This window comes from Acomys minous (assembly GCF_964271855.1).
Source record: "Acomys minous genome assembly, chromosome: 18".
NCBI classification, from domain to species: domain Eukaryota; kingdom Metazoa; phylum Chordata; class Mammalia; order Rodentia; family Muridae; genus Acomys; species Acomys minous.
Window position 1 is genome coordinate 55754932 of NC_140501.1, and position 143694 is coordinate 55898625.

The following is a 143694-nucleotide window of genomic DNA, read 5'->3' on the forward strand; positions in this document are numbered from 1 at the left end:
CACCATGCTAGGGACCTGAAAATCTTAGACAGATGTTAGCATCATCCACATTGAAAGACAAGGAAATGTGTTTCAAGCAGGCCGGGCAGCTCCAAGCTATCAGTCACCAAGAAATCCATAAGGACTCTCACATGTAAGGACTTGTGATATTTAAAAGAATAAACACCTTCTGAGTACATCTGAGGGCTAGCTACTTAACAGACCTGTTGTCACAAGAACCCCAAGAGCTGTTTTTGTTGTCTTAATTCTAAAGATGAGGAAATTGAGGCTTAGGCAGGTGGAGGACACACTGGGACTCTTACAGGTGCCCCATTGATAAACTGGGACCTCAGCTTATAAACAGAGGACCTCTGGGACCTCAGAGGGGCCTGCTGCCTCCCCTCTAGGATTCAGCTGCTTCCTGTGTTTAACAAACTCCCTTCCAGAAACTCCATACCGCGGTTCTCTTTTGCTCCATGGAGCCTGAGACTTGAGAACTATTGGAAATCAACTTAGTTGGTCAAACTAACATTTAAGACACGAAATAGAGGTGCGATGATGTCAGCAAGATGGCAGCCTGGGAGTCCCCACCCATTGTTTACCCACAAAAACAATGATTTCAGGATGACCACAGATGAAAATAGGTCCCAGAGAGCTCTGGAGAACAGCTAGGAAGCCGCAGTCCCTCCGAGGAGGAGCATGTAACTTGAGAAGGGCTGCAGGAAGAGCACAGAAAGCATTTTGGTGCATCATCCCAACCCAGGCCAATGTAACTCAGTGCTAAGAGGCTTCTCCCTGGCCATGGCTTTCTTCTGTGGGTAAAAACAGAAGCCTTAGGATCCACTGAGGATGGTAGCATCTTTGCTGCTGTTGTAGCTGTTCACAGATTTTGCCACTGAAGGTCAAAACTAACATGGCTGCCCAGAACCTACCCCACTCTGTTCCTTAGAGCCAAAGATCCTCTCACTGTCCCTTCTGGGACTTTCCAGCACACACTCATGCATGCCAGCATCACAGCTTGGGCGCTAGTATCACCAGGAACCACTCACCAAAGTTGGAGTTGCCAGTATCCCTGTACATCCTTGAACCTATGTCCCACACCACACTTAGCCCGTACCTTTGAGCTGACTCATAGGCAAAGGACTTTCCCTACCAAAGACAATCCACCCACTAGGAAGAGGTGCCTTCCTCTTCAAATATGCAGATACCAACACAAGGCCACAACACACACACACACACACACACACACACACACACACACACACACACGAAACATATACCACCATAGGACACAATGAACTTCTAATTAAAGCAACGTGGCTCTTCAGATTGTCTGCCGAAGAATTCAAACTAATGGTTTTAAAGAAGTTCAGCCAGAACACAGAGATAACAATATTAGGAAAAAGTATTTAGATAATAAAATTAGGAGTTCAACAGAGAGATGCCACAGAGGGGAAAAGAAATTCTGGAACTGAAGAACACCAAGAGTAAAGCGAAAGGTTTTATTTCAGCCATCCTCAGAAGACTTTACCGTGTTGAAAGAGTCACTGAACCTTACAATATGACATTTAGAGTCATGCAGTCAGAGGAGGAAAACACCACAACATGCATGCAACAGCATCAAGCTAGCTTACAGGCACATTGCCATAACCCCAGAAGGCAAGGAAGAGAGGAGCTCAAGGAAAAACCACTTAAAGAAATGATGGCCAAACACTTCCTAAAAGTTGAAAGAAATCAGATGGTGATACCTCTAGAAGTTCTTTTATTGTACAGAATTGTTTTTAATATCCTGTGTTTTTTCTTTTTTTAAATTATTTTTCCATATGAAGTTGAGAATTGCTTTTCCAAGGTCTGTAAGGAGTTTGGTGGAATTTGTATGGGAATTTCATTGAATTTGTAGATTGTTTTTGGTAAGATGGCCATATTTACTATGTTTATCCTAATGATCCATGAGCATGGGACATCTTTTCATGTTCTGGTATCTTCTCCAGTTTCTTTCTTCAGAGACTTGAAGTTCTTGTCATACAGGTCTTTCACTTGCTTGGTTAAAGTTACACCAAGATATTTTATATTATTTGTGGCTATCATGAAGGGTGTTGTTTCTCTAATTTCTTTCTCAGCCCTTTTTTTTTTATCATTTGTGTAAAAGAAGGCTACTAATTTTTTTTAAAGGTAATTTTGTATCCAGCCATGTTGCTGAAGGTGTTTATTAGTTATATGAGTTCTCTGGTAGCATTTTGGGGGTCACTTACATATAGAATAATATCATCTGCCATATCATAATGATATTTTTATTTTGACTTCTTCCTTTCTAATTTATAGCCCCTTGATCTCCTTTAGTTGTTTTATTCCACTAGCCAGGACTTCAAGTACTATATTGAATAGGTATGGAGAGAGTAGACAGCTTTGTCTAGTTCCTGATTTTAGTGATTTTAGTTAAGTTTCCCTCCATTTAACTTGGTGTTGTCTATTAGCTTGCTACATATTGCCTTTATTATGTTTAGATATGTGCCTTGTATCCCTGATCTCTTCAAGACTTTTATCATGAAAGGGTGTTGGCTTTTTCAAAGGCTTTTTCAGCATCTAATAAGATGATCATGTGCTTTTATTTTCCTTTCAGTTTGTTTATATAGTGGATTACAATGATGGATTTTCCTATGTTGAACCATCCCTGCATCCCTGGCATAAAGCCTACTTGATCATGGTGGGTGATGTTTTTTATGTATTCTTGGATTTGGCTTGAGAATATTTTATTGCATATTTTTGCATCAATGTTCATAAGGAAGATTGGCCTAAAATTTTCTTTCTTGGTTGAATCTTTGTGTGGTTTAGGTATCAAGGTGACTATAGCTTCTCAGAATGAATTTGGCATTGTTACTTCAGTTTCTATTTTGTGGAATAGTTTGAAGAGTTTGGTATTAGCTCTTCTTTGAATGTCTGTGCCAAACCCATCTGGCCCTGGGCCTTTTTGGTTGGGAGGCTTTTAATGACTCCTTCTATTTCCTTAGGGATTACAGGACTAATTAGATTGTTAACTTGATCTTGATTTAACGTGGTAAATAGAATCTATCAAGAAAATTTTTTATTTCATTTAGATTTTCCAGTTTTGTGGAGTACAAGCTTTTGGAGTAAGACCTAATGATTCTTTGGATTTCCTCAGTGTCTTTTGTTATACCCCCTTTTCATTTCTGATTTTGTTAATTTGGATATTATCTTTCTGCCTTTAGTTAGTTTGGCTACAGGCTTGTCTATCTTGTTGATTTTCTCAAAGAACCAGCTTTTAGTTTTATTGATTCTTTATATTGTTCTCTTTGTTTCTAAGTTATTGATTTTAGCCCTCTAGGGTGTGTTTGCTTCTTTTTGTTCTAGAGTTTTCAGATGTGCTGTTAAGTTGCTACTATGAGATCTCTCCAAATTCTTTATGAAGGCAATTAGTGCTATGCACTTTCCTCTTAACACTGCTTTCATTGTGTCCCATAAGTTTATGGATGTTGTGCATTTATTTTCATTGAATTCTAGAAAGTATTTAATTTCTTCCCTGGCCCAGCGGTCATTGAGTAGAGAGTTGTTCAGTTTCCATGAGTTTGTAGGCTTTCTTTTTTTTTTCTTTCCTGTTGTTGATAAGTTCCAGCTTTAGTCCATGGTGGTTTGATGAGAGACAAGAGGTTGTTTCAATTTTCTTGCATCTGTTGAGGCTTGCTTTATGACTCAGTATCTGGCCAATTTTGGAGAAAGTTCTGTGTGGTACTGAGAAGAAGATATATCCTTTTGTGTTTGGGTGAAATGTTCTGTAGATACCAGTTAAGTCCATCTGATTCATAACATCAGTTACTTTCATTATTTCTTTGCTTAGTTTCTGTCTTGTTGACCTGTCCATTAGTGAAAGTGGGGTGTTGAATTCACCCACTAATATTGTGTGGGGTTCAATGTGTGATTTAAGCTTTAATAATTATTCTTTTTGTTTTGTTTTTCAAAATAGGGTTTCTCTGTGTTAGCTTTGGCTGTCCTGGACTTGCTTTGTAGACCAGGTTGGGCTCGAACTCACAGCTATCCTCCTGCCTCAAGTACTGGGATTAAAAGTGTGCATCACCATACCCAGCCTAGTAATTATTCTTTTATGAATGTAGGTGTCCTTACATTTGGTACATTAAGATGTCATCTTGATGACTTTTTCCTTTGATGAGTATGAAGCGTCCTTCCATATCTCTTTTGATTAATTTTGGCTGAAAGTCTATTTTATTAGATATTAGAATAGCTACTCCTACTTGTTTCTTGGATCCGTTTGTTTGGAAAACCTTTCTGCAGTCCTTTACTCTGAGGTAATGTCAACCTTTGTTGCTGAGGTGTGCTTAGTGTATGCAGCAGAATGGTGGATGCTCTTTTCATATCCACTACTTGCCTGTGCCTTTTTATTGGAGAATTTATTCCATTGATGTTGAGAGATATTAATGACCAATGATTGCTGATTCCTGTAATTTTGATACTGGTAGTGTTAGTTTAAGTGGGTGTCATTCCCCCCACACCTCTTTTCTGGTGTGAAATTATTTGTTTCCTGTGTTTTCACTGTGTTGGAGTTTTCCTTCTAGGTCCTCTGTAGGGCTGGGTTAGTGGACAGACATTGCTTTAAATTTGATTTTGTCATGGAATATCTTGTTTTCTCCATCTTTAGTGATCAAAAGTTTTGCTGGGTATAGAAGTCTGACCTGGCTTATGTGGTCTCTTAGGGTCTGCAAGATATCTGCCCAGGTACTTCTGGATTTTAACATCTCTGTTGAGAAGTTTAATGTAGTTCTAATAGGTCTGCCCTTATATATTACTTAGGCCTTATCCCTTGCAGCTTTTATATTCTTTTTTTGTTTTGTACAGTTAGTGCTTTGTCATTATGTGGCAGGGTAATTTTGTTTTTTAGTTCAATCTATTTAATGTCCTTGTACCTTTACAGTCATCTCTTTCTTTAGGTTGGGGAAATTTTCTTCTATAATTTCATTGAGGATATTTTCTGGGCATTTGAACTGGAAAAGATCGTTCTTCTATTCCTATTAGTCTTAGGTTTGATATTTTCATGGTGTCCCAAATTTCCTGGTTATTTTATACTAGAAACTTTTTAGGCTTAGCATTTTATTTGACTGATGTATCAATTTCTTCTGTTGTGTCTTCTATGCCTGAGAGTCTCTCTTCCTTCTCTGTAGTTTGTTATAGCTCCTGTTCTCTTTCATAGGTTTTCCAACTCTAGAATTGCCTCAGTTTGTGTTTTCTTTATTGCTTCTATTTACACTTTTCAGATCTTGGACAGTTTTATTCATTTCCTTCCATTTTCCTGTATTTCTTTAAGGGATTTATTCACTTCCTTCACCCGTTTGATTGTATTTTCCTGTATTTCTTTGAGAGATTTATTCATTTCCTGTATAAAGGCCTCTGTCATCTTCATATCATTTTCCTGTGCTTCAGGTATGTTAAGATATCTTGTTGTAGTAAGACAGCTGGGTTCTGGTGGTGCTGTGTTACCCTGGGTTTTGTTGAGTGTGTTCTTATGCTGTCCATCTGGTTGTCCCTGGTGTTGGCAGGCCTGGAGGTCCCTGGTAGGGCCAGATGGCTGCTGTGTCTGGGACTGCAGGCAGAGTTGGGGCCTGGGAACTGGCACAGACTGGTCATGGGGCAGACCTTACCACTGCTGGTATTCCCCAATCTACTTTAATTTTTTAAAGATGTATTTTTTTCATTAGTTTAAATTACATTTATGTGTGGCTGTGCATATGTGTATATGTGTTCTGGTACTTGTGGAAGCCAGAGGTCTTAGATCGCCTTGGAGCTGGAGTCATAGACAGTTGTGAGGCACCAGGTACAGGGGCTGGAAACCAAACTCAGGTCCTCTGAAAGAGTCACAAGTACTCGTAGCCACTGAGCCATCTCTCCAGCCCTTTTGCTTTACTTTTTAGCCTTGATCCACCAAGGGTCTAGTCTGTTTCTGCACTGTAAGATAAACTATTTGAACAGAGCTCTTGCTCAGACATCTTGAGCAAGAAACCCTCCCCACTCATCTGCCAGAGCTGGTGTGATTGGAGAAATGGCGGTACAGCAAGCCCTCCCATCTCCCTTTGAGCTCACTTTTGGCTACACTCTCTTGGGTGTCCCCCGACCCACAGCCTTGACCATGCTTGTCTTAACAATTCACTGGGTGTGTAAAGAGAATTTATTATCTCGGCTCCATCATAGCTACCTTGCCTTCAGGATCTTCCAATTCGGGCTGAGTTTCTTTTCACCCTGGATCAAAGCTCTAACCTTAACCCAGGAAAGTTGTAGTTTTCCCACTCATCGTCTATAATGGAATACAGAACCTTTAACCCATAAACTGTAGGCTTTCTTGTCTCCCCATCCCCCGCCCAGGCCAAACCTGCTCCCTTTACCTGGTTTTCATTGGCTTATGGACCAAGCCTACCACAGCTACTAGCAAACCTATAATTTTTCTTATCCAGAATTGCACACTGGGGGAGTGGGCAGCAGAATAAGGCCACAGACTAGCAGCCATCCTGGCACAATAGAAGTTCTTTTTATTTATTTATTTATTTATTTATTTTAGAAGTTCTTAATGACATCATTTTCCAGTGATCTGAATGGTGTTCTTTGTACTTGTTTTGTTGACAATTTTGTCTAGTACTACACTCATTGTCATTAAAAGGGGAACTATCTAATGTCTCACGCTGCCATCTTTGAGGTGGTATCTTCAACGTGACTATTCTATTGCTCACATCTTTTGATTTTAATTATAGATGAGCTGTTATCAGGAGGTTGGTGTAGAGTCATGGAAAGAGAGGCCTGAGTTTTGCATAAGTCACCTCCAATGTGCAAAAATAAATGGGGGAAGTGACCAAGGGAAGCAGTCAGGCTGAACACTCAGCCAGGAACATCAGAGCTAGGGTCTGGTCTCAATCCTGCCCCGGAAAGACCTCTTTGAGGCTCCTTAACTTTATAGAATGTCTGAGAAAGGGTATCCTGTTTAACCTGATACTCACCCTTTACCATCTCCCCAGGGTCCTCACCACTACGACCAAGTTTTCTTCTCAAGGGCCTTGCGATTCTGTGAGGGTGAAAATGTCTGAAATTAGCTTTCACTTATGCAAGACATTTGAAGCTAGCAGCAACATAATTTCCTTGTTCTTTTCTGAGTGGTTGCTGGCCTCTCCCTCCCTCCCTCCCTCTCTCTCTCTCTCTCTCTCTCTCTCTCTCTCTCTCTCTCTCTCTCTCTGTGTGTGTGTGTGTGTGTGTGTGTTTACAACATCTGTAGTAAACAGAAGGCTGAGTTTTCCCAGACTATGCCAAGACCAAAGCCAAGGCCATAAGCAAATTGGAATCTCTCTCCTCTCAGCAAACTCTCCCATTTCTCCCACTCTCTGTCCCTGGGTAGATGAACCAGTGTCAGAGGAAACTGGGTCCCTGACTTCCTTCATATTCTCCTAGCCTCAGGTTCAAGTGCACAAGGGTGGTCCAAACATTGTCTGTTCAAGGTTTGGGGGATAGTTCAGTTGGCAAAGTGCTTTCTTTGAAAGCAGGAAGAGTCTGGCCCCCAGAACCCACTTTACAATAAAAGCTGATGTGTGCTTATGATTCCTCCTGGAGAAAGCAGAGACAGGAGGATTCCTGGGGCTCACTGGACAGCCATCGATAGGACAAGGATAACTGCTTGGCATGTTTAAAGCCAATGAGAAACCTTGCCTGAAAAACAGACTGACATCCGAGGAACCATTTCTGAGATGTTGCTTTGGTCTCCACACATGTGTACCTGTTTGTTGCAGATGATGAACACTCCGTTTATTCTGTCCTAAATACTGTGGTAGGAACATTTACATGTGTTCCTATCAAGCCTTTGGGGACAAGCAACAGCACTCAGAACCCAAGAGCTCCGTGTCCCACAGCAAAGAGCTTCTGATAGCTTTCCTACCAGGACTTGCAGTGAACACTCTTACCCTAAACTCCCAGAAAGGACGCTCCAGAAGGAAACTGAGTATGGGCTGTGGAGTAGAAGCTGGCCGACTGATGACCCACTCCATCACTCCATCGGGGCTCCTAGACATTAAGAAGATAGGATAATCTGCCCACTGGCCCCCTTAGGTGCTTGGATGAGCAGCGGCTCATGATGCCTGCTGGGCCAGCAGGTCCTCTCAAGTACCTTGCTGGTCCAATTTTCCCCTTGACCAATGTGGGAAAGGTTATACTCAGCCATAGTGTCACAATCCTTCCCCTGTCAAATCTCTCTCTCTCTCTCTCTCTCTCTCTCTCTCTCTCTCTCTCTCTCTCTCTCTCTCTCTCTCTCTCTCTCTCTCTCTCTCTCTCTCTCTCTCTCTCTCTCTCCTGAGTTTTCATTGTCAAATAAAGTGGTCAGTTGAAGAGCCTCTGAGGTCAGAATCACACAGTGCCTTCAGCACTATGAAACATGGGCAATTTGTACATACTGTTTATCAATTTTGTGCACTCTAGTCCCACCCACTCTGCTACTGACTGCTCACAGCCTCCTGTGACCTCCCTAATATTAGCATCATTTAAAAGCAAAGCAAAACCAACGGACTGTGAGGACACCACCCTAGTCCCCACAGGTGGCCCAGACAGAAGACCACTGAAAAATACTTCCTAGAGTTAGTCGCAGGTGTGTTGACCCTGACAAACCAGCCGAGGGAAAACAGCAACCACACGGTGAAACCAAAACCCACGAGAAAACTTGGGTTGGCAAATGGGCATCGTGACCAGCATGGCTGAAGGTCAGGTGCCCATGGAACTTCTTCAGGAACACTTCTGGGGCTGAGGAGCCAGAAGACTTGACTGGAGGGTGGAGCTCACGTCGAGTGGCTCCCCGGTGGCAGCTGATGAAGCTCTGATCACAGCAGGGGGCACACACGCGCACAGTTGTGCGAGTTGCTGGCAGGAAGCCACGAGCCACTGAAGCTGACTGAGATGAGAAGGATCTATCTGGGGATGGGATTGGTTTTTCTTAACTGGGTCCAGAGCTTCTGGTTGCAGCTAGAAGGTTCCTCGACCAGGTGCACTCTGAGATCTGAAGAGTCATGGTGAGAAGCTACTGAAGCCCTGTGAGGTAGGTCTGTCAGCTGGCTTCTGGCCAGCTCATTTTTTAAAATTAATTTATTCAGATTACATCTCAATTATTATCCCATCACTTGTATCCTTCTGTGCCTCCCTCCCTTTCTCCCTCCCTTCCTCCCGCTTTCACCCTATTCCCCTCCCCTAGGTCTATGACCGAGGAGGGTCTCCTTCCCCACTACATGGTCAAAGGCTATCAAGTCTCATCTTGGTAGCCTGCTTATTCTTTCTCTGAGTGCCACCAGGCCTCCCCACCAAGGGGAGGTGGTCAAATATGGGGCACCAGAGTTCATGTCAGAGTCAGTCCCTGCTCTCCACATACCTGTGGAGAATGTCCTGTCCATTGGCTAGATCAGAGTAGGAGTTTGGTGTTTACTACTTGTATTGTCCTTGGTTAGTGCTATAGTTTGAGCAGACCCCGCTGGCTGGGCAGCTCATTTCTCTACATGGTGTGGACAGCTTTCTGAGGTCTGTGGGATGGGTGAGTGGGCAGGGATGTTGCTGTCGGTGTTCCAGTGGAATTCGTGTGATATGTGCTATAGCTAGTTTGGACCCTGAGAGGCCTTTGGGTTTATAAAAACTCATCCATCCTGGATGGAGTGTGTGTCTGTGGCTCCAAGATGGGAAGGGTAATGACGGTCCCACGGAGGAGATGGGATGCAGGAGAAGATGGATGGGGACATGCAAGTCTAGCTGTGGGGCTAGAGGCAGGTTCCCCAGCCTCCTAGAGAGGAAGGCAGCTGGAGCCACAGTGCAGAGCCCAGTGAAGTCATCAGTAACATGTGCTCCGTCTGGCTCAAGGTCAATGCCTGCTTGTTCTCTTTGCTTAGTTGGTTTTGGGTGAAATTGTTCAGTTTTTTGGGTATTCAGGGGGCAGAATGACGGAACTGATTTCATAATGACCTTTTGGGCCAAGATATGTTATGTTTGTAAAGGCAACCCAGGAAAGAATAGTTGATCATACATTTTGAAAGGTTTTTTTTTTGTTTTGTTTTGTTTTTGGATTTTCGAGACAGAGTTTCTCTGTGTAGCCTTGGCTGTCCTGGGCTTGCTTTGTAGACCAGGCTGGCCTCGAACTCACAGCGATCCACCTGCCTCTGCCTCCCAAGTGCTGGGATTAAAGGTGTGCGCCACCACCACCTAGGCTTGAAAGGATTGTTTAGAAGTACCTTAGACTTGGCCTAGGGAGGTAGCTCAGTCAGTGAAGTGCTTGGTTTGAAAGCATAAAGACATGAGTTCGATCCCCTAGCACATATGTAAAAGAACCTGGGCATGGTGGCACATACTTGTCATCTCAGTCCTGGGGAGGTGGAGACAGAAGGATCTCTGGGGCCCACTGGCCAGCTAGTCTTAGCTACTCCGTGATTTGTAGCCCAGTGAGAGATCCTGTCACACAAACAAAGTGCACAGCTCCAGAGGAACAACACATGGACACACACACAATTTTAAAACGTTGACAGCTTCTCTCTTCACTTTGTAATCGATCGTTGATTTCAGTTTTCACTGGCCCCCACCAACAACGAATAGTGTTGTCACAACCTGGAACTGCGATCAAGTCTCCTGACATGTCTGCAGGAGGGAGGGCTGGTTCCTTTGACCTTGAGGTGGGGATTGGGCCTAGAGTATGGGAGGCACAGACAGTAGCTGTATAGGAGATAACTTTAAAGACCCCAGGTTAGCCAAGGTCCCAAGATCAGCTCCACTGGGGACAAGATGTGTTGCTGCTGTGAACTTCTGCCACTGTGCACTTCAGTTTCCCAAACCTGCCACACAGCCCAATTGAAGAAAAGACCAGAGAGGTCCAAACGGAGGGGGTTCTACACTGTATAAACCTTTAGAGACTGCCAGGGTCACCAAAAACAAAAACAAAACAAAACAAAAAAACAACAACAACCAAACACAGGTGGTAATGTTACAGATCAGTGTCCCTGATGCCACTGTACCAGTATTAGCATCTTAGTCCTGGGGACTGCCGTCTTTCTACAATTTTAGAATTTGTTTCCAAATAAAAAGTTCAAGTGCACTCATCATGCCTCAGCGCAGAAGTGATCACATGACAAGTGCCCCCTGAGGAAACCTCTCTTTGAACTTTCTGGAGCACAGGAGGCCTTTGCCACGCACACACTCTCCCCCTTTGATTCTCCATCTATTCTAGGACCACATTGTGTTTCCATTCCTCATGATATTTTCCTTCTGTCTGTTTGGGTTTTTTTGTTTGTCTGTTTATTGTTGGTTGTACATTTTTTGAGCCCTCTCTCACATCAGGGCCCATGGGGCTGGGCACAGCCCGACCCACTCTGCAATGTTTACTGTCTGGTGTAGACTCAGCCTCCCAAGTCCAGTTGTTTTTCAAGGAGCCAGAGAAGGGGACAACTGGGCACTCAGACCTGCACACAGTGCCTCTCACCCAAATGGAAGCAGCCATCCTTCGGACTCTACTAATCCTCAAAAGCGGGTGGCTGGCCTGGCAATTCTGGTTTGTGTTATTTTAAAAAATGCTTACCTCTGAGTGAACTGTGGTCTGAGATGAGGCATGGGGACCAGAGGCTGCCATCAGCACCCAGTAGCCTGCTGCTAAGGTTCAAGTGTGTGAGCGGAGCTGCAGGACAAAGCAGCCTGGCTTATCTTCGGCAGGCCTGGCAGAGCAGATGTACTTTCCTCAAAAGCGATGCCTCTGCCAGATAGCGAAAGCCTCAGAACCTGGAGAGGAAGAAAAGGGGCTGATAAAGTGACAGGAAGATGATGCTTAGATGTGAATCACAACGCTGAGGTGAAAATCAAAATAGAAGAGCGGTGGTTACAACCTCGCTTCCCACTGGCATGGTTTGTTATCTGGGCTATGCCGGAATCCTCTCCTACCTTCTCATGGAGAACACCTCCCCCAAATTCTTAAAGCCATTGCTTACAGTGCTCCAAGCCATCTTGTGCTGCCACAAATATGGACATATGCTGGGCTCTACCTTGCAGGTCGGCCAACCAGCTTCCTTAGACCTGACTTCTCCTGGATAGGGACAGACTTTTTTTTTCCCCTTTTCTTTTCTTCTTTTTTTTCAAGACAGGGTTTCTCTGTGTAGCCTTGTAGACCAGGCTGGCCTCGAACTCACAGAGATCCACCTGCCTCCCGAGTGATGGGATTAAAGGTGTGCTGGCTGGGACAGGCTTTTCTTACCCCTCTGTATCCTAGCACCCAGCATGGTGCCTGGCCCATGAAAGGTACTGTGTAAAACCACTTTTCCTTTTCTCTATTTCTTCCTTCCGTTCCCCTCTCTCCACTTCCTTCTCTCCCCTCTACTCTCCTTCCTTCCCCCTCCTTTTCCCCTATTCCCCTCCTCTCCCCTCCCCATTGCATCCTGTCCCCTTCCCTTCCCTCCATGACTAGGGACTGAGCATAAGGTTGCATGCTTGCTAGGAAAGTTTTGTGCCTCTGAGCTAACCCGGGCTCTAGTTTTCCTTTTATTCTGAGACAGTCTCGCTGGGTGTTCAGGCTGCCCTTCACCTTGCTCTGTATCCCAGACAGGCATGGAATGTGTGGTCCTCCATCCTTAGCCTTCTGAGAGGTCGGGATCCCAGACCTGTGCCACCAGGCTTACAGACCATTCTTGCATGAAAGAATCAAGGATGAAAAGCTGGGTGTGAGGAAAGGCTAGGTAGGACATGAGGAAGAGGCCTGGAGGAGGAAGGGCCAGGCTGTGATTGTCGCTGGTAACTGTGGAGAGCTCCGAGGTTGGTCTCTGAGGCTTGAGCTGTGAGCTTTGAGGCAGCACACACAAGGGAAGGGGCATCCCTAAGTTCTGGCACATTCTACTTCCCTCGAGGTCATGGGGTACAGAGGTCTGGATGGGGATATGGCCGTGGAACTTGGCAGCTGCGGGAGAGTGAGACAGTGGCCAAATTGCATTCTGTTTCCAGTCATGTCCAACCGTATCTGCAGCCCCCTCCAAGCAGAGACCTGGGTGCCAAACAGAGCCACGAGACAGAATAAAGGTTCCACTGCATCGCACAGTCTCCCCCAAGGTGAAAGCAGGGGTTAGACCTCCCTCACCAAAATGATGCTATTTCCCCAACCCTGTAGCAAGAAGTTCTTGGGAGGCCTTGTCATCTCCACCTTGCTGGCCTCTGAGGTACACCTGACCATCTAGTATGCTGCCCAAGACCAATAGGAGGAAAAACACGACACATCTGGTCTGCACAACAAATGCAGGGGGTGCTTATGTCCACAAACCCACAGTGCTATCCACAATGGCTTTAGATTTTCTGGGCTTCATGGGTTAAATCACTTTTGACCTTCAAGACCAGGGCTCCTGACATGTTAACTGGAGCTGCTGACTAGAGGCTGCTAGCAAATGGTGAAGGAAAAGGCCTACACAGAATGAGGAAAAGGCCTCTAGGAGCTGGTGTCATCTACGGTACAGAGTGTGCACTCTTGCATAAAGAGCCTTTGGGTTTGCATAGCCTTAGGCAGCTGACATGATCTGCAAATGGATGACTTCTGCTTCATTCCTGTGGGTGGGGTGTACTTCTGCCTCTTGCTCCTGGGTCATCGGGAGACTTCCTATCTCTGTCCTGTACTTAGCATGTTGTAGGCGCTCTCTTCAGAGGTCTTTTCTTGCCATGCAGGCAGGAGGCAGGAGGCAGGAGGCAGGAGGCAGGAGGCAGGAGGCAGGAGGCAGGAGGCAGGAGGCAGGAGGCAGGAGGCTGAATGGGTTTCTAGTATGGCATGGCTCTGTACTATTAGAAAGGAGAAGAGTGTTGTTAATTTCTGGGATGAGCAGAAACAGGTGCTTTCTGGTACCCAGGCCTGGCAATCCCATTCATTTGTGCAGGCTTGGAGTACAGGGAGTGAGATAGGCAGGAGGTGGAGAAGGAAGAGCGGACAAGATGGACAGAGCTGGATAGGAGAAAATTTTAGAAGAAGAGAGCAACTGGACATAGCAGGGCACATCGTTGATCCTAGAATTTAGGAGGCAGAGAAAAGCAGATCTCTGTGAGCTCAAGGTTAGGCTGGTCTAAATAGTGAATTCAGGCCCACCAGGAACATAGAGTGAGACTATCTCAAAAGAGAGGGTAGATAGATAAATAGATAAATAAATAGGTAATAGACAGACAGACAGACAGACAGATGATAAATAGAGAACAGAATGTCTGATGCTCCTGAGTGGTACCAGCCCTGGCCCTGGGATCCATCCTAGATCTGTGGCATCTAGCTGGGCCACTGTGAGGTGTTGCGTTACAAATGGGTGATGACGGAAACTGCTGAGCGCAGGGCCTGTTACTGTTATTGAGAAGGGCAGATGTGGCCACGGCGGACGTTTTAGAGGAAGCCAGTGTTCTAAAGCAGGCAAGTTTACCCTGTGACCAGCTATGACTGCAACCCTGACACAAAACCATCAATGTAATTAAAGCATAACGAGGTGAGGTTTGCAATTCATTAATTTTACTTATGTTTTTGTAACTCCACTGCCCAGTTCTGGAGTGTGAATTTTGTAGATGACAAAGTTGTGCCTCAACGTCAAAAGTTTGGGGTAAGCGGACTTTGAGGGCGGAGGCCCACTGGCCCCACTGGAGTACAAGGCTCTGGTTAGAGGCTGCAGAGTACTTGCAGGTTAAGCACATTCTAGAAACTGACCTGAGGGTGGGGGCAGTTTCTAAAGTCCATGATATATATATATATATATATATATATATATATCAGAGGCACAGCCTAGGATCAGCCAGACGTAGGGCGCTGATGACATGGACAGAACAAGATGGCGACACAGGATTAAGACTGTAGAGCAGCCAGAACCTGGGAGAGGGCTGGAGGTGGACCGTGCCCTATCGGGCTCATTAATCTCTGAGACAACACTTCTAGAGCGGATCCCTGGCCTGGTGCCTTGGCTGGACAGCTTCTTCTTTCTGAGATTGTTTCCAACTGCACTTTTCAAGGACGGGGTGGGTGGGTGAGGGGAGCTAAGCTACCTCTCGAACCCCTCATCAGACCTTAATGGCTGTGTGGGTACAGCGTGCACTCAGGTCAAGCAGTGAAGAATGCTTAGGATTCAGGCACCTAGAAACATACCAGGATGCCCTGGTCTCAGCTGGTCCCCAAACAGCCCTGTGCCGGTGGCAGGAACCTGTCCAGAGGCCTAGATCTGGGAAGGAGCAGGGCTGAGGTGCACACTCAGCACACAAGCCTTAGGATCTAACGTTAGTCCACACGTGAGCACAGCAGGAAGGTCCGGAGGTGAGGGTGGGGGAGTGGGAATTTGAGAGGGGTGTGGGTCATTCTGGTGAGGGCTGAGAACAGGCTACAACACGGCCTGTACACAGAGACTGAGAGGTCTGGGGCCAGGATGTGATGACCTCCGAGCCATGCTCACATAAGACCACAAGCGGTGACCTACCACCTCTGGCTGAGGGAGTTTCCACCCCCAGGAGGCTCTGGCGCCAGCTTGCCTAGGGACATGATCTTGCTGGGCCTGCTTCTATGCCCTGTGGGCTGTTAGTGTGGCAATCTTCCCTTGCTCCTCTAGGCCACGTGGTAGCTCAGGTTGCTGGCCATATATTTCCTGCATCGGTCCCTCAATATTATCCTGTCACCTTTGGGGTCAACTTCTCCCCGCATTCCTCTGCCTCTTTGGCTTTCAGCGCCGTGACTGTCTGTCAGAGATCAAGACCTGGTGCCAGGCTTAAGGAGCACAGAAGTGAGAGTAGTTGTGAAGTCAGTCTTGTGCGTCAGTCATTCGTTCCAACAGGAGCTCAAGTGATAGGACGTTGGAACTGTCTTCAAGGTCCTTCAAAGTGCTTTAGGCCAAAAAAAAAAAAAAAAAAAAAAAAGGAAGCAAGGTCACCTGTGTGTCCAGAGGAAAAAAAGATGACTGAGGTCAGAGAGTAGACGGACCCCTTAGGCTCTTGTTCATGTCCCCTAGCTAAAGGAAGGCCTGGCCATGAAAGAAAAGCTCTTAGGAGCCCAACTAGAGGAGATCAGCAGGACTCTGAGGACAGACCTGAGAGCAGTTCACTCAGATACAACCATAACCAGCTCTCAGAGCCTCTCTTCTGTTGGAGCTGTCTCCTTCCCTCAGATTCTCCTGCAGGAACCTATGCAGTCCTCTCTCAGTAGCCGCCGTGGGAGTAGCTGACTTCCTGCTCTCATGGGGATGCCATGAGGACCACAGACGCCAGGCGGAAGCTGAGCCAGGCCAGGGTCTTGGCAGCCAAGCAACTCTGATATTTCTCACCACTGATCAGCCGCCGCAGACAAGCCATTTACATCTGACTTTAGATGCCAGTCTGTTTATGAGTGATGTGAATGTGAGCATCAGTCTCTGATGGCTTGAAAGAAAAAAAAAAAGACATGTCTATTCCTCAAAGCCTATGAATTTAAAAATGGAGGCTCCCTGCCCTCCCCCTGTGCCTGCCATTTACAGGAGCCAGACTCTTGGGAGGACACAAACTAGGAGGGGGTCTGAAGGGTATCAGAATGAACACCGCAAATGCTAACGGTGTCTTCTTTGCTCTTTCTAATGCCTAAGCTTGGGGTGTGTGGTCTGTGAGTCTGGGCGTGGGGGCTTTCTACTAGCTCTGCCCTGGTGCTGCCTTCCCCCAAAGCCCAGTCACAAGGGAAGCCACGGGAGGAACAGGCTGCTGAGACCAGGAAGGGAGAGCCACTGGAAGGGCAGGCTAAGTTCACACAGATGTATCATTTGTCTCCTGACTTCAAATCTGTAAAAATTACGTAACCCTGAAGGTAATGCTGAAAACAGACGTGATCTCCGATTTGTCTGTTGGTCCTAAGATTTACTCGCTATACCACAAGCATAGTTTCTCACTGGTGTGTGCGAGATCTTACTTTGATTTTGCTTTTTCCTTCTCTTTCTGGACTCTTTGGCACAATGGTCATTCTCAAGGCTGCATAAACATTGGGCTCTTAGTTTGCTTTATTTTATTTTATTTTTTAACCATTGCACAGAGAGCTGTGGTTCAAAAATAAAATAGCACACAGGCAAAGCTATTCTGAGCTGCATCATGTAACTGAAAGCTGTCTTTTTCTAATCCTTCCAAGGAATGGCAATTAATTGGGAGCACAAGATGCTTACTTGGGGGGCAGAATGGAGTTTGCATCGAGCCGCATTGTAAGTGGTGACGATGGTGGCTGAGAGTTTTGTCCTCTGTCATCTGGCTCCCCGACAACCAGACTTGCTGGCCAGTGCTGTGCTGTGGTCTTTGGCCAGAGAACAGACTTTCCTGCCTGGGAAATGAAATGACTCATAAGGAAACAAGCCCCGGAGCTTTGGGCTTGTTTGTTCTTAATCAGAAGTCTGTAAATCGTTGTAGGCTTTGCCAGGAAAGGGGATCTTGAAAGTGAGTGCCAAATTTAGTACATAAATTCCAATTTTAAGCCTCTCTCTCTCTCTCTCTCTCTCTCTCTCTCTCCCCCCCCCTGTGTGTGTGTGTGTGTGTGTGTGTGTGTGTGTGTGTGTGGTGTATGCCACATGTGTGTCCTTGGACTATAGAAGAAGTCATCAGACCCCCTGGAGCTGGAGTTATAGAAAACTGTGCGCTGCCATGTGGATGCGGGGAAGTGAACTCACGTTCTCTGGAAGAGTAGCAAGTACTCTTAACCACTGAGCCATCTTTCCAGTCCCTAAATTTCTATTTAAAAAGTTTTTATATGCTAATTTTAATAGTAATAAAACTAAGCTCTCTTACTATACTTTAAAAATAAAAAGCAGCCACGTTTTAGAACTGGCATGTTTACGGTAAGTATACTTTCTAGGGACAGTTTCTCCTCCTTCTCCCTGCCCCAGCTCCTCCTCCTCCTCCTCCTCCTTTTTCCGAGACAGGGTTTCTCTGTGTAGCTTTGATTGTCCTGAACTCACTTTTGTAAACCAGGTTGGCCTTGAACTCACAGAAATATATCTGCCCCTGCCTCCCAAGTGCTGGGATTACAGGCGTGTGCAACCACACCCCGTTGGGACAATATTTTCAATTACATCACAATCACTAAGAAGACTGTGATCCCTGAGATATTTTTGGGGGGACAGAATTTCAAGTGGCTTGAACTGACCTCAAACTTGCTACGAGGCTAAAGACAGCCTTGAACTCCTGACCCTCCCACCCCTAGCCCCTGATTCTCCCGTCTCTGCCTCCCGAGTTCTGGAATTATTGGTGTGTGTCGCCATACCCAGTGTATGAGCCAGGGCTCTGTCCATGCTAACTAAGCGTTCCACCACCTGAGCTACATCCACAGCCCCACATATAGGGTTCTTAGTTGAAGAAAGCATTTTGGCAGTTTTAGACTAAGTGGTTCCCACCAGCTTCACGTTGCCCTCCTGAGATTCAGAATAAGTCACCAGTACTTGTGGTCATTGATGGCTCTTCCTACAGCGAGTGAGCGTGTGTATCCACCTGAAATGTTATGAGCTAAGGCTGAGCGGGGCAGGAGTAAACCTTCTGAAGTGCAAGAGAACAAAACAGGCACCCAACCACTACATGGAATACATCACCCTGTTAGTCCTGTGGCTCCCTGATGGCAATAGTAGATTCCTTCCTTTTCAAATAGCTGTTTTTATAAACAACAGACTCCTGCTCCACTTTGTGACCTAGTGACTCCATAAATGCATCCGATCTCCTTCCTCCGCCATCTTAGAGTGTGTATTCCTGAGGCACCGAGCACGGACACACTCAGTCTCTCACCCCTCCAGAAGGCTGTGCTGTGTTCTCCAGTTGCTACTACTTAAAATGAGCAGTCCTTGTTGAAGGGAAAAGACTTCTTAAAATACAGCACACGGTCCTGTTGTCAAAGTGAGCTGGCTGTAGTTGCATCTTGGCCATCTGTGACGTAGTGATGCAGAGCAACACTGAGTATTGATTGGGGTCCATGTGTCAGCCCCAAGTAATGGCTAATGAGTCCAACCAGTGTACGGACAGACGCAGGCTGAAGATGAACGATGCCTTTATGCCTTTGTCTTTGTAAGTTAAAGCATACACTCTGTGTGGTGGCTTGTTTATGAGGCAAAGAAGTGACCGCTTTTTATGGTTGGGCTTTTCTGGATTGACCAATCAATTAATTGATTGATTAACTCATCCATTCAAAAAAGAGAAACCCTAGACTCTGGCTGGGCACTGCACGGAAGAGAATGTGGTCAGCAAAGCAGCTAGGTGTCTGGCTTTGGTGGGTTTCAGGGAGAAGTCTGCCTTGGAGAGAGACTCCAGATCACTGCCCTGCCTTGGTGAGAAAAATATTGGGGATTTTTCTGAGTCACAGCAAGTTTAACCTCATGTTATGCTGAACAAGAGGAAGGCTTTGCTGAGAATCACAATTTCTCTTTCTGGTACAAGGACCACTTTACTTCAGCATCTTGGGCAAAACATAAGGAACAACTGTTTATAAACTACTGGAGCCTCGGAAAGTTCTTGGGTTCTCTGTCCCTCTCACCTGGCCATGTGGCATCCGTAGCTGAGTCAAGTGATCATTCCTGCTCACTGAAACACACAACCAAGGTCAGAGTCATGACTCGTCCTTGAGGTAAATGTGAGAAACCCAGCTGTCTGCTCATGAAAGACACATTCATGCCCCTCTGTGACTGGACAGTCATAACCAAAGACTACTGAACAGAGTATGGAGGTCTGTGGTTCCCAAAGGTCATCATGGAAAGATGGTGGCTGTGTTTGCCCCCGTCCACCTCCCAGCTAGCTGCAGGACCTCGGCGTACCTGGCTGATCTGTCTAGTCTCTGTTTTCTTGGTAGTAAAATGGGGTGTCTGGGGTAGGAGGTGCCTTGGGGCAGAGTGAAGTCTGGGTACAGTGGAGACTCAGTGCCATAGGTGAATAACTTGATCCCTTTGGGAAGGGCTGGATGGAGAATATGAGAAGAAACAGAGAGACCAGAGGGGACCCTGCAGGTCTCAGTGAGGGATAAAGTAAGATAAAGCAGCTCAGATAAAGTGTCAGGGATGGAGGCCATGAGACTGGTCCAACTACGCCACCACGTTGATGACTGCACAATAGAAATTAGCTGTGCATAATATGGGGCAGAAGATGGCGTGGCTGTCTAAGATGGTACAGCATTGGGAGAGGTCTGGGCCCAGATGGATGGGGAGTGGGTCAAGAGCTTAGTTCTGGCTACTTTCATTCTGAACCATCTTTTAGAAGTCTCAGAGGTGGGCTGAGGTGATAGTTCCAGTCAGCAAAGTATTTGCTGAACCAGTGTGAGGATCTGAGTTTGATCCCCTAGAACCCATGTTTTAACAGCCAAGCATGATGCTACCTGTTTGTCATGCCAGTGTCAGGGAGACAGACAGACAGACTCCGCCATGGTTGCCAGCTAGGCAGGTTGAATCATTGAGCCTCAGGCCAGGGAGGAATCTTGTCCTCCCCCCAAAACAATGTGGATATTCCTGAGGAATGCCCCTCCATGTGGACCTCTGGCCTCCACACACATGAATACACACACACACACACACACACACACACACACACACACACACACACACACAAGAAGTGCCGTGTCAACAGTATGAGTGTCACTGTCAGCTGGTCTGTGAGTTCTATGGCCCTTTATCTGGCCCTCTCCCCCTCACCAGCGTTGTGCTCGCAAGCTTCCTCACATACCCCAATAGTTCAGATCCAGTTTCAAGGGTGCTTTTCTTTTCTCAGATACACATCCATGGGCAGTGTCCAGGATGTAAGGGAAGAGACAACCATCTGGACCATGAAAAATAGGAACCATACTTCCTTCTGAAGGCCATGCACCCTTCCCACACACACTAGGGTCTTCAGGACAGAGCCGAGTAGCTGTCTGGGAGGCTCTGGCAGCATCAGTCTTGCAATGAGGGCCTTTGGCCCCATTACATAGAGACGGTCTTATCACCCTCAGGCCCCACTCAGTTGGACTTGAGCCAAAGGACCCTGTCCAAGAAGGAGGTGACTCCTTCTCACAGATAATATGAAGAGCATGTGCGCTCTGAAGCAGGTTGGGGATTCAGGAACCATTGTGGGATGATTTGGGCTGGGCTGGCCCTGTGGCCTTGCTACTGCATGGAAGAACTGCACCCGCCCCGCTCCTGGGTCCCAGATGAGCTGGTGACCACACTGTCCAGCCTTCAGCTCCACATGGGCACTAGTTTCCTTGATCTACCAAGGCACAGGCTCTTATGCTCAAGCTCTGGCAGGGATCAGAAGGTCCCTCAATTGTCCTTCGGTCATGGTTTGCGTCTGAAGCCATGCTGCCTGGATGGACACTTGATTTCAGGAGTTTACTCAGTGTGGTTGGGGTTTCCTGCGCCTGCCGGAGATGGGGCTTTTCATTTTGAAGACAGATTCTAATCTTCTTCAGAAGGGTTGAGGTGGCTTTTCCTGCTGCAGACAGCCCGCCCCTCCCTTGATGGTCATCACACGTTGTAGATGTTGGTGGCATCTCACTGTTTCCATCCATGTCCCCATATCTGCTGACAGCACCTGTGCTCCAGCCACAGCCTCCTGCTTCTCCTCCTGTTCTCAGCCGTCATTCCCCACATATTCGCCACACAGCAGCAGCGGTGATCTTTGGAAAAGGTACGTTGGCTCTTAAAAGCATGCAGTGGGTCGTCCTGGTATTATCAATGAAGCCCCAGCTCCTCCTGGCTGTATGCCCCTTCTCCTCTGACATCCCTGCATCACTGTGCTCCGGTGTGTTGTCTCCGCTCTTGGATGGTGCTGAGCCCATGCTTTGCCTCTTGTTGCCCTCTGCCCACACCCCCCCTGGCAATGCTTCCTTGTCATTCAGACCCGAGCATGATGGCGCTCATCCGACCCTGGAAAAGGTTTTATCTGAACAGTCCAGCCCCTCTGGTATGGTTGATTGACTTGCTCCACAGCACTTGCCACTGCTGGGAATTCCTGTTCAGTGACTGGCTTGTTTGCTAGTGTCTTCTCTTGGCTCTTCTCCCCCATCATTCTGAACATGAACTCTCTGGTCCCAGTACTCGTGCGCATCCCAGCTCTGGAAAGCATTTATTTGTCAAGGGAAGATGAGACCCTCATAGGGAATTGTCCTGGGTGGTAGAGGCCATGTTGCCATCCCAGGAGGCAGCTGATGATGCAACAGACTTTCTAGCAAGCAGTTTGGTGGCTTGGGCCAGGGACCTTAAAACAGTTGCCAGAAACTGATACAAACTGGTGTTTCTTCTGAGAACCTAGAAAGCCTAAAAAAAGTGCAGGGAGCATCTCGCAGGCACATGTCAGATGAAGGCGAGGCCCACCCCCCACATGCTTATACATGTGTTCACATGCACAGCAAGGAGAGTTGTAAAAAGCCAGTTCAAACCTTCATGATAAGAAAGAAGCTTATGATAAAATGTTGAGTGATAATAAATCAGAGTCTCGTGGGCTAAGTGCCAGCCAGTGTTCCCACAGAGGCTGTGTCAGACTCAGCTTCAGTAGCTAGTCTGCTGTGAGACGCTGTGAGATGCTAATCATCGTCGTCTATACTTTACCAGGCATGGAAGGAGCCTTGAGAGATAAGGACCCTGGCAAACGAGCTATAGTTTGCAAACTGTGATGCCGGGACATGTCACGGCCCATCCAGTGCCTCTCCTTTCACAGACTCCGTTCAATCCATGTTACTAAAAGAACAACAACAACAAAAAGAAAAGACATGCACATTTCTCCAAAGAAGAATAAGTAAAATTCAAATAATCAAGAGCCTGCCTCTGGATATTAAAATCATGGAAATGCTCTTCTGTATAATTTCTTGTGTTGGTGTTCATCTTTGCAATAAGTGCATATTATTTAATATGAAATTTGAGTTGTATCAAGCCATGTGTGAGGAGGGCATTCCTATAATCCCAACACTCAGAAAGCAGAGGCAGGAGGATCACAAATTTGGGAACATATTCTACATAGTAAGGGCCTAATTCAAAATGAGAGAGGGGGAGAGATTATATATTAATTTACCTTATTGATTAAAAAGGGAGATATTTCCTTTATTATTGGTGTCTGCATGTGTGCATGTGCATGCACACATGGATGTACACACACACACACACACACACACACACACACACACACACAGGGATCACTCCACAATGAAAAGAGAAGTACACTAATTTGTGCTGTCAACAAGTCAATTGGGGAAATGATTGCTGACTGTCCTCAGGGAGCTTATGAAAGGCATAGAAGGGATCCAGAGACATCTTGACCAGGGTTCTTGTGACCCAGAGGAAGGTTGGGCCAAGGAGATGGCTCACCAGGCAAAGGCACTTGCTGTCAACTCTAACTACCACAATTTAATCACTGGACCCCACATGATGGAAGGGAAGAATGGACACCCACATTTGTCCTTTGGCCTCCACACATGTGCTATGGCATATGTGTGCATACACATGACACACATACATGTAATTAATATAATTTAAACTTTGCCACTTCTTCAAAACATCTATTATCATAAATATAATGCTAATAAAATTAATATAGGATTTTTTTCTCAAAATTCTTCTTAAATTGTTTTTGAAAAAAATAAATTAGAAAGAGTAAGGAAAAAAGTCCTGGCAGTGAGGAGTTCCATGGTTTCTGTGTAGGGGCAGTTTCTACCTGTTGCTCTGTGCAAGGAACAGCATGGGGCTTCGAGGAACAGACTTGAGAACATGTGATAGGATTTCAGTTAGGAGAAAGATGGGCATTTTAAAACTTTTATCATATTATACTCAAATTTCCAGTTCAACAACCATCTTTATTTAGTTTCCTATTCTCTCCTCTAACAGGTTTAAAGTCTGCTCTTGATGGGCAAATCTTTCATCAACGTAGGCTTGATAGTTAAATCATTTGTCAGCCTAGGTTTGATATTAGGGCCCGGTTGTGAGGTGAGGGAACAGGTTCACGTTTTGATGGAAACATCAGACATCACAGCACCACTCACTGAGTGTCCTTCCCTCTGGTGATCCACAGTGTCTGTCTGGTGTCTAGCATGCTTCTGTATGTGTGGTGTGTGGTGTTTGTGATGTGTGTGTGTCTCTGTGTCTCTTCCTATGTGTACATGTGAATTCCTTGCCATCTCACAGTCACTGCAGCTTTTACTGGGCCCTTTTGACATCTTATTCTTTTCCTTTGTCGATTTTTTTCTATTCTTGAGCATTTTTATCATCTGCCAAGTTTTAGAAACATCTTGTAAAGTTTCTGTTGAAATGTTGATAGAAAATCCATTTGGCTTTGGAAGCTATGGGCAGAAGGCTTGCCTCTGTACTTTAGTTTTCCTAATTAACAACCAGTGACGCACTTCTCTCTCCTAAAAACATTTTAAAAGTGTCTTTTAACAAATTTCATATCTCTATACAGGCTTGCATAGCCTTTGTTTGATGTGTTTCTGGGTAAAGTATTATTTGGGTTGGTATTGGACATGGAAAGTCATTTCTAAATGGCCACCCAATATGAATAGGCTGGCACAGTGAGAAAGGTCAGCATGATTCCTAACATAATAAAAGTCATTAGACAAAAGCAAATTAAAGCAAAATGACCCCACTTACCACCCTTCCATGGGTAAAATAAACATCTAGTTATACCTCCTGGTGAGAATGTGACCTCTTGGATTCTGCTGGTGGATCCCTTGGGGATCATACTGGGATCCACAGTGCCATTGCTCTATTTAGTTACTTAACTGAATAGATGTTTGTTTGTTTGTTTGTTTGTTTGGACCAGGGACCTCTGCCTCACAATAAACAAACCTCTTACATATGTGATTTTAAAAACAAATGCAAACCACAAAATATTCGCATAGATTATAAAGCCATTTTTGTAAAAGCCTCAAACACAAGGCAAAAGGTATATATTGCTGTGACAACTGGGACATGCCATTAGTGAAGAAAGCCATGCATGATAGGACACCCACTGGCCTCAGCAAAAAGATTGCTCTTGGGGAGAAACAGAGGGCAACATAATAATCGAACTAGATCGTGTCTTCATGTGAATAACACACACAAAAAGGACAGGTTGGGGGCAGGAAATGAAGTGAGTAAAATGTCAATTATACTAGGACTGTTGCATTATTGCTGTGATTTTTTTATATGTTTAAAATCTCTGTGGTCTATGAGATGATTCGGTAGGCAAAGGTGTTTACAATGCAAACACAGCAAGCTGAATTCAGGACCCACATAGTGGAAGAAGAGAACAAACTCCACAAAGATGTTTTTTTCTGCACACACACAATAATAATAAAAAGAAACAAAAATATTTTCAAATTTACCATTGATAGTGAGCAGTTTTCTGCAGTCATAAATTTATACATAAAAGACTGATAAGAAAGACCAATAAGCTGAGCAGATGAAATAGTGAGCCTCTGAGCATACTGTTCCATAAAAAAAAATGCAAAAGCTAAATTCAGAAAATGTCTACACCATATGACAGAATGACATGTATATTAAATGTATGTGCCCTATAAAGTCTCTGGTTTATTATAAGGAAGCCAAGTCATTGCATTAGAAACTGTGGTTAATAAATATGATAGATTTGGATGAAAGCAAGTCAAAACAGCCTTATTTATCACTTTGCCTTTAACAACCAAGGTTGGCTTTATTTTCTTTCCTTTTGTCCATTGACGGGGAAGTAAAAAATGGGCTTTTCTTCAGTGCTGAGAGTGTAAATCAATGTTACCGTCACACATCAGAAGCCTAAATGAGTGCCTAGATTTGATACCTACTTACCTGTTTTGTAGCCCTGCTTACAGAATCGCAGCTTTAAAAATGTCGCATGGGGTGGGGGTGGAGGTGGGAGTGAGGCAGGTGACATGAATGAGAAAGGGAGCTTGCTGCCAAGCATGAGGATCTGAGTTTGTTCCCTGGGAGCCACACAGTGAAAGGAGAGAGCCAACCCCTACAAGCTGTCCTCTGACCTCCACACACAGATCACAGTGTGCGCGACACACACACACACACACACACACACACACACACACACACACACACAACCAATCAATCAATCCATCAATAAGTATCATTGCAATTCTTTAAAATGCACAAACCAATCAATAAATATTTTACAAGTATGTTTACAATCTTGTTTATTTATAATCACCAAAGGTTGAAAAGAACTTATTTGACCCAATAGTAGTTATATAAGTTAATGGTAAAGATGTAGAATGGCAGGGAGTAAATTATATTTACTTACTTATAAATTAAACTTGATTTAATTACCTAATTTTAAATATAATTATAATTAATAATAAATATAATTAAATTATGCCTACTTATAAATGTAATTCACAATGTAGTGTGCATGAAAATAATCAAGTTATTAAACAAGATCAATGGTCTGAGTATTTTAAGTACGCGTGTATATGCAATGGCCCCAGTTATGTCAGTGGTAACTATTTGTAATGGTTTTCCATTGGTGTAGCTATTTTTATTTACTGTAACCTCAGTTATAGGGTTTTTTGGGGGGGGAATTATTTTGTTTTTTTGAGGCAGGATCTCATGTAGCTCAAGTGGGCCTTAAACTTCTATATTCCAGTTTACTTCCAGCACCTCTTGCACCCCAGGTGCTTACGCCCCTGCAATTTCACTGGCAGGAATTTAATCTTGGCAAAAAATTAGGTGAGGGTTTAGTCAGAGTTAAGACCTCACTCAGCCCAGAGTGTTTACATATTTGTCTAGGGTGTGAAAGGTGTTGGAAGTAAACTGGTGTGTGAGGATGACTTTGAACTCCTCATCCTCCTGAACTTGACCCCTCAGCTGCCAGCATCAGGAGCCTGCACCACTGCGCCTCCGCCGGCTTTGTGTCCTGCTGCAGGTGGACCGCAGGGCCTTGTGCACTCTTGGTGAGAACAGCCAACGGGCCTCATCCACAGCCTGCTGCTGGGGCTTTGGGGGGATTTTCCTTTGTGAATGTGTAATCTCCAAATATTCAGATTATCTACATATATTACCAGCTTAACAAAAAGGTGAAATTAAAAGGGGAAGAGTACTTTTTAATAAGAAACTTAGAAAGGACACAAGGTGAAACGCTTTGCTGCAGGGGGATACAGGACCCTACACTCCGAGGGGTCCACCTGGTGACTTGTCGGAGAATGCTCCACACTTACACAACTGCAATTCCACCCATAGGAATTTAATCTTGACAAAAAATTAGAGGAGGGGTTCAGTCAGAATTAAGACCCCGATCCAGAACATTTACACACAGCGTCTGGGATGCAAAAGATATTGGAAACAAAGTGGTGTGTAAGAGAAAGGACAGAAAATGCTAAGCTCTAATAGTCAGAGGCATGCTAGACCGATGAGCAGTGAAGGAGACAGCGCAGACACCCGCAGGAAGACACCTGTGATGCGTTCTTTCAAAAGCAGGTCGCAAAACAGGATGTAGCTAATGAGCCCATTTTTGCTGCTTTAAAAATAAAATGGTCTTGGAAAATTACATACCAGAGTGTTAACAGTGGCTGTCTCTGGATGATGGTGCAGGGGCTAATGTTTATCTCCCGTGTTGTTTTCTGAATTTCCTGTGGTAAAAACAAATCACTGTGTAAAAGAGAAAGGACATTGATTTGATGGATAATAGGTTTCATTCTGCAAGGGCGGATGGAGCTGGCCAAGGCTGGGAAGCTACTTTCCTCCTGGCCCTCTGCCTTTTTCAGATAGGTTCAGGACACACACTCTGTTTTTTTGTTTTGTTTTGTTTTGTTATTGTTTTTAATGAGTGACTACCTGGTCTTCTTTGGGTTGCTTCTCTCTATAAAAAGTATTTAGGAAGGTTTCAACAGCTCTTGCAGAGGTACGAATTCACCCAACATTAGCAGTTTGTTTGGTTCCATAGATTTCCACACATTTTCTTTACATCTTCAGACATGTACAGACTCACTTCTTATTTCCTTTTACACATTTCAATCATGTCATGAAAAACCACCCAGCAATTTTCTCTGCCTAACAGTAATGTATTCTGGATGTTTTACCTTCCTAGTCCCCGTCTCTAGTACCACACGACTAATTTTCACCTACACATTTGTTCCTTAGCTACAGGTTGTAATTATATGCTCTATCCATGAATACATTTTGTTGTTTTTGTTTTGTTTTGTTTGGATAGCCCCAAAGGATGTCAGCTGAAAACTAAAAGTTTGCCTCCCAGACATCCCATAGGGCTTCCCTCCCAGAAGCAAATGATAATTTGTTTGTTTCTTGAGACAGGGTTTCTCTGTGTAACCCTGTCTGTCCTGGAACTCACTGTCTAGACCAGGCTGGCCTCGAACCCAGCGATCTGCCTGCCTCTGCCTGCCGAGTGCTGGGATTGAAGGCGTGAGCCGCCACCACCACCCAGTGAGTCTGAGGGACTGGAGAGTCGCTTAGTCAGTAAAGTGCTTGTGTGCAAGCATGGGGATCTGAGTTGGATGCCGAGATCAGTGTAAAAAGGCCAGGTCTGGCGGCAAATGCTCTCAATCCTAACCCTCAAAGACAGACAGGTGGGTCCCCGCGGCTTGCTGGCCAATAAGCCTAGCCTGATTGGTGAGTGACCTAGGACACCCAGGTGGATAGCTCCCGAGGAATGACAGCTAAGTTAAGCCTCTGGCCTCTATACTGACACATGTGAACACACACAGAATAAACAAATTGGTGTGAATTCCAATACCTCAGTGGTAGCCATTCATAAAAGCATGACAGGCCTGTGCTCTGCCACCTCTTTCCTTGCATGCCACCACCCAAGCCCTCCCCTCCGCAGCCCTCCCATTTTCACTAGTGATCAACTTTTATGCTTGAAAGCAACACATTTAACCCCCCCCTCCCCATCTCTGTCTCATCGGTCCCTCCCACCATCCTCTCTCCCTGACAATCGCCCATCTCCCACACCCAGTACCTCCTACATGGGAAAGAATGTGGCAGGTTTCCTTGTATATTCAGCCTTCATTTATCAGCTTCCAACTCTGTCTACACAGTCTCCACTTTGAGCTGCACAGCCGACTTTTTGCTCCGCTGTTATTATATATACTTATTAATAATGCTTATAATGTAACTTATTATGTTATTGTACGCAATGTGTGCAAGAGGTTAAGTCTTATTCTGTCCTGAGCTCTTATTAGCTTTACTGAGCCTCATCACATCAGTAAGCTACTATTAAAATAAGTTAACCGAAAACAACCATCACAGTGCTATGACTAGGCGATGTTTTTATTCTGTCAAGCAGAATAATGAGGCACACACAAAGGCTTTTCATACAGAGTCATAACACAGCTGAGGGGAAATTGGCCAGGTGTAGCGCTTTGGCGAAGCGTCTTTTGTTTCCCCGTCTGTATTCAGAGATTCATTTCACAAGCAGAATCTCCTGTCTCACGCTGTCCTCGCCCTGAACACTGCATTCCCAGTGGAACTTTCTTTCCCTTGTGAATGCGTGTGTACCAGGGGCGCTTCCCCCTGGCTTTTTTTTTTTTTTTTTTGGTATGATTTGGAATGTCTCTATGGAGATAAGTGAGTGCACTTAGGTAGACAGTGAAAATTAAACTCACCAGGTCAGGCATGTGAGCTCACATCTGTAATCCCAGGATTTTGAAGGCTGAGGCAGAAGGGTTGACATCTAAGCCACATTGGGATATAGAGTGAGACTCTGTCACAAACAAACACACCAGAGTGGAAAGGTGAACACACTGTGCAACCTCCCCGACATAAACACTTCCACCACCCCCAAAAGTTTCTCTTTGCTCTTTTGCATTCAGCGCCTCTCACCTTCCCTGCCTCTTGCGGTTCCTCACACCATGCCCCCTCCCCGGCGGTCACTGATCTCCCACGCCCAGCCCTTCATACGTCGGGAAGAATATGGCATGTTTTCTTGTGTATTCAGCCTCTGTCTCATAGCACAGTGCTCTTCAGACTCACTCATGTTGTTGGAGGCGTCATGGCTCATTACGCCCATTTTTAAAAAGCCGTTTATAGCTAATGGACATTTTTGTTGTTGTTTTTTCAATTGAACGCTAACTTGTAATGCTGCTATGACTGTATATGTGCAAGACTCTCTGTATTCATCATCTTTTGTTTCTCTTTGATAAGTGGAAGCCTAACACTAAATTTCTTCTTTCATGCATTATGCTGTAAGTGTTCAATCTAAAAAGGCATTACCAAACCAGATGTTGTTGGCTCAGTTTATTAACAATTAAACTTTATTATACAACCCAACTAGCATATACAAGAAGGAAAAAAAGGTTAAAGGGACAGAAGATTAAAACCTCCTGGAATCCGTTCGGCAGGACGGGTCCTTAGGTGTCTCAGTCCCACGAGCTGGTCCGGTCCTTTCCTCTCTCTCCGCGCCTTCTCCTCCTCTCCTTCTACCTCTTGTTTTTTTTCTCCCCCACCTTCCCAGTCATATGCAAAGGGCGGTCCCTTCTCCCTTCGAGGGTCAATTAGGAAAACAATAGCCACGGTGGAGTTCCTAGGTAGGCTTCCTGAATTCCAAGCCCAGGAAGGCTCCAAACAGTCTCTCACAAGGTATTCATGGTGTGCCCCAAGGGTAAAGCCCGTCAAGACTGCTTCCACCTGAGACAAAGCTTAATCTTTCCTACAAGATGTGTTAGCGCATGTCTGTAATCCCAGTGCTTGGGAGGGGGAGGTAGAGGCAAGACAGTTAAGAGTTCTAGGCCTGATTTGGTCTCAAGAGGCCCTGTCTCATCATTGATAAGATCAACAAATAAATAGGTAATTTATTACCAGGGCAAGGTAAATATAAGAGCATGATATGTATGCATGAAGATGTCATAGCAGAACTCACTATTTTGTACACTAGAAATTTTAATTAACAACAACAACAACAAAAAAACCCCTGTTGCTTTAAGAAAGATATTACCAAGCCTGGAGAGACGGCACAGTGGACAAAAGTGCTCACTGATGACCTGAGTTCTATCCCTGGGACCCATACACAGGTAAACACACATGTGCTCACACACACAGAGGCACATGCATGCATATACACATACACAAATGCACACACACAGAGATATACACATGCACATAGGTACATACACACATGCCTTTGCACCCACACAGGCAACAAAAATAATAACTGTAATTTTAAAAAATTTAAAGACACAAGGCCACCTAATTTCTCCCATGTTGTCTTCTAGAAGTTTTAAGTTCTGCATTTTATAATTAGTTTCATGATCTGGTTTATGTTGTTTTTGTGAGAGATGTTCTCGTTTGGCATGTGGTATCCAATGCTCTCACACATCTATTACCTGTTGGTCTGGTGAATTGCCTCTGTCATTTGTCAACGAGCCATGGACTGAATTTGTAAGTAAGTAAAATGTATTTCTAGGCTCTTTATGGCATCCACAGGCCTACGGATCCATTCCTTCACAATACCACTTTGTGTCTTAAGAGTAAGGCTCGCGTTCAGGTAGGATGGACTCTCAACTTTGTTCTCAACTTGGCTCTTCTAATCTTGTCTTGCCATAGAAACTTGAAAATTTCCTTGTCTACAATCACAAAACAACTTGTTGGCTGGGGTTCTTGTTACTTTAATCTGCGCTCGAGAGCTGACAGCTGACAATTGAGCCCTTGTAGTCATGAACCGAGTAGAGCTCCGTTTCCTTAGATCTGCTATCAGGATGTGTAGCTTTTTCATATGTTCTCAGTACACATTTCATAGATTTATACTTTGGTGTTAATGTAGAGAATGTTTTTTTTTTAAATTCCATTCCCCATTGCTCATTGCAAGTGCATGAGAAGAGATGCATGTATTATATTTAGGAAAATTTATTTTACACACACACACACACACACACACACACACACACACACACACACACACTCACTCACAGGCACCATAGTGCTCATGTGCGGTTCTCTCCTTCTACCATGTTCTGAGGACTGAACCAGTTTGTCAGACTTGGTGGTAAACGCTTCACCACTGAACCGTCTCTCCAGATCTTTACATTTGTTGGCTATTAGTTTGGGATTTCTTTATGGAAAGAACCTAGTCGTCCATGAGTAAAGACACTCTTTATTTATGCCTGTTGACCTTATGCTATTTGTTTTCCTTTCTTGTCTTTTTTTTTTAAGGTTTATTTATTTATTTTGTATACAGTGCTCTGCCTGCATGTACACCTGCAGGACAGAAGAGGTCATCAGGCCACATTACAGATGGTTGTGAGCCACCATGTGGGTGCTGGGAATTGAACTCAGGATCTCTGGAAGAGCAGCCAGTGCTCTTAACCTCTGAGCCATCTCTCCAGCCCCTCCTTTCTTGTCTTATTGCTGGACTCTTATAACGATACTGGATCAGAGCGGTGAGTGTAGACATCCCTGCTGCCTGTCTAGTCTTCTAAATTAGTTTCTGCATTGATTTTTTTCTATTTATATCTCAGATCCTCAACTCAAATGCCAGCCATACCATCCATATCTATCTTATTTTTCAGTCATTAATTTTGAGTTTTCAAGTGTGTCCTTTTCATGATTATTTCAGAGAAAGATCTGCAGCCAAGAAAGGGTAAGAGGAGAGGAAAACATTCTGCAACCTGGAAAGTGCCGCAGAGGCACAAGATGGAAAGTGCCGCAGAGGCACAAGATGGTACAGAAAGGGAAGCCGTTTCCCTTGCTAACAAACTATGCAGGAAACATAGCACCATATAAGAAATATTTGTATGGAAGACAGGAAAAAAGGCATTTCACTTACAGACAAGAGGATAATTAGCGTTGTTTATGGTGAACTAAAAGAAATACCAGTCCCTATTACAATGTATAATCTGGAAGCAAAGGCAAATGAAAGTATCTATGTGAACTAGCATCAGTCTGGTTGTATCCTCAAATGCAGATCCTGGACCCCACCCCACCTTGTGGCAGAACTGTTGGACTGGGGCTCAGGTCAGCTGCTTACTGCAGAATCCTTTGCTGCATATTAAGCTCCCTTAAGAAGTAATGAGCTCCAGCATCAAAATTTCACTGAATTGTTAAAAGTCACAAGAAGCTAACCCTGAAGAGGAGATTGCAACCCTTGTGCAATCAACGCAAGACACGGGGGTAGCTATGTTGACACGAAAGCAGATCATTAACCTGTTTCCCTGATCACTCATGGGGGGATTATTTACAATATAAGTTTCCATGGGATCCCCTTCAAAGAAGAATTTTGGTTCACATAGTTTATTCATGCATATAAACACCCATGTGTGCTGGGCTCCTCCGAGGCTTCGGAGTTACACAAGGGTGATGCACCGTAAAGGGGCATGCCTCGTACTTCAAGCAGCCCCGCAAGAAAGAAGGTCATCTTCCCTCCGGAAGTAGTTCTCGGAACCCTCAAACTGTTTATCATCAGAAAATCTTCTCTACCAGATTTACCGCAGTGGGGGGTGGAAACATTTGTACAGCAGGAAAAATCGGTTTTATAAAATTGGAACACCCACAGGAGTGCCTCCTACTCACTGCGCCTCAGCCATCACTAACAGTGTATCCCTTTACATGCAGCTGCACATGCCCGGAGGTCCTCACTCACTCAGCACTATGGCACAAAGCCACATCTTGTTCCCAAGCCCATTGCTCGTGCTGGCAAAATAGACTGCTCAGGAGCTAAGTAGGATGTGTCCTAGTTACGGTTAGTATTGCTGTGATGAGACACCATGACCAAAGCAGGCTTGAGGAGGAAAGGGTTTATTTGGCTTCCACTTCTGTATCACTGTCCATCATCGAAAGACAGGAACTCAAACAGCGCAGGAACCTGGAGGCAGGAAGGAGCTGATGCAAAAACCATGGAGGAGTGCTGCTTACTGGCTTGCTCAGCCTGCTTTCTTATAGGGCTCAAAACCGCCATCCCAGGGATGGCACCACCCAATGGTGTGGGCCCGGTCCCTTCAACCACTGGTTATAAAGATACCCTACAGGCTTGCCTACAGCCAGATCTTATGAAGGCGTTTTCTTAATTGAGGTTCTCTCTTCTCAGATGACTTTAGCTTGTGTCAAGTTGACATAAAATTAGCCAGTGCATATGGTTAATCCTGTGACGTGAGATGTCTTGGGACTATTAAGTAATCAGCTCTCTAAAAAAAAAATATTTGTGTGTTTGTTTGTAGCCTGTCTGGAATGGATGCCTGAGCACCACAGGTGAGGGAGCACCCAGGTCGTCACAGGTTGTTGTGAGCTGCTATGTCGGAGCTGGAAATGAATCAGGGTGCTCTGGAAGAGCAGCAAGTGCTCTTGACTGCTGAGCCATCTCTCTGGCCCCAAATGATCAGCCTTTTACAAGTATTGCACACAATTTGGATTGCGTTTCCTTAAACACCTCTTATATGCACTTTATAATTTGGCTACTGGAAAAAAAATTCATTTTCTGAAACTACCTGCCTGTGGTGGGGTTATGATTGACAGTGTCTTTCTGAGGTTCCCATTTCCTGGTCTTTTCTTCTCTCACCTTTCAACTAACAAACATAAGACAGATTATGAAATAGGGGTGATAGCTTTTGTAACTATCAATGAAAAATCACCTGAAATGGTGAGAACATTTTTGGTGGACAATAGGGACAGACTACCTGAGCTTTGACCCATCTTAGCATCACTACATTGTGTGCCTTCCATACAGGACACATCACCTTAGATAACATCTGTACCAGGAAAAGATGCTTCTGAATCCCATGGAACCTGTGGCTTTTGCTCCATGTATAAAAAAGGAGGAGAGAGAGAGAGAGAGAGAGAGAGAGAGAGAGAGAGAGAGAGACAGAGAGAGACAGAGACAGAGAGACAGAGACAGAGAAAGAGACAGACAGACACACACACACACACACACACAGAGGTGGGGGAGCTGAGCCATAGCAAGGAAGAAAAGTGCAAAAACATAGAACATTTTATGGACTTGTAGTTTACAAATCAAGGAACATGGAGCTAGTCAAAGTTGGGGCAAGAGAATAGTAATCACATGTTGTGTATGGCTGTGTTGGAATCTCAAAGGCAAAACAAGCTAGAAGCTAGCTTGAGTAAGTATTGGCTGAGCTCTGTACCTTCTGCCTGCCGTGTAAGACACAGCACATTGTTAGCAGAGACGGAATGTTTGAGGCCAAAAGAACAAAAGATGGTAGAGTCCTGGGAGCCTTGGCTGAGGCTGCTCCGAGTTCAGGTGTGGAGGGAATGATGCTGAGTCGCGTCTATGTTGAAGGCTGGGCTTGCTATTCCCTCACTATATGATGGTAGAAAGCTTCCTGCTGTCCCCCAGCTGCCTTCTGCAGAAAGGGACTGGTAACGCTTAACCCTCATGGTTACTGAAAGAACTGTAACCGTTGGTTGTCCTTGTGCGTAGCATATCACTACAGTGCCTATTAGACATTTAGGAAAGTTAGGCACTGTCCTAAAATATAACAACACTGAGTGCTGCCAATTCAGTCTTTATAATACCCCGGGGGTAGAAATAATCACCGCTCCAATTAATACACAGACATCCTAAGCAAGACACTGGAGGGCAAACAAGTACACTCACTCGGTACTTTTGCTTACTATGCTGTGTGGACCCCAAAACCGTTCTGTGGGTGGAGTGTCAGGATAGGTGAATAGAGAGAGCCCCACCCGCCACTCAAAAGTATGAATCGGAGTCAGACAGACCTGGTGCCATATAATCTAGTGATGACTTAATTTGTGATACTTCTTTTCAACCAGGGGTCCCTTGTTTCTAGAATAACAAGCAAGGGTTTCTAGAGTAATGATGCCAGTGGAGGTACACAAATGGCCCACCGCTGTGCTGCACCTAAGGAACTCCCACTGGTCTTTCCACCCACTACCAAACCTTCAGGTTCCCTCTACCAAACCTTGGCCCCCAAAGAAAAGACAGACAATCCCAATGCAGGACCACTATGGAAATTGCAAAGCCCTGGGGGAGGGAAAGGATCATGAATCTCACAGGCCGCTCACCAGTTCATCTGCATCCAAAAATAGGCCATCGTCTGTGTTAATCCAAAATATAAAGGGAACAACAACAGAGCAAATTGTTTGTTTGATGTCTTGTTTGTTCCTTGCTTCTCCCTTGTCCTCATCTTGAGGGAGGGTGACTTAGTGTGTTTGTTAGTTATGTACAGGGTGTTGGCCCTGGACTTTACATCCACATATCTGCTCTTTATGCATCAACCTGCCCAAACAGGTGTGCACTGAGCCTAGCCAGGAGCACATCAGTGAGTGACTGAACAATCAATCACAGCCGCCCTGGAGCTGCAGCTACTCAGCCAACAGCTCAGAGGTGTCAGGACAACTGCTTTAGCTCAGGCGGCAGTTTTCACACAATTCTTTCGATATTTTGGTGCACTTTACCTTTATTTTACACAAATAGACATAGCCAATTGTCACAGGAACAAATAAAATACATCTGTAGAAATGGACCGTGGGAAGAAAAGCCAAACAGACAAGATGGAATTGAGAATCCCAGAGTTCTTAGATCCTATCCCAGATGGGAGATCGATTATTCAACTTTCTTGGGTGCATTCGAGGATACCTTCTGCAGAAGATTTTGTCTGTGGTGCTAAAAATGGACCCATGCCTTCCCATCAACAAGGAGACAGCCTCAGGGAAGTGAAATGATTTGCCCATTGTTTACAAAGTCAGCAGGCATGTTGTTCTGAGCTCTGGTCACCAAACCCCTGACCACCATTGCTGGAATGATGGGGAGGAAGAAATGGCCTAGAAAGCCCGTAGGCAAGTGGCATCCCTTACAGAGGAGAAAATAGGCATCCAAACTTGAACCTGAACCGTCCTGGCAGGGTCACCTGTCCACCTATTCCCTGTGTGAGCTGGTCACATCATTCAAGGAGCTGCTCTGACACTCTCCATGTCACCTTAAAACCTTTTTGGCCCTGTCGCTTCAGATGCAAGGACTACAGCAGCCAGGCCACTGATGCTATCTATTGCAAACATCAAAGTCAGAGGTGTTGAGTGCTCATCAACCATGACACACACAGCAGGTGTCAATACAGGGCTTCTGCTCTCTGGCTTTAACTGTTGCCTTCACCACATCCCTTGTTTGGCTGAGGCTGGGTTTCGGGCTTTGAACACCTCTCCAGGGACAGACAGGAACTCCCCGGCTCTTGTGAGAGTCTGCTACATGGGGGTCAAGTTAGTTTCTAAGCAATAAACATCTCCCACCCTCCTCTGGGTAATCCACAAAGTGTGTGCCTGTGCAAGCACACACTCACACACATTCACAGAGGGGGGGACTCACACCCTCCTCCCATCCTTGAAGGGGAGGCCAGTCTTTTCTAGATGAAGCCCAGACCCCTGAAACACCAGGCCTGCATGTGCTCCCTCTGCTCTGGTGGACCTCTGCACTTTCTGGCTCCTGTAGGGTTAGCCAAGCCCAGTCACAAGGAAAGTTGTCACACCACCTCCTGTGTGACTAGTCTGTAGCCGGACTCAATGGAGGACCTGGGCGCTCCCTAAAGCCCTTGAAATCCAGCTGTTCATGGAATGTAAGCAGTCGGTCATTTCGTTACAGGAGCTGGGTTTCCTGTCAGAGGCTTTGAGTATTCAACTTTGCTAGATCAGCGGACATGTTTTCCAGGCAGTTCAAATTTGGCGGCTGACTAGATAGAAGACATGAGTGTGGTCACCTGGACAGGTGCAGGAGAACTCTCAAGTCCAGGGAAGGTTCAAGAACCTGCTTCTTACTGACTTGTCATTGAACCTGGGAGATGGGGAGGTTAGGGAATGCTTGAGACCCAGCCACGTAGTTCTATAAAAACTATTCTTTCCCCCAGGCCCTAAGTACCACTGTTGCTAGGCAAAAAGTGCTAAGATGTTCTTTTAACTTTTCTCCTTGTACAAGAGTTCACTATGGAGGTGCTCATGGGATATAGGAAGTTATATAAGAGAAAATAAAAATCATATGAAGTCCTATCATCCAAAGTAAACAATATTAACATTCTAGAAGTATCTTGTGGAAGACACAGCTTTGCATTAATGGCCACACATACACAACTTAAAATTTTTTTTGAATATTAAAAATTATCTTCACATCTTTATTTTATTGTTGTTTGGTTGTGTTTTTGTCCCTTAGTCTGTACCCTTCCCCCATCAATAAGCAAAATAAGCAAAAAAGGCATTGTGTATTCATTTTGCTGTTTGGATTTGGGGTTTTCTCACATTTGCTAAGATTCTTAACCAAAGAACAAAACTGACCATGATTAACCTCTACACAAAATTTCCAGTGTTACTGGGCATCTATGGTTGGCCTTCGATGCCTGCCAGACTATCTGTTGGTTTGTCCTTTGTGTATAGCATCTCATCCAAAAAACTCCAGCTGCACAGCACCTTATTAGACATGATCACCAGAGAAACCCTGCCTTGGAAAACCAAACAACAATAAAATAAAATAGACATGCTCATATAAAATCTCACTGTTGACAGAGGGGCTTCTGGGCCCACGGAGGAAGAGGAACTTTCGAATGACATAGTAGCCCACTGACAAAATAAGACTAAAACCCAGATCACCAGACCTGGGGTCAGACTCCTATCCCTGAAAAAGTGGGAACCATGCCAGATGATGTCTAGGTCCTAAACACAGTCATTTTCCTTCTCTGGGTCACTGTGAAAAGGTTGGATGCTAGCTTAGCTCTTTTGGCCTGTTCTCCCATGCTCTGATGTGGAAAGCTGTACTGTCACAAACTCCTAACCAGAAGAGGGCTGGGTACAGGGACCGAAGGCCTTAAGGTCTCTTGTCACTGTCTGCCATGTGTTCTCCTGCAGGATGGGGCTGCTGAGTAGCAAGAGGCAGGTCGGCGAGAAGGGAAAGGGCTGGAGCCCTGTGAAGGTCCACGCCCACAGCAAGGCTCCTCCGCCCCTGCCACCCCTGGTAAGTGATCAGCCTCTTCCAGGAAAGATCTAAGGCACAAGGCACTCCCTGAACCAGTGCTTTGGGGCTCCTGTGTCTAGATGACTATTTCATCTCATTTCCTGCTTGGTCACAAATCCATTAGTTTGGGGCAATTGGAATCATGCCTGCACCTATGTCCTGTCCAATCTGTTACTGTGGGCATCACCAAGATCCCAACAGAGACCTGATGGGAGCAAAAGCTGCTGGTATCATTTCATAGATGAACTCTGGTCTCTCTTCTAGCTGTTTATCCCAGTGTCACACAAGACTCTGCATACAATGAGATGTTTATTGAGTGAATGAATGAATGAATGAATGAATGAATGAATGAGAATATGGGCAAATTCAAACTTATGTCATTATTTCCCGGAAGTGACATACTAACAAATAAAAGCCTAGAACTTAACTTTTAAGAGTTGTGTAATGCCTACTGACTTTAGAAAGATGACAATTCCTTACTATTTCACCTGCCAGAGGTACTTGGAGTCATCTCTCCTGAACTCCTATCCCGAGACCCTTTCTTCATCTATTTAGCTCATGGTTGTAGGTTGCAGTCCGGCGTGACCGAGTCAGAGCAGCAGGAGTTCGAGACAGCTGATCTTACTGCACCTGCCTTAGTTACAGTAACAAAACACTGTGACTGGGGCATCTCAGAGAATAAGGTTTATTTAGGCTTCAGTTGCAGGGGGAATAAGAGTCCGTGGGTCCAGCACAGAGTGTGTGAGGTTTGACCAAACTGTGATTGGTAGATATAGCTCATTATTTCACTGTTCCACCATGGATCATAGGACTGTTGCCATGATGAAAAATGCTTTATGTGTGACTATTATTATACTAGGCATATCCTTTGTGCTACGGCCTGGCACGCATGTGCAGAAGTCTACCCATGGGAGAGACACCCTGTGAATATTTATTGAGTTTTAGGGAAACACAATTTATAAAAATTTTTTTAACCAATAAATTCTTGTCTTCAACTTCTTTTTTAATGGTAGAGCTAGATTTTAAACTGAGGTGACAGGTTTTTATCCCCTTTGAAGCTGGGAAACCTCCATAGATGGTCAAGGCAAGGATGGTAGGTGGCCGGGGTGACCATGGTGCTCCAAGGAGTCGATGCAGTGCATACAGAATTTATCTAAGTACCCCTGTGTGGTGGCCACCTTCCTTCCTCAGAGTGGGTCCCCACAGGTTGCCTGGCTGGCTGGTTCTCCAGGGTCCTCTAGTCTACCCTTGCTATAGACTGCTCACTAACTCAGTATATTTCTGTCCAAGGTTGTCTTCAACCACCTTGCCCCTCCATCTCCTAACCAGCACCCAGACAGAGGTAAGACTGGGCATCAGGGCATCTCTCTAGGCCATGTCACATGTTAGAGCCAGAGCAGTTGGGTTGGGCCTTGTAGGGCTGGAAAGGAGTGGGGGAAACTAGGTGCTTAAAAAACGTTCTGCAAGGTCTGGAGAGATGGCCCAGAGGTTAAGGGCACTGCCTGCTCCGCCAAAGGTTCTGAGTTCAATTCCCAGTAACCACATGCTGGCTTGTAACCATCTATAATGTGATCTAATGCTCTCTTCTGGCCTGCAGGTGTACATGTAGGCAGAACACTGTATATATAATAAATAAATAAATAAATAAATAAATAAATAAATAAATAAATATTTTTAAAAAAATGTTCTGCAAGCTGTAAAGGAGAACAAAGGAAAGACTTACAGGAGTGTATCTGGCACTGTGGAGGCCTGGTGTGGAGACTCTAGCTCCCAAACTCAAGGGGCAGCAGGGCTGTTGGGTCCTTTCTTCTCAGCATGAGGTCTGGTCTGTGTGGAGGACACCTCCTGCCTCTTTCTATCTGTGTTCAGTCTCCCTCAGAACCTTCTCGCCACCAGTGCTGCCTCCTTCATCCCAGACTCCACTCTGCGATTACAGGACTATGGCAGTCACATCATGAATGAGCCTCCTCTTGGGCCACAACTCAGGCTTTGTTCCCTGGATGGTGCCTCACTCAGAGCTGGCTTCCCCACGCCCATCCATACAAGCTATTCCTTTACTAACTTACTCACAGGAAGTGTGGAGCACGCAGCACACAGACTATTATATTACAGGACTGAGGGGTGGGTGTCACAGTGGATAACACACCTCTTCTGTCCTGGGAGAGCTCAAGCCTGTCACCTTTATGAGCAGTGTGCTGGAACTGGTCAGTGTTGTCATCCAGTGTCCTTTACCCAGCTAAGGACACCATATTTCCCAGCAGATTGTTGATCCTTCAATTTTTAGCAGCGGGTGTTTCCATCTTTAGAATGGAGGCTCAAGGGAAGGAGATAGCTGACAGCCTTTGGAGCAAGAGTTTGAGTCGTTTTTAAAAAATATTTTATTTAGTTTTAATCTATGTGCACTGGTGTGAAAGTGTCAGATCTTGGGGTTACAGACAGTTGTGATCTGCCATGTGGGGTGCTGGGAATTGAACCCGGGTCCTTTGGAAGAACAGGCAGTGTTCTTAACCACTGAGCCATCTCTCCAGCCCAAGAACTTGAGTTTTAACCCTGCAAGGAACTCCTATCATCCATGCCAAACCTCCACCCACCAAGGGAAGGTCCCAGCCTCAGCCCACACCCTCCCATCGGTGACAATGTTAGGCCATCTGCAAGGTACAAGTCTCCAAGAGATTCTGCCATGTATTTAGGGAGCCCTGGTGTCAAGCAGTGATCAAGGTATCCGCCATGCTCCTGAGCCTTCTGCTGCCTCAGGACCACCGTCATGTCAACATCCCTCCAAGAGATGCTCAAGTGCTGAAAGCCAGAGGTGCCACTGGGAAGCTCTGAACACCAACACCATAGATAGGGCAGGGCTAGAGTGGTCACGTGACCTTTGGGATAGCAACTGGGAAGGGATGCTGGATACTTCAGAGGCAGGCCGGATGCAGGATTAGCTACCAGCTCCCAGGCTTGGGCCTGTAGTCCTCTGAGGACTGGCAATGTCTGCCTCCATGTAGCTGCCCTCCCAAATCTCCGTCTGGGCCTTAGGTCTGAAGGGAAGATGGGCTAGGCGATGAGAGTCAGCCTGCTCCTAGAGTGGCCATGGGTCTGGGTGTCACTTCCTGAGAATTCCGTCTTCACTGTCGAAAGAGGATAACGTGGCTTCCCTGTCACTAATCCTCTTAGGAGGTGGAGGATGTCTTGCACCACACAGTCCCCCAGACCTCCACTTCTGTTGTGGACCCCAGTGGTAGCCATCTCTTCCTTGTTCTTTCCAGAGGAGCATTTCGTGGTGGCCCTGTTTGACTATGCCGCTGTGAATGACAGGGACCTGCAGGTGCTGAAGGGAGAGAAACTCCAGGTCTTGAAGAGGTAACTTTCTAATGTCCCCTGTCAGCAAGGACCACCATTGTCCACCTCCCTAGTTTACCCACCACACCCTGAGGGCACCTCTTGAGGGTCTTCTCTACTGCCATGTCCCTCTCCTGCCCACCCCACCCCCAGCATTTTCTTAAGCTTGAGTCATTGTCCTCCCCTCAAGTCTTTCTGGAAAAGTGGTTTCTATTCCAGCTTTCTGGCTGCTGTTAAAACCTAACAGGAAGCCTGAGTGGCCCCCACAGAGTTACCCCACTTTGGTTTCTTTCCTGTGTCCTTTCTCAGACCACCCTCCAGTGTCCACTTGTGTTCTCCCAGCCCCTCAGGCCTACACCCTGGAACCCCAAGGCCCGGCTTTGCTCCTAAAGCTCTGTGGTGGGTTTGAGCTGAACCCATATAAATGCCCTGACCTTTGACCCTACATAGGTTTCCAGTTCCTCCCTTGTCAGCAGCCCTCCTGCATTTGTTTTCTTAACCAGTTCCAACTTGCTCCATAAATTTCAGACTTGTCCCATCCATTAAGACAGGGGCTGCTTGGTAGATAGAAGACACGGCCCCCAGGCTAGTCAGGCTGTCTAAACAAATCGTCCCATTCTCCTCTGCGCCATGGCCCCTTCTGCCAATCACATGCTCAGCACAGGGTCTAAGCCCCTCCCACAGCACCTCCTCACCAGGCTGGCTGTCTTTGCCATCCTGTCTCCTACCAAACTTGGATCTGTTGTGGGGTGCTGGGAGCTGCCCAAAGCATCTTATGTGACCCTCTGTCATATTTCTGTCTCCCCCCACATCCGCCTAGCACTGGAGACTGGTGGTTGGCCAGGTCACTCATCACCGGAAGAGAGGGCTACGTGCCCAGCAACTTTGTGGCCCCAGTGGAGACCCTGGAAGTAGAAAAGTAGGTGGATAAGTTACCTCAGACCAGAGGTGTCAGGGCTGCTTTAGCCCTCCGTGCACGACAGGACTAGGAAGTGAGCTTAATAGTGGTTGTTGGTGACAGATTGGGAATTGGAGGATCTAAACATCATCTACCCCTCTGAGTGACTCCAAGGGAGTCTGTCTGTCTTTCCATCTAAGAGAAGAGACACCTGCTTCCTAGCTTCTCTGGGTGAGACTATCGCCAGTGTCTGATCCACTCCAGAATCTATAGCAAGGTTCGATGACCTGCAACCACTTCCCACCACCAACAGAGACAGACTCTAGGGCTCAGTCCCCACAAGGATTCTTCCTCATCTCCATCACCAGCTTCCACACACCAGGAAGGTCCATCCACCTAGGCCATTCACCTACTCCCTCATATGATGGAGAGACTTGGGCATGCCTCACCTCACGGTGGTGACACTTGCCTCCTTCCTTTCCCATTCACCTTGGGCCCTGCGTTTTTCCCCAGAACCATGTTGAATTAGTTATCTCTTTAGCTACTACTTAAAAAAAATACAGTTTAAGAGAGGATTCCTTTTGGCTCGCAGTTTGAGAGAGTACAATCCTTCCTGGTGGGAAAGACAGTCGGGTTCACAACTGGGTACCTTTTCCATCTCAGTGGACCAGCTAGAGCTCCATCAGGGAAGCTGAGTTGGCTTGTCACCCCAAGTGCCACTCCCATGGCCTCCAATTAGACCTCCTATCTCAACGGCTCCCCAACCTCCCAAAACACCACCAATAGCTGGAGACCACATACAAGCCTGTAGGGAACACTTTAGATCTCACCACCACAAGTGCCAGAAAGCCCCACGCTAAAGAGAGATGACTCAGAAAGAATCCAGACCAAGGAAGCCTCTGGCAGTGACATTATTCACCCAATGGCAAATGGCAAACTCATGACAACGTCTGGGCAGGGAGAGCGTGGTGGATCAGGTATGACTTTGCAGACCAAACACTAATAGAGGTCACCTAGCCTATGTTCTCATTTCATTCAGGGAGAATGTGAGCCCAGAAGTTGATGGGCGATGGGATGGAATGGGATTGCAGGGACTTAGGGGGCGTCTAATTGAACAGGATGTGAAGAAACACCTCGGGATTGGCTTAGGGGGTGTTAGCAACTCTGAGGCTCACCCACTGTTGCTGTTTTCCAGATGGTTCTTCAGGACCATCAGTCGGAAGGATGCTGAGAGGCAGTTGCTGGCTCCGATGAACAAGGCCGGCTCCTTCCTCATCAGAGAGAGTGAGAGCAATAAAGGTGCGTGGTCCTGGGATGCTCCCACTGAGGCCTCAGTCAGAGTGGGAGGGATGCTCAATGGCTTCTGCCCCATGTCCTTTCCTGGAAGCTGGCTCTGAGGCTGTCCACACCAGCTGTTCTCCTGGCCCCAAGACTGACACCACTGGGACCTGGATGACAGGGGTAGTGGAACGCCCCTATGCTACAGTGGTCACAAACTAGTGAACTGAGGCAGGTGGGGGCTGAGAAAGGAAAGGTACCATATAGCCCTCAGTCCCCAGGCACGGTTTGGAATCAGAGTCGAGAAGCTCAAAGAATCTTCAAAATCATCTCAGTCAGAAGCTGGCAGGTCACAGGAGGTTGGGGAGTGGCCTGTGTCCAGGTGTAGATGGAGCATCTACCAGGGAAGTAGAAGGTCAGAGGCAACACCTGAGACTCAGGGGTTCAAATCTGTCTGCAACTGAGTCAGCTGCCGCCACCAGCTGCAGATAACTGCTTCTCTTCCCCTCCCTCTTCTCTGCTGTTTTCTAAATAACATTCTTCCTCCCTCCACCTCCCCCTTTGGGTTTTCTTTTTCTTTTCTTTTCTTTTCTTTCTTTCTTTCTTTCTTTTTTTTTCTTTTTCTTTTTCTTTTTTTTTCTTTTTCTTTTTCTTTTTTTTTTTTTGAGAGAGGGAATCTTTCTAGGCAGACCAGGCCAACCTTAACCTTCTAACGTTGCGTTGGACTCTGCTCACAGCTAGGATCTCGGGCATGTGCCGCCACATGCAGTTGACATTCCTTCATAACGACTTTTGTTTTGTTTTCTTTTGTTTTGGAGACAAGGCCTCGCTTGTTTTTGTGCTTCTGGGATACAAACCCAGAACCCTAAACGCTAGTCAAGCCCTCTACCAACTGATCTGCACCCCAACTCCTCTGCACCCCAGCTCCTCTGCACCCCAGCTCCTCCTGAATGTCCTCTTTACTATAAAACATGAAGTATGTATAATGCATGCAAAAATGTGAGTAGTAATAACTTATGCAGACTGAGAAGCCCATGTAACTGGAACGAGAAGGTGGAGTGTAGAGCAGGCGGGTGTAGAGGAGGCGATGTAGAGGAGGTGGGTGTAGAGGAGGTGGGTGTAGAGGAGGCGATGTAGAGGAGGTGGGTGTAGAGGAGGTGGGTGTAGAGGAGGCGGGTGTAGAGGAGGCGGGTGTAGAGGAGGTGGGTGTAGAGGAGGCGATGTAGAGGAGGCGGGTGTAGAGGAGGTGATGTAGAGGAGGTGGGTGTAGAGGAGGCGATGTAGAGGAGGTGGGTGTAGAGGAGGCGGGTGTAGAGGAGGTGATGTAGAGGAGGTGGGTGTAGAGGAGGTGGGTGTAGAGGAGGCGATGTAGAGGAGGTGGGTGTAGAGGAGGCGGGTGTAGAGGAGGTGATGTAGAGGAGGTGGGTGTAGAGGAGGCGGGTGTAGAGGAGGCGGGTGTAGAGGAGGTGGGTGTAGAGGAGTCGGGTGTAGAGGAGGCGATGTAGAGGAGGCGGGTGTAGAGGAGGAGGCGGGTGTAGAGGAGGTGGGTGTAGAGGAGGCGGGTGTAGAGGAGGTGGGTGTAGAGGAGTCGGGTGTAGAGGAGGCGGGTGTAGAGGAGGTGGGTGTAGAGGAGGTGGGTGTAGAGGAGGCGGGTGTAGAGGAGGCGGGTGTAGAGGAGGCGGGTGTAGAGGAGGTGGGTGTAGAGGAGGTGGGTGTAGAGGAGGCGGGTGTAGAGGAGGTGGGTGTAGAGGAGTCGGGTGTAGAGGAGGCGGGTGTAGAGGAGGCGGGTGTAGAGGAGGTGGGTGTAGAGGAGGCGGGTGTAGAGGAGGCGGGTGTAGAGGAGGCGGGTGTAGAGGAGGTGGGTGTAGAGGAGGTGGGTGTAGAGGAGGCGATGTAGAGGAGGCGGGTGTAGAGGAGGTGGGTGTAGAGGAGGTGGGTGTAGAGGAGGCGGGTGTAGAGGAGGTGGGTGTAGAGGAGGCGATGTAGAGGAGGCGGGTGTAGAGGAGGTGGGTGTAGAGGAGGTGGGTGTAGAGGAGGCGATGTAGAGGAGGCGGGTGTAGAGGAGGTGGGTGTAGAGGAGGTGGGTGTAGAGGAGGCGGGTGTAGAGGAGGTGGGTGTAGAGGAGGCGGGTGTAGAGGAGGTGGGTGTAGAGGAGGCGGGTGTAGAGGAGGCGGGTGTAGAGGAGGCGGGTGTAGAGGAGGTGGGTGTAGAGGAGGTGGGTGTAGAGGAGGCGGGTGTAGAGGAGGCGGGTGTAGAGGAGGCGGGTGTAGAGGAGGTGGGTGTAGAGGAGGCGGGTGTAGAGGAGGTGGGTGTAGAGGAGGCGGGTGTAGAGGAGGTGGGTGTAGAGGAGGCGGGTGTAGAGGAGGTGGGTGTAGAGGAGGCGGGTGTAGAGGAGGCGGGTGTAGAGGAGGCGGGTGTAGAGGAGGCGGGTGTAGAGGAGGCGGGTGTAGAGGAGGCGGGTGTAGAGGAGGCGGGTGTAGAGGAGGCGGGTGTAGAGGAGGTGGGTGTAGAGGAGGCGGGTGTAGAGGAGGTGGGTGTAGAGGAGGCGGGTGTAGAGGAGGTGGGTGTAGAGGAGGCGGGTGTAGAGGAGGCGGGTGTAGAGGAGGCGGGTGTAGAGGAGGCGGGTGTAGAGGAGGTGGGTGTAGAGGAGGCGGGTGTAGAGGAGGCGGGTGTAGAGGAGGCGGGTGTAGAGGAGGTGGGTGTAGAGGAGGCGGGTGTAGAGGAGGTGGGTGTAGAGGAGGCGGGTGTAGAGGAGGCGGGTGTAGAGGAGGCGGGTGTAGAGGAGGCGGGTGTAGAGGAGGCGGGTGTAGAGGAGGCGGGTGTAGAGGAGGCGGGTGTAGAGGAGGCGGGTGTAGAGGAGGTGGGTGTAGAGGAGGTGGGTGTAGAGGAGGCGGGTGTAGAGGAGGCGGGTGTAGAGGAGGTGGGTGTAGAGGAGGCGGGTGTAGAGGAGGCGGGTGTAGAGGAGGCGGGTGTAGAGGAGGTGGGTGTAGAGGAGGTGGGTGTAGAGGAGGCGGGTGTAGAGGAGGTGGGTGTAGAGGAGTCGGGTGTAGAGGAGGCGGGTGTAGAGGAGGCGGGTGTAGAGGAGGTGGGTGTAGAGGAGGCGGGTGTAGAGGAGGCGGGTGTAGAGGAGGCGGGTGTAGAGGAGGCGGGTGTAGAGGAGGTGGGTGTAGAGGAGGTGGGTGTAGAGGAGGCGATGTAGAGGAGGCAGGTGTAGAGGAGGTGGGTGTAGAGGAGGTGGGTGTAGAGGAGGCGGGTGTAGAGGAGGTGGGTGTAGAGGAGGCGATGTAGAGGAGGCGGGTGTAGAGGAGGTGGGTGTAGAGGAGGTGGGTGTAGAGGAGGCGATGTAGAGGAGGCGGGTGTAGAGGAGGTGGGTGTAGAGGAGGTGGGTGTAGAGGAGGCGGGTGTAGAGGAGGCGGGTGTAGAGGAGGCGGGTGTAGAGGAGTCGGGTGTAGAGGAGGCGGGTGTAGAGGAGGTGGGTGTAGAGGAGGCGGGTGTAGAGGAGGTGGGTGTAGAGGAGCCGGGTGTAGAGGAGGTGGGTGTAGAGGAGGCGGGTGTAGAGGAGGCGGGTGTAGAGGAGGCGGGTGTAGAGGAGGTGGGTGTAGAGGAGGTGGGTGTAGAGGAGGTGGGTGTAGAGGAGGCGGGTGTAGAGGAGGCGGGTGTAGAGGAGGTGGGTGTAGAGGAGGCGGGTGTAGAGGAGGCGGGTGTAGAGGAGGCGGGTGTAGAGGAGGTGGGTGTAGAGGAGGTGGGTGTAGAGGAGGCGATGTAGAGGAGGCGGGTGTAGAGGAGGTGGGTGTAGAGGAGGTGGGTGTAGAGGAGGTGGGTGTAGAGGAGGTGGGTGTAGAGGAGGCGGGTGTAGAGGAGGCGGGTGTAGAGGAGGCGGGTGTAGAGGAGGCGGGTGTAGAGGAGGTGGGTGTAGAGGAGGTGGGTGTAGAGGAGGCGATGTAGAGGAGGCAGGTGTAGAGGAGGTGGGTGTAGAGGAGGTGGGTGTAGAGGAGGCGGGTGTAGAGGAGGTGGGTGTAGAGGAGGCGATGTAGAGGAGGCGGGTGTAGAGGAGGTGGGTGTAGAGGAGGTGGGTGTAGAGGAGGCGATGTAGAGGAGGCGGGTGTAGAGGAGGTGGGTGTAGAGGAGGTGGGTGTAGAGGAGGCGGGTGTAGAGGAGGCGGGTGTAGAGGAGGCGGGTGTAGAGGAGGTGGGTGTAGAGGAGGTGGGTGTAGAGGAGGCGGGTGTAGAGGAGGCGGGTGTAGAGGAGGCGGGTGTAGAGGAGGTGGGTGTAGAGGAGGTGGGTGTAGAGGAGGCGGGTGTAGAGGAGGTGGGTGTAGAGGAGTCGGGTGTAGAGGAGGCGGGTGTAGAGGAGGCGGGTGTAGAGGAGGTGGGTGTAGAGGAGGCGGGTGTAGAGGAGGCGGGTGTAGAGGAGGCGGGTGTAGAGGAGGCGGGTGTAGAGGAGGTGGGTGTAGAGGAGGTGGGTGTAGAGGAGGCGATGTAGAGGAGGCAGGTGTAGAGGAGGTGGGTGTAGAGGAGGTGGGTGTAGAGGAGGCGGGTGTAGAGGAGGTGGGTGTAGAGGAGGCGATGTAGAGGAGGCGGGTGTAGAGGAGGTGGGTGTAGAGGAGGTGGGTGTAGAGGAGGCGATGTAGAGGAGGCGGGTGTAGAGGAGGTGGGTGTAGAGGAGGTGGGTGTAGAGGAGGCGGGTGTAGAGGAGGCGGGTGTAGAGGAGGCGGGTGTAGAGGAGTCGGGTGTAGAGGAGGCGGGTGTAGAGGAGGTGGGTGTAGAGGAGGCGGGTGTAGAGGAGGTGGGTGTAGAGGAGCCGGGTGTAGAGGAGGTGGGTGTAGAGGAGGCGGGTGTAGAGGAGGCGGGTGTAGAGGAGGCGGGTGTAGAGGAGGTGGGTGTAGAGGAGGTGGGTGTAGAGGAGGTGGGTGTAGAGGAGGCGGGTGTAGAGGAGGCGGGTGTAGAGGAGGTGGGTGTAGAGGAGGCGGGTGTAGAGGAGGCGGGTGTAGAGGAGGCGGGTGTAGAGGAGGTGGGTGTAGAGGAGGTGGGTGTAGAGGAGGCGATGTAGAGGAGGCGGGTGTAGAGGAGGTGGGTGTAGAGGAGGTGGGTGTAGAGGAGGTGGGTGTAGAGGAGGCGATGTAGAGGAGGCGGGTGTAGAGGAGGTGGGTGTAGAGGAGGCGGGTGTAGAGGAGGTGGGTGTAGAGGAGTCGGGTGTAGAGGAGGCGGGTGTAGAGGAGGTGGGTGTAGAGGAGGCGGGTGTAGAGGAGGTGGGTGTAGAGGAGGCGGGTGTAGAGGAGGCGGGTGTAGAGGAGGCGGGTGTAGAGGAGGCGGGTGTAGAGGAGGTGGGTGTAGAGGAGGCGGGTGTAGAGGAGGCGGGTGTAGAGGAGGCGGGTGTAGAGGAGGCGGGTGTAGAGGAGGAGGCGGGTGTAGAGGAGGTGGGTGTAGAGGAGGCGGGTGTAGAGGAGGTGGGTGTAGAGGAGTCGGGTGTAGAGGAGGCGGGTGTAGAGGAGGTGGGTGTAGAGGAGGTGGGTGTAGAGGAGGCGGGTGTAGAGGAGGCGGGTGTAGAGGAGGCGGGTGTAGAGGAGGTGGGTGTAGAGGAGGTGGGTGTAGAGGAGGCGGGTGTAGAGGAGGTGGGTGTAGAGGAGTCGGGTGTAGAGGAGGCGGGTGTAGAGGAGGCGGGTGTAGAGGAGGCGGGTGTAGAGGAGGCGGGTGTAGAGGAGGCGGGTGTAGAGGAGGCGGGTGTAGAGGAGGTGGGTGTAGAGGAGGTGGGTGTAGAGGAGGCGGTGTAGAGGAGGCGGGTGTAGAGGAGGTGGGTGTAGAGGAGGTGGGTGTAGAGGAGGCGGGTGTAGAGGAGGTGGGTGTAGAGGAGGCGATGTAGAGGAGGCGGGTGTAGAGGAGGTGGGTGTAGAGGAGGTGGGTGTAGAGGAGGCGATGTAGAGGAGGCGGGTGTAGAGGAGGTGGGTGTAGAGGAGGTGGGTGTAGAGGAGGCGGGTGTAGAGGAGGCGGGTGTAGAGGAGGCGGGTGTAGAGGAGGCGGGTGTAGAGGAGGTGGGTGTAGAGGAGGTGGGTGTAGAGGAGGTGGGTGTAGAGGAGGCGGGTGTAGAGGAGGCGGGTGTAGAGGAGGTGGGTGTAGAGGAGGCGGGTGTAGAGGAGGCGGGTGTAGAGGAGGCGGGTGTAGAGGAGGTGGGTGTAGAGGAGGTGGGTGTAGAGGAGGCGATGTAGAGGAGGCGGGTGTAGAGGAGGTGGGTGTAGATGAGGTGGGTGTAGAGGAGGTGGGTGTAGAGGAGGCGATGTAGAGGAGGCGGGTGTAGAGGAGGTGGGTGTAGAGGAGGCGGGTGTAGAGGAGGTGGGTGTAGAGGAGTCGGGTGTAGAGGAGGCGGGTGTAGAGGAGGTGGGTGTAGAGGAGGCGGGTGTAGAGGAGGTGGGTGTAGAGGAGGCGGGTGTAGAGGAGGTGGGTGTAGAGGAGGCGGGTGTAGAGGAGGCGGGTGTAGAGGAGGCGGGTGTAGAGGAGGCGGGTGTAGAGGAGGAGGCGGGTGTGGAGGAGGCGGGTGTAGAGGAAGCGGGTGTAGAGGAGGTGGGTGTAGAGGAGGCGGGTGTAGAGGAGGCGGGTGTAGAGGAGGCGGGTGTAGAGGAGGAGGCGGGTGTAGAGGAGGCGGGTGTAGAGGAGGCGGGTGTAGAGGAAGCGGGTGTAGAGGAGGTGGGTGTAGAGGAGGCGGGTGTAGAGGAGGCGGGTGTAGAGGAAGCGGGTGTAGAGGAACCCCTCACTCCTCTCCTGGCTTCTTCCCTGTGAGGCCATGGGCTTGTCTAGAAGCTCTTTCTTCTTTTCATTGTTTAACTTCAACAGCTTTTTAGCCTTCCACAGTGCTGTCTCCCCTTTGCTTTTTCTCACCCAACACTGCGGAATGTCCCCACATGCACACTCATGCTCCTCATTAAGTCCAAAGCAGAGCCCCACCCCGCATTGCAAAGCCAAAGCCTTTATATGTGAGCCAAGCAAGAAGCTGCCTGAGAAGGCCGTGTGGCCCCTGGGCCGCCCCTTGGCTTGTCAGGCAGCTGCTTATTGGTATCTGTGTGAGGACCACTAATGTGCTAGCTGGAAGGTAGATGGTAGCTAGTCAGGGCTAAGGAATGTGTGAAGAAAGGATTCAGTGGGAGAGGGAAAGAGACGAAAAAGGATAATGGGGTGTGTGTGAAAATGACTGTGATTCATTACACATTGTCAAAAGTGTCAAAATAATAATAGTACAATTTTTAAAATGGTGGGCCTATAAAGATGGCTCAGTGAGTAAGAGCACTTGCTGCTCTTCTACCCACATGGCAGCTCACAAATGTCTGTAATTCCAATCCCAAAGAGATCTTCTTCTTCTTCTTCTTCTTCTTCTTCTTCTTCTTCTTCTTCTTCTTCTTCTCCTCCTCCTCCTCCTCCTCCTCCTCCTCCTCCTTCTTCTTCTTCCTCCTGCCTCTGGGCCTTGCACACATGTGGTACACAAGCATACCTGCAATCAAAACATTCAAATACATACAATAAAAATAAATGTTTAAACACACATACTAAGCCAGGTATGGTAGTGCAACCCTGTAATCCCAGAACTTGGAATGAAGAGGCAGATGGATCTCTGAGTTTGAGGCCAGTCTGTTCTACAGAGCAAGTTCCAGGACAGCCAGGGCTACACAGAGAACCCCTGCTCCAAAATAGACAGACAGACAGACAGACAGACAGACAGACAGACAGACAGAATCCTTACATCTCCATATACCCAGGGAATTCCAGACACTTCCTAAAGCAGCAGGTCCCAGGTCCCATGGACATGGGGCTGAGAGTATTGGGGTACTCCTTAAGAATACCCGGTTACCATAAGGTTGGCAGGACCTTGGAGGGCTTCAAGCTTTGGGAGCTGAATCTCCTGGAGGTGAGGAATATTTTAGCCCCTACACATGCTCAGCATCCTGGCAAGAAAAGGACTTGTCCTCACTGGAGTGCAGTGAGGATTATAAACTCAATAGTGCCAGCTCTGGGCCCTTAGGGACTGGGGCAATGAGGAGGGCGGCTTGGGCGGAGTCTGCAATATCCAGTCTATGGCCAACATACAAACAAGCTCAAGGTGCGCTGGACAGGATTTCTGCCTCTTGGCATCTTTTTGCAAGTAGGTTGTGAGAGACAGATTGGCATGGAAAGACACAAGAAGGAAAGGTCTTGAGATGAGGGCAGCTGTGACAGGAAAGTACCCACAATAGCAAGGTCCTCCTGCAGAGAGGTGTCCAGGTCTGACCCCTCGTGGCAGAGGGTGGGACTGGTCCTCAAAGGGATGTCCATAGGGAAGGGTTGGGCACCTCCCTGGTGCTTCCCAAGCCTCCTGCTAACTCTCCACTCAACGTCCTCCTTTCACAAATAAAGAGTTTGAAAAACGGGAGATTCTGTGGCAGCCACAGGGCCGGACAGAGGCATTTCACAAGGCTCAAGGAAAGAAGTTACCTAGCAGGAAATTCTTCCTTCCTCTGTGTTAACCCCTTGCCACCTGCTTCCTTGTCTATAAGAAAATGTCCACACAGACTATAAAACACAGCATGAGTTTGGGAAAAAAAAAAAACACCTCTGGGGAGTGGCCAGCTAGGCTTCTGGGAAGAGCATGGGACTGGAGGCCCTGACTGGCCATTTCTCTGGGGAAGCTATCAGACCTCAAGTCAAAGATATTAAAGTGCCAAGTCCTTTGGCGGCCCTCCATTTCTCAGTATTCCAGGCAACCCCAAAAGAGGACCCATGCATAGCTGAGAAATGATCCTGTCTGTTCTAGATTCCCTGATTCCCTGGCAGCTTAGGGATGTGAGGGAAAGTCCAGGTCAGACAGCTGACAGGGAGTGTTCCGGGAGAGCAGAAATAAGACAAAGGAAAAGGAAAATTGTGTTACAATGGCTGAGGATGTAATACGGAATCTGGGGAGACTTCTTCATGTCTCAGGAACCCCAACTCTAGCTCTGGGTTTTCATTACTGTGCCTCACTTCTCATGTGTCTGTTAACCCTCTAGGTGCCTTTTCCCTATCCGTGAAGGATGTCACCTCCCAGGGGGAGGTGGTCAAGCACTATAAGATCCGCTCACTGGACAAGGGTGGCTATTACATCTCTCCTCGGATCACCTTCCCCACCCTCCAGGCCCTGGTGCAGCACTATTCTAGTAAGAGGCCTTGGGGGAAATTCCTGGGGTCTCTGTTGTATGATCCTAAACGGTATGAATCAACTAGGTCAGGGCGGGGGCGGGGGGGGGCGGATTCCTCCAAGTCAGACTTAAGGAATTGCCCATTTTCAGCCTAATGACGTCAAGGTCAGTAGCCTAATGCTTGGTGTGGGATTGCTTGGAATGAAGCAAGGACCTGCAGTCTTGGAGAATGCAGATCAAGTCCTGCTTGCCACAGGGGGAGAGAGGAGACGGGTGACACAGTTGGGGACAGTGTGGTTCCTAAGGGAAGTCTGCCTTGGTGACCTCCTGGCCCCTCTTTTTCTCCCTGAAACAGAGAAAGGGGATGGTTTGTGTCAGAGGCTGACCCTGCCCTGTGTGCAACCAGCCCCGAAGAACCTCTGGGCCCAAGATGAGTGGGAAATCCCCAGGCACTCTCTCAAGCTGGTCCGGAAACTTGGGGCTGGGCAGTTTGGTGAAGTCTGGATGGGTGAGTGTGGCATCCCAAGTTCCCTCTTTCCACTCTCTGCTCTGAGCCTGAAGTAGCCACGGGAGGCAGGGAGCTCCACGCGGGCAGCACGTCCCTTTTCCTGAGATGCCTGTGAGGGACAGACGCAGAGCTATGTATCTTTTCAGCTAATAAAGCCCAGATGCCAAGGGACTCACATCATCCTTGTAGTAAAGAGAACTATCTGAGCATAGCACAGGCCATTCGTCTTCTGCTCTGGTCCATGTCTCTGGGGCACGACTTCAGCATTCCATCCTGATTCCCCCTACCCACCCACAGAGTCCCACACCCAGAACTGAGGCGCCTCTATCTGGACCTGCAGACCTGGTCCTTACCAAGGCTGAGAATCCCTAGGAAGAGCAAGTCAGAGCCATTGCCTTACACGCTTTAGTGGGCACCACCCCCATGTCTCCCATTCTACAGGAACCCAACCACACCCAGAACTCCATCATGGGGGGTTTCGGATACAGGTTGGCATCTTACACAAGCTATGGACTCCCATCATCCTCACCAGGAACTGCATATTCCAGCTTGGATCTTGGGCCCCATACAAAGTGGGGCTTGAATCTGTGGTAACGGGCTTTCTTCAACGTCTGAACGGCTCCTTCACTCTCCTGCCCTGTCAGGCTATTACAAAAATAACGTGAAGGTAGCCATCAAGACCCTGAAGGAGGGAACCATGTCTCCAGAAGCGTTCCTGGGCGAGGCCAATGTGATGAAAACCCTGCAGCACGAGAGGCTGGTCCGTCTCTACGCCGTGGTCACCCGAGAGCCCATCTACATTGTCACTGAATACATGGCTAGAGGTGGGGTCCTCTCTCCCTCTACAGGGCAGAATTTAGAGGGCAGAAACAAGAGTGAGGCATGGTGATGTGGGTTTGCCTGGCCTGAGGCCTCCTATGGGGGATCTGTACGCTTTGTCTTGTGAGAGGGGAGACAGAGAAACAAGATAGAATAGTTTTCAGAGAGCTGTGCTCCCAGCTCAGGGCAAGCTCAGCCTTCCAGGGTACCAGTTTTTTGTTTCTGGAGTATGTTTTCCACTCCTGGAGCATGCCCTGTGTTTCCAGAACATTGTTTCTGCTTCTGCAGCACACACACACCGTGCTTTGATCCCCACGATGATGGACAGAGCCTTGCAAAGATGGAAGGGTTCTAGGCTGAGCATCCATAGGTGGATTGAATAATCCCAGTTTCACCTCTTCTCAGTTATGGGAACCTTTGCAAGCCTATGAACATTTCACAATATGGGTGACCAGGGAAATGGGGCTGGGTAGCCTCTGCAGTGCCTCCCTGGCAGGGGGTGGGGGCAGGGGCGGGGGCAGGCAGTTGGCCAGGGATGAGACCTGGCTTAGCCTTTGACATAAGGGACCTCAGCCCCTCCTATGGCCTTGACATCACCTTCCTTCCTGTAGGTCCTCAAGGTGACCATGCTAATTATAGTAATTGTCACCAAGGGGGAGGGGGCAGCTTCATAGGTTGTGCTGGGTGCCTGCTACCTGGCTGCAATTTTCAAGAGTGCCTACATGGCAGTGGGCTCTGTGGAGAAGTCACATTTGTCACCTGGCCCAGCTGTCTCTTCTGTTGATTTCTTGTTAATGCTTGGTCCTGGGGGTGGGGTGGGGGAAGAGTCTGTCAAGGTTGGGGAGGACCAAGGAAGACACACAGGTACTTCATGCTGGAAAAGAACGCTAACCTTAGATCCAGAGTTGACATTCCAATTCAGCTCTGCTGACCCAAGAGACCCCAGACATGTCCTTGGAAAGTGTGGGAGTTAGTATTTGCCTGAAGCTTGAGGCTCCTCAGCCCTAGGCAGACCCTCCATGGACCAGGCCAGCCGAGGCAGGACCTAGTCACTTTGCAGTTGCTGTCTCTCTTTTCCTAGGATGCTTGCTGGATTTTCTGAAGACGGATGAAGGTAGCAGACTGTCCCTTCCAAGGCTGATTGACATGTCAGCCCAGGTTGGTGAGCTATGAAGCAGAAGACACCTAGAGGGATGACACTCCCTTCTGTGCTTTGTGACAATACTGAATCCCCTGGTGAGAGGCTGTGTTGATCAGATGTGGGCTGGGCTGTGAAGGACAGAAAGCCAGAAGTAATGATTACTAAATGTATAAAGACCTAAAGGTGAATAGGTGAGAGGCTCTGCCCACTGGTATCTTTTGCCCTGCACAGACTTTTAGCATGGAATGACACCTTCCTATGCCAGGTGGCAGCCGAAGCTTTACCACCCGACCCCCCGCCTCTTCTCAGCCATCAAGAAGGAAATGGGGATAATAACCTAACTTTTTTCTTCTTGGGACATGTCCCTACCACCACCCATTACATTTGCTCTTACATGTCCTCCCTACAGCACTTGCCTCAATAAGACATTTGGCTGCAAGGGAGTCTGGGAAATGTAGTTCCAATTCTGGGCAGCCATGATGAGATAAGGTAGTTGAATTAGGAAGGTAGAGATAGCAATAGGTGTTGGAAAGCCTGAGACTAGGCAAGAGTTCTGTTGAGCAGATAGGTAGGTCTGCTTTGCTATGACTTCATTCCTCAACACACCCATCCTGTCCCAGGACCCCTAAGTCTTGGTGCAGCCCTGGAAGTGGCCTCAGCCTGATGAGCAGGCACATAATTTTCTAGAAATGGCCCTCTGGGTCTGTGTATAGAAGAACTCTTTAGCCTCTGCTAGGAGAGGGCAGAATCAATATGGGGCGGTATCTTTCTCCCACAGGGACTCTAGCTGGGAGTTATAACTGGCAGGAAGGCACATCTGGTGACTCTGAGTGTGACTGTTAAAACTGGAACTCTCAGCGAGAAAGCTGTGGTCTGTGGTCAGCCTGCAAGACACGCTCCCAACGCACACAGAGCTATAACGGGGAGCCTTCTTGCCCACACTTTAACCCATTTGCCCACTTTAACTTCCTACCCTGTCCCATATTATCTGCAGCTGCTATCGGCTCAGAAACTGAGGTCACACTGTATCTTTTTCCACTGGGGTAGCTGAGACCTACTGAGGCAGCTGGTAGGATGGATGCAAAACTTTAATCCTGGCACCTGGCTTTGAGACAGGCACTCGATGAGCAGAAGCCTGTCATTGCTTTTCTTCTCTTGCCTTGCACATTCTCTTTTAACCCCACTGTGCAAAGACCCCCCCCTCCCCTTAAGGGAAAACCGGATCCTCTCCATGTGGCCTCTGCAACCGCAAAGCCAGTGCTCCTGTTCTGTGCCCTGCCACACCTCTATGCAGACAGCCTTGCACCCTTCCTGTCTACAGATTCTCAGTCCAGGACCCATTCTTGTTAGAGGTCCAGTCTACCAAGGCTGGCTCCCTTCTCCTCTGTAGCATCTTTTCCACAGGCGCAGATTGACCTACTGACTTCCCCCCCCCCCTCTCTCTCTCTCTCTCTCTCTGTGTGTGTGTGTGTCTGTGTGTGTGTGTCTGTATCTGTGTATGTGTGTCTGTGTCTGTGTCTGTGTGTCTGTGTCTCTCTGTGTTTTCCTAAATCCGATCAATAAGTGTTTGTTAACAATGTGAGTGCTTGGTTCTGCCTAGAGAGAAGCTGTGGTGTCTCTGGCTTTCCAGCCCTCACAGCCCCACACTAGCAAATGCATATTGACTGAGTGGTCTCACAGGGAGTAAATAGGTAAATGAGGAGACTTGGACATAAAATGGGGCATGTGGAAACAGAAGAGGTAGGACCAGGGCTGGAGCGTGGCTCAGTAGGAAAGGAGTTGCTAGTATACGCACTGAGTTCCTGGGCAAGTAGGATCCATTCAGAAGTCGGCTTCCTGCAGGAGCAGGGGAGAGCGGAGGTCATTTTATCTATCAGTGAGTGGCTGAAGACTTAGTGGCCCAGTGCAGATGCTTGGGACAGGCAAGGCCCCCGTTCTTAAGAACCTCTGTTCCCCTGGATTCCACTCTTACTCCCCAAATGCTCATCTGCAGGGTCTCAGCCACAGTCAGGTCATTTAACAGTGGCCCCAACTCTGTGCCCTAGAGATACGGGTGTCGCATGTTCCAGGTCAGAACTGTAGCGTCTCAGGGAAGTGATCCCCAAGGAAGTGACACGATCTGTTGGACATCAGTAATTCCCAGGCATGGCTGGCTCCTCTGAGAGAAATGTCCACTGAGGGGGCAGCTCTGTCCTTCCCTGCTATCCCCCTACACCCTGATCATCCTTTCTTCTCCTCTCAGAGGTCAAAGGTTGTCCATAGCCCCCACTAGTTTTTGCTATTCCTAGTCTACAGAACCTTGGAGACAGTTGCCTGGAAAGGGAGGACAGGAGTGGGTGTAGGTTTCACCCTTTTCAAGCCTACTTTATTTGGGGTTCTTTAAATGCTTAATCTTCCCTTCCAACCCAAGATAGGAGAGAAAGGGGGTTTAGGGGCACAGGAGAAGTAGACCTTGTTGAATTCAGTTCCTGGGAGAGATTCCCCTAGTGTAGTCAGCAGGATTTCAGCTGCCCAGCAATTCCACCAAAGTTGCTGCTGCAACCTGGAGCAACCGGAACCTCGCTGGAGCAGTCTCAAAGTGGAAAGATGAATAGCCAAACAATGCCAAGACCCAAAAAGCCCAGCCTCTTGTTTTGGGCATATATATCCTCTCAGAGTCTATACTAGGATGTGTTTCAGCTGGCAACAACCAAGCCCTGATCTCAAAGTGGATAAACATCACTTGTTCTCTTACACTTGGGATCAAAACAAAAACATGTTTACATCCAATATACCTATCCCACACTTGGAATCAAAAGAAAAACATGTTTACATCCACTACAAGCGGAGACGTCAGCTTAGCTGTTTGACTCCTTCTCTGCTGCCTTGGGCTCTGGGCTGGTCTCATAAGGAGGTGTGGGTACCATCTCTCTTCCCTCCCCACCCAGCCCCACATGGCCCCACATCTGGGCTCCATTCTTGCTGCCCTTCACCACATGGCCTGTCCCCTCAGATCGCAGAAGGGATGGCTTACATCGAGCGCATGAATTCCATCCACCGTGACCTGCGGGCAGCCAACATCCTGGTGTCGGAGACCCTGTGCTGCAAAATCGCTGACTTCGGCTTGGCCAGGATCATCGACAGTGAATACACCGCCCAAGAAGGTGAGCGAGTGCCCCTCCCCAGCCCCAGCGCCTGCCCCACCGCAACACACAGAGGACTGACTTTTGAATTTCTCAACTTCCCGGAGCCCCCTTGTGTTGTAGATGAGTAGGGACATCATGGAACTTGTTTGCCGTGGATACTGGGCCTTCCCCCAGCTACCTCAGCACTTCCTTTCCCTAGTTGGAGGGCAGAGGTGTGCCAGCATCTCAGGCATAGGAGTCCCTCGGGACTCTTCATTCAGAATGGCCTTGGTATGCTAAGCCCTTCCCAACCCGCTCCCCTCCCCCCAGCCTGGAGACGCCAGTGCACGTGCATTTGGCAAAAGGACCGAAAAGTCCTGCAACAGCGTTTTTTCATCCCCACTTGTTTCACCTGCCAATCCCCAGACTAAACTGAGAAAATATTCCCCCCCCCCGCCCCCCACTCAGTTCCTATCAACTTTCTGTGGTTGGAGGCTGTGTGCCATAGAGCACACTGGAAAACAGTGTCACCATCAGTTGAACATCAAGCAGTAACAGTTGAATGAGCTGAGCAGTGGAGTCAGGAGGATTGCCAAACCTTGGGGATCTATATCTCCCCCCTGGGGGACTTCAGGCTGGCTCCTGGGCCTGAGAAAATAGCTGGGGGAGGTGGCAAGTGCTCAGCCCGAGGTTGGCTTCCTGTGCCAGCCAGGGCTCAGCCGTCACGATCTGGACTGGCAGTGGGTTTTGCCATCCTTCCACCCAGTGGCCCTTAGAGGTGTCTGTGTGTCAGGCTTTCCTTTTGGCAGGAAGGACTGACTGAAGTGTAGATCAGTGAAATTGGCTCGCCCGTGCCACGGTCCCTGCCATTAAACAAGGCATGTGAGATAGGAAAGGACCTTTCCACCCCAAATGCAAGCGCACAGGGCTGGGACTCAGTTAACAGAGTGCTTCCCTAGCATGCAAAAGAGCCTCAGGGTGGTATCCAGCTGAGCATCAATAGGGCGTGGTGGTACACGGCTGTAATCCCAGCACTTGGAAGGTAGTGGCAGGAGAATGAGGAGTTCAAGGTTATCTCTGGCTACTATCAAGTTTGAGGACAGTCTGGGATACACAAGACCTCGTCTCCAAAAAAAAAAAAAAAATTAAAACAAAACAAAACAAATCAATAAGCCATGTGGAAGCACATGTGGGTGGCTCTGCTTTGGTGCTGTGGTGGTTTTTCAAGACAGTTTTCTCTGGGTAGTCCTCACTGTCCGTGAACTTGATCTGTAGATCAGGCTGGCCTCCAACTTGGAGATCTGCCTGCCCCTGCCTCCCAAGTGCTGGGATTAAAGGTGTGCGCGACCACCGCCCAGCAGTGTCAACAGTGTTTTTAAGAACTGGGGCAAGTGACTGTCCTCTTACATCTTGGTGTATCCAGTATCCACGTCCTGCAAGGGCCCCCAGTGAGGACCGGCAGGGAGGGGTTGGGGTTGCTGTGGGATGAAGGTGGAAGATTGGCAGTCCCTGGAGCTACTGCACTTTCCTGGCAGGAGCCAAGTTCCCCATCAAGTGGACTGCCCCAGAGGCCATCCACTTTGGGGTGTTCACCATCAAGGCTGATGTGTGGTCCTTCGGAGTCCTGCTGATGGAGATCATCACATATGGGCGTGTTCCGTATCCAGGTAGGTACTGACCCCGTGCTTCCTACCATCCTCCTGGGACACCCTGAGGGTGAGTCCCCAGGCCAGTACCTGCAGGTACCTCATACTGGTGAGGGTGTGGTCTTGTCACAGGAACCAAAGACCAGACAATGCAAAGCCAACAGCATCCTTAAATATGGCACCGGGGCTGGGGAGATGACTTCTTGGCCAATGCACTTGATAGGCGAGCGTAGAGGACTTGATCCTGGTCCCTTAGAACTCAGGGGTGATGCTGGGCACAGCAGAGCACATCTATAATTCTGACATTCCTGCAGTGAGGTGGGGGAGAATGTTAGGAGAGGCCCCAGAAGTTCAAAGGCCACCTAGCCTGAAGTTTGCAGTGGCAAATAACATGAAGAGACCCTGTCTCAAACAAGAATGAAGGCACCGGTAGACGCTGGAGGCCTTTGCCTATTGTTCTGCTCCCAATCTCTCTCCCTCTCCCTCTCCCCCCCCCCCCCCCGGTCTCTCTCTCTCTCACACACACACACACACAGAGGGACAAGGGGAGAGAGATTGGGAGAGGCAGAAATTATATGGCCCCAGAACCAGGCATAATGGCTCAACATGTGATTCCAGCACTTGGGAGGCTGAGACAGATAGATCTTGAGTTCAAGGCCAGCCTGAGCTGTACAAGAAGACCCTGTCTAAAAAAACAAAGTGGTACATTCCCACCACCTATGTGACCTGCAAGGGTTAGGTTGGCCCCAGTGTGTCAGAGCCTGCTTTCTCCCTTTTAGTGCTGGTCTCTGTCCCTCAGGGCCAGTGGCTGCGCTCCTGGAGTGCCACCTGCCCTGAAGCACCCTGTCCACCCTCCTGCAGGAATGAGCAACCCTGAGGTCATCCGCAACCTGGAGCATGGCTACCGCATGCCGTGTCCAGAGACGTGCCCACCGGAGCTATACCGTGACATCATCACTGAGTGCTGGCGAGGCAAGCCGGAGGAGCGGCCCACCTTTGAGTTTCTGCAGTCAGTGCTGGAAGACTTTTACACGGCCACGGAGGGCCAGTACGAACTGCAGCCCTAGCAACCACGTGGGCTCTGCAGGGCTCCCTGCCCAAGTCTCCTTCTGGTCACTGACTCTGGGTTAATATGTGCACATCTGGTTCTTCCTCCAGACCAGACAGGCCGTATAGTCAGGGTTTGGCACACCTACTTCTCAGGCGAGGGAACCAGGAGACAAAGGTAGCTTCGTGGTGGGACATGGACTCTCAAGGCACAACCTTAGTCTACCCTTGCCTTGCTCCACCCTTCACTGGCTGTGTGCCTTCGGGCAAGTTACTTAGCCACTCTGTGTCTCCTTTTATTTTCGTGTAAAACAAGGAAGGATCATATTAGAACCAACCTCCAGTTGTGTTCAGGGACCAGGAGGGTGCTGAGAGCAGAGTCTGTACTAGTAGCGATGGACGGTATATAAGGCTGTCCCAACCCAGAGGGTGACTGGTGGCAGGCGACCAGAGCTCCCACTTTCCTGACCTTCAAGTGGTACCCTGTCTGCTGCTCCAGAACCACAGGCCGATAAGCCAGGTTGCTCTGGCCTGGCTGTGCCCCTGCACTTTGGGACTTTTCTATAATAAAGTCATGAACATTTTTACTTTTTCCAGATCTTCCACTGTGACACAATACAAGATGTGTATAGGAGGTGGGGAGCACCCTGAACGTTGCCCCCACACACACACCCCTGAACCCCCAACAAAGGACAGTGGGCACCATTGAAACTGTCTTTACTGGCCAGCAGGTGGCGATCTCACCTCACAAAACCTATGTCTGGAACTCCTGGGCTCCAAGAAAGCAAGCACCTTCAGTTTCCCCAGAGCGTGGACAGAAAGCCACGAGATGGGATGCTGATCTCCCCGAGTGTGGGCTCTCTCAGATGCTTCTCTGTCTCTCATTAATCCTGTTTTGTCTATGTAGGCTTTGGATGGAGGGCACTATTTAAGTTTATAGAAAAATAAGTAGAAAGGGTCCAGTCTCTATAAACCCTCAACCCTTTTAGATACTAACTCCTTGCAATAGTGAACACACTTGCTCTTCCTAAGGGTCTGGTACTGACACACTTTACACTGGGATTCACACTCTACACTCTGTTCCACTGAAGCACCAGAGCATGGATCCACCAAGCCCGAATCATACAGAATAGTCTTCCTGTGCCCTCAGAATCACCCTGGCAGTGCCTCTGCCCTAAGCCTCCCCGCATGCTGAGGTTACAGGCACCCACACTCATGTTTGGCACTTTACATGAGCCCTGGGGATTCAAACTCAGGTCCTAGCGTGTGCAGAGCAAGTGTTCTCACTGCGCCTTCTCTGCGGCCTGTGGCGTCGTAGTTAAACGTCCCCAGCTGGCACTAATTGACTGCCCAGCTGAGTGGGCTGTGGAGAAATATTATTTCCCAGCAATTCTGGCTCCATGTGAACGCCCTGTGCCTCTTCCCATCTCTGCTGTAGAGTGATACTAAAGGCTGGCTCACGGTCTAACAAAGCAGAGGCCTCAGTCTTTTTCTGGGCCAGGTGAGGATGGAGCCCATTATAAACCAGGAAGCGTTCTCTCCACCAGGGGGCACACTCACCTTGCACTGGACAAGGGTTCCCTTGCGTGCTCTTGTTCACAAACTCACACAGGACAAAGAGCCTTCCACACCCCCACCAGGAAGTGACAGAGGAGAGCGGGGGAGGGGCATATAAAGAGAAAAGGGGGAGCAGAGAAAATAGGAGTAGGGAAAAACTTCAGCTGAGGTGGGTGGGGCTTATCTTGCTAGGGGGAGGGGATGTGGCTGTGGTGTGCCATGGTGGTGGCCCATGTCAGACACTGGCAAAGGGCCTGTACCTGAGACAGCTGGTCACAGGATGGGTGCCACCTTGTCCTGAGGTAGGCATTTGTTTTCCCAGAATCTGGACATACCATCTACAAAACAAGTCATAGCATGTCTCTGGGATCAGGTAAACCCTGAGTTCAAGTCCAAGCACGTCCAATCACTTCCTCTCAGGGTATGTGGTACAATGCTTCACACCTCTGAGCCTCAGTTTCCTCACTTGGTAAATGGGCACCTGTGAGAGGCCACTTACTTCAGAGCCTGTCTTAGAGAAAGTTGCAGCGATGCCTGCTCATATCAGCGTGAGAGCCACAGAACAGCCTAGGGGCTCTGATCTGAAAGCCCCAGGTGACTGCAGGCCATCACAGTCTGGTGTCCCCTTCTTGGGCATGCAGTCCCTTTCAGGCCTTTGTCCTCTGGCATTGTGCTTTGCTGGGTTCCTTTCATAACTATCTAGGGCCCCCGGGGGCATGGCTGGCACTTTCCAGGGATGTGACTTTGAGGAACTGCCTTGGTTCCTCCTTCCTCTGAGCCTTGTGTGTCAATGGTGGCGACATACCTCTGTGGAAGGGCTGTGTGCAGAACTCAAGGGCACTCTGAAGATGGGGGGGGGGGTGTTCACTGCGCTCCCGTAGCCCAATGGCTACACCCAAGCATTTGTTTCTCACTGCAATCCCGGGGTCAGATCGTGTCAAAATTCCTCTGCGTTATGAAGCTGAGTAATATTCCACTTAGTTGGAGCATTGCTAACACTCTATCTTCGTCCGCTTGTCTGTAGACATTTTGTGTTACCCTGTTGTGACAACCCAGCTATGGATGTGTTCTGTGTATTCTGGACACACTGTTAAAGTAAATGGCCGTTTGAGGCTCAATTCTGAGAAGCCAATATACTGTTAACAGAGGTTGCATCACTTTCCTTCATCCGCTGTGTCCCGGGCTCCAGTTCATCCTCATGGCACATGTGGCTTTCTGTCCTTTTGCCGTGTTTTGTTTTTATGGGACTTGTGCTATGAAACTGAGGGGACAGTGCTACCTTTCTTGTAATAACCCAAGTTGTTTTGTTTTGCGTTTGGTCCCCTGAAGTGCTCAGCCCACAGGTGATAGCCTTGCCTGGCCTGGTTGGTGCCTCTGCACTTTGCTGTCCCACTGGATGCTAGGTGTGGGAGTGCCATGGGCCTGGCTGGGAGGCCCAACTGTGCAGGTCCTGACTAGACCTTTTCAGTCCCTGCTTGATGGACTAGCCCCACACTGTCCTGGGGCCCCATTAATGAACCTCCAGGGGTTCTTACCAGATGTCCTCAAGAGGACCTGGTGCACACATGCTCACATCCCCACTCAGAATTGTCACTATCAGTCAAGACCTGTGTGTCTTGTTGTGAGCCTTTGTCTCACAAGTGATAAAGAGACAGAGAGACACAGTACAGGAGGTAGCCCAGGCAACAGGAGAGATACCCAGACCTCCCACGGGCCCAATGGCAGAGTCCACAACCCAGCGGAGTCTGGAACATCACTACGGAAAGGTTGACACCCATACCATGCAAACAGAGACCTTTATAAGCAGCAGTCAGTATTGAGAATGAAGTGTCAGTTAGTGCAACCCCGGGACGTCCTTACGCTACAGACTAGGAAACTGAGGCACAGAGAGGCTAAGTTACCTTACCATGCAACTGATAACAGGCAACCATCTTTGGAGAAAGAATCTGATGATGTCAGGGTGAGGAAGCTCACAGTGGGCTGGGTCAGGAGAGGGAGAAGTGCGTGTCCTTGCATCTCGCACCGTCCTTGCTGGCTTGTCTGTCTTCCATGGTTGCCTTGCAATGGATCCTGGACCACGGCCCCACCCCCAAAATGCTTTCTGGAAACCTCTCGTCTATTCCAGCATGAGCTTGAGCCTCTCACAAGTGGGACACTGAGGCCGAGTGAGGTGTTTTCCTGACAACCTGTGGTAGCACGGTGGGAGCTGCCTTTGCACTTACCTCAGCTTCTCGGTGACAGATGGTAGCTTGCTCTGGGTTCTTCAGAAAACAGACATGTGTGGTGAGAGAGACATTTACGAACCCTCCCAGTCAGACTGGCTGCTCACTGAGAAGTCCTGTTCCCTAGCTGGCTACTAGATGCTTCTTTTAGGAGTACGGGGTGGTGTCTCTAGAGCTGTCACTCCTACGAATGAGCTGCATTTTGGGCCAGCACAGCACTGCACAGTTTGTAGAGCCTTCCCACGCTGAGTCTGGCCTTGCATGGCTTCACGTATCTAGACAGCAGACAGGAAGAGACGCCAGACTGTTGATTCACCACTGTGGCCCCTAGAAAGTGGAACTAGGACCTTTACTCACAGATCCAGCTGAATACGTAACACTGTAGGATGCAGCCCTAGAGGCGGAGGATAATATTCTTATGAGAAATGGGGAGCAAGGGAGCATACCCCAGACCTAATGAGCCCTCAGGAAATTTTTTTTTACAGAGGTCAAGCAAACCACAGGCCAGCAAGGAGCCTGAGGGATCATTAAAAAAATGACAGGAAGGAAGCAGGGAAAAGAGACGCAGTCACCACTGGGGCCTCTAGCCTGGCAGGCTCTGATGCTGGATGGGGTCCCAGCTGTCCCTCTCCTAAAGAGTCTCTCTCCATGAGGTCACCATCCCATGATTCATGGAGTCACAGCTCTGCCTGACATCGCTGGAGAGTGTCCAGGACACTCTGTCTAGTTAAACTTGTGGGTGCACAAGGCATTTGTCTAGCTGCCATGGGACGTGGTGAGTTTATTACCTTCTGAGGTGACACTCCACCTTGAAGGGACTAGGACATGAGGAGAAAAAGACATGCAGGAAAGAGAGACGGCCTCTCCCAAGGAGTTCTCAAACCCTCCATGAAGCAAGGATACTGGGCTCCGGAGCAAGGATGGCACCTGTGTCCCTGGGCCACTCTCGCAGTCCTCACAGTCCTCAGGTGTAGGCTTACAGCCTTGCTCTCATTTTGCAGATGAACAAAGCAAGACTCTGAGGGTGGGCCTCCTACCTTGCTGGGACCCCGACAGGTGGTCTGAGTCTCTCCCTGACTCTGCAGTGTCTTCTTCAGCTAGCATCCTGGGAGCAGTGGAACCAGATAACGCAGAGAGCTGGAGCCTGTGTGGATGGTGGCCTCCGCGTTCCGAGAGCCTGAACTCAGTCCTCATCTTATGTGGCTCCCTCCCTTGCCTTGCATGGGGTCAAACCCTGAAGGAGCCAGCTATGAGGAATCACCCGTTGCCTCTGCCTCTCTGGGCTGGGGGAACCTGGTTAATTGCCTTCACTTCTTCATCTCGTGGGGGAATCTGAGTAATGTTCTGGAAGCTTCAAGCACAGGGTTCTGCATGCAGCTGGGTATCAACGCATGCACGTTCCCTTCCCTTGGACACACTTGAAAGTGGAAAGGCAGGCCCTACAACACCTCCTAGATCCCCCAAGCCCCTGACCTGTTCTCCCTCCACCTTGCACCATGGCCCCTGGACCACCAGGTCTGTGTGGGCAGCACAGGCTTATGGAAGCTGACAGGAGCCAGTCTCGGGGCTGGAGGAAGATTCCTGAGGACTGATGAGGTGGAGGGAATGCTGCCCAGTAGCTGACAGGGAAGGGGGAGGTAGGAGGAGAAGGGGAGTACACGATCTCCGACTGCTCACTTCTGGAAGGGCCAGGGTACCATCTAGGGCCATCTCTGTTGGATCCCTTGCCAGTACCAAGGTCAGCCTGCTCTTGTGGTTAAAATTAGTCTCTTGGTCATTGCCCTGGACTGTGAAGAGCCTTCTCCCATGAACCTCTAGGACCTGGTCTATCAGAGACCCAGCTGGGCTCTGTGCCCTCTGCTCTCCAGAGAGCAGGAGACTACAGATAAGCCTATTCTAGAGGTGGTGATGGCAGGGCACAGGTTGTATAAGTGTGTGTGTGTATGTGTAGGCTGTATGTTGCACACACAACCAGCCAGCCAACCAACCCAGGAAGCCCAAGCAGAGAGTGACCATGGAATCCTGTTAGCTTATTGGTGTCATTTCTTCATTACGCTGTTTCACACTCATCTCCCAGATGCCCATGTGACAGCTGGTGGTAGCCCGATGGTGGCCCGGTGCTGTACAGTAGCCCTCCCCTCCCCCCACCACATACCAGGCAGTGCTTGACCATGTCTGAAATCCAGGAGCAGCAGAAAGCATCTGCCCTCTGTCTGTTTCCCACTATGCACCCTCCCCCCCCCCCAGCCCATAGCCCAGGAAAGGCTCCATTGTGTTTGTGCTATATGATTGAATAGTGGAGGAGCCGATATTTTGCTCTTTTTCCACAGCCCATAGGCAGTGACACATTATATCCGAATAACCCAGTAGTGCCGGGTCCAGTACAGGCTGGGGTGCAGGAATTGCTGAGACAAGAGATGAACCTCACTGCACCAGCCTGCCTGCCCTGTGGCCCTTCTGCAAGGCAGTCCCAAGTTGGACTTCCCTCTGGCAAACGCATTCTCTAAGCAGAGGCTGGATAGGGCCTGTGTGTGTGCCTCTGTGGTCCTCAGTACCATAGCATGAAGCCCTGTCACGTGGCTGCTAGGATTTTACAGACTGAGTTGTGAGAAAAACTATGAATTAAACAGCCTGAAGCAGATGCCCTGCCCGCGACTCCCTGAGTGACCTCTGATCAAAGTTAAGGTAAGTGTCAGCGGGGGAAGAAAATATTTGCAGTGCCTGTATAACAAAGGATTACTGCAAAGAAAACCCAAGGGTGGGAGTAGGGGCTTCCTGTTCCTAAACACCCTGGAGACAGAGAGTTGATAAGAATGCAGCAGTGCCCGGGGGGCGAGCCCCTGACAGCATGAAAACGGAAAAGGTGCTCGGTGCACCAGTGCAAGGGAAAAAGCAAACTAAACACAGGTACATCACGCTCTGCCACAACACAGCAAAGCGCCATTCACACCAGGGCAACGCCCTGCAGAAGACGTAAGAAGCAGTTGACGTCCTAAGGTGACGAAGCTCTGAAGGCCATGTACGCACTCCTCCACACATCTGTGGGGCTGTTGCACATCTAGAAAGCTGCCCCTCAGCAAAGCACACCCTTTCTCTAAAGAGAAACACACAGAGCCTGCCTTACGAGTCACACCATTCGGGCATGGACAGGCAACCAGGATGTTAAATGGCTGCTTTCCATTTAGGGGCTAGAAAGATGTGAGCCAGAAACACACATGGGAAGCAGAAATCATACCCGGTCTGATTATATGCGCAATTGTATCTGTTAGCCACACACTTATGTAAGTACGAAGTGAGGGACCACGTGATACCAACCTGAGAGAATCTTCTGACCTCTGGAGATGGGGTGGGTGGGCTATCCCCCCCACCCCCCGCAAGAGGGTACTGTCAGTTCCTCCCAGAGTCTTTTACAAGGTGGATACACTAATGGGTTTGGAGAAGAAAAAGGCCAGGGCAATGATGGATGGGTTTCTGCAATCTTGCCTGGTGGCAGAGAATGGATGATGTGACCCTCACAGGGGTTGAGTCCCACCCTGGAGCTCACACTCGGGGGCCTTGTGTACCAGTCTGACTCCACCCTGCATGAGCCCATTTCCGCTGCATTTGCCTCTCTGTGTTATCAGCTCTTTCACTTCTCCAGCCAGGGGAAGCAGGTGGGAGGTCCAGGAAGCTCATCTCCCAGCCCCAGGCAAAGGTGTGGTGGCTGAGGTTAGTATCGTGTGTGTGTGTGTGTGTGTGTGTGTGTGTGTGTGTGTGTGTGTGTGTGTGTGTGTCTGTGTGTGTCTGTGTCTGTGTCTGTGTGTGTGTGTCTGTGTGTGTGTGTGTGTGTGTGTGTGTGTGTGTGTATGTATGTGTGTGTGTGTGTGAAGGGTCCTGTTTGAAAGCATCCACCAAGGAGGTCAGTGTCTGTCGATGTGTGTAAAGGGGTGTGTGTGTGAAGGCACCCAACAGACCCAGGCCCTTGGCCACCTCACTGTCCCAACTACCAGACAAGAGTAGTAAAAGTCCCCAAGGGAATAAGGAAAATGTCAGGTGTGCCAGCTCATGGGAATCCAGGAATTCTCATACCTAGAACCCAGCTGAGCTCATAGTGTCAGGAATGGACCATTTCTATCCCTTCATCATCACCATCACAGTATCTCCACCTTTGCCATCACTGTCACCTTCATCACCATCATCGTCACCATCACCATCACCAGTATCTCCACCATAGCCATCACTGTCACCTTCATCACCATCATCGTCACCATCACCATCACCAGTATCTCCACCATAGCCATCACTGTCACCTTCATCACCATCATCGTCACCATCACCATCATCAGTATCTCCACCATAGCCATCACTGTCACCTTCATCACCATCATCGTCACCATAACCATTATCATTTTCATCACTGCCACTCCCACCCCACCATTCTCTCCACTATGGCCGTCGTCGTCACCGTTTCCATCACCATCGCCCTCATCATCATCTTTTTGTCATCAGTGACTGCTAACCTCTGCACCTCTGCACCTCTGCTTCATCGTTTTAAGATGAAAAGGACTGTATTGATGTCTTTCGTGTCTCTCCCAGTTGTATAATCATGACAAACCAAAGTGAAGTTTCTTAGATAGCATTTTCCAGGCTGGTGTAAAACAGTCAGCCAGAGAAGGTTTTCACTCCGGGGTGAGAATTTATGAATCCTCCAGAGACTGGCCAACGGCTAGGAGGGGGCCTTCTCTTTAAAAGCCAAGCCCAGGTGATGCTGCTTGCCTTTCTGCAGGTGCTTTATCTTCTCAAAAGTCCTACTTTTAAGATCTTCAGTTTGACAGCACAGAGAACACAATGTGCGTTCAGGTCCCATGTACCCCAACCCCAAAGGCTAGTGTCCTCTTAGAGAAATGCACAGGGGTCTAGGATTTGGACAAAATCCTGGGTGAAAATCTGACAAATCGAGTCCAGACAGTGAGATTCCGTCATTGCAGATGGTCACCTGAGGGAATGGGGTGGTGAGTCCCCAGAGATTTAGTTTGATATCTACTTGGTTTTGAAATCACAGCTCCATCTGGATTCTGCTGCCATTTCTGAGAGGAAGATGGTGTTCCAAGTCTACGCACAGACCTCTTAGAATGCTCAGTGCTGAAGGACTTCATGGTGCCTGGTCACTTATGTAGACTTTCAAACTCTGGAATTTCTAGCTGTCATTCAAATATTTTCAATATAGTTTTTAGTTGGAGATTATAACGGTCTTCCTCCCTCCTTACTCTATGTCCTCGCCTGTGGGAGACAATGATGGAAACCTGAAGAGGCTGATTTGGGGGAATCCTACCAGTTCCCAGAGCAGCTGACAATGCAGGGACCCTACTTAATGCTCAAGATGAGTTGGGGGGGGGTGGGGATGGTAAATTGGCTCAGAGGTTAAGAGCACTAGCTGCTCTTCCAAAGGTCCTGAGTTCAATTCCCAGCAACCACATGGTAGCCCACAACCACCTATAATGAGATCTGGTGCCCTCTGCTGGCCTGCAGACATACATGCAGGCAGAACACTGTATGTATAAGTAAATACATGAAGAAGGAGAAGAAGGAGAAGAAGGAGAAGAAGGAGGTAAGGCGGGCATGCTACTGAGGAGGGGCATGTCATAGGCATGGATGGGTTATGAGAAGTGAAAGGTTGGATGCATCATGGGAGAGGAAAATAGACCATGCAAGGTCATGGTGTGCATGGCATAAGGAACAGGTCTCAGGGAGGGACATGTGGGTGACAAGGCTCTATCTTAGAGCTGGAACTGGAACAGAAGGCAGGCATCTCCTTAATCCAGAGTCCCCCCACTAACAAATCTAACCATGTTTATAAGGGCTCTCTAGTTGTAAACTCCAGGCACTATGGTAGAAAACATAGAATGGTCCAAGAAAAATGGATGGAGAGAGGTCACAGTCCACACAGCTCTGGGTATGGGTGGCTGTTAGCACCCGCTGGTGCTCCCCTGGCACTGGGGATGGGGACAGAGGCTGCAACGAACTGTCAGATTCCAGCCATGAATCTTCCCAGAAGCTCTGCCAGGGCTGAACAGAGTCCTTTTCCACCTCACCCCAGCCCCACATAGCAGCCACCCACTGAGGGCTTGTCTGAGGCTGGAGACTTTACACAGGCTACTCTGATCTACATCCCCTTGAGAAGGCTCCGAAGAGGAAATTGAGGTACAGGGAGTGGACATATCAACCATGGGACTGGCATGGTATAGCGGGCTGACAGACTGAGCACCTTGCTTCCCGAATACTGCTGGGGAGGTCATTCTGCCAAGGGCTGAGTCAGTTGGGCTAGGAGACACTAAAGTCACTGTGATGTGAAGGTTACAGTTTGGATTTCCCATCAGATTCTCCTAGGTTTGTATGATGCCCTCATGTACTGGGCCAAACCATCTGTAACTGCCATGGCTACTGACAAAAAAGACGGAAGGACTTGGAAGTGTGGCTCAGTGGTAGCGTACTGATTTACATCAGGCCCTGAGCTTGATTCCAGCTCTGACAGTGCTAATAAGTGAACTTATCAACATGGTGCGGATTAATTTAACTTGGTTGAGGTGAAGAGCCCAGAAGCCTGTGATAGACACATTCCCTACAGTGAGGCACCCTCGACTCAAAGGCAAGACACGTCATCTTAGTGATGCTATAACCGTCTCTCTGGAGTCTCACTGCAGCTGTGACCAGCCCTCCTGAAAGGGTGGCTGTGTCTATATATAGCTGCTACCACACACCTGAGGCTGGCCGAGTGCTCATGTGGCAGCTGTGTTCCTTTGTCTAGAAAATGGGTCTGTGAGGACTGGACTTGGATTATGAGCACTCTATCCACCCACCCCAGGGATGCTCAGCTTCCCCACTTCTCCCTCAAAGTTCCTGTGTTGGACAAGGGGTCTTGGTCCCAGGCTTGGGCATAAAACCCTAACAGAAATTCCTTTGGGCCTTGTCAGGGGACTGTGGAGGGAGGTGTGCGATCCATGGGTAGGCAGCGACTACAGGCAGGTTATTTGCCCTGACTGTGCTGTGCCTCAGTTTCCTTAGCTGTCCAATGTAGATCCTAATGTTATTTTACTCCAGGGGAACAGAATAGTGTGTGGCAGGGCTCAGGAAATGTGACTTGGGGTTTCAACTCTCGTCCACTAGAGCATCACCTACTGTGTGTGTTTTGCACCTACTGTGGGGCCAGCATTGGCCCAAGGCTTGAGGATATTCCTGCAGTTTCCTTCTTTGCTCTCTGGCTACCCTGTGCCGTCTGCACCATGGGTGGTCCTAGGCCACTGCAAGACTGTCTCCCTGTGATGGCTCTGGGTCACATAGGTCAACTGGGGCTGGCAGCTGTCCACTCTCCCTGCTGCTGGGAGGGGTGGTGCTGGAGGCTCAGGTCTCTCATCTCACAGGAGACTGTGTAAACACTAAATATCCACAGCTACGTCGCATGGACCCGGAAGCACCTTGCCCTCAGCTGGGAGCCTCAGGCCTGTCTGCAGTATCACAACATGGAGGTTTTGCCCTTCGAACCAGCTCCCCTACGAATGTGCCACAGGAACCTGTATGTGGGGTGCATTAGAGATGTTGTCTGAGGCTTTTCTTCCCAAACTCTGTCCCCCATGACATTTCTCATATCCCCCGCATGGATTCCACAGGATCACTGTGAACCTTAGACTCTTCTTCTGCAAGGAGAATCATACTCCTTCTTGCCTGGTTTTGAGTAGCTGTAGGCATTGGGTGGCCCGGCGCCCATCGTTGGACCTTGGAATGGAGAACGCTCTGTGAATTCTGTGTCTCCAAATGTCCATTTCCACAATGACAAGGGATGGGCCAGAGAAGCATCCTATAAGGCATCTGCTGGGGAAGAGAACATGGAAGCTGCAAAGCCATTTCGGAGCTGGGCTAACCCAGTCCTAGTGCCATTCTTACACGACCTTGTTGTTTCTGTCTGTGTCTCTGTCTCTGTCTCTCTGTGTCTGTCTCTCTCTGTGCCTGTCTCTGTCTTTGTCTCTCTGTCTCTGTCTCTCTCTGTCTCTGTCTGTGTCTCTGTGTCTCTGTGTCTGTCTCTGTCTCTCTGTCTCTCTCTGTCTCTCTGTCTCTCTGTCTCTCTGTCTCTGTCTCTCTGTCTCTCTGTCTCTCTGTCTCTCTCTCTCTCTCTCTCTCTCTCTCTCTCTCGTGTGTGTGTGTGTGTGTGTGTGTGTGTGTGTGTGTGTGTTTGTATGCATGCATGCACTTGTATACATGTGCATGTGAAGACCCAAGGTTGATGTCGAGAGTCATCCTGGATTGCTTTCTACCCTGTTCAGTAAAGTGGGATCTCTCAATCAAACCCAGAGCTCATGGATGCAGCTATTTCCGCTAGCCAGAGAGCTCCGGGGAATCCCCTGCCTCTGCTTCTGAGGTGGGAATTGCCAGGTGGCCTGCCATGACCACCTGACTTTACCTGGGCTTCTGGGAATCTGAACTGTAGTCCTCACCCTTGCATGCTGACAACTTGAAAAGAGCCAATGTCACTTGGTCCCTTGGGCTGTTATAACATAGTCCCACAGGGTGGCTTCCATGCAACTAAAGCTTATCACATAAAAACGGTGGCCATCAGGGTGTCAGCGTGCTGGAGTTCTGCCAGGGGTCCTCTTCTGGGCTGCAGATGGCCACCTTCTGTGTCATCACATGGTGGAAAGAGGACCAGAGAGCTTTCTGGGCCCCTTTAATAAGGGCACTGACCCCATTCATATGGGCTCCACTCTCAAAACCTAATTGCTTCCCGAAGAGCCCACATTACTTGAACACTAATGGAGGGACCATAGACATTCTGTCCACTGCAGCCTGGCTTGTGGAGAAGGCCAACACACGGTGGTGGCCACATACTGGACATGAGGGCTGGAGGCAGAAGCTCACCGCCCTGGGCCTCTGTGTCTTGGTCTGTGTGTGGCGATAATTATACCACATCTTCTGCAGCAGATGGAGACTGGTCCCTCTAGTCCCCTGAGTTGGGTTTTCAGCTCTCTATGACCCATAGAACATTCTCTCTTGGGGTAACCTCAGGCACTGGTGCCCAGTTCTTCCCCCTAAGCAATGTGTAAAGGAGACAGATGGCGGTACCCAAGACTAGGCATGGGGACTAAAGGTCCCGGATGATAGGCAGGGCTGAAACTGGACTCAGTCACCTCACAGTTACTATCCATCCAGAGGAAATGCTTTGAGATGCTGTGAGTCCCCATCCTCCATTGTCTCTGTGAGGCCTTAGGAAGTGAGAATAGCCCCACCAGGCATGTGTGTGAGCCGCCATATTGGAGCCGTTCTCTATGGTTGTGCTTCTAAGAAGAAAGCAGGTTATAGACAGCTGAACTTCACTGATAGTCTGGGTGTTTGACTGCAAAAAGACTGAGGAAAAATACTGACAAATGGTGGCAAAACTCTCATTAGAAACAAGAAGGAAGGAGATACCTGAGGAAGGGGATGGCTAATGGAGACACTCGAAGGGCCCCATTGTCCGGCATTCTGCAGGCTCATTGGATGCCTGGTGAGTTTTCATCAGCTCCAAGGTGATGGGTAATAGGTGCTCCCAGGATATGGTGTGATGGTGTATACCTGTAAACTCAGTTCTGGGGAGGTAAAGGCAGGAGGATGGTGTTTGAGGCAATCCTGGGCTACACAGGGAAACCTCTCCAGAAGGGAGGGAAAGGAATATAAATGTAGTGATTCTTGGTTATGAAGCAAATGATATTATGGCCTTGGTGACACCATCCCAAGACCATTCCCTGCATCTCCGGGCAAGGATGCTGTAAATAGAGGTCAACAGAAGGGCTAAGTCACCAGCTCCCAAACGGCGTGCCCTAGAATCCCTTGGGTGACCAACTCATGGAGAAAAGGAAGCAACGATCAGGCAAGTTTAGAAAACACTTCCAATTGCATTTGCCTCTCAGGTAGGACTCGGGTGGGTAGGTCAGCGTATTGAAAGATATGAAAATTCCTCTTACACATAACTTCCCCAATTTTTTTTCTATAAAAACCTTTGTCCAGGATCTGTCACTGTATGGGATGGAAGCTCATGGATTATATTAAGAAGCTGCTGGGGTCTGTCCTCCAAGATCCCTGGGTTTCTCCAGGGTTCTCTGATGGTTGTTATGCAGTCTTAGGACTGGCTATGTCTTCCAGGGGAAGGAGACTCTGTCTAGGATTGCCACAAACAAATATGGTGAGAGCTGGGCACAAGTGCCTGGTGTGGTGGGAATGGAGTCATTTCCCTGTCATTTAAATGGAGGATTTACCTGTTTCTTGGGTCCATGAGCCTTGGCAGGCTCCAGTGTGGGGACAAGCTACCCACTAGGAAGAGAGGCTAAATGGCCAATGCCACAGAAGGATGTCCCAGGAGAGAGAGGTCCATCTTTGGGGTTGGAAACACCAGCCAAAAGGACTGGGAGAAGCAGAGCTTGTGTTGGCTGTCACCAGGCAAAGGAAGGAGGCATGTGGGCCAGACACAAAGGCTGGAGAAGATGGCGGGACATCCTGTCTTCCACAAGCGAGCAAGCTGGGCTTAGTGTTGCAGATCTATAGTCCCAGCTAATAAAAAGACTGAGGCAGAAGACTTGGAAGTTCAAGGCCTGCTTGTTTTACACATAGTGATTGTTCCAGGCCAACTGGGCAGCTTGGTAAATAAAACAAAAAGTAGCAAGAATCTTGGAGATGCATCTCAGGGTTGGAGCACTTGCCTAAGCCAGGGCCTGAGCTTGGACACAGGCTCCCATGGCCTCTGCTCTACTCTTGACTACTACAGGATTAACTTTTTTAGAGTCCAGTTGGGAATGAGTGAGAGGGTGTGGCATTTGTTTCTCTGTGCCCATCTAACCTCACTAAACATGGAGTCCTCTATTTCTAGACATGTTTCTGCTAATGCCAGGATTCCATGCTTTGTGTGACTGCACAGCTTTCCACATCTTTTTTTAATCCACTCACCTGGCAGTGGGGTCACCATAGCACGGCTTATTATGAATACAGTCAAGGCTAGTGTACTTTGAAAAAATCAATGTCATTAGTCTTCATAGGACTGTCTTTGTAGGCATCAGGGACCATTTAACATAAATGCAGGCCTTCAGCCTTTTCTGGATTAAAGCTATTTCTTCTCAAGAAACAGCAAGTGGGAAAGGAAAATGTTTTATTAAATATTTTATTCTGTTTCATTCATAACTATGTAATAACATATAGCATTCATTGTAAACACATGGCCCTTGAGGTTTAGGGTTTGGGGAACTGGAAGTGCCACGGTGTTCACAGGGAAGAACACGGCCGTTCCGGGTGAAGCCACCCCTAAGACTCTAAGTTCAGCATAAGCCATCTCATCTGAGCTTTTCATCTGAGAGAGTTGTGTTGGGATGGGTGGAGGGCCGAGGATGGGCCAGTGGTTATGGCACTCGGCTACTTCCTGTGATGCTAGCATAAGACCCACAGGGTAAGCATTTGGTTCTAATTGTGGGCCAGTTTGAAGTCCCAAAGGAACATGGGAGCTCAGGCACACAGACTGGAGCCCCTGCAGGAGCAGTGCTGTGTCAGGTCCTACGAGCAGCTCATAGAGAAACATTCTGAAGGCTCCTCTTCCTTAAGCACATCCATGGCATCTTTCTCTTGTCGCTAGGCTCGCCCATCTCACCTCATCAGGTTTCAGGGTGCGCCTTCACCTGTGAGCAAGAACTGGGGTGCATGGGGGTTGAGGGTGGAGTCTACAGTCATGCAGTTTGTTCTCTCTCTCTCTCTCTCTCTCTCTCTCTCTCTCTCTCTCTCTCTCTCTTCCCCCCCCCCACTCCCCCGTTTCCTTTCTTTTGGTTTTTCAAGACAGGGTTTCTCTGTATAACAGCTCTGGCTGTCCTGGAACTCACTCTGTAGTCCAGGCTGGCCTGGAATTCACAGAGATCTGCCTGTCTCTGCCTCCCAAGTGCTGGGATTAAAGGTGTGTGCCACCACCACCAGACAGTCATGCAGTTGTCAAGAGGTCACAGATACCATGCTCCTTTACACATTTCTTCTCTTTCCCTCTTTCCCTGTGGGATCTCACACCCACATACTTCTGTATGCCTGCCCTTCTCTCCTTGGTGTATGTCTGTGGGTCCACAACCCACAACGTAGAGCCTCTTATACACACTGCTTTCCATGAAAATAAGAAAACGTAAATTGTCTGTAACTCTATTCTCAGGTGATCTGATGCCCTCTTCTGGCCTCCTTAGGCACCAGGTATACCGTGGTGCACAAACATACATGCAGACAAAACACCCGTACACAAATTAAATAGTTAATTAATTAATTAATTAATTAAAAAAGTAGATGGATCCTGAGGAATAACACACACACACACACACACACACACACACACACACACACACACACACACACCACTGCCTACACACATACATACACACAGAGAAAAGAATAAGGGTGCTAGTGCAGTTTGGAGGGGCCCTAACTCTGGTCCTCCACCCACCCCTGCCACTTCAGCTCCTCCCCTGTCTCTGTGGCCTTGTGGCCACCACCTCCACCTCCCTCCTCACAGCTCTCTCCTCTGGCAGGGTGGCTATCTGAGGCCCATCAGCTGAACAAGGCATTTGTCAACCCTAATGGATGGAGGGCCCCAGCCCTGACATACTTCATGAATCCTCGGGGGCTTTGATCTCCTTGTCTACACACACAAATGAGCGGACTACTGAGACATCCAGAACGAGGCTCCAGGAATGTCTGTGCAGAGGTGCCTTGGCCTGCACAAGATAAGAGTAACGACCTGCCATCCTTGACCACTAGGGCCAAAGCTCCAGGGGACGCTACACGGAGACGTGAGCCAGGAGGCTGGCTTTGAGGGGGTCTCCCTGTCATTACTCCTTGGTAGTGTTTATATCTGTGGGATGTGGATGAAGAGGCTCGTCCCCCTGGTACAGCCTTCCCTCCTCCACAGTTGATTATAGTCAACCGTGGTTGACACTTGCCAATGTCTCCCTGCCCACCGTAGGGCCACATGTGGTTACTGTCAGAGATTTGGGGAGTTGGGGGCTGGGTGGGGGCAGGTATTTTTTGGTGCTATAGAGTCACTCCTGGCTTAGGAGAGTTCTCCATACTGTTGCAAACCTGTGTGTCCTCTCCCATCTTGCTCCATTTCTTGAAGGACCAAGAGAGGGAAACAGAACTGTTGTCCCTGCGGAAGTCTGTACACGGGACTAGTGAGAGCTAGTGTTTGGGGAGACGGATTCTATGAGTAGATACCCAACTTATCAAAGGGAGGCTGAAGTTGGGTGCCCATCAGTGAGGTGGACAAAGGTCTCATGAGTTGGTCAGGAGAGCAAGCAGAGGTTCTGATCCCCTCAGCACTGGTCCATCTTCTCAGTTCCTTCCATTGTCTGACGGCTCTCACCAGGTATGTCACTGAGGCAGGTGTGAGGTGACAGGACACATCCCAACAGTGTGCTCTCTTCTTCCATGAACTCAGGCTCTTAGCAGCATTTCTTCATCCTTCAGTAGCTTCCTATGGTGTCGGAAGTGATCCTGCAAAGCCGTCTAGCTCCCCGCCATCTTACCTTTCTGTAGTTTCAGTATCACTAGGAGATCCTCGCCTGCCGGTTCCTGAATGTTTCTGCTGATGGTTGGCTCACTTCCTGGCGTCTTCGACCCCTTGGCTGCTGTAAGTTCTTTCTGTGTTGGGCTGATACCTGTTTACCTAAAGCGTTGGCTTCTGGGCCCTGGGTGAGCAGAAGGAGCACAGATCGTTTCCGTGGCTCTTACGTGACGTAATCATGTAGCCCATGACTGGCCTTGCTCTATACCTGTCAAGTGGCGAGAGGATGTCTCTTCTATTCTCCTCATCCTACCCAGGTCACCATTAACTCTTTTTTTAAAAATTAGTTTATTCAAATAACAACTCAATTGTTATCCCCTCACTTGTATCCTCCCAATCCTCCCTCCCTCCCTCTTTCACCCTATTCCCCTCCCCTAGGTCTGTGACAGAAGGGCACCTTCTCCCCACCATATGATCACAGGCTATCAGGTCTCATCCTGGTAGCCTGCTTATCCGTTCTCTGAATGCCACCAGGCCTCCCCACCATGGGGAAGTGGTCAAATATGGGGCACCAGAGTTCATGTCAGCGTCAGTCCCCACTCTCCACACAACTGTGGAGAATGTCCTGTCCATTGGCTTGATCTGAGTAAGGGTTCAATGTTTACTGCATGTTTTGTCCTTGGTTGGTGCAGTAGTTTAAGCAGACCCACTTGGGTCCAGATCCACCCGCCCCCCCCCCCATTGATGTTCTTCTTGAAGGTTTCTAGGACCCTCTGGATCTTTCTATTTCCTCATTCCCCCATACTCCTCTCACCTAGAGTCCCAATAGGAAGTCCTCCCATCTATCCCAATCTCTTGGTAAGTGAAGACTTTCATGGGACATCCCTTTTGGGCTAGTGCACAATTATAAGTGAGTATGTAGCATGTGAGTGTTTCTGCTTCTGAGTTAACTCACTCAGTAGGATCATTTCTAGTTCCATCCATGTGTCCACAAATTTCATGATTTCCTTGTTTTTAATAGCTGAGTAGTATTCCACAGTGTAAATGTACCACAGTTTCTTTATCCATTTTTCTACTGAGGGACACTTAGGCTGTTTCCAGGTTCTGTCTATTATGAATAAGGCTGCTATGAACATGGTTGAGCATATGTCCTTATTGTGTGGTGGAGCATCTTCTGGGTATATTCTGAGGAGTGAAATAGCTAGGTCTTGAGGAAGCCCTATTCCCAATTTTCTGAGAAAGCATCAGATTGATTTCCAAAGTAGTTGTACAAGTTTGCATTCCCACCAGTAATGAAGGAGTGTTCCTCTTTCTCCACATCCTCGCCAGCATGTGCTGTCACTTGAGTTTTTTTTATCTTAGCCATTCTGATTGGTATAAGATGGAATCTCATAGTCATTTTGATTTGTATTTCTCTGGTGACTAAGGACATTGAACATTTCTTTAAGTGTTTCTCAGCCAATCAATATTCCTCTGTTGAGAATTCTTTGTTTAGTTCTGAGTTCCATTTCTTAATTGGGTTATTGGATTTGGTGGTATTTAATTTCTTGAGTTCTTTATATATTTTGGATATTATACTTTTGTCAGATGCAGGGTTGGTGAAGATCTTTTCCAGTCTTTAGGCTTCTCATGAGGTCCCATTTATTAATTGTTGTCCTTAAGGCCTGGTCTGTTGGAGTTCTGTTCAGGAAGTTGTAGTTGTCTCCTGTGCCAATGTGTTCCAGGCTCTTCTCCACTTTTTCTTCTGATTTGGTGTCTCTGGTTATGTTGAGGTCTTTAATCCACTTGGACTTGAGTTTTGTGCATGATGATAAATAAGGGTCTACTTGCATTTTTCTACATGTAGACATCCAGTTAGACCAGTACCATTTGTTGAAGATGTTATCCTTTTTCCATGGAATAGATTTGACTTCTTTGTAAAAAATCAAGTGTCCATATGTGTGTGGATTTATTTTCTTTTTTAAGATTATTATTTGTTTATTATCATGTTTATAGTGCTCTGCCTGCATGTACACCTGCAGGCCAGAAGAGGGCATCAGATCACATTATATAGATGGTTGTGAGCCACCATGTGGTTGCTAGGAATTGAACTCAGGACCTCTGGAGGAGCAGTCAGTGCCCTTAACCTCTGAGCCATCTCTCCAACGCATGTGTGTGGATTTATTTCTGGGTCTTCAATTTGATTCCACACCTTCAGCAAAAAGAATGGTTACAAAATTAACTCAAAAGAGTCAGTAGCCTTCTATATACAAATGACAATTGTGCAGAGAAAGAACTGAAGGGAACTACATCCTTCATGATAGCGACAAGCAATATAAAATATCTAAGAGTAACTCCAACCAAGCAAGTGAAAGACTTGTTTGAAAAAAAAAAACAACTTCAAATCTCTGAAGAAGGAGATTGAAGATGACATCAGAAGATGGAAGGATCTCCTTTGTTCATGGATTGGGAGAGTTAACATAGTAAAAATGGCCGTCTTACCAAAAGCAATTTAAGGATTCAATGCAATCCCTATCAAAACACCTACACAATTTTTTAAAGACATTGAAATTTCAATTCTCATCTTCACATGGAAAAACAAAACAAAACAAAAAAAAAACCCAGAATAGCTAAAACAATCCTGTACAATAAAAGATCTTCCGGAGGAGTCTCCATACCTGATCTCAAGTTGTACTATAGAGTAACAGTAATTAAAACAGCATGGTACTGGCATAGCAATAGGCTGGTTGGCCACTACTAACGCTCAGAGAGCCTTCCTACGGGTTAGAAAGACACCTTTCTCAAGCCACACTACTGCCACCTGATGGATGGATGCTATAATGGTCCTGTGAAGGCCAGTGCCTAAATGTCTTGCTTGGCTCTGAGGACCCTGGTCACAAGTACCCACGGAAGCCTAGCTTTTCCTGCTTTCCTACTCTCTGAAAAACTTCCACCCTCACTGAGGTCATGTCTCATTCCCTTCCCTGCCCTCATAGCTCACTCTCTGGATGAAGCCCGCGAAGGAGCACCATCCTATATCCTTATGTTTGTAGTATCCTTCCTTCCATACCACGCTCTGGCCAGGATGGCTCTGACTGGGGACTTGCATGGACCCCTTTGTCCCTAGAAGCCATGTGCAGAGCCAGCATTGGTTATCACAGCCCCTACCCAGCCTGGACATCCTCTTTGGGGTGGCTAGTCCTGTGGGGTTAGATACTGTCATAGACCACAGACTGGCATGTGTCAGCTGCCAGGTCATGGTCCTTGCCAACACCTAACACGCTTCTGGGGCTGTGGGGGTCTCCTGTGTAGTTCAGGAAGGGGAGCCCGTTCTATCTTTATTGCCAGAGACATGAAGTCACATAAACACAAAAAGGGTAAATGTGAGGATTGTCCCTGTCTAGAGACCTTTCTGCACCCGATCACTGTCTGGGAGAAAGATCTAAGTCTCAGCAACCACCTCTGCCCTGTGCCCGCTGTACCCAGAGCTTGCTCAGCCTGGCTGGTTGGCGGCTCCTCCTCAGCGGTGGAATGAGTTCGGAGAACTAGGAAGACCCGCCAGATGCCAGGAATTCTTTACAACATGTCTATTTCAGTTGTTGCATTGCTGTCGTGAATTTCTGAGATGCCGGAGCAGCCAGCCTGCCTCTGACCACTCCTGTGCCTCCCGTCTTGGCCCTGACCCCATCCTCCTCGGTGCCCTTTCTGGGCATCACAGCCCGAGACTCCTTGCAGCCCACACAGTGCAACCTTCAGTCTGAGCCTGGACTCCATCCAGAACAGAGCCAGGATAGGGCCTGAGTCTCCTCGGAGCTTTTGAGCCAATTAAAATGACAAACGACCGAAGCTTATCTTGCCTCCTCTGCCCTCTCCCCCTCCTTTCTGCATTTGGACCTTTTCTTCCAGGGATACAGGCTGGGAACATCTTCACTCCCCCAGGCCTGAACCTTCCAAAGTTGGCAATGGGCACCTCTACCTCTCCACCAGGCCACTGGTGTTCTGGGAACCTTTCTTTATAAAAGAGGACAAGGAAGAGGCAGAGGAGGTAGGGAGAAAGTAATACCACTTGCTCAAAATCTGTGTGTGTATGTGCATGTGTGTGCACGTGTGCGCACTCATGTGTGCATGTGTGTGTGTCTATGACTGTGCGTGTGTGTGAGTGTGCCTCTGTGTGTGCGTGTGTGTGTGTGTGTGTGTGTGTGTGTGTGTGTGTGTGTGTTTAAGTGCAGTTTGCGATCAAAGTTTGACGTTTTCCAAGTCACTTTCTCCCTTACTTTTTGAAGCAGAGTTTCTCACTGAATCCAGATCTAACCCACCGATTCAGTAGAGTGGGCCAGGGATGCCCTGTCTGCCTCCCCAACGTGAGGATCATAGTCATACACCATTGCACCTGGCCTTTTCAAAACCATCGGTTCTGGATTCAAACCTAAGTCCTCATGCCTGCATGGCAAGCCCTTTATGACCTAAGCTGTCTCCCCAGCCCCAAAAGACTGCTTAAATTTTTAAACATAGAAATCCTTGGAGCTTATTTTAAGCTCTAGCCTTGGGCCCTGGAGTTCTAACAGAAGGCTTTGTAATCCCTGTGAGGATGGCCATCCCCCACGCCTTCCAGGAAAGAGGTCCAGCCTGCCCAGAAAAGAGGCAGGAAACAGTCACATGCAAGCCCACCTCACAGGTAGACTATCTCCAGGGGAGGTCACTTTCCAAGGAAGCCCTGACTCTGCAGGAAGAGGCTCATCTCTGGGAAAGACTGTGCAGAGGAGGGGCTAGCAGTGGAAGTGAGAGACACAGATGGTGTGTTACTGTTGTTCATCCACGTCCCTCCTGGTATGACCACTTCAAGACATTTGTTCTAACTTCCCTGTGGCTCGCAGTTCCACCTCTAAGTTTAGCTCATTTAAAGGTCTTACAACTAACTATCGTCAACAAAATGTTTACTAGAGATCTAACTGGGAGTTTAGAAACATCCCTCTGCTCCTAGTGTGCCCCCATGAACTCCTGCTTATCCTTCGAGACCCAGCCCAGCCATTCCGCCCTTTTATATGTCCTGCCCTCCTTACTTACTCTGTGAGGCTATAATTACTCCATTGAGTTCATGAATATTTTGAGAGTGTCTGCTGCGTGTCAGGCATTCTGCTGGCCCAGGGAATGGCTGGATAAATAGGGGGAAGGGAATCTTTCCCATCTTCTAGGCAGTGTGAGTCCTGAACAATAGATTCCATGCAGTTATGGGGGTGCATATCTGTAATCCCACCACAGGGGCAGGCAGGTTGGGAGTTCAAAGCCATCCTTCACTACATATAAACAACAGACCGAAGTAAGCCTGGGCTACTTGAAACTGTCTCAAACCACCAACAGCAGAAAGCAAACAGAACAGACCATCTCTCTTTCTCTCCCTCTCCCTCCCTTCCTCTCTCTCTCTCTCTCTCTCTCTCTCTCTCTCTCTCTCTCTCTCTCTCTCACACACACACACACACACACACACACACACACACATACGCACATGAAGACAACACCCACACACATGCCTTCCTTTGATTTCCTGTGCTGAGCTTTGGTCATGGCCTCCAGGTGGGCTCAACAGGTGCTAGTGATCCTCAGTCCTCGCCAACACCCAGCCAACACTGCTTATCTCTCTGAACAATGACCTACTCACAGGTCCTCAGCTCCTTGGGTCTGGAGCTTACTGCAGAAGTCTCCTAGATGACCAACTGCTAAAGCAGCTTCCTAGGCTGGCCTCCTGGGCACTGTAGGACAGGCAGAAGCCGGCTTCCTTCTTGTGGATAACGCACCACTCAGTGCAGGTCCAGTCATGGGCCCTGTAATGATGGGGCTAAAGGAGTTGAGCGATCCATCAGCTTCCCCTGGCCACCCACAGACAAGGAAGGTGGTCCTGCACCTCGCAGGGACACAGTTTACACAGTGGGGCTCCCAGAAACCCAATCAGGAGATTGCACACTCTTCTCCTGTTTACAGAGCGCATGGATGCTCAACAATGACTGGCCACCTCTGCACTGGACTCAGACCCTTCATCCCTGTTCACCAGGTCCAGATATTGCACCACACTCAGACATGGCTGGTGGTAGTGGTGATGTGACTGCTGGAGACAGACACGGGTATACGTGGGAAGCATGTTCTGTGTCCACATGTCCATCCCTCATACTCATGGCCTCATTTGAACTTTGAGACTCTGGAAGAAGATTACTAGTGTAAGGTTGAAAAGAAGGAGAGATGACTCCTCTTGCCCACATGCCCACATGCCCACATGCCCACAGCCTTTGTCTCTGGCAGACATGTAGGGAGGACAGGGGCACAAGAGACAAAGGCAGTAATCTGAGGGCTTGTTTAGAGCCACAGGCACCATCTCTCTTAGAGCCATGCAGCTCCTGCCTTGACTGGGCCCTAGACCCACCACGCTTACCACAACAATATGAGCTATTGGTTACAGCATCTATAGTGTGCCAGATACTGGGCTGGATGATTGATTGGCACATTTTGACGAATTTTATCCTTTGCGTTGTCTCACCAAGCATCCATCATCAATTTCAGCTCCCACGTAGAGAGATGGGGAGCTCAGAGCAACTAACTCGCACCTAGTGGAGCTTGTTCAGTTGGCATCAGACCTAGACCACTGCCTTGGACCCACCTGACTCCTATGGCTGGCTCTCTGTCCACGACATTAATCTCCTTCCCTGGTGCATCCCCAGTGGATGGTATGAGAGGCCAGATCCTTCCAACTTAGAGTCCCAGTACTGCTGTTGGCACAGCTGCTGTCTAGTTCAGGCCAGAGACTGGAGGTCCCATTCCCAAGCCAAGTGCACACCAACCTGGACACCACCCTGTGGAGCAGTGAACCATTAGCGCAAGGAAGGGAGGGGGTAGCCTTAGCTTCACTAAGCCCACTAATCGCAGGGGTGTAGGGGAAAGTATGCCTAGGTCTGAGGTCAGGAGAGGCAAGTAGGCCCCCACCTGGTTCCATGACCTTGTACTGCCTGTCCCCTCTAGGTCTCAGCTCCCTTTTCCAGGCGCTGAAGGGATCTGTTCAACACAGAGGCAAGATATTAGTGTTCCCTAACCCAGCTTAGCTACCTGGAGCCAGTTGTCCATTCTAAGCTTCCAGTGTTTTTCCTACATAATGAAGGTATGGTCATCACATCCCATCCTTACTGTGCAGATGGTGACATCCCAAGGCATATTAGCACTGTGTGGAGGGGTGTTGAAATGCATGCTGGGAAAACCACTCCACCTGAGGAATACTGACTTCCAAAGCAGCAATGCCTCCATCGCAAAACAAGCATCTGGGCAATGCTGCCAGCTGCCTTGGCCCCACAAGTGTCCTTGTGCCTTCCCAGGGCCACAGACAGCTGAGCACCAAGGGAACGGAACTCACAGGTCCTTCCCCAGAATGGGCTGTTAACTCTTCCACACACAACAAGCCAGAACTTTCTGACTCCCCCAGGGCAGCTGCAGCTAGCTGCTGTCTGAGAGACATCACAGTGCCCTTGAGAAGGCAGCTCAAGGGTGAGAGTTTAGCCTGATTCCATCCTGGGCCTCCCCTTACTTTGCAGCCTACGACCTTGAGGATGTTGCATGCTGTGTGGGCTGGACCAGGCCGTGGTAACAGTGGGCAAGAAATAGGAGCTGGAGACAGAGACCATGAGCTCAGCAATGGCGGGGTGAGGGTGTGGGGGGGGCAGAGGACATCAAGGCCAGAAAACAGACAGGCCAGGGGTAGATTTCAGCAGCCTTGTGGTAATAAACACATTTCTTTAGTAGTTCCCTCAGCTTGCGACCTCAAACCACTCCCCAAGCACAAGTTTCTCACACATCTCTGTCCTGTACACCAGCAGCGCTCTGCGACTCCAGCTGGCCTTCACCACACTCCATACCCGTGTGGTGCCACAGTGGGTCTGAAGATCATTCACCACACTCTAGGCCCTAGCCTGCCCCAAGCTCCACAGTCGGCATGACCTTCATGGGCTTTGTTAGGGGCTGGACTGTGCCCTCCAAATTCAGGTCAGGGTCCCAAGTCTCAATGGATGTGCACAGGGAATCTTCAAGGGGGTATTTAAGGTAAACTGAAATTATAAGACTGGGCCCTCATCCAGTGTGGCTGGTGTCCTTGCAGAAAAAGATCAGGGCACAGACACTCACTTAGGGACACCGTGTGAGGACGTGGGGGAGGACATCTGCACACCAAGCAGCAAGGCCTCGGAGGAGCTAGCCGTAGCCTTGATCACAAGCATCCAGTCTACAAAACTGAGGGAGAATAAATGCCTATTGTTTGAGTCACCAGGGCTGTGACCCTTTGCTGTGGCAGCAACAGAAAAATCAGCCCAGGAACTGGGTTTGGAGACATATTGGCCACCCCAGCAGTGAGGTGGCTAAGGCAGGGGCCTCATGACTCCCAGGCTAGCTTGGACTATAGAGCAGGAAGGGAGGGAGGAAGGGAAGAAGGGAGGGAGGGCTAGATCCCAAATAACCCCCAAGTCTTGGAACCCATGGCTCCTCCCAGGACTCACCCTGCCCCCTACCCTAAACCTTTCCAGGCCATGGGCTGGGCTTTGCCGTTTTGGCTATGAGCTCTTTTGGTGATAGACTAATGAGATGAAGATTGTATTTGCCCCGAGAAACTCAGTGTCCCTAAGCAACGGGATGTAGTCTAAAAGAACTCAATGCCTCCTTTCCCCTCTAACCTTCTTCCTCTCCTACCTATTGTTGGAAAGGATAAGGATGGAAAAGGGGTTGGAAGGAAGGTAAAGCTATAAGAACCCAGTAAAAGAGATAAAACCTACACTCTCCAACCCCCATACAATAGCAAGGGAGGGAGGGAGAGAGAGAGAGAGAGAGAGAGAGAGAGAGAGAGAGAGAGAGAGAGAGAGAGAGAGAGAGACAGAGACAGACAGAGACAGAGACAGAGAGACAGAGACAGAGACAGAGACAGAGAGACAGAGACAGAGACAGAGAGACAGAGACAGAGACAGAGACAGAGACAGAGACAGAGACAGAGACAGAGACAGAGACAGAGACAGAGACAGAGACAGAGAATACTGTTGAGACCACCTGTTCCTAAAGCCTACTTCCTGGTTGCCATCATGAGTCAGATCTAGTTTTTAACCCCATCTCTTAACTTTCACTTCACTGACTCTGTGACCTTGAGCCATTCAGGAGACTTGCCCATGCCTCAGTTTCCTTGCCTGCAAAACAGAGAGGTGACACCTCTTTCTTTCTTTCTTTCTTTTACATTTATTTATTTATTTATTTATTTTCGATACAGGGTTTCTCTGTGTAACCTTAGCTGTCCTGGACTCACTGTGTAGGGCAGGCTGGCCTCAAACTCACAAAAATCCACCTGCCTCTGCCTCCTGAGTGCTGAGATTATAGGTGTGCTCCACCACGCTCCTGCTGATACAAGCCGCAGAGACTGGTAAACCAGAAAGCCTGTCTGCAGCTCCTGAGAAAGAACAAATACTCATGGTTACTAAGTTCTTATTTTGCTCCTGTCAGAGAACATTAAGATTTTAAGAGGAAGAAAGCCTGGCTTCTAGGCCTCGTGGGAAGCTTTTGAAGTTGAACTGAACCATGGTTTCTCTCGCCTTATGGGTAAAAGAAGAATCTTGAAGGTCTTACCTATATTGTTATCTTCATTTTCATGGAGCCCTCTCAGCAATGTGGTCTGCTGGGTCGTGGCTCTCGAAGCAGCCAGAATGAGTGAGGGTGAATGTTTGGGACCTCAGGCAATGCCAGATCGTGAGACGCAAAGAAAACTCCCGTGGCTTTCTCCTGTAGCCATCCCCTCGGCTCTTTTGGCCTTTGTGTGTTGGTTCATTGTACCCTGGCCCTGACAAGCTTCCTCCTATAGAAGAGGAATCTGTGGCAACTATAGACTTTGGACACATACCAATCCCAGTAAGAACTTCTTATTCCACGCGAACAGCCTGTACAGAAGCCATGAAGAACACATTCTCCCATTGGCCCTCCTGGACCCATCGTTATCTCTCAGGCCTGAGTTTGGTGATTGGCCAGACATGTGATGAAGTAGAGTGACACATGACTTTCAAGGTGGGGTGGCTGAGCAGAGATGGACAGCACCTGTCATAGGTCACTCGGCTAGCCAGAGGCATAAGTGGAGAGAGAAGGGCACACTCAGGTACTCTGCTTCTGGATCCAGAACTTTCTCCCCCATCATCTCACATCCCCAGGCTCTCTGATAAGCCATATTGACCAAGCGGCTAGGATAGATTTGTGTAATGACATCCCTTACTAAATTAGGGGACTCTCTGCTGCTATTTGAGGACCAGCCACCCACAGGTGTGGAGAAACTAATCTTCAGCTGTGGTGGGGATATAAACACTATAAACATTCATGACAGCCCCACCAAAACTATGGGGTGTGTGTGTGTGTGTGTGTGTGTGTGTGTGTGTGTGTGTGTATGTATACACACACACACACACACTGTAGTATGGCCCATATTGGTCCCAGTACCACCTGGAATTGTAACTGTGGACCATTCCCTTGGAGCACTTGACTGCCATGGCATAGGTGGTTGGAGCTGGATGGAGCCTTGATGACCACCAGAGAATCCCTTAATTTTACAGATGAAGAAGGAACAGGGCAGAACCACATGACATCAGGCAGAAGTTCACAACACTTGTCCAAGAAACGCCAAACGAAGTGGACACCATAAACAGACATGGTGGGACAGCCCTCACTTGGGAGCCTTGGTCCCCCTTCCTTGGCCGTTCCTGTCCTGGGGACACCAGACTTCCTGTCCTCTGTTTTTTTTTTCATGAACCAGCAATGGGAGTCTTGGCTGGTGCCCAAGAGAACCCAAATAGAGTCATGGCATCTTCAGATGAAGAACAGGTCCCCTGGGCCCTGAGGCATCGTTTCCTGCGCCCCCCAGAAGCACTTAGGAGACCTAGCACTGGCCAGCTGCTCATGTCTGTGCAAAGTGCTAATAAGCATGATTTACGAGTTTCTGAGTAGAGAGAATAGGAGCTGCATTCTCCATGACACAGAGCCTGGTCCCGCGGGTGCCGGGATGAGTAATGCTCTCCCATGGGCCAAAGGGCTCTGTCTGAGTCAAGGGATGATTTAACTCCTCAAGGAGCCAGTGTCTGCCGCCAATAACTCACCCTCCCAGAGAGAGGAATAGTGTGTCCCCTGGCCGGCTGTGGTGGTGTCCGTGCCCATAGGAGACAAAGGGTGTGTCAGGGCCAGACAGCATGGATCTGCTAGTCCCCATGTTCAGGGCAGGTAGGGAGCTAAGATGCATAGAAACTAGTATTCTAGGTATGTGTGCCTCTGTGGGCCAAAGACAAGGTAATAGTCTTGATTTCCAGAGCAAGGCTAGTCAGTGACGGGTGCAGTGTGGTTTTGAGTCAGAGTTAGATACATTCCTCCATGAAGGACAAAGTGTCTCCTGAAACAAGGAGACCCTCACTCACAAAAAAAGGTTAGACAGAAACTGATTCTGTGTACACACACTGAGATAGCTCTTGTTAGGAAAAACAGAAAATAGCAAGTGCTGATGGGATTGTGCTGAAGTTGTTGCCCCTATGCCCTATTGCTATGGTTACAAATTGATGTACCAGTGATGAAAAAAGACGCTGTGAAGAGAATCTTTGAGAAATTAACATTGTCTGGGGAGGTGTCCCAGTGGATATAGTGTTTGCTGTACAAGTGTAAGGACCTAAGTTTGGATCTCACACACACACACACACACACACACACACACACACACACACACACACACAGGAACTGTGTGTACCTGTAACCCCAGTGCTGGGGTCATGAGCCAAAGACAGGAGGATCCCTAGGGCTAGTTGGCCAGCCAGTCTAGCTAGTCAGTGAGCACCAGTTTCAGTGAGCGACTGCCTTAAAAATATAAGGAAGAGGGGCTGAAGAGATGGCTCAGCGGTTGAAAGCACTTGCTGCTCTTCCATAGGCCCTGAGTTCAGGTCCCAATGCCCACACTGGGCTGCGCAAAACTGCTATGACTCCACCTCCAGGGGACCGAACGCTCTCTTCTGATCTCTGAGGGCACCTATCCTCACTTACATATACACACACTCAGACGCACGCATACAGGTAATGACCTTAAAAACAGGTGTTAAAGAAAAAAGGGGTGGAGCCAGGCATAGCGGCACACACCCTAACCATCAGGAGGCAGAGGCAGAAGGAGCTCTGTGAATTCAAAGCTAGCTTGGTCTACATAGTGAATTCCAGGCCAGGCAGGGATACAGCGAGACCTTGAAGGGGAGGAAGACCCCCAACATCACCCTGTGTCCTCCACACTTGTCTGCATAGGCAAACACCTGCACGTACATGTACACACACACACACACACACACACACACACACACACACACACACACACATTAAACAGAATTGCCGTTTTACCCAACAATTACACATTTGGGGCACTGTAGTGTACAGTGGTTATATATAGATGAAAGGATCAGAAGAATCCAACAGATACAATGCATGTGTGCCCATGCTCACACAGCATTATTACCTATACTATTACTCTTATCTCTTTATGAATGTGAGAATCACACAAAAGAGATATTATATAGCCTCAAAAAGGGAGGACATCTGTGAGGTGTACCACATCAATGACCCTTGAGCTTGCCATGTTCTGGAAAACAAGTCAGTCACAAAAGGTCAACGATGTATAATGCACTGGCATGAGGTGCCAAGAGGGGTCATATGGGTAGAGAGTGACAGTACAGTAGAGGGTGCCAGCCTCTCCTGCCTCAGGAGATGGTGCTTAGTGGGACAAAGTTGGAGGTCTGGGAAGATGAGGGGGTCTTGGTGACAGTGAAGACCGTTATGGCTGCTCTCAGTGCCCCTGAGCACTTTAAACTGCCCCTTAAAGTAGTTACTGTGATCGGCACATTGTTCACTACTGAATGAAAAAACCTGCGGTCGGGCGATCCCCTTGGGAGGGATTCAGGCTTCAATTGATTTAAGTGAGAGGGTCATTGGGGCCCCTGGGGAGCCAGAGCCAGAGAGGGAAATGGAGAGGCAAAGCCAGGAAGAGTGAGAGCTGCAGAATGTGGCCTCCTTGACACTCCCCTTCAGAGCCCCTGGTGACAGGTCATTACAAAACCCATCGTGGATGGCCTGGTGGGCAGATCAGACACTGCCAAGTGACTTATCTGCCTTGTCCCTTCAAAAACTCTCCATAAACCTAATAAAGGGAGTCTCAGCCCCTTTTACAAAAAAAGGAAAACCGAGACCCTGTTTGACTAAGTGTCTGGAACCAGGGCTGTATTGGAGCGTGCTGTCACTCACCAGGCACAGGAGACCAGGGCCTGAAGCAGAGGAAGGAGAAAGGCATGAGTTGGCACCTCGGCTGCTCTGGCCTTGGAACTCAGCCTCTAGCTTAGTCCCTTAGTCTTACTCTTTTGCAAGGCTTAACTCCCCCAAACCTCGGACTGTGTACAATCTGGGGGTCTCAGTCACACTTTCCCGCACCTCCCCCCTCCGCTGGGTTTGCTCAAGGACTAAATAAGACAAGCATGTCAAGCCCTTAGCATTATATCCAGCACAAAGGGAATGTTATGAACCACGAGTTCTCCCTGGCAGCACCTATCTCACCCTGTGCCCGCTCAAGGCACTTAGTCTTCACGCTCTTGTCGCTCTGGGCCTCTTCAACCAGGCTTTAGGGCACCATGATTCATTCAGACTTCCTCCCTGCTCTCCCCAGACCATGTGCTCTTTGAGTCCGTTTCCCTCAGCTCTGAGTCTCTGGTAGCAGTGGAAGACAGAGGGACAAGGTAAACGCCCAGAGGAATGCTGGACTAATAAGCAATGCTGGGTGCCTTTTGACCAAAACATCCCTCCTGCGGCTGTCACTGGAGTCCCAACCAGGCCAGGGAGAGGAAGAGCCATAGGGAGACCTGTTCATGAGGAAGGCCAGAGCTGTGTCCAGCCCAGACAGGCTCCAACGGACCGGATGTGCGGAGCTGTTTTCTGGTCTAGCTGATTTCACTGTGGATAAGGAGCGGCTGGCTTTGGCTTTGGAGGGCTGTGCTAGGTCCTCTGCAGACAGGCCCGGGGAGGAAGTGACAGTCGTGGGCCTCCATGCCTCCGGGGACGTGGTGGCTCCTGAGGACAGGCTGGCTGTGGAAAGCTGGAGCCTGCGGAAAAATGAGAGTGGGAAATCAGAGTCAAAGAGTCAAGGGAAACGCGCATCTGTTAACGGGGCTGCTTTGGCTTTTGTCTGTAGAGGAGGAAGAGGGTGGAGAATAATGAGAGGACTCTTGGGCTGGCTTCCTGCTCTGCCAGTCCGGCCGGCATCTCCCAGATAATGGCTGATAGTGGTGGAAGCAGGGGACAAGATAAAGACAGACCCCCGGAGCCAGGGAGGAGCAGCCAAGGGAAAGGAAGACTGGAAGGAAGGGGAAGGCCTCAAAATGGCCTCGGTGTGATGCTGACATTGGTCTATGCTGCTGCCAAATGGCATGAGAGGTCCATGGACAGTGCCAGGCGTTCCTTGCACTCTCCAGCAAGAGCCTAACCTGTTCCTCACTCCCCAAGGGAAACTGCTGTGGTGCCTGAGCTGTTAGAAGCCTGGCTTGGCTAGAAGCGTGGCTTCCCTCCCGGGTCTTTGCGAAGATAATTGGAAGTGGATTCTCATTCCTTTCCTTCCCTGGAAGCCACTTCATCCTTTTGGGGATCTTGGCTACCTCAGGTTTGGTCATCGCCCGCTGGGGACCCTGGCCTTAGGAGCTCTGGTCCTGAGCAGTGGGCTTCTGTCTGAAATGGCTCTTTGCCTTCACACAGGGAGGCGCTCCTCAGGGTTCCTGTTGACTGAGGGCCCACCCCCCTGGCTGCCCAGCCCCCACCCAGGGCTGCTCCCCCTCGCCTCCACACCCAGACTGCACCCTTAAACCCTAGGGCTGCCCCTGTATTGCAGGACCACCGCGTGGGCGCGGGTTCTGTCTGACCTTGCTATGTAGGGAGACTGAGCTCCCTCACCCACACTGCTTCCTACAGAGCTGGGCTGGGCTCGGGGCTGAGTGGGGCCCCGAGTGCCTCCCTGAGAGGGAGGCAACATGGGCACTTTCAGAAGAGTGCTCATGAGGATGGGCCCCCTCTCCACCTATGAAGCTGGCAGATTGATTTCCTTCAGGAGGCTCACTTAGTGTTCTGTTCCCTTCCCAATGGGCTCCAATGTCTCTCTGCTGGTTCTGCTGTCGCAGGAGGCTGTATCATGTTCTGCTTTCTCAGACCTGGTGGTGGTGGTGGGGGGTCCTCTGAGTTGGGATCCAAATCCTGTTGTTTCTCACGGAGCTGTCCCCACACCCCTAAAGCTCAGGCCTTCAGTGCCACATGTCTCTGCTTTCACCTCCATACACCTCACACACACCGCATATCTGTATGCTTGCCACCTCACAGAGATGCGGGAATGTTATGAAAACAAGAGTGACAGCCCCTGCCCATGGGCAGCGGGGGAGGGGGCGGGGAGGAGGGGGCGGGGAGGAGGGAGAGAGCGGCTTGCATTCTGATGAAGGGTATGGGAAATTATCAAATAATAATTACAAAACCTGGCGAGGGCTCTGGAGAGATCTGTGGAAAACACAAGGAGGAGAAGCTAAGTCAGGGGTGGGGTCGAGGATGAATATGCTTTTTCCTCAGGGAGGTCACTGACTTCCAAAGTGAGTCATTACTCCACGTGCAGAACTGCAAGAAAGGAGAGGCGAGGTGAAAATCAAGGTCAGAGACAGGAGGAGCAGTGGGAGAAGGGGATGGTCTGCAGGCATTGTATGCTGAGGCAGGATTTCAAAGGCCACGCGGGCCTCTGATAACTCTCTAAACAAGGCTGTTTGTTCTGGAAGGGGAGAAAGCACTTTAATGTTTGTAAGAATTTTCCAAGAAACCCAGCTTGACCCTCTACCATGCCGGAAATCAGCCGCTGGGATGGGGAGGCGGAAGAAACATGGTTGAGCAGCAGGACACCTTGGAAATGTCACCTGAACCCCAAAAACCAACCAAAGGGACTCGTCCTAAATATGGAACTCGATGGAAAAGGAAATCACACACCCCTTACTAAAACAAAAACAAACGCACGGAAAGTTTCTGATCTGGAAACTTCTACTTTATACTCCTTTACTTGTTCCAGGCCCTTTCTCCCTGGGGACCCAGCGCTCTGAAAACACCAAGGGAGTTACAGTGTTCCCGACTTTGGGTGTGGGCTTACTCACATATATATGGGGCATTGTTGTTGTTGTTTGTTTGTTTGCTTTGTGTTTTTGTTTTTGTTTTTAAAGTAGGGTGAATAGTTGAGTCATCAATGTAGTTTTACTTTGTCCACATAAGAGGATACAGAGCTTCAGGCAAAAATAATTTTTTTAAGCTGCCCCCAAAACACACAGGCTCCAGCCAGGTATGATGGTGCATAGATGGTGCATGGTCCCAGCTTCTGGGAAGGCTGAGAAAGAATGGAGGGGTTCGAGGCCAACCTGGGCAATGTATCAAATTGCTTGCTTCACAATGAATTACAAATAAAGGGCTGAGCGTAAAGCCCAGTGGTAGAGTTTGCCTAGTGTGCAAAAGCCCTGGATTCAAGCCCCGTCACACACACACACACACACACACACACACACACACACACACACACACACACACATGCAGTCTCTTTCTGTCTCTGTTTCTGTCTCTCTCTCTCTCATACACACACATACATACATATGGACACACTTTCTCTCACACATGCATACACACACATACACTCACACACACACACACACACACACACACATACAGATTCTCTCATACATACACTCACATACACATACACCCATACCAACAAACTCTCACACATACTCACACACATACAGACACACACTCTCTCACACACACATGCAAACATACTCTCTCACACATACATACCCATACAGACACACACACACATACAAATACACTCCTTCACACACATACTCATACATATATACTCCTCTTCTCTCCCTCTTACACACACACACACACACACACACACACACACACTGTCTCTCTCACACATGCACACACATACACCCATACAAACACACTCTCTCACATAATCTTTCTCTGTCTTTCACATATACACACACTTTCTCACACACATGTAAACACATAGACACCCATACATACACACACATACATACACGCACACACACAAAGGAAAGAAGGGAAGGAAAGAGGAGGGACAGGAGGAAAACATTGTGGAGAAGCCAAACTGGACGTGTGGCGTGGTTGGTGGAATGCTTGCCTAACATGCACAAAACCCTGAGTTCAATCCCCAGCACCATATAAACTGGGGAGAGGCGGAGCACACCTATTATCCAAGTTCTTGGGAAGTAGAGGCAGAAAGATGAGAAGTTAAAGATTATCTCCAGCTGTAGCTACATAGGAAGTTTGAAGCCAGCCTGGACCACATGACAGCCTGTCCAAATAGAATAAAGAGACACACAGTCTTAATGGTGGAGTGCCCTGGGTTCAGTTTCCAGTACAGGAAGGTGGAGCAGGGAGAAAAAAAGGACACCTGCCACCATTCTGAGCCTCTGGAGCTTCTGGGAGAATGGTGCTATTAGGAAGAGAAAGTAGCCCATGGGGTCTGGCATTGGGATGGTGAGTTTCCCGTGCTGGACTTCTCAAACCTTGGCCTGCCTTCCAAGCCAGGAACCCAAGCACAGTGTGTGCTCACTGAGCACCTGGAAAGCCCTGAGGAGTCCAAGCAGCATGTGATGCAGCCTGAGCCCTGCCCTATTCTAAGCGTCCTTTCATCCCAGGAGCCTGTGCTTAAGAGACAAAGCCAAGCGACTTATCTTCTGCCTCTTGATGTCATGGGGAAAAAAGACCTGGATTTGGACTCCAAAGACCTAGATTTGAATTCTAGCAATAGGCAGAGGTGTTGGCTACCAGGTAGGCAATTCTGGAAGACCTCCTAAGGCCTGGCAAGGACCTAGTAAAACAGGGTTCCCATGTGTACTCCTGGTCCCCGGAAGTTGCTGGTTCCGCTGGGGGGTGGGGGACGGGGTGGAGGGGGGCTGCCCAACTTCAACTCTGCAGTGCCATGGTGAGGAGAACCAGGCACCTGGTGGCCCAAGAAGTTCACTAGATCTGTGTGGTCAGACTTCTCTCCAAACTTTCAAGCTCCTGGGGGGCGTGCTGATGTAAGCGGTGAGTGTGTGTAATGGGACTCACCTGCTGGTGCCACACTGCACAGGTAAAACTCTCCTTAACGTGGCGATGAGCTTATAAAGCGGGCAGGGGTGGCACACACCTGTAATCCCAGCACTTGGGAGGCTAAATCGGGAAAGTTGTGCATTTGAGAGCAGCCTGTACAATACAATGAGCAAATACTAAATAAAACCACAATTGGAGCTTAATGACACTTTGTCTGGAGCATTTGAACGTACCTCTTACACACGAACTTACCCTGTAGGCTGTGGGCACCTCTGAGGGCTTGCATGCCTGTCCAACTCTCTGACATCATGACACAGTGTTGAATCTATGCAACCTGGGCTCGAGGAGGTCACAAAAACAAACCTGATGAAGCCAGGTGTGGTGGCACATGACTTTAATGTCAGCACTCGGGAGGCAGAGGCAGGTGGATCTCTGTGACTTTGAGGCCAGCTTAGTCTACAGAGTGAGGTCCAGGACACCCTGAGCTGTTACACAGAGAAATCTTGTCTCGAAAACCCAAAAACAAAAACAAAAACAAACAAACAAACAAAAAAGGTGATGTTTCAAGTCATTTAAGACAATTTTGTGTTGGACCACATTCCCAGCTGTTCTCGGCTTACATTTGGCCAGCGGTCTGCAGGTTCAACCTGCCTGGCAGTACGCTTGGTTTTTCTTTTGAAAGATCAGGCAAGAACTTGAGATCAACCCAGATCATGGGGTTTCTCTCTCTGTCTCTGTCTCTCTCTCTGTCTCTCTCTGTCTCTCTCTCTGTCTCTCTCTCTGTCTCTCTCTCTGTCTCTCTCTCTGTCTCTCTCTCTCTCTCTCTCTCTCTCTCTCTCTCTCTCTCTCTCTCTCTCTCTCCCTAGCTGTCCAAAAGGAGATGCCAAGACAGTGGCCTCAACCTTCTTTCCATTCTGTCCTGCTCACTAGTCCCCACCCCCCATCAGGCATCAGGCTTTGGAACAAAGTCCCCAGGAGCTAAACTATTCATAGCTTCTACTCGGCCTCTGCACAACTTGCCCCCACCCCGAAGCTGCGTCTCCACGCAGGCCTCCCAATAGTCATGCTGAGTCTAGGAGAGGCATCTGAGTACACTGCTCAGGGTCCACTCAGCCTCATGTGGCCTTTCTCTGTCAGTCAGATATTCTGCCCAAGATGCTTTGTGATAAACTGCATTCCCAATGCACATGCGTATGCATACACGTGCAAATACATACATATAGGCTGTCTCTATATGAGTAAACTTAATCCCCAGGAAGGCCAGCATCAGGGAGCACACACATGTGCTTCCAAAGTTTTCCTTAGAAGTTGATCACACTTGGGACAGGGCCTGGGTGCTCAGACTGGACTTGGCCAGGCTTGTCCGGGTGTGTTTATCTGGCTCCTGCCAAGCCTGGCCCTGGTGGAGCCCTCAGAGACTGCATGACATGAAAAACAAGGGAAACCCAGTGTGGTCCAGGGCTCACCTTCTACCTCATTAGGTGGGCTAAGTCCCAGAGGCCACAGAAAGGGCTCAAAGTCCTATCCACACTCCTCAGTGTCTCAGCTCTGCGGGATTCCAGTCCGTAGAGGTCCAGGACACCCAACCAGGCCAGAGAAAAAGGCCAGGAATCATGGCGGAGAAACCCACCCCATTTTGTGGCACCCACTGTGGCCCCAGCCCCACTGTTAAGGGGGAACAGGGTGAATTCTCATGAGAATTCTGATAAATGGGCTTCTCCGCCCCTCCCCCCCTCCCCCAATTAAAGCAAAGCTGTCGCAGCCCCAGTGCAGAAACCACTTCCAAGCCAGGCATGACATCAACATTTCAGTGATAAGGGGTGGACAATGGGGTGTTAGACTAATAGAAAAACAGTACTGGATAAGGGCCGGCTCCTGATACTCAGGCGGATGGGAAATGCCATTGTCTGTCGGGTGTCAGCTGAGTCCCAGGGCGGCAGGGATTCCAGAGCACAGCCAGGGAGACCTTGTGAGGCATGGGGGGCAGGGTGGGTGGGGGGGAACAGGAGGAGGGCAGGGCAGAGGGCAACCGGAGGGGATCCAGGGAGCAAAAGGGCCACAAGCGCCAAGGAACCAAGTCTTGCAAATTGTGAGGCCAGAGCTGCCTGGCGCCTGGTGTATCCCTTCCCAGAAGCCTGTCGTGTGTCCACAGGCCTAAATCAAGGGTCTGTGGCAGGCAGACTCCAAATGGGATTCAGCTTTCCACTTACTTGCAGGCTCGTCCCTAACTATTGAGTGTACTTGGTTCTTTGTACTACACGTTTTATTTTTATTTAGTTATTTATTTTGCAAAGCTGAGGATCAAACCTCACATCTCATGTGTGGGAAGCAAGCACTCTACCAACTGAGCTGTATCCCCCAAGAGCAGGGTTTTGTTTTGTTTTGTTTTTAATAGAATTTTTCATTGTTGATCAAAGTAAGGTAAGTTACTAACATGGTTGTTGTATTTTAAGTCAACTCATGATAAAAGAATATTTAACAACAGAAGGAAAATAACGGGTTACCTGTCACTTCCTCCCCTCTCCTCACTGCACCCCTTCCTGTCAGGCTGGGCTCCCTGGACACAGCCTTAGCTCCTAGCTGCTGTTCCCTGTTGTAAGGCTCCATGCCTGAATAATGAATAATGGGGCAAACTGTAGTGTCATCTCCTCCAAAATGCAAAGTGACCTTAGCCATCCCCTACACTTCCTCCCTCGCTTCTTACTTGGGTCTACTCTCCTGCTCTTGAACACCGGCAGTCTCCCTGGGGAAAGCATAGTTTGTATTTGCTGAGGTCCTGAGTCCTAGGCGGGAAATCAGCTTTGCTTTGCATGTCCACCGGACAGAGTCTGTTATCACTCGCTAGCCTGGCCCCTCTCCATGTCACAGACTGCTTATGTTGACATCATTTAAAGTGGGTCTTTCTCCTTCATCATCCAGAAACACAACACGTGCACCATTCAGCCACAAGAAACGTTTATTATTTCTTAGGTAGTTACTGCCTCTGCCCATGGTTTCTCTGCTCCCTTTCCAGAACTTCTATTAGCCAGGATATTAGAAGCCTGCCTGCATAGGTACTTCAGTCTTTCTGCTCTTTTGATCCATTTTTCTGGGAGTTTCTTCAGTTTCAGCTCTATACTGAACAACAAATTCTCCCCCCCCCCCCCACACCACTGAATTCTGATTTTTAACGGCTCTCCTTTTTTCTGAATGGTGCATTCTTATACATCCAAGTCTCGTAAATCAAGATAATGTCTCAGTGAAACAAACTAATTAATTATAGATTTTTTGTTTTCTTTTCTGCTTCTTATAGTATTTGTTACCTCTCATCTCTTTGTACATCATTTTTTATAGGAAACTTAAAAAAATATTGTTAGCATCACAAAATCTTCATACAGGTTACACTGTGCTTCAACCCAATCATCTCCCCTTCGCCGCTCTTTAGAAATTCAATATCTATGTCTTTTGCTGACTTTAAACCCGGAGCCGCAGCCCTATGCATGTTGGTCAAGTTCTGGCATCCTCAGCTGTAACTGCCTCTCCAGCCTTTCCGTTTCTCTCCTCTCCATTCTAGACCATGAGAGGTGTAGAAATCTGTGATAAACCGTACATGAGGCACAAACGGGATCCTTGTATATTATGCTCTCATTTTAAAACGTGGATTAAAAGAGAACATCTACATAAATAAATACAAATGGAAGCCGCATTGTCCTCACTTTTATTTGATGGCCTCATGCTGCACACTTTCAGACACAGAACATTTAGGAACTCTCTTGTTCAAACCTTAGCAAGGCTTCTTTTATTTTGGAGAGGGGGTATTAAGGGGAGCGAGTCTCATGTAGCCCAGGCTGGTCTTGAACTCACTAAGTACCTGAAGATAGCCTTGAACTCCCGATCCTCCCGCCTCTACCTTCCTAGTGCTGGAATTAAGACATGCACTAGGCTTCATTACTGGATGGGGAATTGAACCCAACCAAGGCTTTGTGCTTGCTGGACAAACCCTCTGCCAACAGAGCTGGAACATCTTGTATGGTGATGCGCCTGGCCACAAACAGCCACATCTGTCTACTTATCAGCGCTTGCTGATGTGTTGTTTGTATAAATTAGCACCCCCTCCTTCCTTAGGTTGCCCAAGCACATAGAAAACAAAAGGGGAGTGCTGGTGCCCCTGAGGCTGGAGGGATTCAAACCTTGGGAACTCAGGTCGACTGAGACAAGAAGCCGCAATAGTAGCAGATGTCTGGCATCGGGCTGAAGCACTTTGAGTTATTTGGCTGGCTGTGCTCAGTGGGGAAGATCCCTACGTTCTGAAACAAGCACAGTATTTGGAAGCATTAGATTTTATGCTTGGAAGCAGGTTGTAATTGGAGAGCTCACTGTGTCTCTTAGCTCCTCAGGAATTCCCTCTGCAGCAACAATCCGGTTTTACACAGTTGAAACCCTCTGCAGTCTGGAGCCCCTCCCCTTTCCCCCCCCCCCCACTTCAGTGACTTGGTGGAGAAAGAGACTAGGGGAGCAAGCTATCAGTCTCTCCGGTGGCCATCATGGCCGCCAGAGTGCCACCCATGCAGGCAACCGAGCCCACTCACTCCTGAGGCAACCTCCTCCTCTCCCAAGGCCATTCCTTCTGTTCCTGGGCCCTTCAATTCCTTCAAAGAGCAGAGTCCCCAGGGCTGGGCATGCAGCTCAGCTGGGCGATTGATTGTGTAACATGCAGGGAGCCCTGAGTTCTCCACTGCACCCCCCCCCCAGCACTGCATAAAACAGGGTGTGAAGGAGCTGGTCTCTAATCCCAGCACTTGGGAGTGGAGCAGCAAACTCAGAGGTTCAAAGTCAGAGGTTCAGGGTCACCCTTGGCCACATTAAGAGTTTGAGGCTAGCTTGGGATACATAGACCTGTCTCAACAACAACAACAACAACAACAACAACAACTCAAAACAGCAACAACAAAGAATTCTGTGCCATCTGGAGAGTGGTTTCTGCAGTCTCTACCACCCACATCCCTGCTAGGAGATAGCACCATTATCTTCCTGTGTCCAGCCCCATTCTCCAGCCCTGCTAACATGCTGTCTTTGCCTTCTTTGGGCTCTTGGGGAGAAAATTCCGTTAGGTGGAGGAGGTGCCCTCCATATTTGGCTGAAATGCTACCCTGCTCCCACCAAACCTGAGGAAAACCCTCCAGGGGCTCTTTGCTGTCAAAATCCAGTCTGCCAGGCATCAGAGCACGGCCCTGCCTTGGTACCTAACTGGCAGTTAATAAATACTATGGGATTTGTTTAACTAGACTTCAAATATGTAGCCCCTGACCACATATGGTTTACTATCAAAAAAAAAAAGTGGCCGGAGAACTGTTTACATAAAATCAAAGATATGTTTTCAAATACTAAGACAAAGAGTTGGCTTTTAAAATAATTAATCAGCAGGAACACTGGGTGGCCACTCACACGGTGCATGCTCACCAGACATCTTCGGAATTGAGAGGATCACCCAAACAAGTGGAGGTCACCCCCTTTTTCACCAAGTTCATATCCACATTCCAGACACCCCAGTCCTTCTCAACCAGAATAGAAAATGAAGTCATAGCCATTAGACTGAGTAGAAATTAAGCTTGCCTTCTCCTCTTTATCTGGACTGCATAATTAATGGCCATGGATATGGTTTCTAGCTGTCTTTTGCACGCCAGGCTTGATATATGATAGTGACCACATAGTGTGGCCACAGCTACTCCTCATTCTTCCCTCCTAAGAAATAGACTAAGTTGGACATGGCGGCACATATCTGCAATTCCAGCTAAGACAGGGGGACTGTGAGTTTGAGGCTAGCCCGAGCTGTCTAAAGCAACAGAAAACGTTAAACTACAGTTCCTGCATCTAGGCACTTGGCACCCACATGAATGTAAGCATCACTTTAAAAAAAAAAAAAAAGATTGATTTATTTATTATGTATACAGTGCTCTGCCTGCCCATACTCCTGCAGGCCAGAAGGGGGCATCAGATCACATTGTAGATAGTTGTGAGTCACCATATGGTAGCTGAGAGTAAGCATCACTTTTTCCATGACGCCACCCTCTACCTCTACCTCAACTGGGGAGGTGCTTTCACTATGTGATCTGGGCCACCATAGCTCCTTTCTCTCTGCTTCTCTAATCACTCTTCTTCTGCTAGACGCGTATTCTGTGGGGTCTGAAGCAATGCCATTGCCTCTCCATGACCTCCTGGTGGGAAGAATAGACTGGGGAAACAAGAGTTGGGAATGAAGACCCTGCAGCCCAGCGAGGCACAGTGGTGGTTTACACAGGCAACAGATCTGAGCATAAGGTGGACACATGTCCCAAGAGATGGACACAGTGCTGCCCATCAAAATGGGTGGGTGGAGGGAGGGCGAGACCAAGGCAGCCCCTGGCTTTTGGTCTCATCTTCAATCTTAGCATTTTTACTCATTTTGGTCATGTTCCATGGGATTCTGCCTTCCTGGTGGCCAGACCTGGCAAATAAATTGGGGCTGTGTCTCCCTGCCTCTTCGGTACTCACACACCCTTTATCTGTGCCACGGCTTCCCTCCCAATGCCTGGGTTCTCTTTACCACTCTCTTCCGGCTTTAGTTGTGATGGATCCAAGCTCCTCATTTTCCTCTAAGCACCTGGTTCTAAGTTAGCCCCCAAATTACAGCAGTACAGAGGGATTATCAAATCCTTCTCACGTTCCCTAAGGTCTGCCTGAGACTCCTTATGCTTTAGTTCCAGGGAGACTCAAAGGCTCCACTTCCTACTAGTGATAAGCTTCTGCATCAGTCAAGATTCGGGTGTGAGGAACAAAAGCCGAGCTCAAACGAACCGTAGTGAGCAAAGGCAGAAATCACGGGCTCTGTAAATGTGCAACCTCGGCCGCCACAATGTACACAGCAACATCCGGTACTGCAGTGTCCATCCCCGTTTCTGGGTTGCCTCACATGTTGTCAGTATCACTAGAGGGTCTCAAGCACCGTGAGAAGAGGCTGACAAGACCGCAGTAGTCACACAGATCATGATCCAGAAAGAAGGAAGGCCATTCTGAATCTGCGCATCACTCTGTAGGAGGATTCTAATTGGCTCTGCTGAGACCACATGCCCACGTCTCAGCCAATCAGGATGAGGCAGGAAGGAAGAGGTGAGCAATTAAAGGCAGTCTAGATTATAAACTGCCCCGGGGGCCTCAGTGTGTGGCCTACCAGAACAGTATAAAGTCAACATGTGTACCCCACAATGGAACCTTGTTGGGTCCTTAAGTCATTCATGTGACAGATACATCGTGGCCCTGGGGAAACAAAGATGAGTCCGGCTTGTCCTGACCAATAGGGCTTAGTCAGTAATTGACTTGGTTATTGTATTAGTTTGTTCTCTTGTTCCTGAAACAACCTGAGTTTGATCCCTGTGTGTAACGATCCTTGGTTGTCATCTTGACATAACTGGGAAGAGGGAACCTCAGTAAAAGTTGCCTCCATCAAATTGGCCTGTGGACACGTCTAAGCATTTTCTTCATTTCTAGTTGATGTAGGGGGACCCAGTGCATTGTGGGCAGTGCCATCGCTCTGCAGGTGAGCCCAGGCTGCATGAGATGGGACGCTGAATGTGAGCCTGGGACCAAGTCAGCAAACAGCATCCCTCCGTGGTCTCTGCTTCAATTTCTGCCTTTCGGTTCCTGCTTCAGCCCCTACCCCTGGCTTCCTCGAGGACCGACTAGACTGTAAGCTGAGACGCGCCTTCCTCCTCAAGCCGCTCCCACTCAGGCTGTTTGTCGCAACAACAGAAAGCATACTAAAACACCTTGGAGGCCGCAGCAAGACCAACTCAAAAAGGGAAGAGCTGATTTTTGGCTTGCAGTTTGATGAAGGTGTCCCTCATGGTAGGGAATTCGTGGCAGCAGAAGTGTGAGGCAGCTGGTCACATGGAATCTGCAGTCAGGAAGCAGAGAGAGAGAGACAAAGGATGGCGCTCTTGCTTTCCCCTGTTAGGCAGCCTGGCACTTCAGCATGCAGAAGGCGTCAGCCATGTTCAGTGAAACCCTTCTAGAGATGCCCTCGTAGACACGCCCAGAGCTGTTTCCATGCTGAGTCTAAATCCAGTCACGTTGACAATGAAGATGACCCATCACAGTCTTGAATTAAATACCTGTGGTTGAGTGCAGTTGGCCATCTTGGACATAAACAGGGTGTATTCAGCGGCCACAGGGGGAGTGGCCCCAAGGCTCACCTGTGAGAGCCAAAGTTGAGAGCCCAGGAGATGTGATAGCTAACAGTGGGTAAGTTGCTTTGTACAAAAGGTCTCTCTCCCTCCCTCTCTCTCTCTCTCTCTCTCTCTCTCTCTCTCTCTCTCTCTCTCTCTCTCTTTCTTTCTCTGTGTGTGTTTGTGTGTGCGTGTGCACTTGTGTGAACATGTGTGTGTACATGAAGACAAGAAATAGAGTGTCTTCTTCGATCACTTTTCACCTTATGTTTGAGACAGAGTCTCTCACTAAGCTCATAGATCCTGGTGGACTGACTGGCCAGCAAGTCCCAGCATCTTCCTACCTCTGTCCCCCCAGCACTAGGGTCATGGTGTTTCCTGACTGAAAATGCCATGTGACTAACTGCTTCACACCCCTGCTGCCAAGAATCCCCTCTCATGAGGGACAGTTTCATCAAACTGTGAACCAAAATAAGCCCTTCCTTTCTTGAGCTCCTCTTGTTGTGGGTCCCATGGCGTTATGGTTCGCTTTCCGCTCTTAGGATAGAACAGCATGACCGAAGGCAACATGGGAAGGAAATGGTAGGTGTATTTCAGTTTTGCTCAAGATGAGTAAATACATGCACTGTCTCAGGCTCTTTCGAGCATCCGTGGTTTCCTTCCCACTCACAGTCTTCTCCTGTACCCCTATTCTCCCCCCCCCCCCAATCCATGTCAGGCCCCTGGTTCCTTACTCTACACTGGAGCCTGCTGTCCTACCCAATGCCCTCCTACTTCCTACATCTCAGACTTTAAACAAATCTTTGTATTATCTCCTTCCATTGTGGGTTTCAGCGATCAAACCCAGGCTGTCAGGCTTGTGCCAGGAGGTGCTTTTTTACCCACTGAGCCATCTTGCTGGCCCACTGTGGGCATTTCTACTACTGACCCTTGAGCCCCACAGGCAGCTGGGTGGTGACAGCTCTTGGCTCAGATTTAGTCCGGGCTGTTTTAAGGCCTCCTCTAAGACTCCTGGGCTATAACTAGTCCTCAGCCATAGACAAAAGTGATCCTTCAAGTGGCCTTGCAGGAGGACAGAGCCGTGCACACAAAAGATCAGCTACTAGGGACTGTGAAGATGGCTCAGTTAATAAAGTGCTTATGATATAAACATGAGGCTCTGAGCTCCATCCCCAGTACCCACATAAAAGCTATGTAAGGTGACCTGTACTCACTGAGAGACCCTGTCTCAAACATAAGGTGAAGAGTGATTGAAGATTGAAGATTGAGTCTCAACATACACTCACATGTGTACACAAGTGCGCGCACACGCACACACACACACACACACACACACACACACACACACACACAGCCATTGTACGTCCAAAGCAACATAGCTGTCTGTGTTGGTTACTTGAAACTGGTATGCAATTCAAAAATTAGTACAGTCCATAGAACACACTGTCCAGGTTACCATCCAAACTCTAATCTGGAAGCTAGAGAGTCAATCTCGGCAGTCTGTGTCCACCTGTTCCCTGTCCCCACCTCTCCTCTAATGGCCCTCTTTCTCTGGTGCTAATCTGTTGGTGTGTGGGTGGGTCGCTCGTGGCTGCCCATGGAAATGGTGCTAGCTGACGCACAGCACGTGGACAGGCGATGGATTGCTCACGACAGAAGACAAGACAGGAAACATCTTAAATGGCTCAGAGGTTTGCTGGGAGCAGCAACGCTTGGCTGGTCCTATTCAGTAAGTTCAGAAGGATGAAGTGGATGGGCTTTGTATTGAAGAACATGGCAACCACAGTGTTGTCCCACAGAGACACTGCTTCAACCCTACATAGCTCAAGCCCTGGGTTCTTTGTGTTGTCCAAACAAAATAGGAAGGGACACAAGGTGGGAGGAGGGGGAGCAGGGACACCCTTGACCCAGGGAGCCCAGAGAAGCCTTTGGTGAGGAGGCAGGAACCACTGTTGTCTGCATGTTGGTTCTAGAGACCGTGAAAGCAAGAGATCCAGCAGAATTGCTCCCACAGGAGGGCAGGGGCGGGTAGGAAGGAAAGGGAGCCAGGAGAAAGGCAGGCTAGGAATAATTACCTGCACTGGCAACCTGCCCTGGTGAAAGAGTGAGTCCTGGCAGCCCAGGGGAGAAGGAGCCAGGACACCTTTAATGCTGCAGGTGTTGGAGTAGAAAATTTTCCATGAAGGGGGGGCTGTTCCACGTGATTAAAATAACCACTTGGGTGCACTTGGCAAGAGCTTTCTGTTCACACTTCAAGGCCTGTCCTTTTCGAGGCCCAAGGATGCAGGGGAAAGGAATTATTTTTCCTTTCACACACTGTTGAGGAAAGGGGAGAAAGTTGTCTGGGGACCAGGGCAAGCTGGGGAGGCAGGGCTGTGAGACATTTTGCTGAAGGCCCTGAGTGAAGCTGGGAAGTGAAAACTTTGCTGGATAAACAGCTAGGCCTGGGGACTAACGTCAGCAGAAATGGAGAATGAGGTGACACACAGTGTCACCTAGGATATCAGGTGGTAGCCTGGAGCCATTGTGACCGTGTCTCTGCAGTGTCACACCGAGGCCTAGTGAGGCTTTGAGTGAGCTGACACTCTCTTCTGTAACGCAAAGATGAGTTTCTTTCCCTTACATGGCTTGGGACCTGTGTTGGTGGGAAGCTAAGATGCAGCCCCCTTGTTGGAGCAGGTTGTGGGTCTCACTACTTACAGCATACACACCACTGGAGGATCAGATCATGCTAAGAATGCTGGGGACAGGCCAGCGTTGCCAACGCCTCCGGCTTCCTCAGTTTCGTCTTCACTGTACCTGGGTCTCCCTTTGTTTCTTCAGACCTGGATTAGGGACCAGATCTAACCTGGATCCTCTTCACCAAGAAAGGGTCCATTCGCCCTCTGGGAGTGGGAGTGGATGACTCCTCGGTAGGCTGGGGCAACGTGGGCAGCATGGCTTCCTGGCTGTTGCTCCTGTGGTTTTTTTTTTGGGGGGGGGGGCAGAAGCTAACCCTTTTTCTGTTCTCTCGGCTTCCTAAAAAGTGTCCTCTGGCAATGTTGGCAGGCTTCTCATGGTCATAAAGGATGCTTGGAACTTACCTAGGCTGTTTGATGCTCTGGCCTTTTCTGCTCCTGTAAGCCCCAGGCAGCCACAGGTACTACTAGGAGACATGAAAGGACAGCTTTCCCTGGGCTTCTTTCTTGTTGTCCTTGTTGTTGATGTTGTTGGCATGGTTGTCATCCTCCTCCTCCTCCTTCCTACTGCCTGCCCCTCCCTGTGTAAAGTCAAACCCAAGCTACCTTTAGGTCCCCCTCAGAATCCAACATCTGAGGTGGAAATATGATTATCTCTGCTCGAGTCTCTAGACAGGAAACTCGAAGGCCCCTCTGGCTCCATCATGGCCACGATCATCTCTGGTTAAGAATAAGGGAGGGAAACAACTGGGAAAAAAAATGATACAGCACCTGGGCCCCACCAGGAAAATAAAACTTACACAGGAGAATGGGAGCTGGCCCAGGCTGGATACAACTCCAGACACATCTCCTGGGACTTCCGAGAAACAGGTATTTTCAGTAACTCCAGGCTGCCTCCCATGTCAAGGAGCCATCTCCTCTGTCTGTCTGATTGATTCCTTCAGCTTCCCACCTCTTGCCCTGGACCTGCCCTGTGCTCTCATATGCCCACTTCCACTTCTGTAATCAGATGCTGCCAAAGTTAGCCATACGCCCCTCGGCTGAGGGACACCCCAAGTTTAAGCGGTGCATTTAACTTGTTTACTATGGAGTTGGTGGCACTATACCAAGCCACAGACAAGGAGGGGAATAGGCCTGAGCCATGACTCTGGGAGCACGAGGAGGCCAGAGGAGGGAGGGCCCCCACATGGGCTCGAGGGAGCCTTCCATGGGCTTGAGAAGCAAGAAAGCCTCCCTAGATGAAGGAACTAGGGCAGGTGTTTCAAGGCTGAGTGGGAAAGAGCATTCAGAGAGGCCCTGGAGGGAAGGAAAGAGGCCTGCTGATAAGCTGCTGCTCCTCCCGTAGGATCGCTGCCGGAAGCGGAGGGGAAGGAGCAGGAGCCTCAAGTGGAAGAGTCTCTTGGGGAAAGAGAATTGGCTGCAAGACAGGTGCTGCGCGGTGAAGGGGCCTTCCGGATCAGTGCTCAGGCCTGTGTAAGCCACGGCCTCCTCCTCAGATCCCATCCTTTCCGTCAAGAGGCTATACCATGAACTGGCCCGCAGCTTCCCAGAAGACTTGGGCTGCACCATTGATTGGCCTGTGAAAGGCCACTTGGCAGACTGGTTGCCGAGAAACCAGCCCTGGAGGCCAGGGCCAGGATTAGCAAGTAGCCCTGTTTGCTCTCCTTGTTGGGAGGAAAGGGGACTTTGGTCTCAGCTTATCAAACTGCCCTGAGTTTGAAAGCCCAGGAATGCAGCCTTGGGCAAATGTGCAGGTTCACAGGACACCCATTAATCAAACAGTTCCCTTCCCTCCACCCCTAATAACCTGACCCCCACTTCACACACACACACACACACACACACAACACACACACACACACACACACACACACACATACACACACACACACACACCAATTCTTTCTTTCTTTCTCTCTCTCTCTCTCTCTCCCTCTCTCTCTCTCTCTCTCTCTTTCTTTCTTTCTTTCTTTCAGAGGTCCCAGAAAAGAGAAGCACACCCCACCAGCAGACCCTCTCTGGGCCTAATAGAGCAATCCCAGAACAGTCACCTTAAAAGCTAAGTCCTCCTTGAGGAGATTATCGGACACAGACACACACACACACACACACACACAGACACACACACACACAGACACACACACACACACACACACACACACACACACACACACACACACGCCAGCTTGAATAGCAGCTGGGGCTTCCAGAAGTGAGCAGAGCCAATGGGTTCCTCTACCTGCTCTGTATCCCAACCAGCACATTGTTTCCTCAAAATAGGAGAAAAAGAAAAGTTCAGTAATTTGTTTTTGTTCTTGTTTTTTTGTTTTTGTTTTTCAAGACAAGGTTTCTCTGTGTAGCCTTGCCTGTCCTGGACTCACTTTGTAGACCAGGCTGGCCTTGAGCTCACAAAGATCCGCCTGCCTCTGCCTTCCAAGTGCTGGGATTAAAGGTGTGGGCCACCATGCCTGGCTCACCACAGTAACTTTTAAAAACTCTTTCTTTGGGTTCACAAGGCCCTGCCTTTTCTGGAAGTGCTGATGCAGCCAGTGCTGTCATGGGTGGGAGGGGTACTTTCTCCAGCGGTGTGGCCACTGGTAACGTCACGCTCCTCTAAGCCTCCTGGCTGAAACTCACTGCGTCATACACACAAAACTATGTGAAATGAGAAGGGGATGAATTGAGAGAGACCAATGCAGACAGGCTGGGGACAAGGGAAGGTAATGGTAGGTGCTGGAGAGATGGTTCAAGGGCTAAGAGCACTGGCTGCACTTCCAGGGGACCCGAGTACAGTTCCCAGCACCCACACGGTGGCTCATAGCCATATCTAGCTCCAGTTTCAGACTGACACCCTCTTCCATCCTCAGTAGGCACTGCGCACATGTAGCGCATAGAAAAGTGCAGGCAAAACACCCATATGCATCAAATAGTGCTTTTCATTTGAAGGCAGAGTTGGTTATTGGAGGGGAGTGAATATAATTGAAATACATCATATATTTGTATGAAAGTGCCATAATGAAATAATGAACTTGTTATTATATATAATTAGTAACATATGCCAATAAAATGCCTATATACAAGTTTCTTTGCAGCTCCATGGACTGTAACAGCTGTATTTGTTTTTCTTTTCCACTGGTGGAATGAAACTGAGAGTCCACAAACCAAAGCTCCAGGCTTCTCGGCTTTACAGAGGAGGGCAGATGAGATACACCCGAGCTCCAGAGAGATGAGTGTAGACGACAGTGAATTTGCCTTCCTGTTAGTGTGTGACACCGGCCTCCATGTTCCTGCCTGAAAGCACAGCCTTGAGAGCCCGGGTGGGGAAGGTTCTGATTTTTTTGAGAGGCCATGTGTTTGTGGTGTGAGCTGGCTGTGACTATGGCTACCACAGGGCTAGTGTCAACTGGCGACAGAAGGATAGAGACCATGAGGAAGAGTGAACGTTAAACCTCCCTCTTCTAAAACACTGCATTCCGCCCTGTATATAGCAGTTGAACGTTCCATGGAGAACCTGGCCAGGTCTCAACCCTACCCGCTGCCTGGTGGCACAGCCTCAACTCCAGCACCTGCCTCCACAGCACAGTACACAAATCACCACAGCATGCCCTTCTGAACTCTGCCCAAGACATTGTTTGGATGGCCCTGGAACCCTCTCTCCACCTTGGAGGACAGGTGGGCATTTTTTTTAAACTCACCTGGCATCCTGCATGGCACTGGAAACTCTTCAGTATGCTGACGCCCACCGTTGCCCAGGTCCAGGATGCTCTGGTTGCTCTCAGCTCTCTGTGGTCTGTATATTCTGAATTAGCTGCGGTTCAAGGGGTCACGCAGCCTTTGTACCTCCTGCCCCCCCCACCCCTCGGTGTGAAGTACTTCGCGGCTCTGTCCCTTTCCCAAGCCCAGCTCCCTTCCTGCGCCCACTTAAGCCTCCCATCTTGCTTCCTTCACTACACCATCCAGTTCTGTCGCCGCCCACACATCTGTCCTCAGCTCTCAGCCTGGCTCTCCATAGGTATTTGCTAAATGCAGGGTGCCAGCAAGAGCTAGAGACATGGCTCCTCAGTTAAAGGTGCTCGCTCCACAGCCTTGAGAAGCAGAGTTTCGATCTCCCGGCAACCACATAGCAAGCTAAGGCACCCCCCCCCCCACGCTTCTAACCCCACCTCTGATGGAAGCCGACACAGGAAACTCTCTGGAGCTTACAAGTTTTCAGCCTAAGCCAGAAAATGTGAGCCTTGGGTTCAAAGAGAGGAGGCCCTGCCTCAAAGGAGTAGGCTGAGACAGAGGAGAACTTCTGACATCATCTTCTGGAATTTGCATGCAGACACCACACACACACACACACACACACACACACACACACACACACACACACACACATGTGTGTATACATATACAGACAAATACATCTTTTTTCCCAGATTTTTAAAATTCATTCATTCATTTTACATCTCAGTAGTTATCCCATCCCTTGTATCCTCCCATTCCTCCCTCCCTCCTGCTTTGCTTTCCCCCTACTTCCCTCCCCTATGACTGTGATGGAGGGGGGGGGGGCTCCTCCCCCTGTATATGCTCATAGGGTATCAAGTCTCTTCTTGGTAGCCTGCTATCCTCCCTCTGAATGCTACCAGGCCTCCCCATCCATCTTCTTAAAGATGTTTAAGAATGTGGGGAAAGGTAAGCCAGGCATGGTTGCGTAGGTCTGTAATCCCAGCACTCAGAAGGCAGAGGCAGGTGGATCTCTGTGAGTTCGAGGCCAGCCTGGTCTACAAAGAGAGTCCAGGACAGCTAGGGCTAAACAGAGAAACTCTGTCTCAAAAAAACAAAACCAAGAAAAAAAAAAAAAAAGGCAGGGAGGGGGAGGTTCAGTCATACACAGCCAGGAAAGCAAGAGAGTCAGGAACCAGGATGTTGTCAAGTTGCCCCATCCCCTTGTTCTCTGAATGGGATGCCATCCCCGCCCCAAAAGGGGGTGCAAAAGAATGATTTGATGATCCAACATCTGGTTTTCTAGCTCCAGACTTTGAGAATTAGTTCACGCATACAAATACAGCACGTGTGCTTCAGTCAGAGGCGCCAGCCTTGGACCTCACCTTATTGAGCTGGGCTGAGCTACATTAGGCCCTGAGAAGCCAAGTCACCATTTTAAAAAGACCTGCTTTGCTTCTCTTGGAAGGCAATATGGGGGAGTTTGGCCAGCAGCCAGCAGGCCCTTAGGGAGAGCTGGACTCCTCCCTACCTTGACTCTGCAAGGCCAGCACTCTGCTCACAGCCTCCTCCTAGAGACCTGAGCCCTGTTTCCCACCAAAGGACACAGGCCCAGGAGGCTGAAAGCTGAGTGTGGGGATGAGTCTTGGCATCAGAGTCAGCCCAGGTGCAGCAGGGAGGAGAGGTGACCTCAGCAGCCAGCCCAGCTCCTTGGCCCCAGTGGGCCTTCTTCCCTGACAGCAAGGTCACTGTTATCTGCTTTGTGAGCATGCTCACAGGATCTGGACACCCTCCAAATATGTGAAGGGAGTTTTAGCCTAACCCAAAACTGAAAGGCCTCTTACACCTGACATTTTCCAAGTGTTGTAGACTCCAAGTGAGGACAAGGAAAAATAGGCACTTGGAGGTAACTGCTACAGCCACCACTGAGTGCGTGTACATGCATGCCAACGAGTGTGTGACAATGTCTGAGTCAATGTGTGCATATACCATACATGTGTGTCAGTGTGTGTGTGTGTGTTTGTGTGTGTGCATCAATGTGTCTGTGAGCATGTGTCAATGTATGCATGTATGTGTCACTACATACACATGTTTGTCTGGGTGCCAATGGGTCAGTCTTTGTATGTGTGTATCTATGTCCATGTGTTGGGAAGGGCATAGAGAGCCATCCACTTTGTGAGACTAATAAGCTCATAGTTGTGACAGTGGTGAGGCCTGTAATCCCAGTGCTTGAGAGAAGGATGAAGGAGGATCAGACATTCAAGGTCATCCTCAGCTACACAGCAAGCCCAAGGCCAGCCTGGGCTACAAGAGACTCTGTATCCATTTAATTAAATTAAAAAATTTAAAGCCTAACACTGTGGCATCTATCCTCCCAGAATTCAGGGGACTGAGGCAGGAGGATCCAGTAGCCTGGGGTATCTAGTAAGTTCAAAGCAAGCCTGGGCTATATAGCAAAGCCTTGTCTCAAAAATGAAACAGAAAATGTAGGCACATAACTGAGATTACTCCAAGGGATGCACTCTGGGAGACGTGGAAGCAGGCAAGGACACAGATGAACAGCAGGAGAGACCACAGGATGCTTGGATCAGCCACAACTGCATCCTGACCAAGACAGTTCTGCCAGGGTCCTTGACTTGTTTGTTACTGGATTCCCCAAACACGCGCGCGCACACACACACACACACACACACACACACGCAGAGCTCACCCCCACATAGGCATTTGGAAACAGGAAGCTAGAAATGTGAACGTAAACTGGGCATAGTGGTGCACACCTATAATCCCAGCACACTCAGGGAAGCAGAGGCAGGCAGATCTCTGTGAGTTCAAGACCAGCCTGGTCTACAAAGCGAGTCCAGGACAGAGCAGTTCAGGGGCTGAGAGAGAAGCCCAATTGAATAGGTCAACTGAAAGAGTTTGAGCCAGAACAGCTAAGTTGAACCAGCCGTCCCAGAGCTCAGTAAGAACAAGAAAGGGTAAGTTATCAAGCTCAGAGGCTGAAAACATTCTAGGTCTAGGTTAGAGTGTACAGAGGCCAGATGCTTCCAGGACTAGGCCTAGGTTAGCTGACAGAGGCAATAATTCTCCAAGACAACAATTGAAACAGGTGAATGAAAGTCCCTTTTACGATACCTCAGTTGGGTGAGAGAGAAAAAATAAATTGGCCAATAAAAGACATAGAAGGCTGGATCACTTTTACTGGGGGTGTCATGGTTTTTGCTGGCATAGAGAGAGGCTTTCCAGAGGGCTGAGGAAGCTGTAGCGGAGGCTCTTCCGGCATCACACACAAACCATTTCTAAGAATGATCCCTGACCACTCTCATTTCCTTGGCACATCCTGTCCCCTCCCTGCAGTAATGGACACTAACATCATCTAGGGATCTGTGTCAGACAACAACCAATGGTCTTCTTGTCCCTCCCTCAGCCCTGCCCCCTAGGAACAATGGACCATCCAGCCCTGCTTCTTCCGTTCCACCCTCTCCTTTCTTCTACTGCCCAGACCCCAGCTTCACCAGTTCTAAGCCAGCCTCCTAGATAGATGATCCACCTTCTTTTATCCTTCTTGGCCTAGTACACCAACACAAGGCCCTTAACACATAGACTTGACCTAGCTGTGCCCTTCTTGACATCTCTCAGTAAGTCCCTACCACCCTCCAACTAAAATCCAAGATCATTAGTAGAACATTCTGTTCCCCTGGGACCACACACTTCCTTCTCTAGCCTTCATCATTCACACTTTCCCACACCGGTACTTTACTCAGCATGGCCTGCTTGCCCCGTGCGAGACCATCCTGCTGTGCCCCACTGATGCCTCCACCTGGGTCTTTTCTCGACCTGGGATGTGCATCTCGCCTTCCTTGGCTGGTATAATGCCCATCCATTCTTCAAGACTATCTCAGGAGATATATCCTGGAAACTGACTACAGACTAAAGTAAGGGGTCCTGAGGCCCTGACCCCAGTGCTCCACGTGCTCCTTGGGAAAGCTTGTCTGTGTTGTGCTGGTGGCATCTTATTGTAGCCACTAGTTGAGTTCAAGGGTTGGGTCTTATCCAACTTTGAGACCTTGTCCCCTATTTTCACACTGGGCACAAGTGGGAACTCAATACCTTTTTTCAAATGGACCCAAACTAGTATCTTTTCAGACCATAAGACACACTTCCCTCCCTCCCCCTTCCCCTGTCCCAATTTTGGGGTAAGTGGCCTTTTTGCTGATGCCTGATGGACAGCAGCAATCAGACCATAAGGCACACCCTAATTTCCCCTCACTTTTGCTGTCCATCAGGCAATAACAAAGAGGTCACTTACCTCAAAAGTAGGGGGGGGAATGTGTCTTATGGTCTGAAAAATATGGTAAACTGTGGGGCTCCTTAGAAGAGAAGTATGAAGGAGTGGGGGGGCAAAGGACAGCCTGATGTTGAAGCCAAGGTGTGGGTGACAGAGTTCCCCCAAGTGTCCCTTCCTCCTTTCTCTGAGGAAGGCTTCTTCTGCAATCAGGAGGGATTCTCAGTTCAGCAGGTAGGCGGAAGAACAGATAGCGAACACAGCAAGCAGTAAGCTGACAGGCACCAAGTGGGAAGCAGCCAGGGGAACCTGAAAGCGAGACCTGGAAATTGCACAGGACTACTGGCTTTAATCTTGAGCCAATCAATATTGCCAGGTGACATGTACGGCCATTGATTGAACTCTGGAGTTAAGACATTTGTAGAAACTGGAATGCAGGGTGACGGTAGAGGTACCATGGCGTTAGTAGCAGTGTTTGGGTACTATAGTGTGATGTTGACGATGTGGGGAAACAGTTTTTAGAGGTAGCTTTGTAAATCGTGGTGATACGTGGTGAGAGCTGCACTCCTCTTTAAAGCACTTTAGTGTAAACTACACAGTGGGTTTGGAGGAAAAACACTACTATGAGAATAGTAGCAAGTCAGAGGACCTGAGTTCACCGCATTCCTCTTGTAAGACTGATGACAGCTGTTGAGTTCATGCTGATAGGTAAGTGGAGGCTCGCACTGAGTTGCCTATGGCTTGTGTTCAAATCCTTCATGACTTTGTCACATGATTGGTTATTTCTGACTCAGCGGAGTCTGCATGCCCGAGTCGTGACAGTGTGAGTGACAAAAGGAGGGAGATTCCTGGAAACCCTTGCCATCCTTTCAAATACTCCAAGTTCAGGGTCATCTTCTTTGAATCTCTTGGGGAAAAAAACCCCAAAAAAACAAAACTTTGTTTCTTCATGTATTCAGGTATCCTGACCTGGAGACATTTCCTGGAGAGTCACCCCAACAGAAATAAAAACATCTTAGTTATTTTTCTACTGTTGTGATGCTATGCCATAATCAAGGTAACTTATTGAAGAAGGAGTTTATTTTGACTTATAGTCTAGAGTGCTGAGTCCATGGTGGCTGGGAGGCGTGGCAGCTGAAGCAGGGCCCAGATCTTGAACCACAAGCTGGAAGCAGAGAGAAGCATGCCTCTAGTGACCTACTTCCTCCAGCAAGACCACACTACTAAGCCTACCCAAACATCCCGCCAGCAAGGGACCAAGTGTTCCAACATCAGAGCCTATGGGAGAAACATACTTGTTTAAACCACTGTAACAACCCAGTACTTTGGTACTGGCAATGGAAGTTTTGTGGATACTTGGCAAAACTGTATTTTATTAACATGAAGACTGATCCCCTGTGGCCCCAACTAGGAGCAGTGAGTTAGTCTCTAGACAGCTACATCACCAGGATGGGTCTCACACAAATGACACAAGCCATTGGGGGAAAGAATAAAACCAGTATGAGTGATTCTAATGTTTGAGTTTCAGAGGCATCTGGGGACCATTGGCTGTAACATTCATGGTTCAGAAACATGAGCCCAGAGGTGGAAGATTGACGCCACACACACACGGGTTAACTATGGGATGGGATCAGTTGTGCTCCTACCCACATCCCTGGGCATGTTCAGTACCCTGAATGCTCACAAACCATCTAACAGGAACACTTAAAAAGAATCCCCCAAGACACCTGAGACACGGTATGTCTGTTTTCTTCTCCGCTGTGTGAGGGCAGTGATTAAGTTCACAAATGTGAAAGGGAGGCCTATAGGGGTCTCTACACTGTACAGAGCCACAGCTTATTCCTGAGCGGTGGCAGCAGCAGCATTCCTATGACTGTCACCAATACAGTGAGGCTACAAAGCAGAAGAAATTCAAGCCATAAAGCAACACCCAGCAAATGGTCCGCTTCATATATAAAGTTCAGCAGTGACAGTGACCAAAGCAGAGACCCCACCCACCTGTCTCCCGCAGAGGCTTACTGTGGTGTGTATTCAGCAGTTATCTTTGTTTTGTGCTGAGGTGTTTGTTTGTTTCTTTGTTGCTTTGTCATCATTATCTCCATTCCATTTCATTTTGGACAGTTTCTGGTTCTGCTTCTTCAAGCTCACTCGTTTTTTCTCCCCCTGCAGTGTCTGAGCTGTGATTTATCCTGCCCAGTCTCTTATGTGACATACGGTTTGTTAGCCCATTCTTCCATCTCTAGAAATGATTTAGAGTCTATTTACATCTTCTTACTATTTATCTAATGCTCTTGCCTTTTAAAATCTTCTTGAACACATAGAAATTATAGCAGCATCTGTAGTGACTTGACTGTGAATCCTAATGCCTGTGCATTTCTGGGCTTGTTTCTGCGCATTGTGCGTTCTGTTTTCCTGCTTCTTTGCACATGTGCTGATTGTTTCATTTATCCTTCAGTGCATATATATATATATATATATATGGAAGCCAGAAGAGGGTAGAGGATGCCCTGGAACTGGCGTTACAGGTTACTGTGAGCTGCCATGTGGGCGCTGGGAACTGAACACAGGTCCTCCGCAAGAACAGCAAGTGCTCTTAACCACTGGGCCATCTCTCCAGCCCCCTTTAATGAATTTGTGTAGATTCATTTTCTTTTTTTCCTCCATGTGTATATCTGGCTGGCTGTGCCTCGATCCCCACCTGTGTGTGCACACGCACTTGCGCAGAGGTTGACATACGGTATCTTTCTCAACCACCTTTCCACTTTGCTTATTTTTATTTATTTATTTTATGTGTATTGAGGTCTTTTTTTTTTCCCCTGCATGTACGTCTATACCACATGCATGCATGATGCCTGTAGAGGGCAGAAGATGGCATTGGATCCTCTGGAACTGGGGATACAGACAGTCGTGAGCTGCCATGTGGGTGCTGGGAACTGAACCCGTGTCCTCTGGAAGGGCAGCCAGTGCTCTTAACTGGTGGTCCATCTCTCCAGCCCCATTACCTTATTTTTCAGATAAAGTCTGTCACTGAACTTGGAGCTCAGGGAGTGTGTAGACTAGCTGGCCAGCGAGCTCCTATCTCCCCCTCCCCAGCACTAGGCACACACCACCACACCTGATTCTGCTTAGGAGCTGAGGGTGTGAAGTTGGACCTTAAAGAGTCAGACCCTCCTTTTGACTGAATGTTTTGTTTCTCTGTTTTTGTTTTGTTTTGTTTTTCAGTTGGTTGACTGGTTGGCTTTTTGTTTCTTTGCTTATAGGGAGTAGTTTTGTTTTGAGATCTAGCTTGCTATATTCTTCAGGCTGGTTTTGAACTCATAATCCTACCATCTCAGCCTCCTGAGGATTGTCGTTAGAGGCAGGCCCCATCCCGGCTTTGTAAGTACTCTGCTCGTTAGCTGGCTGTGTGAATTTTGCCTTTTGGGGTTCCAGGTCTTTTATTGATGGTGCCCACTCTGCCAAGGGGCTCCTTTCCAGAGCGCCAGGCAGCTCCTTGCCTGGCAGGTTGCAGAGCTCTTGGTGCAGTTGGCCTCACCTCATCTCTGGTCTGAACTCTGGCTACCCCAACCCTGTGAAATTCCCAAGCCACCTCCTCCATGCACCTGCCCACCAGGCTCCCCATGGGCTGCCTGCTGCCAAAGCCCAAGGATTCCCAAGTAAACAGATCAACCCTTCTCTCCAAAGCTCCTGTCCTATGCCACCTGCTGCTCCTTGGCTAAAAAGCCTGTTAACTGCCTGTCCTGGTTTTCATTTGCTTAACAAGGGCGTAAACTCGCTCCTTGCTTTTCCAATGTGGCCGGTGATGGAGATAAGTCCTGCTCAGACTGCAGAGCAAAGCTGTTTGTGCTGGCTGTGCTTGGGCCTCGGAGGATCAGGGGTCCAAATCGCTGCTATCACTGTTTCAAAGAGTCTGAGCCCAAGGTCACCTCCGCAGAAGGTAGCGCAAAAGTTGGTTTGGGGACTGAGCCCAGAGAATATCCGAGCTCTGAGTGGAGCTAAGCCAGTAGACTTCTTCACTGCACAAGAGAGGGACCTGGGCCAATCAAATGGCTTGGTGAGTAACGGGGATTGCCACCAAGCCTGAGGACCCGAGTTCAGTCTCTAGGACCCAACCCCAACGTGCTCACATACACACACACACACACACACACACACACACACACACACACACACACAGAGAGAGAGAGAGAGAGAGAGAGAGAGAGAGAGAGAGAGAAAGAGAGAGAGAGAGAGATGATAGATAGATAGATAGATAGATAGATAGATAGATAGATAGATAGATATGATGGATGGATGGATGGATGGATGGATAAATAAATGCAATTTCTAAGAAGAGAAGAACCAAATCCCTCCACTGAGGACAATGGGTTCCCAGCACTGACAAGGATAAGAAGGCCATCTTTACCTGTTAAAACGCTGAGCTAGAGAGCTGGCTCAACAATTAAGAGTGTGCCCTGCTTGTCCAGAAGACCCGAGTTCAATTCCCAGCACCCATGTCTGCCTGCAACTCCAGCCCCAGCTCATCCTACCCCCTCTTCTGGCCTCCATGGGCACCCGCAGCGATGTGGCTTATACTCATACAGACATGAACATATCCATAAATAAAAATAAATCTTTAAAACCTGCATATAAAGCTAGGATGGTGCATTAATACGATCATAGCACCTGGGAGACTGAGGCAGGAAGGGGTGGGGTGAGTCCCACGGTCAAACAAATAAACAACAATTACATGACTAACAGTATTTGCTGCAGAATTGTGGTAAAGGTTGCTGGAAGCAGTCTGTGGAAAGGGATACTCAGATCTGCACACAGTTGGTGTTCAATAGATACTATTTATTTCCTGCACTCAGATGATTGCTTCTTGGTCTGGGCTCCAGAGTCAGTCCCAACACCACCACCACCACCCCCAACACACACACTCTCTCTACTCTCCCCCACCAGACACCACATTCTCTTCAAGGGCTCCCAAACCTGGTTCTGGGGCTCTCTGACCAGAGTCAGCTTTACAGCTAATATTCCCGCCCCCCTCCCCACCTGCGTGTGCAGCTTGTAGAGGTGTAACATTTGATAAGCTCCATTTAGTTTGGCTGGCACTGTGGTGTTTAAATTATTTGAAGACAGATTGCTCCCTCCAGCATGCCCCGCCCCCAAGGATTTCTGCTCTACTGAGTCTGCAGGCAGCGTGGCTAGAGGAAGCAGGGACCAAGTCAGCAGGCAGTTTCTCACTCTGAGGCCGAAATCAGTTCCAGCCCTTCTTCTCCGACCATCACACCCCATTATTCCCTGCTAATTGGAAGCTTGGTATTCAGGTTAACTCTTTGAGAACAATGGCAGCTTTGATGGCTGGAAAGGTGCACCCCTCTTCCACCTGGTTACCTTCCCCCACATCCCTACACCCTACACCTACACCCGGCTTCCACTGTCCCCAGCTGACTCTGCCTATCTGGGATTCTGAGAGTCTCACTTGGGAAGATAAGCTCTGAGATGGGGAGAAATCAGAAAATCTGAAGAGAGAGAGAGAGAGAGAGAGAGAGAGAGAGAGAGAGAGAGAGAGAGAGAGAGAGAGTGTGTGTGTGTGTGTGTGTGTGTGTGTGTTGGGTCTGTTTTTTTGGTTTTAAAGACAAGGTCTCATGTAGCTCAGGCTGGCTTGAAACTCACTATGGAGCCTAAGGCCAAGGTTAGCATTGAAAGCTTGATCTTTTTGCCTCAACCTCCTAAGTGCTGGTGTTGCTATCATGCCCCACTAGGCCTAGCATCGTCACTCTGTGTTCTGATCTGGGACCGGGGCAGCTGGTACAGTCCCAGCTAGAGACAAGCAGAGTCTTGTCTTTAATTGGTATCTGAAAGCGGCAGTCTGGAAACCCAGCACTGTGGCCCAGGCCTGTCATCTTAGCATTCAGGAGACTGAGGCAGGAGGATCATCACCAGCTGAAGGTCAGACTAGGCTATACAGTGAGGCTCTATCTCAAGCCAACAGGATCAAAGTAGACACAGCTGTTTAGCAAAGCCACTTGTCACACTGCCTAGGCTGGGTTCAGTCTTGACGCTGCCCCTCCTCCAGATGAGGAAGAGGCAGCCTCATACCTCCCTCCCCCCCCACACACACACCTGGATCTGGCCTCTCCCCTCACTCACCTGGGCAATCAGGCCCCCAATACTCACAGTCAATCTAAATGGCTGATGTGCAGCTCAGGAAACACTCTCCCAAGGACACTGTCATCATCTCCACAACTTGTTGGCCTAGATTTTGCCTGGAATTCACTTTAGGACAAATAAAGTTGAGTACCAGAGAGATAGTTCCAAGTGTAAGAATCCCCAGATCCCATGAAAAGCCAGGCTGAGTCATGTGCCTGTCACCCCAACACCATAGAGAGTGGAGACAGGGGCGTGTTTAGGTATTGCTGGCACCAGCCTAATTCTAGGTTCACTGAGAGACGCTGTCCCAAGGGAATAGATAGTGATAGAGTCCAGGGTCTAAATCTGGCACACTCTGGTGTGGCATGTATGCCCCCTTTTGAAATGCACTGCATACATACACAAAACAGAACAACTAACGATAAGATATTTCAGCTAGCAAAACCTAAGATGCATTTTGCCTGGTCTTTTATAGGCAAAGGTTATTGACTCTAGCAATGGAATTTAGATTCAGAAGGGACCAAGGCAGAGTGGTTCTGAAGACAATGTAGGAGCCTTCCCTAGTCTACACGCTGGTCCAGAAGGTTGATATCAGTAAGATGGTACAGCCTTAAGGGCCTTTGGGTAAACAACCCAGCACTTCCGTGCCCTGACTTCCATTACCGCACTGGGTAGCTGCAAGAGAGTCACTGTCTGGGGAGGTCGGGGACATGTGAACTCCTTGTTACAGATTTTGCAACCTTCTTGGAAACCTGCAACCATTTAGATATATATGTGGAGGCCTGAGGTGCGTGCAGCTTTAGTGCAAGGAGGGATCCATGGCAGAAGAACTTGGGGGTACATAAAGCCGCCTTCTCAGGGAGCCTGAAGATGAAGCAGGCGTCAGACAGTCTCCAAGAGCTCAGACTTTTGGCAGGGATATGCAGTGAGGAGGGGCATAGGGGACAAATGGCAAAAGGCAATTCACAAGAATCTTTACCATAAAACCTAAGGCTCCAGTGAGCTTTTTAACCTTATGAAATAGATGCAGCTAAACAGTTCCCTGTTTGAGCCACACTGACTGCCAGGAAGCTCTGCGGGTTGGCCGACACAAACTCAGGAGCAGCAACAAAACTGGTTTTTCAAAGGAACCTCTGGAGACTCTGGCTGGCCCAGGCTATGCCACAGAGTCTCTAGACTGCCACAGGGCAGAAGAGTCCCCAGAACCAGGATGCCCTGTCACACATGCACTGTGGGACATGAGTTGTGCGTTGCTTCCTCGCAGGGGACGTGGTGGCTCCATCTATGATTGGGGAAACATGCGATGTATACTGATGCTAAAGAGAACCCTACTAAAGTCAGCCCATCAAGACCCAATAATTTCCAGTCACAGCTCTGCCCTGTTTGCCTTCTCCAACCACAGGGCCGGCAAACCAGACCCCATAAGGCCCTCTGACTGTGCTTTCAGAGACATTATCCACTGGCTCGTCACCTTCCTTAGTGTATTAGTTCCTGTTCTATTGTTATGAAGAGACACCATGACCAAGGAAAATTTTTATTAAAAAAAAACATAAAAAACATTTAACTGGTGACTTGCTTACAGCTTCAGAGTGTTAGTCTGTGATCATCATGGTGGGGAGCAGACAGGCATGAGGTTGTAACAGTTAGCTGAGAGTTTACATCAGGCAGCAGGCATATGGAAAAGGGGAGGGAGGGGGAGAGAGAGAAGGAGGTGGGAGGGAGGGAGGGAGGAAGAAAGTGGGAGGGAGGGAAGGACATGAGAGGGAGGGAGGGAGGGATGTGGGAGGGAGAGAGGGAGGGAAAACATGGGAGGGAGGGAGGGAGGGAGGGAGGGAGGGAGGGGAGGGGGAGACACTGGGTCTATCCAGGGCTTTGAAACCTCAAAGCCCACTCCTAGTGACAAACCTCCTCCAACAAGACCACATCTACACCAACAGGGCCACGCCCACCAATCCTTCCCAAACAGTTCCACTAACTGGGGACCAAGCATTTGAATGTATGAACTTGGGGAGGGGGCGGGGCACTCTCATTCAAACCACTACTAGCAACCAATGACTACCAAAAAGGTCTTGCCCATGGCAGAAATGTCTCCAAGCAGGAGACAATGTGGGTGGGAAACAAGCCAGTCAGACAATGTGACCAAAACCCTGTCCCCTACAGACCCAAGTTCCAAAGGACTTACGGGCCATAGTCACACTCCCTGCCTCCTTCCTATGGGTGCTTGCCCTGTTACTGTTCTAGAGTGAGGACTTTACTGCCTTCCCTTAAAATCATGAAAAGAATTGTAATCCTGAAAATTTATACTTTAATTGATGTGCGTGTGCGCGCATGCACAAGGTTGTGCACATGTGCACTCTCAAGCATGCGTGTTCACTCTTGCGAGCACACAGGTGTAAAGGACAGAGGACAACCTTGGATGTTGTTCCTCAGGTGCCGTCCACCATTTTATTTTTTTGGCAGTCTTTCACTGGCCTGAAACTCCTAGAAGGCTGGGATGACTAGTCAGCTAGCCTCAGGGACTGCTTGGCCTCCTCAGCACTAGGATGACAAACACACGCCTCCACACCCAGCTTGTTCTACGTAGGTTCTGGGATACCAGAGCCAGGCCCTCACACTCCGAGGGAAGCAAGCACTTTACTGCATGAGCTATCCCTTGCAGAACACTACTAAGTATCAAGCAACCTCGCTCCATCCAGTCACCCCCAGGCCAGGAACTGGACCGACCCATAAGGTGAGCACAAAGACTCCCCTACTGCATGAGCAAGCTTGCCTTTGTCTAGAACCCAGGCAGCATCTCTGCCTCTCCCTCCTTCAGTTCAAACTTGCTTCATGACTGACAACCTGTCTCCTCCCCTCTCCATTTTTTTCTCTAACTCAGGCAGGGTGCACGTTATGTACATCTCAAGGGTGCATAACAAAACAGGCATATTTAGTCCCAGCTTACCCAGGCTCTTTGCAGAACTGGACTCATCCAAGAAGCTTTGGAAGAGGCCACTCTGACTCCTTGCCTTTCCCAGGATGCTCCATGCCAAGTTAGTTCTGAGATGCCTGATCCTCAAACATAAGGAGAGGAGAGAGAGGTGCCCTATCTCTACCACCTCCCCAAGGATGCTGGAAATGTGGGCCCCCAGTGGTGGTGTGACCCATGAAGGGTCCTGAGACTAGTTGCCTGGTATGGGACTCATTTCTTTCCCACACACTGAAGATGCCCAGTGGTTCAGTAAGCAGTATCAAAGATGGCAAAAGCCCAGGTTAGCATGGAAGGGCGCTTGGAGCTCTGGAAGCCAGCCCACTGTGTCGGGAGTTAGGAAATGAGATTCACAGAGGTTCAGAGCTAGCAAGCTAGGAGCTGGTATCAGTATGTCTGGCATCAGCATGCCTGTGTCCTGGACTGTGTCCCATGACTCCTCTGATCAAGGAGGCATTTCTGGGCTCCTGGGCTCAGTGACGCTGTCAGCAGGATATTTGTTCCAAGGCTCCCAAATGTGGAAATCAGATTGTCTCTGCATAAAGTAACTCTTTGAACTTTTCAGCGTAACTCAGAGTAAGAAGTGTATCTTTAACTGTAGCCTGGTATGCATGCACCAGAGTGCTGAAGATACAGGAAGCAGAATTCTCAAAGCAAGGCTCATTCCGATGATACGCAACGTGTTCCGGTCCTCTGTCAGTCTCTTCCCTACCTTTCACTGTCATTGTTGATGAAAAGGAAAATGTCTCTTTGCCATTGGACAAGCACCGGCTTCAAGGAGTGCAGGTGGCCTAAGGGGCCTCAGAAGAGGTGTCCAGGTTACTAGTGGGCTATACTCACTGGTCATCTGGCCTTTCTGGAACTGTGACTCCAAGTGGTCTTCTTACCTTCATGGTCACCCACCCCACTGCATTCCAGTATCTGGCTTCCAGGCGCAGTGGACATGCTCAGCTCAGATGTCCCTGGTATCAACCTCAGTTAACAGAACTTGCATGTATTACATCACTGACACCCAACCACCACCAGAGCCCTCAGGCAAAAGTAGAAAGGTTATCCCTTCTCACCAGTAGGAAAATCAAGACCTGGTGAGATGGCTCAGTCAGTAAAGTCCTTGACACTCAAGCATGTGGACCTAAATTCGGTTTCCCAGCACCCACATAGAAGCCAGGCATGTGCCAGTAATCCCAGAGACTTGCAGGCCAGCCTATCTACCAAATCAATGAGGGCCATCTTCATTGAGAGAGTCTCATAAAAGTAAGGTAGAGACATGATTGAATAGGATTCCTGCATTGACCTCTGGCTTCTGTACATGCATACAGAGAGTAGGTAGAGGAGAGAGGAGGGGAGGGAAGGAGAAGGAGAAGGGAGAGGAAGGGAGGGGAGGGGAAAGGAGGAAAGAGAAATGAAGGAAGGGAAGGGAAATGAAGTGGAAAGGGAAGGGGAGGGGAGGGAAGGGGAAGGGAAGAAAGAAAAATGGAAAGGAAGGGAAGGGGAAGGGAAGGAAGAGAAGTGAAGTGAAAAGAAGGGAAGGGAAGGGGAGGGGAGAGGAGGGAAGGGAAGGGAAGGGAAGGGAAGGGAAGGGAAGGGAAGGGAAGGGAAGGAAAGGGGAGGGGAGGGAAGGGAAGGGGAAGGAGAGACAATCAGACTGTGTAGATGACTTTCTCAAAGTCACCTGCAGCCACGATTGTTGGACTTAGCCTTCTGATACTCTTTACACCAAGAACCTCTGTTATGCGGCCCCCAGCGCCCATGTGTTCTCTGTTCCTGGACATCAGCATCCTTCCTTCCTCTCCGCACCCTTGGATGTCTCCTCTAGTTCTCCAGCTCTGCCTGGACCAGGAAGGCCCTGGCTGGGGGAAACGTCCAACGGTCACTACACTACAAGGAGTGGCTTCCGCCAGAGTCTGCTCCCATGAAGTGCATGAACCAATGTGTAGCAGTTTATACAGGGGCAGCAGCTTGCTCAAGAGGAGGTGTGCAAAGCCGAGGGCTCCCCGCTTTCCCAGGACCTCTCTAAAGATGCTGTGGTCAGAAATGACTTCAAAGCCTTCCACAAAACTTGACCGAAAGACATTTCTGGTGGCTGAGGGCTTTATTAATTGACTGTGTTTGCAGCTTCTTCAAAAGAGGGAACAGCCCTGCTGCACCACAGGAATCTCAGCCCCTGCGTCTGCACATGCTCGCTGGCTCGTCTATCTAGGGTGACTGTCAGATGTTCCAGGATTTGTTGTAGTTGGGATTAAATGTGGGGGGAGAGGATAAAATTAACAGGGCTTCTATAAATATAGCTTCTTTGGTGCTTGTTAAAACTCTGGGGTCACAGGAAGTCTGCCTTCCAACAGGACTGTGTGGAGTGATCCTGTTTACTTGAGACGTCTCGCCAAGACCTAGCTTTGCCCCATTAAAACTAAATAAATAATTTCTACAGAAGCTGTTTTTCTGGCCTTCTTTGCCAAAAAACTTCTGGGAGAGGGGGCCAGCACAGAAGCCTGTCATGCGTGTTTGCTATAAAGGCCTCGGGCTCAGTGGGAAGTGGGCTTCTTATTTTATAAGCTGTTTCATGACAGATGGAGCTCAGCTGGTGGACAGCCCACCGAGAAGGACCCATGGGAGCCACCCTCGTGGCCACCTCTGACAGGCAGCTCCATGGCTTCACATATGTCTGCTCCCCATAAACACCAACTTGAGGGGAGGCCAGTTACTCAGTAGTCTCATCTCACTGAGCCTACACAAATGCAGGAAGCTTGCCTAAGTTTGACTTTCAGAAAAACCTGAATAATTTTGCTTTATTTCATATTTGTTTCTGTGTGTGGATTTTGTCTGTTTCTTGTTTTATGGTTGTTGTTGTTGTTGTTGTTACTACATTTGGGGAGGGACAATCATGCCACAGAACACAGGTAGAGGTCAGTGTCAGTGTTCTGTTTCCACCATGTGGGTCCTGGGAGTCAAACTCAGGTCTTTAGGCTTGGTGGCAAGCGCCCTTACCTGCTGAGTCATCTGTTTTTGTTGAAAATAGAGGCTCACTAAGTAGCCCAGGCTGGCCTCCAATTCACAACTTCCCCATCTCAGACTCCTAAGTGCTGGGATCATAAACCCAGCTAAATACATACACATTTTACTAGAAGTATATTGTGTATGATATTTGAAGCACTTTATGCTAATTAACAATTTGTGGCTTATCTGAAAGTCAAATCAATTTGGCCATCCATTGTTGTTTTTGTTGTTGGTGGTGGTGGTGGTGGTGGTGGCGGTGTTTCTGTCAAACTCCCTTCCAAAATTTCAGTCTGCTATCCTCTCAGGGAAATCTGGCTTCTAACAGGATAAAGACAGGCAGGCAGTTCCGAGCTTAGGAAGGAGCTCTGGGGCTGGGCACATTGCTGACATGAGAAGAATTTGTTGCACATCAGAAAAGGTGCTAATCCAGCCATCTGGTCCCATGAGGAAGCTGTGCCCCTGGCTCATGGGAGGGCTGAGAGCTGGCACTGTTGCTTCCCTCCCACTCCAGTCAATGTGTGTCTTCCCCCACCAAGACAGACTACCACAGTGGCTCTTGAGGAACCCAGGGCGGAGCCCACAGTCCCTCCATAAGCCCTGCTGGGCAGGGGAAATGCCCAAATGGGCAACGTGAGGATCGGGAACACAGTGTCTGAGAACGCCGACCCGACCTTTACTGGCGGGCTCTCGGGTCCAGGAAGCTTTGGGGCCAAACATCACTGGAGAGAAAACCATCGAAGGACCAAAGGAGAGTCTATCAGGGAAGGAAGTAGAGCTGGTGCCTACGGGACTTCAGGGGAATGTACTCTTGACTGCCAGGGAGCCCTCGGCTGGATGGAAGTCTGTCTCCTCTCCTCGGGTTTGTATCCAGTTTAATCTACTGAGCACCGTGGTGCCCCGAAGTCGGACTAGATGAAAGGCCTTGGTGAAAAACAGGACACGGTCCCTGGAGTTACCCTCTCACACGGTGTGGGAAGGAAGACCCTCTGTGCCTAACAAAGGCCACTACCTTAGTCAAGGGAGGCAAAAGAGAGGCAGGAAGGAGAGACTGTGCCTCTGGGAAGACCTGGGGAGGGCATCTGGAGAGTTATGCTGGGAAAGAGTTTTGACGGCTAGGTGTTTGATAGGCAAGAGGAGAAATACTCAGGCATGGCCCAGGGGTGCCAAAGCAGCATGGCAGGTTCTAGAAACCATGGGAGTTCTAGGCAGCAGCGATTGGGTATGGAGAGTCCAACATGGAAAGCTTAAGTCTGCTTCCACTCCGGGCCCTCCCGCAACTGCTGAAGATCAAAACACAGCCAGATGGTGCTGTACCAATACACTTACCTGAAGCACAGCCCGACGGTGCCCTGCCGCTACACTTACCTGAGGTGGAGGATAACCTGCAGCAGGCAGTCAGCCATACAAGTTGAGAAGGTAAATTCCAAAGCCCCTGGGGCTCAAGGAGGGGACAACAAAAGGCAAAGCTGGAAGTTTCTAGGACTCAAAGACAGCTACAGCTGGAGGGCAAGGGTGGTGGCAAGGATCTGGAAAATGTCCAGAGAAAGATGAACGCTGATGTAGATGATGCAGAAAAGGGGCCAGAGCAGGTTGGGATAGGATGTATTAGTCGGCTCTGGCTGCTGTAACAAACACCACTGATCTTCAGTATCAGAATGGATAAGGGTAGAGCTGGGAGCGGGGTGGGGGTGATGGCACACGCCTTTAATCCCAGCACTCAGCAGGCAGAGGTGGGTGGATCTCTGAGTTTGAGGCTAGCCTGGTCTGCAGAGTGAGTTCTCGGACAGCCAGAGCTACACAGAGAAATCTTATTTCAAAAAGGAAAAAAAAGTTGGAACCATAACAGGGAGGAATAAGCTGAGCATCTTCTAGGCATAATCAAAACCCAGGAGTTGTCAGGTTTCACTGATTAATAGACCCTGACTTCATAGGCAAGAAGACAGTAGCTATTTCCCACAGGCCAGGCCGCCAGCTGCTCCTCTTGGCCAGAAACAAAATAAATACCCATCTGTTGAGCAATGGCCACTCTGCAGTGGATGCTTTACACACGGCAAGCCGTTTTGCCCTCATGGTGACACTGCAGCCAGCTACTGCTATCCTTGTCATATAGGCTCAGACACTAAAGGTCAGAGATGTCAAAACCCACTACTAGGGCCTCTCCTGTGTTTGAACATGCTAATGAGAAAAGCCCAGTGCTCCCTGGAAGACCCTGGCATTGTATCTCCTGGGACAGATACATCCATCCATAGCTCAGACTAAACGGATCTGCCTCCATCTCACCAGGGAAGTGCCCGTGGAGCAACAGGTAGCCTACAGGACACTGGAGCCTCCAGTCAATATTTGCCTAGTAATTCAGGCAGGTAATAAACAGCTTACAGGTAGCCTCCCTTGTACTACACAAGCTTCCTCAACCAGGGAACCGGGCCCAGCCCATGTAAGCCAACTCTAGAGATTCTACCCTCTAGACCCACAGAGCAGTGGTAACAGTCCTGGCCATACGTCGTGGACCAAAGCCACCTCCGGAGATGCTGAGGTGAGCCTCAGGCACTAACCTTCACACACAGCCACAGTTGAGATAAATCTACTGTCAGCTAATGGGATCAACAAGCCTTCACTGTTCCCTAGCCCAACAAACAGAAGCAGGGCTGTGTCATCAGCCAGGCTGCCTTTGCTTCTGCCTGTACAGGTGCAGGTTCTTGCTTCCAATGTCCCCATGCAGATGGACACACGGCCCCTGGGACAGGGGCACTCAAGCATACGTGTGTGCTCACAGGCACACACGTTCCTCACAAGCCTCAGAGCAGAGGGCTCCAGGCCTGGGCAAGCCTCTGTTGTGGCTGGGGAGCCAAGGTCAACCGCTGCAGTTTTCCATCTTGCCCACCCACACCGGCACCTCTCTGGGAAGGGTGACACCTGTGCACACCAGCACGGAGAGAGGAAAGGGGCCGGCACGTCTCCTGCCTCCTCTTTCCTGAGTGAGGAAACCAAGGCCCAGGAAGGGTGCAGGAAAGGGCTCAAAGTGACCATCTGAGGCACTGGTGGCAAAACTACAGTATGATCCACACTCTCTCCGGTGAGAGTCACATCTGGCATGCATTCTGAGGATGTCAAATGTGGTCACAAATCAATCTCACCATCCTGGAGGAACAACAGGACCTTCCCCCAATTTTAGATTCGAGGAAACAAAAATAGAACTTTCTGTCATCCCCTCCCCCACTTTTAAAAACTGTGGTAAGTGACATATGTCTATGCTATGATGTGTAAACCCGTTCACACATAAAGCTCATGGGCGCTACAGTACAATGCAGCACACGCACCCCCCACCATGCAGTCGCAATGCTGCCATCCTTCCCCAAAACTAACTCCCCTCCTCTCCACTCAAAACTAACTCCCCCAGCTCCTGCCAACCCCCTTTGTCTCTCTGAACTGATTGCTCTAGGGGCTTCACCTAAGTGGACCTACACAGTGTCTATCCCCCTTGTGACTGGTGTACGTACTTAGCACAGTGTCATCAAAGATTCCTGGTGGAGTGTGTCTCTGAGTTTCCTTCCTTTAAAGTTAAAAACATTCCATTGGATAGGATGCTTTGTTTGCTTACTCAATCAAACGTGCGTGAGCACCTTACGTTGCTATGGAAATGGTGTCAAATGCTCTCTATTCTCTCGGATATATACTTAGAAGTGTGACTGGGTGATCAACTGACAGTTCTGGTTTTAATTTCTTAATTTTAATTTGTTCGCTTTACATCCCAAGTTTAGCCCCCTCCCTCATCTCCTCCCAGTCCCGCCCTCCCTCCTTTACCCCCCTCAGACCCCCAATCCTCAGAAAGGGGGAGCCCTCCTCCCCTAACATCTGACTTCAGCCTACCATGTCTCATCTGGACTGCCTGCATCCTCTTCCTCTGTCACCTGGCAAGGCCGCCCCATCAGGGGGAGGTGATCAACATGCGGGCACAGAAGTAGGACTGTGCTGCCTATCCACTAGATCTGAGTCTAGGTCCTCAGCATGCATGGTCCTTGCTTGGCGTATCAGCCTCTGCAGCGGCCACCTCCTCTGCCCAGATTTGTTGGCTCCACTGGTTTCCTTGTGGGGTTCCTGTCCCCTCCAGGTCCTTCTATTCCCCCAACTCTTCTGTAAGACACCCTGTGCTCCACCCGGAAGGTTAGCTGTGAGTCTCAGCATCTGCTTGGATCCCCTGCTAGGTGGAGTCTCTCAGAGGACCTCTATGGTAGGCTCCCTTCCTGTCCCTTCTCTTCAGCTGCTTCTGGTGTCTATTCTGTTTGTCTTTCTGAATGAGAATTAAACAATCACCCTAGGGTCCTCCTTGTTAGTTAGCTTCTTTAGGTCTGTGTATTGCAATGCTGTTATCCTGGATTATGTGGCTCATATCCGCTTATAAGTGAGCATACACCATGCATGTCTTTCTGGGTCTGGATTACCTCACTCAGGATGATCGTTTCTAGTTCCATCCATTTGCCTGCAAATTTCAAGAATTCCTTGTTTTTAGTAGCTGAGTAGTATTCCTTTGTGTAAATGTATCACAGGTTCTTTATCTATTCTTCAGCTGAGGGACATCTAGGTTGCTTCCAGACTCTGGCCATGATGAATAAAGCTGATATGTACATAGTTGAGCAAATGTCCTTGTTGTGTGGTGGAGCATCTTTTGGGGGTGTGCCCAGGAGTGGTATAGCTGGGTCTTGAGGTAGAACTATTTCTAATTTTCTGAGAAAGCACCAGATTGATTTCCAAAGTGGTTGTACAAGTTTGCACTCCCACAGCAATAGAGGAGTGTCCCTCTTTCTCCACATCCTCGTCAGCATGTGCTCTTACTAGAGTTTTTAATCTTAGTCATTCAGATAGGTGTAAGATGGAGTCTGAGTCATTTCTATTTGCATTTCTCTGATGACTAGGAACGTTGGGCATTTCTTTAAGTGTTTTTTGGCCATTTGATATTTCTTTGTTGAGAATACTCTGCTTAGTTCTGTACCCCATTTTTTAATTGCATTACTTTGTTTGGTGGTGTTTAATTTCTTGAGTTCTTTATATATTTTGCATATTAGCCCTTTTTCAGATGTAGGGTTGGTAAAGATCTTTTCCCGGTCTATAGGCTGTCATTTTGTTCTGTTGGTAGTGTCCTTTGCCTTACAGAAAATTTTCAATTTCATGTGGTCCCATATAGTACTTGTTGATCTTAGAGCCTGAGCTGTTGGCATCCTGTTCAGGAAGTTGTCTCCTGTGCCAATGAGCTCAAGGCTCTTCTGGCTTTGCCTTCTTTTTGTATTTGTGTGTGTGTTGGTGTGTGTAAGAGAGCGTGCCTCTATGCTTGCAAGGCACGCACTTTACTGATTGAGCCATCCTGATCTACTGTTTAAGGAGCTCCCATCCAGCTTCCCACAGCAGTTGTACTGTTTTATCTTCCCATCAACACCGCATGGGTTCCGTTTCTTTTCCTACTCCTTGTTTTAGCTGTAAACAGCCGTCCTTATGGATGTGGTGTATGTAGCGTTTGTGGGTTTTTTTTCTTTAATCTCCCAAATAATGAGGGAAATGCAGCACCTTTCATGGGCTTCTTAGCTATTTCTATACATTATTTGCAGAAGTGTGGAATGCAGAGGCTTTGAGCAGCCTGACCAAAGCTGTGGAGCTAACTGTGGCAAGGCTGAGTGAAAACCTGCATTTACGTGAACTTGCTTTCAGCCACTAGCACTGGGATAGTGCGTGTGGAAGGTTTCAAACACTACCTCAAAAGAAGTAAGTGTTCCGTTGTCAGCTATGCTACTGCCACATTACAGGTAATTTTTAAATAATCTTTGGCCTGATTGCCACTCTAACTATATTTGACACTAATGCTGATTGTCTCCATTGATGTTACTGCCACTATTACCTCATTTGACACTACTGCTGTTATCACCTCCATTGGTATTTCTGCTGCTATTACCGCCATTGATATCACTGCTACTGTCACCACTGTCTACATGACTGCAGCAGCTTTAGCTTCCCAAGGTGAGAGTCGGCCAGTTTTCTCTCGGCAGACAGCAAGCCCATCACTATGAACACAGGCATTGTTAACACCTTCCTCACAGAAGGTGAAAAGATCAAGCAACACATCAGGAAGCTAGCCACCACCTGTAGCTCTGGCTGCAGGGGATCTGATTCCCTCTTCTGACGCATGCACACACATGCACAGGTGTGCACACATGGGCACATACAGGCATACACACACATACAAATTAATAACATACACCTTTTAAAAGTACTCAGAGGGGCTGGAGAGATGGCTCAGTGGTTAGGAACACTTGCTGCTCTTACAGAGGCCCTGAGTTCAGTTCCCAGCACCCACATGGCGGCTCACATCCATCTGTACATCTAGTTCCAGAGAACCCTTTGCCATCTCTAGCCTCTACAGGCACTGCATACTTGTTACAGACATGCGTACTGCATACTTGTTACAGACACGCGTACATGCAGACAAACACACAAAATGAATCTTAAACAAAAACAAAAACAAATGAAAATAAAAGGTAGTTAAAGCCAAGACATCAAGGCCACCTCCCAGTGACAGGAACTATGATTACTGAATGGTCCAAATGGCCATGTCTCTCCTTTCTTGAAACCTTCCACTGAAAATTCACTAACTGCCGCCCCAGCACCAGAAGACTCCCACTGTGACACGCAGCTCCTAAGACATGAGAGTCCAGCATCGTTCCCTGCCCAGCCACCCCAAAATCATCTGGCAAGGTCTTCCTTGCTGACCCTATCCCCACAGCCCCAGGATAGAATGTTGCCAGAACCAGGCCACCAGAACTGCCACAGGTGTCCCCACCCCCCCACCCCCTCAGCCATATGCCAGGACCGGATGAGACAAAGGAAAGGAAAAAGTCTGAGGTGGGACAAACAAAGCCAGAGTGTCCTTGGGAAGTGAACAGAAGTGAAGCAATGAAAAGCAGCCAAATTTATTTCCTTAGGGACATTATATATGTAGCCTCCTAGCCAGAGTATCTGTAAAAGAACAGCTAAGTTTTGTTGAGCTCTACGTATATATCCAACTCATTTGCAAGACAGTGTCTCGTTGAATCCTTGCAGCAGCTCCCTAAGGTAGACAGACCATCACTGTCACTCCTCTTTACAGGGACAAAGCTAAAATGGGCAGCACCAGGATCTGGGAGCTCACAGTTCAACATAAAGTCTAAGCCCTTCACTCCAGCACTGTGGAGCCTCCTTACCTCCAGTCCCAGACTGTGACAAATGTGAAGTCAGTCTCTGTCTGGACACTGGATAGCCGAATGCTCAACCTATTTGGGGCTCTAGCCTTCATACTGAACCCCAAGCAAACCCGGAGCATCACCCCAAGACAGTCCTGGGGCAGACCCCAAGAGTGATGTAAGCACGTCCTGAGTTATCACTAGTGTTCCTGTTCCCAACGGTCCAGTCAAGTGACCCAGACCCATATTTGTCTTAGCAGCCATGTCAGGTACATGTGGAAGCAGCTCCTGGTCTGAGTAACTCTCTCCGTTCCCCAGTACCATCTCTATTATAACTCTTTGTATTCTCCAAATCACTTCCTGAGTCTTATTTTTTTTCCCCTCCCTAGCCTTGGCTTGTGGAGGCTGCAGCAGCCAAATGCAGAGCAGAGTATAACAAAGCGGAAGGAATTTGGAGTTTCTAGGCAACCTAGCCAGGAGGAGATAAAGGGCAGGGAGGAGTAGAGACAGCCAGAGTGCTAAAGAAAGAAAAGACAGTTCACAGCTGGAGGGACCCTGTGCAAAACTCCCCATAAGTGGCCAAGGAATCACAGGATGAATGCGGCCAGTACTCCATATAAATATACTATCTGGGCTGGGGATGCAGCTCGGTGGATAGAGAGCTTGCCTATGCGCATAAACACCGGTGGTGGCACACACCTGTAACCCCAGCACTGGGGAGGTGCAAGCAGAAAGAGAAGAATTCTGTTCAAGGTTATCCTCAGCCGCACAGCCTGAGACACATGAGAGCGAAATGTCTCGAAATAATGGAATAAATGCAAGCAAGCAAATAACTGTGCTCACCGAATAGTCACCATTGTCCCGAGAGAACATCCCCTTTCTTTGCCCCTACCCTGGCATGAGCCTTGTCTTAATGCTGTGGGATACAGAGGGAAATGGTGCTATTGACTGGCTGCCGAGGAAGCAGCAACGTATGGGAGCCAAAGAAAACCTAGATGGGCTGAAAGAAGCCTAAGGCCCTGGAACATGCTCAACGCCTGGTGATGCTGGGGGTGTTGTCGCAGAACTCCATCCAGGATTTGAGTCAAGGGATTCAGCCAGATGTTCAGGAAACTAGAGGGACCACGTGCCTTTCCACTTCACAGATGAGGCAGCCAATGAAAGCCACAGCCTCTACCCACCCTGTTGCAAGTCTCTTCACCCGCTTCTCTGGAAAGGACATGGTCTCTGGGCCCTTCCTAGTCTGCTCCACTGTCCCCTCTACCAATTGTCTTCTTGCCTTGGTCTGCCTCCCAACTCTCCCCTCCTCGCCCTGGAAGGAGAGCCTTCTCCCTGTCACTCTAGAGGGCGTCTATACCAACCATTTGAGAAGGTTCTGTCTGGACCCAGATCCTCTCACCTTCCTCTCGCTCCCAGTGTCTCTTGACAAGATTCCAGCAACAGGGGGCCAAGTCCAACCTTGAGAAGTGTTACCCCTCCAGCACTCCCAATTCCCACATGACTCCTAGGGCCCAGATGTTCTATGTCATAGAAAATAAACATCTAGATGATTTAATACTTCCTGCTACGTCTCATTTGGCTTCTGGCACAGAGCTGCTTGGAGGTCACCCTGCCCCTTAAGCCTGGGCCAGGGCACCTGTCCTGCCCCAGCAGGACTGTTGATGGCCACTGATTCTGGCAACCACTCGGCAAGAGCAGTGGAGCCAGGGCCGTGAGAGACCTCCACACCCATGGGTGATTTGCTAAAATATATCTGCTCATCAGTGGACCAGGGGTTTGCAGCAGCAGTTATAAGCCAGTTCCAAAGAAGCCCCTGACACATGAAGGCCATCGTAGAGAGAATAAGGATTTTAAGGTCTAAGAGGCCCCCAGAAGATATTCTCTCTGTGCCAAAATTCCAAGGCTGAAGGACATCCGCCCTCCTCTTGCAATCTTGAGGGAAAGAAAGGGACTCTGTGTGTGTTTCCTAAGCTCTACCAGCAAGAGGCATCGGCCAAGTGTTGATGGGGACGGGAGGGGGCCAGTGTCTGTCAAATGCCTTGGCAGCATATTCCATGATTCATACCCAATTCCAAACTCACATGAGAAGAGGATGTGCCAGATCACAACGGTTTAGTGATGTTGTAGTGGTCATAACAGCCCAGGACAATACCATTTTCTTTTGCCTGGGACAAATCAGGTGTGAACATGCCCACGGCTTGAGTGGCGTGAATACCCAGCACCTATAATTGAATACACTACATTCTTTTTTTTCATTCTTTTTTTATTGAAAAATGAAATCATTCATATTACATCTCATTTGCTATCCCATTCCATGCATCCTCCCATTCCTCCCTCCCTCCCGCTTTCACCCCATTCCCCTTCCCTATGACTATGACTGAGGGGAACCTCCTCCCCCTGAATATGATGCTAGGGTATCAAGTTTCTTCTTGGTAGTCTGCTATCCTTCCTTGAGTGCCACCAGGCCTCCCCATCAAGGGGGACATGGCCAAATATGGGGCACCAGAGTTCGTGTGAAAGTCAGTCCTCAGTCTCCACTTAACTGTGGAGAATGTTCTGTCCCTTGGCTAGATCTGGGTAGGGGTTTGATGATGACTGCACGTATTGTCCTTGGTTGGTGCCATAGATCAAGCAGAACCCCTGGGCCTAGATCGGCCCATCATAGATACACTTCATTCTTGATGATGGCGGTAGATGAAGCAAATGAGCATGTTTTCATCATGCTTATTCGCCAGGCTATACTTTTAAGTCGTCACCTTACTTATGTTCTCCTTCTAATTGTAAGGATACCTGCGGTAAAACCATGGTCTGGTTTTCATCAGCTTCACACGCCTCGCTTTTACTGTATATCTTGATGACATGGCGATGCCACACCAAGCAACTGACCATCTAGATATTTGTAACAACTCCGAGATGTTCAGGCATCTATGACGTCTAATGAGGTCACTCTCGGACCACACCCTTACCTTTAACACACCCATCGTTGCGTTTTGGAGTGTTGCCTTCAGTGTGAGACAGAGTCTCATGTGTTGCAGGTTCACCTCAAATTGCTGTGTGCCTGAGGATGACACTCAACTTCTGATCCTCCTGCTCCTATCTCCGAAGTGCTGGGGTTGCAGGTGTGTACCACCACACCTGGCTTATGTGGTACTGGAGCCGGAAGCCCTGGCTTTGTGCATGCTGGGTAAGAACTCTACCTGCTAGGCTACATCTGCAACCCCTCACGATGGTATTTTACATTCCCAAACTCGTGAGGCCCCCAGGATATTCCTACAATACACTGAAGTCATTGTGCGGATCAGGGTGTTAAGGTGTTCAACGGCAGCCTCCTATCTTTGCAGCATGTGGCTACAGGTGTGTTGGGCTCTGCACCACACCTGGCTGCTCCGGAAATTGACTTGCTACTATTTCCTGGCCTCTTTGCTTGGGGGGATGGGGGAGGTTAGGGGAAGGCTAGGTCCTGTGGTTGCTTCCCCCTTTGCCATGAAGTGAGCAGGCTACAGGGTAGACGACCACTCCGAGGAGATACATGTAGAAACAAGGAGTTGGTTATCTGGTTTTTATGGTCATGGTAAGGGGATGCCTGGCTTCCAGTCAACAGCTATCCATCCATCCATCCATACATCCATACATCCATCCATCCATCCATCAATCCATGCATCCAGGAAGACACACCAAGGTCAGAGCCAACTTACTACACAGAAAAACCTTGCAAAGTGGATTTGGAGCCATTCTGCTCCATAGTGTCGTCCTTTGAAGGAAGGTCTGAGGTAGCCCGTGACTGGGCATAAGCTATGTACTTACGACTCATGAGGGATGGCTGGGATTGTAGATGTGTGCCACCATGCCCAGCTTATGCAGTACTGGGGGGAGCAAGCCTAGGGCTTTATGCATTCTAGCCAAGCACTCCACCAACTGAACTACATCCCTAGCCAGATTTAGGGTTCTGTTAATCATTTTGTATTGTAATAAGATAGCAATTTAAAAAAATAAAAAGGCCATTGGAGACAGCTAAAACTAACACTGAGAAAATCGGAAAGAAATAAAAAGGTCATTGGCTACAGTGATGGCTCAGTACATAAAGGTACTTACTACCAAGTCTGGAAACCTGAGTTCAGTCCCTAGAACCCACAGGTGGAACAAGAGGACCAACTCTCCAAGCTATATTCTGACCTCTACATATGTGTTGGCACACACACACACACACAGACACACACCACAAACAAATAGATAAATATAATTTTTAAACAGTCATTTTAACCACTTTGTGTTTACTTATTATATTTTATGTACATAGGTGTTTTGCCTATAGGCATCCCTATTCATTATGTCTATGAAAGCCAGAGAGGGCATCAGATTCCCTTGGAGTTGCAGACAGTTGTGAACTGCCATGTGGGTGCTGAGGATCAAACCCAGGTCCTGTAGAAGAACAGTCAGTGCTCTTAACTGATGAACCATCTCTGCAGCCCACTTTAAATAACTTTTTAAGCATGTGGTTCTATGGCAATAAGTACACTGGCATTATTGTACAACTGTTGCCACCACCTAGCTCCAAAACTTTCCATCTGTCACCATTAAGCACCAATAGCATTAAGGATGTTTGAACAATATGGATGGAGTCCTATTATTGTATATTTACCTAAAATTACACATATATAAAATCTACATGTACATATATATGAATACACATACATATATTGTGATAATGCTTCCTTCAAGAGCCATTGAAAAAAAGTTCAGCACCAGGCATGAAAAAAAATCTCCTTCTGAGGTGTTGGTCAGGGCAGTCCAAGAAACTTCCAAAACAATACAGATTACTGCTGTTGCTTCCTAGAAGTTGAAGGTAAGTCCCTATTGCTGAAGACAACACACACTTTGGACATAGGAGGACCTGAGAAACATGCTCCCTGGAGACTAGCTTTCATAGTGCCAGAAGGTCTGTGCAAACTGCCAAGGGAAAAAAGAATCAATTGTCCTCCACAACTGTCCACCACAATGACTCTCATGGCAAGATATCCTTAAAGGGGCAATAGTGACACTTACATGATGGCAGTAACCAACAGCTGTCTAGTTAGACACTAACGCCCACAACACCCAGAGGAGACCATGTCTGGCAATGGAAACCTAGCCAACTACTTGAAGCTGGTGAAAGCATGAATCTTAGAGGAGACCCTACGACTATCACCTCCTTGAAGCAGGATAATCTCTAATGCCATCTAAATACTCCTCCTAACATCCACTGGTAAGTATAGCATCCAACCCTCATCAAAGAAGCTTCTTTTTGCTGGGCATAGTGGCACACACCTTTAATCCCAGCATTTGGGGAGGCAGAGACAGGCGGATCTCTAAGTTCGAGGCCAGCCTGGTCTACAGAATGAATTCCAGGATAACCAACTGTAGAGCACCCAGCTCCAGCTGATATAACTCCTACACCTACAGCTCAGGGAACATCGCAGAAAAAGGGGAGGAAAGACTGTAAGCACCGAAGGACCAGGGAGTCTGCTGCTAGAGTGTGTCTTCTATTTATGACATGGAAGCTACACGCTTGAAACCTCAACAACACAGCTGCTTAAGTAAGACCTGAACAATAGCAACACCAGTTGACGTACCAACGTGGATTAGGAAAACTTCATGAGACCTTGTCCCAGACTAAGCAACTAATTATGGCTGAGACAGGCAGAATTAGTCTTCCCCAGGAACGAGCAACTGGTTATCTAATACCAAATGGCCAACCTTAAAATACATACAGATCAGCAACACTAAACAGACTCCACAGTTTGTATTTGTGTGTGTGTGTGTGTGTGAGAGAGAGAGAGAGAGAGAGAGAGAGAGAGAGAGAGAGAGAGAGAGAGAGAGAAGAGGCCATGAATTTGAAAGGGCATCGGAATGGTTGGAAGAAGGAAAATATAATATTTTAATTTTTAAAAATACTAGTTTGGGTGCCCATCATTCTACTTTGGTTTCTATGAGTCTAGGGACCTATAACTTCCCCCCTCCCTCCCTCTATAAAAGGTCTCACCATGAGGCTCAGACTGGCCTCCAACTGCAAACCCTCCTATCTCAGGATCTTAGTTACTTTTCTATTACTGGGATAAGACACCATAACCAAGGCAACTTATAGAAGAAAGAGTTTCTTGGGGACTTAACAGTTTCAGATGGTTAGAGTCCAGGATCGCCTTAGCAGTAGATAAGTACCCATGGCACTGGAACAGTAGTTCAGAGCTTACATCTTAAGCCACAACCATGAGACAGAGAGAGCTGACTAGGAACCTCCTCCAACAAGGCCACACCCCCTAATCCTTCCCAAACAGTTTCACCAGCTGGGGACCAAGCATTCAAACACATGAGTATCTGGGGGCTGTTCTCACTCAAACCACCACACTCAGCCTCCTGAGTACTGAGATTACAAATGTGCGTCACCACAGTGGCTTCATTTATTGTATTGTGGGTAGCTTATCTCACTCGGTATGATGTCTTCAAGTTTGAAACTACAGAAGCTTGACCTGGTGACTCATCTTCTCTTTGAAGTGACTAGTGCTGGCTGCCTTCTCTCGGGAAGCATAAATGCACACCACCCCTCTCCTGCAGAATAGCCCTCCACTCTCTGCCTTTCCCCAGAGCTTGTCACATGAGGAGCCTAGTGTCATTCTAGGACTGTCCAGGACTTGCTAAGGTTTCCCAAGACCTAGATCCCTTTTCATTAATTTCTTTAGGGTCTCTTCCTCCATACAGGAACTCACGCCTACCTACCAGAGTGCTTCCCTGAGAACTCCTGGACCTACATTCCCTGGATGCTCTTGGCAGCTGCGGCACAGGGCTGGCCACTGACCACCTTTGCTTTACACTACTCCCTGCTCCCTCCAATTATGCAACAATAGACCTGCCCTCTTCTCCTATAAAACTAGAGATGCCAACTCTGGTGCCTCCAACTCTACTTCACTCGGGTTCCCCAACAACAGGCATGACCCACATCACCTGTCATCACTACGACCCCCCCCACTCCATCCCACCACCCACCACCCCCCACCCCCGCTGCACTGCCCCAGAGACCGCCCCCATCTCCCCATCACTCCCCAGGGTGGAGTCCACCAGCCCTTTCTGTGTCCTTCATCACCTCAGGGTGCCTACCTAAGGTAGCTCCACCCACCTGCCTGAGCACAGCAGCATGGATTGCAACACTCACACCTTTAGACTGTGGGTGCCACATGGGCAAGGACTCTGCTATTTGTCTTGGCTCCACCTTTTTTATTAATTCCCTTCTGTCCTCGTTTAGGGCCCCATAAAAGGATAGAATTAGAAAGAGGAGAATCGCCCACTGGCCTTTGGTGCTTTCTTTTCAAAGTAGAGGTTGGGAGATTTCCTACTTGCCTAGTTCAGAAATGAAAAGATCACCTTTCACCTACATACGAAGAGGCACCCGAGATGCCCTGCAAAGCTTACAAGGCGCTGCTGCAGGGCCAGTCCTCAAGGACTTCCTGTTGGGAGAAGTCACCTCCCAGGGTCTATAGTCCCACCACATCCCATCTCTCACCTGGCTTCTGGTCACCTTGACTCTTGAAACTGTCCAGAGATGCCCCCTCCCTCTCCCCACGCACCATGCCCATCGCTGAGTGCCTATCTTGAGGATCACTTGCCTCTCTTACTGGGAATATGGTTGATCAGTCTGCTCTCTTGTCCTCAAAAGCCTTCCAGACCTGTGGCCTCCGTGTCATGGTCTGAAAACGGCTGCCCACCTTCCGTGTCATGGTCTGAAAACGGCTGCCCACCAGAAGTTTTGCAGAGGCTTATTCTTCAGAGCTAGTTGTCAGCGGTCTTGAAAAGATGGATCTTAATCTGACAGTGGTGCTCAAAGTGAGAAAGACTTCTGGAAAGTGGTCATTGGAGGAGGCCATCAGATAGGAATCCGCATGCCTGACCACTGGTGACTGTGAGAAAAGGCACGGACAGAGATCCAGGCTCCCTGTAGCTTGCCATGTGATATCACTAGCAAGAAGACCCTTGCCAGATGCAACCTTCACCTTGTGCCACCAGAACCATAAGGCTCAAACAATCCTTTCTTCTTTATTTAAAAAAAAAAAAAAAGTACCTTCCCAATTATTCCTTTTGGGGATGAAAAGCTGCCTTGCACCATACATCATCTCCTCAGCCTGTCCACATGGCTCAGCATAACCCCACGCCTCTCTCGTGTGGGGTCCTTATGTCAGGGCGAGCTTCTCTCCTCCCCAGTTCAGGAGCCTCCTTGGCTTTCAGCTCCTTTCTCCTCAGGCCCATTAGACAGACAGGAGGGCCAGCGGGTAAGGGTGCTGGCCACCAAATCTGACAACCTCAGCAAAGCCCCTGAACCCTCCCCCAAACCTTAAAACAATAAGTGCTTTCCCTGTGGCCCA

The 143694-nt window shown here is 49.0% G+C and overlaps 1 protein-coding gene across 2 annotated transcripts; it reads left to right on the forward strand.

The window, feature by feature from the left end:
• The first annotated feature begins 8660 nt into the window (after window positions 1–8660).
• On the forward strand, window positions 8661–62319 carry BLK (BLK proto-oncogene, Src family tyrosine kinase). Of its 2 annotated transcripts, XM_084767725.1 has the most exons (15): window positions 8661–9061; window positions 21505–21603; window positions 34046–34076; window positions 38688–38793; window positions 40084–40135; window positions 42054–42147; window positions 42947–43045; window positions 44220–44323; window positions 53307–53453; window positions 53791–53943; window positions 54588–54767; window positions 55844–55920; window positions 58896–59046; window positions 60543–60674; window positions 61515–62319. In XM_084767725.1, exons 3-15 carry the CDS (start codon window positions 34060–34062, stop codon window positions 61718–61720), a joined length of 1518 nt encoding a protein of 505 aa, XP_084623851.1. In that variant the 5' UTR covers window positions 8661–9061; window positions 21505–21603; window positions 34046–34059; the 3' UTR covers window positions 61721–62319. The 2 variants fall into 2 exon arrangements, with proteins under 2 accessions (XP_084623851.1, XP_084623852.1); XM_084767726.1 differs by lacking the exons at window positions 21505–21603; window positions 34046–34076.
• Window positions 62320–143694: the final 81375 nt, after the last annotated feature.

Bases quoted from the DNA above. Each gene is read 5' to 3' on its own strand.
- BLK (XM_084767725.1), top strand. The intron at 44,324-53,306 runs GTGCGTGGTCCT...TTAACCCTCTAG, and splicing joins AGAGAGTGAGAGCAATAAAG to GTGCCTTTTCCCTATCCGTG. The intron at 60,675-61,514 runs GTAGGTACTGAC...ACCCTCCTGCAG, and splicing joins TGGGCGTGTTCCGTATCCAG to GAATGAGCAACCCTGAGGTC.